The 121,896-nt window shown below is 29.6% G+C and overlaps 2 protein-coding genes across 5 annotated transcripts; one reads left to right on the forward strand and one right to left on the reverse strand.

Annotated features, from left to right (window-relative positions):
- The first annotated feature begins 5,045 nt into the window (after positions 1 to 5,045).
- LOC129960270 (uncharacterized) lies at positions 5,046 to 75,737 on the forward strand. Of its 3 annotated transcripts, none has more exons than XM_056073565.1 (8): positions 5,046 to 5,091; positions 33,103 to 33,166; positions 42,916 to 43,080; positions 56,644 to 56,819; positions 59,077 to 59,238; positions 59,930 to 60,094; positions 65,502 to 65,756; positions 69,067 to 75,737. In XM_056073565.1, exons 3-8 carry the CDS (start codon positions 43,028 to 43,030, stop codon positions 69,288 to 69,290), a joined length of 1,035 nt encoding a protein of 344 aa, XP_055929540.1. In that variant the 5' UTR covers positions 5,046 to 5,091; positions 33,103 to 33,166; positions 42,916 to 43,027; the 3' UTR covers positions 69,291 to 75,737. The 3 variants fall into 3 exon arrangements, with proteins under 3 accessions (XP_055929540.1, XP_055929538.1, XP_055929539.1); XM_056073563.1 differs by lacking the exon at positions 5,046 to 5,091 and adding an exon at positions 8,771 to 9,074; XM_056073564.1 differs by lacking the exon at positions 5,046 to 5,091 and adding an exon at positions 27,317 to 27,607.
- Positions 75,738 to 76,845: 1,108 nt separating this feature from the next.
- Positions 76,846 to 119,828, reverse strand: LOC129960410 (protein DEK-like). Of its 2 annotated transcripts, XM_056073832.1 has the most exons (13): positions 119,754 to 119,828; positions 119,585 to 119,646; positions 107,737 to 107,914; positions 102,853 to 102,996; positions 101,101 to 101,177; positions 97,629 to 97,723; positions 94,535 to 94,674; positions 92,119 to 92,324; positions 91,182 to 91,311; positions 91,021 to 91,094; positions 87,583 to 87,666; positions 87,440 to 87,508; positions 76,846 to 77,266 (listed from the first exon to the last, which is right to left on the reverse strand). In XM_056073832.1, the coding sequence occupies exons 2-13, from the start codon at positions 119,615 to 119,617 to the stop codon at positions 77,255 to 77,257; spliced, it is 1,242 nt and encodes a 413-aa protein (XP_055929807.1). In that variant the 5' UTR covers positions 119,618 to 119,646; positions 119,754 to 119,828; the 3' UTR covers positions 76,846 to 77,254. The 2 variants fall into 2 exon arrangements, with proteins under 2 accessions (XP_055929807.1, XP_055929806.1); XM_056073831.1 differs by lacking the exon at positions 119,754 to 119,828 and having other exon boundaries at positions 119,585 to 119,747.
- Positions 119,829 to 121,896: the final 2,068 nt, after the last annotated feature.

Below are 121,896 nucleotides of genomic sequence, written 5' to 3' on the forward strand. Positions count from 1 at the left end.
AGAGATGCGCATTCTCGAATATGATAATTTAAAAACAGCCTTGAAGTTAATATATTGCAAAACAGTCGAAATATCCAAGTAACGATTAAGGTGTTTTGACTATATTTGGCAAAATCGATAGGGTGATAGGTCGATAATATGATGCATTTTGCGGACAATTTTGGATAAAGAAACTAAGAACTGAATGCAAGGGATGTCGAAGATGTTAAGTTCGCATATTTTCAGACACCTGTTTCAAATGTCGTTCATTCAGCTTATAATTTGTACTACTTTTGACATATAACCGATAAGCTAACAAGTGAATAAGATATCGAGAAGGTGATAAGCTCATTTTATTGGTAATTTTTGATCGGCCGACTATGAACTCAATGCGGTGAGTGTCGAAGACGTTAAGTCTGCAGATTTCCAGACATTTGATTGAAATGTTGCTCATTTAACTTATAATTTGCACTAGTTCTGGCAATATATCAGACTGAATAAGATATCGCATTCTGTCGACAATTTTAAGGCGTCCGACTGTGAACTAAATGTGATGAATATCAAAGACTATACCTGCAGATTTCCAGACATTTGATTGAAATGTTGTTCATTTAACTTATAATTTGCACTAGTTCTGGCAATATATCAGACTGAATAAGATATCACATTCTGTCGACAATTTTAAGGCGTCCGACTGTGAACTAAATGTGATGAATATCAAAGACTATACCTGCAGATTTCCAGACATTTGATTGAAATGTTGTTCATTTAACTTATAATTTGCACTAGTTCTGGCAATATATCAGACTGAATAAGATATCACGTTCTGTCGACAATTTTAAGGCGTCCGACTGTGAACTAAATGTGATGAATATCAAAGACTATACCTGCAGATTTTCAGACATTTGATTCAATTGTCGTTCATCAAACTTTTAATTCTCACTACTTTTGGCAATATAACCGACAAGGTGACATGTGAATAAGACATAAAATTTATCACATTTTTCCAAAACGTTTTGATTCGTCGACCAAGACTTCAATGCGATGGATGTCGACGACGTTAAGTCCACATTCTCATCACCTGATTTAAATGTTATAATGTTCATTCTGCATATACTTTATATTATATTTAGCAGAATAATCAATAAGCTGGCAAATAAATAAGACGTTACATTTTTCTCGGCTAATCTTTTTCCCTTCGGCTACGATTTTATCATAGATTATGCGAAAAATATTTTCATCGAGCACTTCGATTACCTGCCAGTGGAATTATTAGAGAAATTGAAGTTTTTATATTATTCATGAATAGGACGATAGAGTCGTTTTCATAATTCATCATTCAAATTCAAGTTCTAAAATTAATCCTCGTCTTATTCATCTAATTGTTACTTCCTCTTTAACGAATTGGTAAATTTGTTTTATTCATTCCTCTATGAGAATTGCCTGACTAAAATCTAGTTAATGATTAAATTAAATTTAATCAAACATTCTTTTTTTTTTTGACACGGTTGTGCATATGCATGCTAAAAAAGTTACTTTACTGTAGCGAAATTATGTGGCTTCATTATAAATTACTGAAGTAAGTAAATTGTACAATTGCAAATTAAACTTATTTACAGTAAAATATCTGTTTTCTTTCACAATCTAATTTATCAAGCTACAATTATTACACTAAAGAGGTATTATCGACTACAACTGAAGACAAAAAAAATTATTTGTGGTATTTGTTAAATAAATTCTTAAATTATTCAAACTCTGCATTCAATATTATGACTATGTAATCTGGGAACGTATCTTTTTATTATTTTTTTTCTTTCAATTACTAATCGCAGCAAAATCTATATGATTTCAGATTTTTCTAAATTTTTAATAGACTTTATATAAAGATGTCTTGATAAAAGGATGATTAAAATTGTTATTCATAGAATATTCATATATAACACATTAACCCCTTGACTTACGAATTTACTTAACTTCCTAATTAGATGGCAGATCTTATTTGGGATAATTATTGTTATTTTAATCCCTAGAATAATATAAGGGCATTTGAGGTAATGATGCGTTTTCAAGTAATTTTTGCATTTTAAATTACTTAATACTTTCCCTTAATTGCAGATTTAAAGTTAAAAATTTAGTAATTCCATAGTGAATCAGACTCGTCATTGAATATGAAGGGGTCAAGAAAAACCAATGCATGCAATTGAGGAGATGAAACTCACTTTTTGGGAGGAAAATATTAGCTTGCAATAAATTTGAATTTAAAAAGTAATCCATAAGAACGCATGCCTAAAAATAAAAATAGGCGATTTCATATTCAAGATCCAATTGTTTCTTAATAAAATTCACTAGTTTTTTAAGCCTAAATATATATTGAAAAATAAATACATGGAGGATCTAATGTGTAAGTAGAACATTTTTCAAGAGAATATTTTTCATATCTTACATAAAATAGTAAGTTTGTATATATATTTACAAAGTATTTTCCCCAGTATTCTTAAGAAAAGACATCATTGTATCTTTTACACTTTCTATATTGATCGTATCAGAACTATAGTAAATTTTTTTGTTGTATTAAATGTAGTTTGTTTTATTTTTGTTGCGCACTAAAATCTTCGGATTCGAAACATATCTAAATTCCTGCTCATTGCTGCAAATATTTTAGGTATGGGGAACTACGCTGAAAAATCGATTTTTGATGAAAACATCGAATATTTTTGTATTTATTATTTTAGATTTCTGAAAAAGTTTCTTTTATAAAACTTTTTCTTTGAACATTTATTTTATATAGCTTCTGATATAAAATAAGAGCATGCACTTGTTTATTTAGCATGACACTTCATTCTGTCGCAATCTGTGTTTCTATCTATATACTACAATATAGAAAGGAATAAAGCATATTTTTTCTAATTTTAGATCTCAGAGAAGTTAAATCTCAACAGTTCTCATAAAGAAATTGTTGTTGTTGTTTAAAATGGGACTTGCCGTGGACAAGCTCACTGACGAAGTCAGTGATTTTAAGCCAAGGGAGCGTCTCTTGTTTTAGTAGCGCCACCTAGGGCCAAGATTACGTCTTAGCTACTCACGCATCACATTCGCTTGCACAACCCCTTTTTACAGGGGGGCACATTCACACCTCTCACAGATAGAACAGGAAGAACAACCATGCCCGAACCGGGACTCGAACCCGGGACGCCCATGTCACGGGGAAGGCGCGCAACTCCTATGCCAGGACGCCGGCTCATGAAGAAATAAACTCAAATATTGACAATTTTTTGATGGTCATTAAAAGAAACTGAGAACATTTTTTTACAAATTCCTTTGTAAAGTTTTAACGATGAAAGAAAGAATCAGCATCTGAATAAAAAAGAAGTTAAATAATACTTGATTTTCTTTAATTAAATGTAAAATTAATTATTATGAGTTATTTTGAAGACAAATGAGAGATATTGTGGTTGCCCCTCTACCCCTGTCGGCTTTGTCTTGCCTCCCCGTCGGCAAATCTCTGTCGCCGCCACTGCCTAATTTGTTTGCAACTTCATAGCTCATGTTAAACCAACTTAAAAACTTTTTATTTTTATTCTTTTCAACAAAATGAATTATATTTTCTTGGAATGCTCAAGCTTTTCTTCCAATTCACAGTTTTCTGCTGCTATTGAAGCATTTTTATTACATTATTTCTGCTGTTATTATCTGCTGCGTATTTCCCAAAACATTCTTTGTTGTATATAGTTCACTTGGACTACTGAATATATTGAAGAGAAATTCCGCTTAACTTTTTTTGTGGAATAATTTGCAACAGGGAAAAGAGGGCTTTCTTCAGAGATGCTTTCCACTGAGCCTAGTGTCCACTAGTGGGTTTTTGTGTTTGATTTTTTTGTCGGAATTGAATAATTATGAATAGGCTCAATGATAACGAATGCCTTTTTTCTTTCCTTCCTAAAAATCTGAGGAACAGGGCAAGATTTTACTAATGGATATTCATGCCGACACAAACTACCCATATTAGAATTTAGACTCATAAATGAGTCGGAAACAACATTCAGTTAGCACAACAGTGAAACATTAGCCTAGGCATACCAGATAGAGGGGAACGCGGAGTTCCCCCAGCGAAACGCACTCCCGGCACAGGGCACCAAGGGGCATTACCAGGCCCGCAATCACTTCTCCCTTGTGGGTTTATTAAGTCATTAGAAAATTTTACAAACATTTCCCGAATAGTAGCATAATTCATTACATTAGATGTTATATATACAAATGCTCAACTCACACCAATGAGGAGTTTAAAAAATTATTGCATTTCATGATTACACAATAATTTATTTGATAGTGAAGATAGTCTGGGTGAAATGACTTGAAGACACATGTTGTCTTTTAAGGGGTTTATTGGTAACATCAACAACAAAAGGCACATGAATACGCCATAGTGTAGTAGACCTAGAGAACTACACATAAAATTTCTCGGGAGAGAGAGAGCCGAGATCACACTCCCCGTAGTACAGGAGTCAAGTTCCCTTCTACTGGAAAAAAAAGTATACTAAACAACAGGGAGACCACGTGATACATGATTGACAGCTAGCTCCGCCCAGGAAGATCACGTGGTTAAATGAATTCCTAATAGGAAGAATGGTCTTCTCTTCTGCAGCTGCGTAATTAGAAAATTTCACCTTGCTCAGGCAAGTGACTATACAAATCCGGGGCTGTATGGTTTTGAAGTTTTCGCCGGGTTCAATAATTCACGATTAATTACTAATTTAAGATTAAGTCAAGTCTGCTAGGTTAAATCTAAATTTAGAACTATCTACCTATATATAAGTTTAAAATGTATGTTTTAAACCTAAATTAGATAATAGCTGGACAAAAAAAAAAAAAAATGATGAAGAGAAGGAAAAGTTGGCAAGTGTTTGAATTGAAACACGTCAAGGATTTTTCTTATTTCTATTTTATGCATACTAATTTTTAAATAAACTGCCCTAACTAACATATTTTACTTGATTTCATCTTTCCCTTTTCTTATGTCCAAAAAAAAATGAATTAAATCATTATTTTCTGTCTTTTCAGATTTCCAGGCAAGGCAAACCAAAGGGCAAAGAAAGGAACTCAGGGAATGAATAGGTAAAATATCGTTTTATTTATTATTTTAACTTTAACTTTTAATTTAACTAATTTTATTAATCACCCCCCACCCCTCCTCCACACGGTTGGCCATTTGCGATATAACCGGGTTTTTTTTATATATATAAACCGAGTACAGTGTTCCAGATGAAGAATTTCTAAGTCCATTTTAAATATTTTATAAGTTGTTTACAGTTACTTAAATGTTAAATGTTAAGCTTTAAGTATATTTGATGCAATCGAATGCTATTATTATTCAACATAGAATTAATGAACCACAACACCCAGATGAAGTTTAAAAGAGTAATAATGAAAGAATAGTAGTAGCACCGGCTTTCTATTAATAATAAAAAAACATTTTTTTTACTAATGGAAAACGGGTTTTCACTTTTGTTCTAAAACTCTCAAAGAAATTGAAATCCATCCAGGTATTTCAGAAGAAAGTCAGATTTGAGTGCTGACTGGAGGAAAATCTTTCTGTTGCAATCGCAGACACACATACTTTCTAGATATCTGAAGAAAAAAATGGGTTAAATTAAAAATTTTAGACTTCCGCTGGAAACGAGAAATAAAAAGCGACAGCGGAAATGTCTTGGAAAATACTCAAATTCCTAGAGAATGGGACAAATGTCGTCATACTTCCTTGTGAGAAAATTGTAGGCCTGAAAAATTCTTTAGATGTAAAATATTTTATTGTAAATGAAGAAAATTTCAATTATGAAATTTTAAGGTGATTTTTTTAAACATGGGGTAAATCAAAGAGTTAAACAACTTTTCCTTTTATGTCCCCTCCACCTCCAAAAAAGTTCAAATGCTTTGTTGGAATTGGGAACTCGAAATAGTTTCATTAAAAAAAAGAGTATTATTAAAAAAAAAAAAAAAAAAAAAAAAAAAAAAAAAACTTTTACATTCTACTCATTCTAAACATTTATGCAACTATTTGTTACGAATTTGTAATACTACTTTCCTGCGCAGTTAATATCTTAGCAAGGAAGCTAGTATTACAGATAGCTCTAGCAAATGCTGAATGGGTCAATGATATTCGACCTTGACTGCAGAAGTGAAACTTTACAAATATGCAGATATCTTGGCAACCTCTCTGTTTGGACTACAGTTTCGTAGTTTCTTGTTGGACATTCGATGCCATCTTACAAGAGCTACAAAAGCAGAGGCGCTGGCACGAGAGAACAGGCGAGTGAATTCTCTCTTTGGAATGTTTATCTCTTGCGAGTTCGTTTTGTGCTGAGAGCGATTGTTTAGTAATAATTTGCTGCTTGCATGTGTGTTGATTTTTGCAAGTACTGTCTTTGTACTTTCTATTGTGTTTTACTACCTGCATTTCGTGCTCGTCTGAGGAATGAAACGTCGTAACCCGTTATCGAACGTTTTGGGCGACTTTTCACCGTACTCCTATGGACGAATTATTTCCATTCCTTTTTTAATATATATAAGGATAAAATCTATCTTGCAATTTAAAAGTTGATAAATTGTTTAAAATTTAGAATTTAATATTGGGTGATTATAACTTAAGTAACCCTATTCAGACCTGTGCCAAGCTCATTCTAGTTGACGTATTTTATTGAAACGTAATATGGATTTTAAGAACAAATAGAAAAAAAAAAAACAATAATAATAATAAAAAAATAGTAGTCCAAATTCAAAGCATTAGTTGAAAATGCGACATATAAAGTTTTTTAGTTATATTAACGTCCCGCTGTAAAGCAACACTAGGCCTATTTCGGGACAGACCTCGTAATTTTGAACCGGGATCAGATAACGAGGACGACACCTGAGCTGGCACCCCCCTCTCCACACCACACCACACCAGCAGGGCGACGTATAAAGGAAAATAAAAATAAATCAGAAACACAAAGTTCTATTTAATCAAATCATTTGTTTAATGTGCATTCCATTAATGTCAAGGTAATATGAAGAAAAATTACAGTAACACGATGTGTTATGCTCATCTTCGATTCAGGCAGATGCCACATAGTATTACTTCACTAAAGACGGCCTTTCAGAAATTTCCGCATTCTTATGTTACAGGAGTTTTTGACTGAAAAAAGTGAAGACCAGATAACTTCTCGAAATTGACTGTCTCCAAATCTCCAAAGTGAGCTCGGAACAGTCCTTCCATTTGTCCGTTTTTATGAGGTGTAGCACCATCTTGTCCTTACCCCCCCCCCACTCCTTTCCTCACAGAGAGATGCCTGTCACATCCTCGAATGGATCACGTAATTTCTTGTTTTGGCTAGATGGGTTTTTTTTTTAGTTATTCTGCTCTGTCATTATTTTCTAAGCTCTTTAATTATGTATAGAACACCAATATTCTCTTCTAATTTTCTGTTAACATAAAAATCAATCGAAAATGGTAAGGGGCCGTTGATTGGCCTAAAATAATGAAAATTATATTTTCGTAACTAGGTCAATTTCGATCGCAAATGAGTAGAACGTTTTTCTGTAGAAAGTTAATTTATCAAGAATTAATTACTAAATATGATTAATTGGAATGGATAACTGCATAAATTTTTACATTTCGTGATTTTTTAACATTACATTTATTGATTCAAACGGCATAAAATATAAGTCTTCACGTAATATAGAAAATTTTCCAAATTGAAGTATATACCTATTCCAAATTATTCAGAAATCAACTATTGGATCATGATTTCAAAGGATACTTCGTATATTTGCTACATTAAAATGTTTGCAGTTTTTAAGCAAAAACGATTACAATAATTTTAAAAACAATTTATTTATTTATTGTCTGTTACTGAGCGAATTATTAGTTTTCTGATAAGTGATTTATAATTAAAGGTAGAAAATTAGCAGCTATGATTCTGATGCATAAGCCAATATTCACAGAATATAGAATCCAGTTAGTATTTATCATCTCAATTATTCCGTGTTTACTTTTTTTTCTGTATATCAAAATTTTTTTCAAATGATATTACTATGGCATTAATTGTAGCAGATATTTCTTTTCTCATTTACAAATTCTTTGCCACTCAACTGTTATTAGTAAAAGAACCAACAAGATTTTTACTAGTGAATTAAAAATATGTTTTCAAGAATTTTATCAATAATTTATCTTACATATTTCATTAAAAGTCAAACCAACTGAAAACAAACATTAAATGACTTAAACAAAAATGCAATAAAAATATTAATTACTCTCATCAAACTTTATTATTATCGTTACCAATTAAACCAATGAAGTTTTTAGTGAAAGTTAATGGCCGCTTTAACTTTCTTTTTCATTGATAAATTAATAACTATTTCTTTCATTTGTTTTTGGCGAGCACGATTTTCGCGTATCAATATATTCAGTTCTGTTTAAAAGCTTCTAGTCTATTTTAGATGCACCAGATAAAACTTATCTCACGTCAATAAAAGATTCCAACCATTTTCTTATTTAATTTCTATAAGAAATAAAAAATACTTTTCTGCGTTTTTAATTTTTAAAAATGACTTATTATTTAACGCTACTATTTCCATCGAGGATGATACGATTAATGTAGTCAACATTACAGATACCAATGAAATTCTCGCAACCGGAATCAGCGAAGCGATTTGTTAGGAACAGGGAAGTATTTCACCCATAATGCAAAGCGTCAACTGAAAAAAAGAGACGAAACGCTCAAGACAAAGGGAAATTGAAATTCCCTTTCCGCCGTCACGTCGCCAGCTTTCCGAGGAATGACCGGCGGCCTTGAGTAAGATTAATCCAATCGATAATTCTGAAAAGGGCAGCCCCGGCACAAAATAAGCATAATAATAAAAAGAAGAGGAAGAGCGCCTTATTTATGTGTCTATGCCACGTGGTGTAAACACTGCGGTAGGCATTCACCTGGCTGAAATAACGAAAACGTGGATGAGTTTGTGAAAGTTGCGAAAAGCTGAAAGCATTTTCTCAGTCAAGGTCTCTCTCACTACGGAAAATACGCCGTAAGCGGAGGAAGAAATGACACTTGAAAAAATAGGTGAGTATTTCAAAGCTTGCAAGCGTTGACATTCTACAGTTGGGTTTGAATTGATTCATTCTGAACAGTGGCGTGATTAGGATGGGGCAAGCAGAGCGAGTGTCCCATATTCAATTATTAGGGGGCGCTAAGTTGTGGAATAAATTATTTGCATTAAAAAATGAAAGGGAAAAAAAAGCATTTTTTCTTCTTACTCCCTAGCCATGGCTGATTTCGGTATTTTGCTTACCTAAGTAATGCATATTATGACTCCTTCTCTTTTAACCTGTCAGCATACACATGGGGTCTTTTTGACTCCATCCTTCCTCATCTATTTAGAAATTCTAGGAATTTATAAAATTTTTCACCTGTTACTTCCTAAACCTTCATGGGATAGATAGAAGAAGAAGATTAGAACAGCAGTAATCAATTATCATTATCTCCTCTTTTGCTTCGATTTGGGGTCAGATTGACCCCTGCGTGTGCTATAATTTCAGTTTTTTTACTGTTTAAACTGACAGTGTACGCACGTGAGAATAGAGATTCAGAGATCTCGCAAATGTTCCAACAAAATGTTGATAGCTCAGATTCATAATATATTCAAGAAATTTTGGAAAATGATCATGATACAGAATCAGAACAAAACGCAAATTCTAAATACTCAAAAAAAAAGAAAAAAAAAGTCAAATTTAAACAATTTTTAAAATATAGATTTTTTTTAATCGCTCAATATTTTTATAAACTTCTTACATTAAAAATTATAAGTTTTATGTGAATAGAATACGGAAAAAGGAAATGAATACAGAAAAGAGGCAAAATTTAATTTTGGTTTTTCTTATTAAAAATCGCATTTGTGTCTTAATTAAGAACATGTTTACATGAAAAAATATTCTTATATTTTGACCATATTTTATTTTTATATAAATTACAATTAAGATAAGCAATGAGTGCCTGGCAATTTGGGGTCAAAATGACTCCGTGTGTGTGCTAAAGTGTGGTCAAGAAATGAGTCCGTGTGCTCATATATTAATAAAATGGCTAGTTGGCCTCAAATTGCAGCACATTTTTAGCATGTTATGGTTTATTTTATTAATATTTTTTTATTTTATTAACTTCGTAAGTATGTATTTGTTTTTATATATCTGTTATGATTCCAAACTTCTCAAGGTCCAAAGTTTGTAAAAAATATTATTGAAACAGATGCTCAATTCCTTAAATATTCTAATTAATGAAAGGAACTTGACCAATTATACTAGATAAAGTGTTAACATTTTTTTAAATTTTTTATCATTCATTGAATTTGTAATATTTGCAAACTTATTTATTTGGCATATAAGTTTTTTAATCGACCTTATTTTGACCTCTTCTTAACCTAGAGGCCACAATCAGTTTTCCTAGTCTGCTTTGTTGGAAATTTTTTTCCGAAAAAAAAAAAAATTCTTAAAAACAAATATGGGGATTTTTTTCCTCTCATTTTAATATCTGGATATATTTTGTTGTACCCATAAATTCTCAAATGCAAATCACTATTAAGTTAGGCAAACATTGTATCTGACATTAACATGCGAGTCAGTCATGACTGTTTGAAAATGCTTTTTTCTTTCTCGTATTTGAAGTATAGAGAAAATATTGTAATCGTCAAAAAATTCGAATTCGAGATTTTGACGAATCCCCACGTTTTAGACCTTCCTCAGTTCGAAAAACGCATTTAAAAAATGTCTGTCTGACTGTGACAAAGATAACTCAAAAACATTTTGAGCTAGACGGATGAAATTTATTGTATGGTCTTTACACCAAATTTGCAGATTTCTATCAAATTTTGAACCAAGTCCATTCAGAGAAAGTCTGTCTGTCATGTCTGTCTGTTCGAATATAAGTTAACTCGGTAACTACAAAATGAAGAGAGCTAGATATATGAAATTCGGTACACAGATTCAACACCTATAGTGTATACATCTATCCAATTTTGAGCCAAATACAACTAGGGGTTGACCGTCAATCGATTTTATAGTTTCAGAAATAATAAACGCAATAATTCAAAAACTTAATGACTTAAATTTATCAAAACTGGTATGTGATTTTTTTTAACTATAATTGCAGTTCTATGTCAAATTTTGGTTTCAGAAAGTTCGGAAAAACGCGTCTAAAACATAAATTCAATGTTCGGACATTATTAACTGCAAGTTAGGGATTAATAGCCAAAAACTCGCCAAGGTTCATACAATAGATTCTGTAAAAATTCTAAATTCACGCCAAAGGTTAATATTTTGTAACTGCTGTACGCCAATATTATGCAAGCCGTTCTTTGATTTACCCAACATCCAAATTTTTTGCCGGGGCGGGGGGGGGATAAAACCACCTTTATTAGAGAGTATGCGAGAAAGTTTGGGGAAACCATTATCGTGGTTTGATTAACCAGTCTAGGCAAACACATGGGAACGAATCGTGCAATTAGTGTTTGATAAAAGTAGATCGAACTTGAAATCGAACTTAATATAAATCAGCTCAAAAGATCCTATTTCTATTCGCGAAACACCTTTATTAATCAGCAAAAAAAAAAGTGCTTTGAAACAGTTTATAAGTTGTTCAGAATTGCTATAAACTAAACTTAATGAGAAGAAAAAAATTAATTAAAAATAAAAGTCTTAAGTATAGAAATTATTAGGGGAAAAAATCTTTGCTGTGATGAAAGATGCTGTGAATAGAATAAAAAGAATATCAATAATTTTGCTACTTCGTGTGGTTAGAATAAATTAATTTCATTTCGAATTCGAATTAGAACAAACAAGAAAATGTTTATATATAACAAAATTTCTTATTTGTTCAAGAAAACTATTTTTTTTCTAGAGTTACAAATATTTTCTTAATAGAACAACGTCTCTACTGTTACATAATGTCATTGAGCTCCAGAAAAAAATATACATTTCATAAAAATTCGAAATATTTTCATGCAATAAAGATGAATGCCGAATTTTTGGTTTTATTTTCTTTAATGCAATGTATTAACTCATTGTCTTTATTTAATTTCAAAATAATATTTTTGAACTTTTTAAGAAATTATTTTAGCTTAATTAGTATCAAAAAAAGTAAAGCTTTTAATTAGTTTTATTTTTATTTTTTATATATTCTTTAACCGTGACATCGATAACTGAATTATTCTCTTAAATTTAATTAGACAAAAATAGTTTCTGAATATTTGAAGTATATATTTTCTTAAATAGCAATGCATCTCAAAGGTTCTTTTGGAAAATTATCCTAGTTAAATCTTAAATCTAATATATAATCAAAATCTATGTTATAAATCTATTATTATCTATCTATTATTAAATCTATATAATAATCAACAATCATTGTATACTTTATATAACCAAATGCTTACTCTTAATTATTAAAAAAATTCTTGCTAATTATTTTTAAAAGCAAACTCTTGAATTGGGTTTCTACATTATTCAATTCAGTATTTAATCGTTTATAAATTAAAATCAATATTAGATTTTGTGTTTTATATCAAAAAGGATTTTTCCGATTTGATTTACGACAAATATCTATTAAAATTTCAGTTTCTGGCATTCAATTGACGCATTTCTATTTGTAAAACGCATGAAACAATGTGTCAGGACATTAAAGTTTGTTAAGGATAGATCATTTGTGAATCATTCATGAATTACTGTTCAGTAATTATCTTTTCAAAAATTTAATATCGGTCTTTAAAAAATCTAGGCAGATTGCAAAACAAAACGGCTCGAACACGCGTTTTTATTATAAATGAAATAAATGAGGGATATCTGTGCAAGTATTTATTAACACGAATTGCATGTATAAAACTGAAATCACAGTTAGTTCAACGATCATATTAATTGCTTTAATTTCGTAATATTAACCAACTTTAATTTAGCTATTAAATTTATTTCATTTTTGCTGCTTTGAAACCTGTAATTGGTTTATAAAACCGAGAAATAAATTGAAAAAAAAAACAAATACAAAAAAAAACCAGTTTATAAAAATATATTACTATTTGAACTAAAGTTTGACTCATATATAAAATGAAAATATATTAAATGTTTTGCAATTAATGATGCAAGCGCTTTTATTTAATTGTTGAAAAATGTTAAACAGATTGATATTTAAAAAATATATATGGATTTAATTAAGATTATTTTCTCATTTCCGTTTAGTAAGAATTTAATCTGAAATCACAGCGTTTGCAGATTACTCGGCTGATTATTAAGTAGGTGACTGTTGCCCCTATAAAATCCATTAGGTTGATGAAATCCTGTGGGGTAAAACTGTAAAATTAAGATAAAAGTATATTACAAATGAGCAAAAATGTATCAAAAGAAGTTTTTCATTAAAAATGAACTATGCTTATAAAGAAGAATAAACGATGAAGTAATATAATAACTGTGCGGTACATATTTCAGAAAATTACATCACAGAATCAAAGAAGAAATTAATTTCTGCACATTCTTTTACTCTGAAATTAAGCAAAGTTGCCATCTTATGAAATGCTCAAATAAATATATCTAGAATTTAAAAAAAAAGTCATAGCAACTATCTTAATAACTCATCCACAAAAAAAAAAAACAAAAAAAAAAAAAAATTGCATCGTATGTTTCAGAAATATCAATTAATATATGAACATAATAATATGCACAGAGAATGGACGGTTGTAACTATAAACTGTAAAAGATCTAAAAATATTAATTACTTGGTCTGAAAAGCTATATCTGTTATATACAGGGTGATTCAAAACTTATCGTTCAGATTTCGTGGGGAGGTAGGGAATACGTTAGGAAACCAATTTCACATAGGAAAGTATATCCGCAAACGTCATCTTCATGGACAAAATGGACAAGTGAAGTGAATACAAAGAAACAGTACAGTTAAGTGATAACGAATTTAGCTTTTATTCCAACAAGGTAAAGTACAAGTTCACAGTTGGTGCTCAAAATTGCGGTCATTTACGCGAACACAAGATTCGCAGCATTGTTGCATTGACAACCGAACATTTTCAAAAACGCCTGGCATATTACAAACAATGCCTGTGGCTGCCACTATTCGTGTAACAAGGTCCATTTCATGGTCGAAGGGGGTCTCGTACATATGGTCTTTCATGGCCAGCACAAAAAAAAAATTCATGGGCGATAAATCAGGTGACTGGGTGCCCAAGCGATCGGTCCACCTCTGCCGATCCATTGAGTTCCGAATGTTCAGCTCAGGTAATCAGGCGCAACAATTGTGTTGTGGTCTGGAGCTCTGTCATGTTGATACCACTTATCTCGGCGGATATACCTCAAGCGTTGTCCGTGATATGCCAGGAGTTTTTGAAAATGTTCAGTGGTCGATGCAACGGCGCTGTGAATCCCGTGTTCGTGTAAATGGTCGCAATTTTGAGTACCTACTGTGAAGCACCTACTGGTAACGAATGCACTTTACATAGTTGGAATAAAGGTCACATTCGTTACCACTTAACTTTACAGTTTCCTTGTGTTCACTTCACTTGTCCATTTTGTCCATGCAGATGAAGTTTGATGTAGATGAATACTTTCCTATGTGAAATCGATTTCCTGAGATATTTCCTACCTCCCCACGAAATTTGAGCGATAAGTTTTGCATCACCCTGTACATGTAATACTTTCAATTTATTTGTGTTTTAAAAATAATTAGCTTCTAATCACACGAATGCAGGCCAAACTTTTGAATTGATGGGATTCTTTATTTTCTCACTATCACACTAACTTGAAGTTTAGCTATTCCAAAATTCTGTATAAACAGACTCTTTTTTAAAACTATATAAGTTCAAAATACTTTCTCATGGGTCCTTTTCTCCCACTGGTCATAGTTCTGACAAAGAAATCTTAATAATAGTTAAAAATTGAACTCGTTCCATAACATCATTAAGAATAAAAAATATTTTTAAAGATCAGCACGCCTGTTTCTTCTTAAAAAATAACGCGTGTGTATGGAACAAGTTTTTAGCCATTAAAATCAATCGTGATTTTAATGGGTATTCCAATAATTGCAGCTATCATGTGATTATAAATTAACCCATTATATAAATTAATCTATTATATAATTAATCTATTTATATTCCATAATTGTATAACTTTAAATAATAGCAACAGCTTCTATAAAATAAGGATAATTGATATGAAATTCACAATTAAAAATATCTGTAACTGTAGAAGTTATGAAAATCTAAATTATTTCTGTACTCTCAATAAATATCAAATGAAAAATTTTATCTTGAAATAAAAGTTTCCTAAGGCTTAAGTTCATACAGAGAAAGAGTTTAGTTTAGTTTGGTTATATTAACGTCTCGTTTTAAAGCAATACTAGGGCTATTTTGGGACGGACCTCGTAATTTTGAACCGCTGTCAGATGACGAGGACGACACCTGAGCTGGCACCCCCCTCTCCCCACCATACAGAGAAAGACAGAATCTTATATTTATACTGACTTTTCATTGCTTAAGAGTAAAGTAAAATTCTTAATTAAAGAAAATCATGTCAGATACAATAATCTTTTTCAACAAAAGAGAAACAAACGATTTAAAGATTTAATGAAGCAAGGAATGAGGTCTGGTTTAAATTTCAATATTGAATTCAGTGCTGCAAATCGTACCTAGAAATATTTTTAAAATCTTGTTAAATTTGGGAAATATTTACACATAATATCATTGAACAGACGAGTATTTCAATTTTAAGCTGGTATAAAAAAATTTAATTTTAAGATAGCATAATTTTTTTTTTAATTTTAAGGTAGTGTAGACTGTAACAGAATTTTTTTTGAAGTTATCACTAAAATCATCGGAATTTCTCTACACTTTTGATTAATTAAATTAATTCAAGTTTCAAAAAACCGCTTTGAGGTACGCGTTCCAATACTTCAAAATACAGAGTTATTGTAATTAAACTTCCCTTACTTAGAGGACTGTGTAGGGCATTCTATAGGCCAAAATGCCCTCAAATTTGAACCACAGACACTTGAGTTCATGCGCTCGAGATTTATTAAATAAAAAAATAGTAAAAAAATATCCAATCGGTGGCACTGCTGGGCGTTGTATGAGTTAACACATGAAATGTGCACAATAGACACTACAGATTGTGTGTTCGATATCTGCAAGGCCTAGAAATTGAGGTACCGGAATGCGACCAAGAAGTTCGCAGATTCGTGCCTCAGTGGCACAGAAGAATCTCAGCGCCTCCAACCAAAGAGCATACAAACGCTTCTTAAATAAGTGAAAAAATATGTTTTCGTGATTTAAGAAATAAAAAGTTATAATATGACATCACCGATTGGTAGCGCTTTAATACTGATTAAGCGTAATTTGCTTAAACAAAGAATTTTTACAACTTATGTAAATGATAAGCTTAATAAAAGTGCAAGACAAGCAATGCACAGACGATTATATTCAATTTGCTCTTGCATCCTGCTGGTGCTAAAAGACACTGATCCATTAGTGCAATTGTATATCGTTGTTTGTAGTGTTTTGCCAGAATGAAGAGAACGCCCGTGCTGTGTCAAAAGCATTTCGGCGGTGGAACAAGATACGCAATGAACTAATTCACTGCACGCGTAGATGTGACTTTGTTGGTCGTGGAAACGTCTAGCCAATATCCAAATGGTGTTTCTAGTCTATCAACAGTTTCTCGCACTATTGATATGCCCTATTTGGAAAATGGCTAGACGAATTCCAGATTATTAGCCTTGTACAATCTATAGTCTGCATGAATTCTCCTACAGGGATGCTGGAGCTCGAGAAACATTTGGGCTGCAGTTTTCTTGTACGAATGGAAATTGAAGTCACTTGGCTGAGGAATATTCTGTGGACGTTTGAGGCCCACTTTCACTAAAATAGCCAAGTGAATACTCATAATTGCCGCATCTGGATAACAGAAAATTCATTGCTATCTGCAGAAATTACGATATGGTATGGTTTCACAGCAATTTTCATCATCGGGACTTATTTTTTTGAACAGGTGACTCGTACTGGATTTAAGACATGCTCCGTCGCTGCACAACGGTTTCCGTATATATTGAGAGTCTATTTGATCCCCAACCTGTTACAACGTATCTGCCTTATTTAAACAGTTTTGATGCAGGACGGGGCATCTGTAAATACTCATCGTAGTGTACGGCAAACTTTCATCGTAGTTGTTACGGTAAACTTTCACTGAAGAAAATGCAATCAGCCGCTATTTTCCTACATCTTGACCTTCACACTAGCCATATTTCACCCTTTGCGACTTCGGGTTTTGAAAGTATTGAAAGGACAAAATCTACCGAGAGCAACTCATAAACTTAACGCATCTGAAAGACTGTATTATTTGGCAAATTTGCGGAATTTACGCGGACTTACTGCGTTATGTTGTAGAACACACTGTTTTGAAATTGGAATGAGTTGTGGAAAACCGTAGCACTCTTATAGAACATCAGTAGAGCTTTTATGTAACTCGACAGCGCCACCTACTGGTGCTGTTTTGAGCTAATTTTTAATTTAATAAATCTCGAGCGCCTGATCTGAAGTATATGTGGCTCAAATTTCATTCCATTCTAGTCCTTAGAACACCATACACAGCCCTCTAAGTATGAATAGTTTAATTATAAAAACCCTGTGCATTTGTGTGAAATTTGATTGCATTAAATCTAACAATTTGGCTTACATTGCATCCACGGACTAACAGGCAATATATACATACATTTTTACTTTTAGTGTTAATAAATATAACTGCATAATGAACATTAAATTCAGACGGCTGTTTCATTTAAAAGGCATTATATTGATATGTATCAAAAAATGTTTTAAAATTTTTTTAAATCATTTCTCAAGTTTTTAATGAAATTTTGCCAGTCTTGCTCAGGAAATGTTTGATATATTAATACTTTAAACCAATTTAAAAAGATTTAAGTAAGAAATTTGAACAATCATTTGTGTAAAGATATTGATAGATGAGAAAAATATAAAATTTTATGCATCCTATTGGGCCGGAATAAGTTTGTTGAAAGTCCTCGGCGCTGATTTTCTGGCGGGAACCCTCTGAAATAATTCCATATAATATGCATTTCGATTTGTCCTTCGTTATTTTTTAAAATATTTGAAATTTTTCTCGCATTTCAGTTATACACTTTTGTTAATAATTGTCTTTATAATTTCTATATTTATTGTTTGAAAAATTTATAAATAGTTTAATTAATCTGTTAAAACAATTAAGATGTATTGATTGGCTGCTAGGAATAGAAGAAACTTTTGAAATTTTAAAACTTAGATTCATTTCCCCACAAGAGGTCTAATTTACGCACAAAGAATAAGTGGTCAAAAATACGCCAGTCTACATCACGACACAAGAGCAAAAGAGACCAAAATTTTTCCCTTCAGTGATTTTACCACGAGATTTTGATAGGGATTTCTTTGACACGTGTAGATTTAGGATAGGGAAGTATTTTTATCTCTTCGCTCGGATAAGAGAACATTTTAGAATGAAGTTTATATGACCTAATTTCAAATAAAATTTAGGAAATTAATCAAGATTTTAATATATATATATATATATATATATATATATATGTGTGTGTGTGTGTGTGTGTGTAATGATATTTTAACTCTAATTTCAATTTAATTAATTTTTATAGTAACTTCATCTTAATTTAGCCCATAGTAATTTCATTCTAAAAATATTCTCTTATTTCGTGATCCAATTCCACAGTCTCTACTTAATTAATTCAAGAGAAGCTTTGTTAAATTGTTGAATCAGCTAAAATCTAACTTTCCCACACCGCGCGTGAAGAGATAAAATACCGCTGATCATGCAAATTCTTTTTTAAAATCTCCCTGTGTTTCCCCTACCTTCTCCGCGCCTGTAATGAAAATCCCTATCGAAATCTCATAATACATTAGCACTGTGAAGAAGTATTTTCCCTATCAAAATCATAGGTTATATAAGACCAGGGATAAAATATCCAAGAGCCTTTCCCTCATTCCTTTCTGTGTCGTTCTGTGTGCTCGTCGCTTGTACATATGCTTGCTTCTTCAAAATGAAATAAAACGACGTCACGAAATTAAAAGTATCTTCATTGACTTCAAACTGCATCATGCTTCACAACAAATAATATTACATATTATATATATATATATATATATATATATATATATATATATTATGAGGATTTAAGTCCAAGAAAAGGGAAGGGGGCGCTGTTTCAGTATTTTCTATGGACGCCATTTAATGTTGGTATGCTTCTGATTCTGATTCGCTGTTAAACTGCTCCATCGTAAGACGTCCACGACTAACCTGTTGCATCTGTCATCGCTACACGTGACAAAATTAAATAGATGCATGCATTTCACATATGTCACATAATCAGCAATGAACTTCATTGCGCATGTGTATGCTTTTCTTCATACTATCTTGAAATTGTATGAATGAATTACTTTTATCTTTAAAAATGATAAAAACAATCTTTATTCATCTGTCGTTAAATGCATATTAAGAGGAAATAAAGGTCAATAATTCTTATCACTTTTCTTCGCATTACATTCACTACTGATAAAAACATTTTTATAAAGCGCATAGGATAGAATCGATTGATAACACTGTAAATCATCATTTTTATGTTTTCAAAGTACTAGCGACGTCTACATATTACATGAAAAGATGCATATTTGTGGTTTTAATCGACCAATTTTGATTATTATGAAATTAATGCTACTCATGAAAATTAATGTAAAAGCAAACATTTTAAAGTTTTAACGATAGTATTAGTATGCCACTACATCATGTTAAAAATAATAAAATTTAAAAGTAAAAATTTATCATAAAAGTGAGAAAAATTATTACATTTGTTTCACCTTTTGTATACAAATTATATATTTCTTATTTTGTTTGTATGCACTGACATTTAGTTTAAAAAAAATCTTTAATCATCATTTAACATGCCGATAATCTGTAAGTATTAAATGCAACATTATTAATCGAATTAAGTTCACTGAAAGTTTTTTTGCTAGGGTTTAGACAAACAAAATAAGTTCAAAATTTTCAGTGGAGTCCGTTGCACTTTTAAACAAAAGTGGGATAACTTTTTCATTTTTTTCCCTTTATCATCGTTTAAATGAACACCAGATAATTTATCTTTAGTTAATTCATCAACTGTGAATAATTTCGAGGTCGTTTTATCGTTATTACAGTTCACATACTCCTCGAAAGTGATCTCTTTCTCAGGAAAGTCCAGTCTTCAAATTTGAAGACGAAAATAACAGAAACCTTGCATTAAGTAAACGAAGTATTTTAATATTACAGTGATTATAAAGGAGTCAGGACTGTAATAGAATGACGTATAAACGATGCTTTACTATACTTTCACTGATAGCACATTTAAGGCATCACAGTCTATTAAGTCTCCAGTTAGAGAATTATGATTTCGATACCTGATTCCGCTGAAGATCTGTCAGTCATGTGATGTACTCTTCGCAAGTCAAACATCCTCTCCTTATTCTGTTATTGAAATTAAGAGTGGGCATGCTGTTATTCTAGTCATCTAGTCTGTTAGCTTATCCTTTATCCTTTCCAAGTAGTATCAAATTTCAGTTTTCAAGCTTTCACTCACTTTATGCGAAATAATTATAGAAAACTGCACATGATGACTTACATATGACATAGTGTCTGATATTAATAAATAATTAATATGTGGATGCTAATACGTCATTTAAATAGATATTTAACGATAAACGATTGATTACAATTTCGTTCTTTGCATTTTTCCAATTAATGACTTCTATGATTTTGATTTCCGATCTTACGATGCAGTTCACAATATTTAAAGCAAATTTCAAAACAGCTTAATAAGTGTTATTTTATTATAATAATTATTATTTGGTTAAAATAATTTGTGACACGCGCACCGAATAGATAAACTTTAAATAATTAGGTGATAATCGGCCGCTTTATTTTATCTCTTTTCTGGAAACTTGAATAACCACCTGACCTGCCTTATTTATTCTTTCTTTCCCTAGAATTTTTTTTCTCTTTTTTCCTTTGGACTTTTTTAATATTTTGGTTATCTTTATACAGTGGCTTCACGACTGCAGTTAAAAGGGATAAAGATACCCCGAGCGCCAGTTAATGAGGCGCCAAGAAAACAAAACACTAGTGGGCTTTTGTCACTTTTTAAAATATGATGAAAGAATGAAAAAATAATGCCATGCCCCTACCGACATTTTTATGTTTGCTGGGTTCCTCATTATGACTGGCGGCGAAAAAAAATCACATTTTACCCTGTGTGCCACTTACCCGTCTTACGCCACTACTTTTATAACTTTTTTACAGATTTTTTTTTCGGCGCCACTTAAATGATAGCACACAGTGGTTGAAATTGAAATTTAGCGGGCAAAAACTCTAAGACTTCACTCCGTAAAATCAGTTTTAATCATGGTTCAAATAAAAGTTCATATTCCATAGATGCTAGAGATCAAATATTTGATGCCAATTATTCCTATTCCCCGTTAATGTCCTCTATGTGAAGAGTTTTCCAATTATTTTATTCAGAATGCTTTTACCTGAGCTGCCATTAAATAAGATTTATTTTAAATTTATAATTTTTTTTTCATTCAGTAGGGAAAAATAAAATATGTATTTGCTGTTTTATATCTGTTCTATCTTATTCGCTGTATTGTTTACTATGCAAGTTGGAGCAATATTAAATGAAATGCGGAATTATTTATATATTTTGGATTGCATATTTTTTGTTAGCATTTGTAAATTGAAACAGCAGCTGAATAATCTTCAAGTCAGACAAAGCAAATTTTATCTACTCTTATTCAATTCTTAACTTGGAATTTATTTATCTATTTCATATTTAGTCTATCGTCTAGCTCGCTCAAAAGACTCCTTTCTTAAATAACAAAAATATGGGATACCTCTAAGAAATTTTTGGAGAAACAAGTTCTACAGAGATATTATTAAAGTGCAATTCAATACGTCACATTATTTTGAGGAGATAGACGACAAAATTAAACAAAAAATTTCATAATATTAGATAAATCTAAAACAAAGACGTTTGAGAAATTAAAGCAATAAAAGACATTTTTTCATGAATAATGAGAATTGGCTGAGCAACTTGACACTTATTTGCCGTTAATATTTAACACAGATGGCATCCTAAATCACTTTTCCACTCAATCGTCGGGTCGCAGTGGCCTGGTGGTAAGGTATCGGCTTCGGAGATGCACGGTTTCAGGTTTAGGACCCGATTCCACCGAAGAACCGTCTTGTACGCGGGTCTGGTGCACGATAAATCCGTCGGGGCCAAACGTCTTCTCGCTAGTGTGGTGTGAAAGTTTGGAGAGGAGGGCGCCAAATTAGATGTCGCTCTCGTCATCTGGGCGCGGTTTTAAATTACGAGGTCCGTCCTATTATAGACCTTATGTTGCTTTAAAAAGAGACATTAATATAACTAAACTAAACCAATCAAGCGTCAAAAGAACAAAATTATAGCAACTTAGTCTTGCAGTTGCATGTAGGGAATTCTCTGAGCTGCGGCATATACCACTCGGGTTAATTTTAGAAAGGAAAAAGATGGTGCAAATATGATGGGAATAATAACTACTTAACTTGAAAGCACCATCAAACAAGTGACTTGAAATTATACGGTAGAAAGATTATCCTAATATTCTTCCGTAGAAGCTCCTGCACTTAGATAAGAAGTAGAAAATGTTTATGCGTGCAGGAGCTCTCTCAAAAGGTGCAACCAAATTTTTTTTAATGCTATTTATCATATTTTGATACCTGCTAAAAAGGAATTTTATCCGATTTGATACCAACAGATAACAACAGAAATAGTTTCTAAAAATTAAATTTCGAGAAATTATTAATATTAATGTACAAAAAAATTATAATGACTATGTATGTTCCACATCTCTTCTTAAATAACTAGACTGAATTCAACAAAATTTTGCACACTCCCAAAGGTTACTTACACATTTATTAATGTTTAGAATGTAAAGACTTTTTTTAAAAATAATTCAATCTTATAAGCTTTTTTTATGGACTTTGAGTCATGATTTCTATGATAAAAGGACTTTTCGTAACATTTTGTAGGGTATTCATTTCCTTTGTTCTTCTACTATTTTCAGAGTCCATCAATCTTGGTGGGTTTGTGCTTAGAAAGAGGTCTTTACGAGAGACCAAAAGCACAATAGATCATATTGGAAGCGTCAGGAGGCGCTCGTCATTCGGAAAGGTACATATGCAATACCTATATCATTGTTACTTTTTTCAAGGAATGCGGTAGTACTTTTCAAAGTATGACTTGTAGCTTTTTCTTGATGAAGTTTCACTCTTTGAAAGTCATTGAGATAAAGAAATGGAATTTCCTCTATAAATATATCCTCTGTAAAATCTTTATTCATAATACGTTGAGTTTATTTTAATATTTTTCGTATGTTCTTACTTTTAATTTCTCATTGAAAATGAACCCTGTGGCAATCATAAATCCCTTACTGAGACTTTCTTTCCATTGTCAGAATCAAGTTTGTACATTTTTTTTTCTTTTTTATTTTCTCGTATACGTAGTATAGAGATAGTAATCGTCAAAAAATTCGAACTCGAGATTTTGACGAATCTCCACGTCTTAGATCTCTATGAGTTCAAAAAACACATTTTTGGAAAATGTCCGTCTGTCTATCTGTCTGTGACAAATATAATTCAAAAGCGCTTTGAGCTAGAGGGTGGAAATTTGGTATACCATCTTTATACCAGATTTGCAGATTTCTATCATATTGTGGTGAATAGCTTATAAGCCAGTTAACAACTACGTTACCCGAGCAATTGCTTTTGTATCGTGGTCATGTTACTGGGCTGCGAATCACAAGGTTCCAGGTTCTATCCTCGCTCATAACAATCCGTCACAATATTTTGAATAAAATCAGTTCAGAGGAAGTACATTTATCCGGCTATTCGAATATAAGTTAAGACGATAATTACAAAACGATTGAAGCTAGATAAATAAAATTCAGTACACAGTTTTAACATCTATAATGTAGACACCTGTTAAATTTTGAGCCAAATCCAACAATGAGTTGATTGTCTGTCTGTCTATATTTTCAGTTATATGTAAATGTGATAACTCAAAAACGCAATTACTTAAATATATCAAATTTGGTATGTGATTTTTGTGACTACAGGTGTGGTTTTGTGTCAAATTTTTGTTTGAATCGGTAGAGAAAAATGTGTCAAAAATTTCGGATACTATTAACGCGTGCCAGGGATTAATCGCCAAATAACTCGCCAAGAATGACCCGATAGATTGAGTAAAAATGCTACGAATTTTAATACGATAATAACGATATATTAACGCCAAAAGTTAATATTTCGTTACTATTATATGCCAATGATATATAAAGCCTTCTCTGGTATGAAAATTTTATACGAGAGTGTATACGAGAAAGTTTTGAAGAGACCACTCCCGCTATTTTATGACTGTAACTATATAGATTTATTTTTATTACAGTCATTTAAGTAAACCCATGCTTCATCAAAAATCAAAATTTCTTGCAATGAGCCTCATGTTTCGGGAAAGCTAGTTAAGATCTGGTAAATCTTGGTTTAGCTTAGAAAAGCTGGTAAATCTTTGTTAATTTTTTTTATTTATTGTTGCTCTAGACGTATTTAAAGAGTTTGCAATTGATTTCTGCATTGGCGGATTTCCTCTTGTTACATGCGATTTTACTTTAGAAATATTTGAAACACTACGCAACTTTTCCGCTCACTCGTTTGAAGTATTCATTCTATGTAGAAATAATGATAAACAGTTTTTCTCTTTCCGATGAATTATAATGCTTATTTTTCACTTCAAAATTTTAATGTCATGTACTTCACAGCGTTTTTGAATTATGAAATAGGAATATTTCTCTACGTAAAGTGCAAAATCATATCCTTTAATCCACAGCTAGTTTATATTTGTCATTTTGAAAGAAAAATAGGATTTAAAAGTAGCAGACGATATTTCTCATTTCAAATAATAAGCTGTTGCCAAAAGTTTTTATTCTAAAACATATGCCTTTATAAAATTCTTTATCGAAGTCGTTCAATAAGTCGGTAAATGTGTTATGAATTGTATGAGAGATATGAGAAAAAAATACTGTCAACATTTTACAGTATAAAAATTAATTAAATATTCATTTAGAAATTAACAAAATTTTTGTCTTTTTTTATACCTTGAGCTATTCTATTACTAATTTTTTAAAAATTTCTTTTATTTAAATGCGTCTTTTGCCTATTCTTTTATTGTATTTCAAGCAGTGATTTAAGCATGCCTAAAACTAAGCTTAAGTCAATCTCGAACGAAGGCACCATTCTTATGCTTCAGCATTTGTTAAAATTTGCAATGCTAATATAACTAGTGTTAATTGGTAGAAAATTAGCTATAAGTAGTTGTTTTAAAAATCGTCTTATTCATATTCTAATTTTAATTAAAAGCAGGCGATAGCTAACAATAAATATTTTAAACAAAAGGACTTTATATATCATAATATTTTATATAAAAGTGGTGTTTTTGAATCACAAAATACTAAACATGAATGGATTTTAATTTCAAAAAACACCTGGTATATCAACTAGTTTATTATAAAACTCAATAAGTGTTTGAAAAATATTATTAAAAAAAATTTAATACTAGAGCGTTGAATAATGCTGTAATTGCGCTTCTTAGAGTACCTGAAAGTCTTTTCTCACTATATAAAATTGAATGTCTCTTTGTTAATTAGTTTGAACCTTAAACAATTTTACAACTCTTGGCGGATTAAAACGAAATTTAGCATACATGCACGCAAATTAGCAAAATGGGGGATAAATTATTTTAGGTTTTCCTGCCATAACTTCTGATCAAATCATCGAACAATTTTTCTCCGATCTTAATAACTTTTCAAGTTAATTTAAACAAAACTTTCATCGATTCCATTTTTTTTTTCTTCGACTGTAACCTGCATGACTTTCAAATGCGTTTTGCTTTTTCTTGTATGCAATAGACAGGAGAAGTCTCAGATACAGCGGCTAGTTAACCAGAAAAAGATTTTGCTTAACATAAGATTATTATGCATCCCTATGGATAAGATAATTATAATTTAAAATGCGCTGTCATTGCGCTGGACTATCAAAGAAATAGCTTCTTTAATAAATATCTCAGCAAGAAAGAAAAAAAATAATGAAACTCTGGAACTGTTGAAAATTGAAGATGTGGACACTTGTTTAGATAATGATGTTATTACTAATGATGATGTGATATGCTACTTTGAACAAACGCGGGATATAGATACCAAGGGCGCCACTCTTAGGGGGTGCCGTGGAGACAAAATATTAGTGCATTTGCGCCAAATTTCAAAACCAGAAAAGATGAAAGGGCGAAAAAAAAAATAGTAGCGCGTTACAGGTGCCATTTACCCTTACGTATTTGCGATTTTAATGTAATTTTCATTGATGAAAAATGGGGATGAAAAAAATGTATTTTGCTTTGGGCGCCACTAACCCATGGTATGCCAATGACTCTGAATTGTCGTTAATTTAGGATTCACATTGAGGTGGAGGAGATGAAACTAAACAGTGTGTGTGTGTGTGTGTGTGTGTGTGTGTGTGTGTGTGTGTGTGTGTGTGTGTGTGTGTGTGTGTGTGTGTGTGTGTGTGTGTGTGTGTGTGTGTGTGTGGACAGTTGATACTGAATGTTATTTCCAATATTGGCTTTTATATATGTACAGATTCAAATTCGGTTACAGCTAAGATATATGGTTGCAGTTAATATATGGGTATGAAAAAGTTGTAATTAGAGTGCTGTAATTAGATTCGAATCCAAGATTTCACTGGCGAGGTTTGAATTCGTAGATCCCCACAACACTTTTTAGAATGAAGAATATAGTATAAATCAAGTTTTCTAAAGATAAAATACTTTGATACTGCAAATACATACCTTCTGTAAATAATGTTTTTGACTGTTATTATTCTATTTTATTATATCAAGTCATTAGGTTTAATTTCATTTAATTTTTTCTTGCTATGTGTTTATTAATATAATACACATATACACATTTTAATCGATTCTCATATAATGTGAGTTTTGGCGCGCAAAAATTCGAAATATATCCACCATACGGAGTCTGAAGTAACTTTCGTGGGCGTAGACAACGAAGCTGCTAAGATAACTTCCGACCGGCGGAGCGCTCAGAGGCGGGAGAGAGTCTTCTACGTCACATTATCGGTTGCCAAAAGGTTCCCCCATCTTCGAAATTTCATTCAGTGGAAATTTCCCAGACAGTTTGAATCCACAGATGGTACTGAGAAGAAATTACAACTCGGTGTAGTTTTGTTTCTCTGACGTACGCCAAACGATTCCACTCTCATTCAGATTCATTTTTTTTAAAGAAATAGGGCACGAAAATATGTAGTAGAAACAAAACGGTTGAAAGCATATTGTTTCTTCAGCAAAATTCCCGAAACGTTTTCTTAAAATATCCCTCGCTATATATATTTTAATCCATCAAGAATAAGGACAAGCGATGAGTTTTTCCGTGGGTAAGTTTTCAATAAAGCTAGCAATAATAGAAATTTTGTTAATTGTATGACGATGACTGTCCTGTTTATTGTTTATTTTAATCAGTGAAATTTTAATCATCTTTTTCCTTTGGTGTTGCTTCTTGTTTCGTAAGGATTTTGCTCTTAGATAGTTGCTATAGTAATTTGACTTTTTTCAGTTATTTTAGGCAATTTATTATTATATCTTTTCAGTAATCTTTGCTGTTATAATGTCACGCTTGATAGATAATAAAAAAAATTAATTCTTTTCTTTTTTAAAAATAAATATAATTTGCAAAACTGAATTATAATTTTTGGTTAACAATTTTTTTGTTGAACAAGTCATTTAATTTATTAATTAATGATAAAAATGTATGGAAATTTTAAGTTCTTGAATTATTTTAATGAATAAAAATAATTTAATGAATTAATGAAGCCTTGTTATCTAATCTTGAATGAAAGGAAAACTAAAGGTCATTTATTCATAATCTTATTGAAATATTTTTACCTCTATCTTCTTTTTTTATGTTTGATTTTAATTCATTAAATATGAAAAGAAACTACAATACAGTAATTTTAGTGAAAAATCAATTTAATTTCAGTCAACCTGATAAAAGTTGCTGTCTGCTTAGTACTGAAATTGGATATATTTTCATGTGGCTTTCGGTTTTACAAGAATGGTTAACTGCCAAAATGCGTCTGGGTTATTTAAAATTCTTCTCTGATATTTTAATTATCCAGGTAGATAAATTGCTATGAATGGATAATTTATTATTAATAAATTATTTATTAATAATAATGGATAATTTATTATTAATAAATTATTTATTAATAATAATGGATAATTTATTATTAATAAATTATTTATTAATAATAATGGATAATTTATTATTAAATAAATTATATAATAAATAAATATTATTAAATAATGGATAATTTATTATTAAATAAAATTTTATATTTAATAATTTATTATTAATTAATTAAATATGTTAAAATAGTTTCAATACAAAAAAAAACTCATAAAGAACATTTTCTTAAACAGCTGCGTCTTGGATGTTGAATGTATTATTTCTATATTATTCTGTAGAAAATTTTGAACTAACACAATTTTAGTTGCTGAAATTAGGCTTTCAAATATAAAAGATTTCGTCTTATATTAAAGGCAATAGTGAATGTATGTGAAAAAATGTATAAGAATAAAAGATATGCTTCATTTTATATAGGTAGCTAATATTTATAATAAGCTGTTAAGTACAAAATTAATGACTAGGTTTATGTACACACTTGAAACTACGAAAATCGTTCAAAATATCGAATTTTTTTTTTATTGCTTAATAATGTACTCTGATCCTTTAGCTTTCAAACGATACCAAGATGTTGTCAATAATCGAAATATTTCTCTAGTTATAATTATTTTTCTTGAGGTGCTTTAATTAAAAACTCTATTTATGGTTTTTTTTAAACTCATTTTATGAAGAATGATATTTTTCCACTATGTTGCTTCATTCAAACAATCATAACTCAACAAGAAATGAACCAAATACAATTATTTATATAACAAAATAATCTGTATGAAATAGCGGATGTTTTGTGCCTCAATCAAAGTTATATTTATAGAAATAAATTTTTAATAGCTATTTAAAAGTTAAAAATACAGAAAAAATCTTGCTTTTTCTATTTATCGTTGATGAAAAAATTGTTAAAAAAACTATATATATTTTTATAACTTGATTGAGGCAGACAACCTGAAGACTAATATTAGGCATAATTTACAACTAGAATTGTGTGTCTGTACAAATTAGAATTTAAGATATCATGTTTCAAAAAATAGGCTAATTAGCTCATTAAATATTATTTAATTAATGAATAATTAGTGTAATATGGTTTTTTTCTCATTGAAATGAGTTTAAACATATATTAATGACCTACTGTGAAAAAACTGGATTTTTAAAGTTAAAATTTAAAAAAAAAATCTTCTAGTGTGTACGTACATCTTTTAAATAGTATCAAGTAAAAAAAAAGGAAAGAAAGATTCTGTATTTTTTTATCTTATTTCAAAATGCATACTTAATTATTTGCCTTCTTTAATGTATTGTTTTTGTTTACTATGCTCTCATTTTTTATTTGGTTTGAATTTGTTTCAGATCATTTTCATTAATTCTCTATTATTTATACATGCATAGATGGATACAAATATACTGTTCCTCCTCTAGTGTAGTGCATTTTTGCTTCAATCATGGCTAAACAAACAATTAACTGTTTCACTTTTGGCTGATTTTATTATTTCTTTATCCTATTTGCATAGACACAATATAGATATTTTTGAAATAAATTATTTCAAATAATTAATTCCATTCTACCATTTTTATAATACAGGAAAGAAAGCAAATTTGAAGTTGAAATGAAAAATTACATGAAATTAACATGCTCGCTGCCATGACTCACGCCTGTGATTCGGACCTTCTGTTTAATTAGATAAATTCTTTCTCTACTATCTATTAATTATCCTAAAGAAATGGTCACTTTGGTATTAGGTGTGAATCACAGGCGTCTGTGAAATGATGACACCGGTGGCCGTAATATATTAAGATAAAAAGGACTGATGGATAAAAAATTTCTATATATTCACTTTAACACTGGAATTCTGAGTTCAGAGGTTGGCGTATTGAAAAGAAACGACTATAAATGACATATTAATAATTTCTCTACACTCAACAAATTATTGACTTTATATGAATCTACTGAAATTCGGTAAGAAGCATTTTAACACCAGATTTATATATTAACGTAACTATATATCCAAGGCTTTCCATAAAATATTTATTCTAAGGTAAAATAATAATCTCTCTGAAGAGTGTTTAAAACCGCAGCATGTCGAACACGACACATGTCAAGGTCGCCTCAACTTCCGATCCACGTGGATCTGATTCACATTAAATGCAGAGGCGGCGTTAGCAGGGGGCAAGGGGTGCAATTGCCCCCCTGTCGGCAGCATCTTGCCTCCCCCCCGTCGGCGAGAAATTCAGAGTTTCGTCTTTAAATGTTTACCACTTCAGGATAGTTGTAGAGAAATACGCATTATCGAATATAATTATTTAAAAACAGCCTTGAAGTTAATATATTGTTAAAATTATTTGTGGTATTTGTTAAATAAATTACTTCTTAAATTATTCAAACTCTGCATTCAATATTAGGACTATGTAATCAGGGAACGTATTTTTATATATATATATTTTTTTCCATTACTATTCGCAGCAAAAATTATATGATTTCAGATGCTTCTAAATTTTTAAATAGATTTTATATAAAGATATCTTGATAAACTGATGATAAAAATTGTTATTCATAGAATATTCATATATAACACATTTACCCCTTGACATACGAATTTACTTTACTTCCTAATTAGATGGCAGATTTTATTTGGGATAATTATTGTTATTTTAATCCCTAGAATAATATAAGGGCATTTGAGGTTATGATGCGTTTTCAAGGGATTTTTGAATTTTAAATTACTTAATACTTTCCCTTAATTACAGATTTAAAGTTAAAAATTTAGTAATTCCATAGCGTATCAGACTCGTCATTGTATACGAAGGGGTTAAGGAAAACCAATGCATGTAATTGAGGGGATAAAACTCACTTTTTGGAAGGAAAATATTAGCTTGCAATAACTTTGAATTAAAAAAGTAAACCATAAGGACGCATGTCTAAAAATGAAGATAGGCGAATTCATATTAAAGATCTAATTGTTTCTTAATAAAATTCACTGGCGAATTTTTTAAGCCTAAATATATATTGAAAAATAAATACATGGGAGATCTAATATTTAAGAAGAACATTTTTCAAGAGAATATTTTTCATATCTTACATAAAATAGTAAGTTTGTACATACAAAATATTTTTCCCTGTATTCTTAAGAAAAGACATCATTGTATCTTTTACACTTTCTATATTGATCGTGTCAGAACTATAGTAAATTTTTTTGTTGTATTAAATGTAATTTGTTGTATTTTTGTTGCGCACTAAAATCCTCGGATTCGAAACATATCTGAATTCCTGCTCGTTGCTGCAAATATTTTAGGTAGGGGGAACTACGCTGAAAAATCGATTTTTGGCGAAAACATCGAATATTTTTGTATTTATTATTTTAAATTTCTGAAAAAGTTTCTTTTATAAAACTTTTTCTTTGAATATTTATTTTATATACTTCTGATATAAAATAAGAGCATGCACTTGTTCATTTAGCACGATACTTCAATCTGGCTCAATCTGTTTTTCTATCTATATACTACAATATAGAAAGGAATATAACATATTTTTTTCTAATTTTAGTTCTCAGAGAAATTAAATCTCAACAGTCTCATAAAGAAATAGACTCAAATATTGACAATTTTTTATGGTCATTAAAAGAAACTGAGAACATTTTTTTACAAATTCCTTTGTAAAGTTTTAACAATGAAAGAAAGGATCGGAATTTGAATAAAAAAAGAAGTTAAATAATACTTGATTTTCTTTAATTAAATGTACAATTAATTTTTATGAGTTATTTTGAAGCCAAATGATAGATACTATATTTGCCCCTCTGCCGTCTTTGTCTTGCCTCTCCGTCGACAAATCTCTGCCGCCGCCTCTGATCAAATGCATCAAAGTGGAACATTTTCATGTTTATATGGTGTGAAAATTTGGAGAGGGGTCACTTATGTGTGTGTCTGACAATAGCTTAACTCTTCTTAAGAGTTTTATTTTTAGCCAGGCTGTGGTTCTTTGATGATTTATTTGGAAAAATGAGTTTTTAGTGTCTAGTTAAGACACCAGATGGCAACGCTTATTCTAATGTTGTGCTTGTTACTCCTCTTATAGATTTATATCCTGCCAACAACGTCTTTATGGAGAAAAATAAATTGTTTGTATCACTGAAAGGCTTTAAATTACGAGAACTGTGTCAAAATAGCCTTCAAGTAACTTCAATTAATCTAACAAATCAAATCAATCAACCGTGTACACGCACGGTTCTGCCGTTAGTTGAATTAACTTTCTACATAGTTCAGCTAAAACTAAGGTTCACGCTACAAATAAAATTTAAAAAAGAGCACCTTTTTTAATGAAAGCTTTTCCCAGCAGTCAAATGTGTCTAGTAACAATGTTGTCACTCACTGCAACACGTAAAGTTTATCGAGGCATTGATTCTACCTCGCGTCATTTGAAGCAATCGATAAATTCAATAATTTTTTTTGCGTGTAGTTTATCAGTTTGCTTCCGTCACATGCAGTTTGTATTTACTTAATGTTTTTTCATATCAGCTAGCTTTATAAAAAGAAGTGGGTAAATGGGAAATCAAAAGAAACTCCGTTAGACCGCGAGAGGCACAAGTATTTTGAAGGGTCTAGATATGGTTTCGACTTGGAGTTCCGGATCCACTTTGCCGGCACATTTAAACAATGAAGTGAAATTCAATATTCCAGCCACTGATGGATGTTTTTCTTTTGTAGATTTCTTGCCGGAGTGCCGAGATCCTGGTGGTATATTTTCCAGGCCCGACTTTGCAAGTTTCAGGTGAGATCTCCGAATTTAACTTAGAATCGAGATTCTCTCTCAAATTAGTTTAGATTTCGAAAGTTAAACTCTTTCTGCCTCAAATTCTTGTTTATTAGAAAATATAAAGAAAAAATTAGGAATGTTCTTGTTAAAAATTTTTAATTTATTCCAAATTAATTAATTAATTAATTCTTTAATTATAACCATATTTATTAATTAAAATTATAGGCTCCAATTAAAGTTTAGGCTCTATCAAAATTCTTTCAGTCCAAATTAAAAGCAAAAATGCACATAAAATAGATTATTTCGGCGACATCAAACAGAATCGCCGGCCAGAAAGGGTTAAAATCTCTCCTCGCCCCCCTTTTTTTTCTTTTCGGAGTTTGGAGTTTGCATTTTGTATTTATTTATTGTTTTTTACTTTATCGTGTGCAAAGTATATAAAGAAAAAAAATATTGTAATCGTTAAAAACTTCGACATCGAAATTTTGACGAATTTCTACGTTTTTGACTTTCTCGATTCTTGATTTCCCAATTTTTGAAACTTCATCTGCCTTTAAAGAAAAATAAATTAGAATAATAATCTGAAAAGAAAAATAAGTTAGACTGGTGAAATTTGGTATGTGGTTTTTTCACCAAAATTGTAACCTTCCATCAAATTTGGACGGAACCCTTGAACGTGTAGTTTGTCATCTGATTGTATATGAAAATGATAACAAAGCGCATAAGCTTAAGATATGCAGTTTTATATATAGTTTTACCTCCAGAGTTGTAAATTTGTACTAAATTTTTGATCAAATCCGTCATCTGAAATTACTTTATTTACTTGTATGCATTTGAACGCAAAAATGCAAATAGCTCGAAAAATGAAATTTAATATGTTCAAAATTGAAGATTTATACCAAACTTTGGATTCAATCTATCAATGAAATCCAGTCTGTTCAAGGTCTAATATAAGTACTCGATTTTCTTCATGAAGCAGTTATATATTAGAGCTATCCACGAAATGCATTATATTCTGGAAAGTTTTTTTTGAGATGCATTTAATTATTTGTACAAATTTCATATGTTATTAATATTGTTTTTGATGTTAGCAAAATTGGTGTGTTATGCATATATTGGACTTTCTTTTTAAATTTCAGTTTATAAAAATTTCGGATTTAAAGAAATGTGTTACTGTTATTTATAGTAAAAGCTTTTATTTATTTGACGAAGTCTTGTATATTTTTTCAGTGGATAAAGTCAACATAGCAAATGTTTTTTTTTTTTTTGTGTGTGTGTGTGTGTGTGTGTGTGTATGTGTTTGATGAAATGGATTCCAGTAATTGTCAACTCAGGTCATTTTGCTTAATATTTTGATTCAATAATTTTTTTGAAAAATTTTGTCCATTATATTTTTTTTAATTTGAAAGTACGCATGATATAATTACGGCATATTGAATTTTATTTAACAGTAGTGAAAATGGTAGTATATTATCGCTTGATATACTGAAGGACTTTTTAAGGTTTAATTATGGAATAAATTAGGTTTAAATCTGAAAAAACTATGAAATTAGAAGATTTTTAAAGGCATAAAAACATTATTTTTTCTTTACTTTACGACTTTATATTCCTACAAATGGTTTTTCTTTTATTATATGTTAAAAAATCTCTTTCAACTTTTGAATCAATCAAACTATTGAATTTCATTCAATATTAGACATTTTATTTCAAAATATTTAAAAAAGAAATTTTTAAGATACAATCATCAAAATATTTAAAAAAGAAATTTTTAAGATAAAATCATCAAAATATTTAAAAAAGAAATTTTTAAGATAAAATCATCAAAATATTTTTTAAAGATAAAATTATTTAGCCGTTTCATGAGTCTTTTTTATTAGATTTTTGCCAATATGCAGTGGGTTGTCTGAGCTTTTCAAGAATTTCTTATTGTTATTGCTGGAAATAAAGCAGCAATGATACCAAATAAATCTTTCATAATAATACATTTTATATTTTTAAATCACTGACTTTTACCAATACAAATTTGGTCTTTACACTTTCAAAGCCTCATTTTATAAAATCAGTAAATCTTAAATAAAAGTAAAACAATATTATTTATATTACAACATGAAAATGATTGTAAATGGAAAATTTAAAAAGAACAATAAATATTGTCACGTAGGTACTTTAGTGTGGAACTCAATGACACACAGGAAGTAAAGCTAAACCAATTTATTAACTCAACTCTGAACTCAGAACACCGTGATTGAGAGATCTTCGGCTTTTATACCAGCAGGGAAAATTCCAGGATAATTTTCTGGAGACAGTAAGAAAAGTCCCGAGCACTTATCTGGTAAACTAAAGAAAGTCTTCTGGAGCACGAAATAAAGGAGAACATAAATCAAAGAATTAAAGAATTAAATAAATATTTACACAAATTTTCAATCTTATTTGCATCTAGCGGGATTCGAACTCACGATCTCTCGATTATGAGACCAATGTGATGACCATTCGGCTATGGAGGTTCGATTGTTTCATTTCAATGCGGCAATGTTATTAAATTGTAGTCGTGTGACGTAAAAAAAATAAACTTACATCTGTTCTCTTGAGAATTACAGCGTATTTCATTTGTTCATGTTTGTTCAAAAATTATTCATTTTTTTTCGTCATACATTTATTATGGTGAGATAAAGGGGAAAAAAACATGACAAATACGAATAATCAATTAACATAGGAAAATTTACATAAGTAGAATAAGAACTGATATTCTGCTTATTTTTAGGATTTTTTTTATAAAGATCTCCAAATATTTGTAAATATTTTTTTTAAAAAAAAAGCTGATATAAAAAAGGACAGATTTATTTCACAAAACTTCTATTTCCAGTGATACAATTTTACTTCCGAAAATAAGTATAAAGAATCTCAACTTTATCGATAATTAAATGATCATAATTATTTATTAATATTAATTATAAATCACAATTACTGTTAATAAAAATACAATTTTAATGATTTAAAGCATATAATATTGCGTTATTTTAGATTTCCAAACTTTCATTCCTTTGATCTGATATATTCTAGAAAGATCAGCCCTTAAATTGCATCAACTCAACTTTTTTTAGCACTTAACACGTTGGATATCACTGACACTATTTGACTCAGGATTACTATCCGATGACCCTTTCTTTATTATATTAAGGGATAGTAGAGAAGAGTTTACCTGATTAGATAGGAGACCGAGTAATTGGCGTAAAGATCAGACATTAAAATGCATAGACTCAACTTTTTTTACATGTAACACGTTGGATATCACTGACACTATTTGACTCAGGATTACTATCCGATGACCCTTTCTTTATTATATTAAGGGATAGTAGAGAAGAGTTTACCTGATTAGATAGGAGACCGAGTAATTGGCGTAAAGATCAGACATTAAAATGCATAGACTCAACTTTTTTTACATGTAACACGTTGGATATCACTGACACTATTTGACTCAGGATTACTATCCGATGACCCTTTCTTTATTATATTAAGGGATAGTAGAGAAGAGTTTACCTGATTAGATAGGAGACCGAGTAATTGGCGTAAAGATCAGACATTAAAATGCATAGACTCAACTTTTTTTACATGTAACACGTTGGATATCACTGACACTATTTGACTCAGGATTAATATCCGATGACCCTTTCTTTATTATATTAAGGGATAGTAGAGAAGAGTTTACCTGATTAGATAGGAGACCGAGTCATTAGCGTAAAGATCAGACATTAAAATGCATAGACTCAACTTTTTTTACATGTAACACGTTGGATATCACTGACACTATTTGACTCAGGATTAATATCCGATGACCCTTTCTTTATTATATTAAGGGATAGTAGAGAAGAGTTTACCTGATTAGATAGGAGACCGAGTCATTAGCGTAAAGATCAGACATTAAAATGCATAGACTCAACTTTTTTTACATGTAACACGTTGGATATCACTGACACTATTTGACTCAGGATTACTATCCGATGACCCTTTCTTTATTATATTAAGGGATAGTAGAGAAGAGTTTACCTGATTAGATAGGAGACCGAGTAATTGGCGTAAAGATCAGACATTAAAATGCATAGACTCAACTTTTTTTACATGTAACACGTTGGATATCACTGACACTATTTGACTCAGGATTACTATCCGATGACCCTTTCTTTATTATATTAAGGGATAGTAGAGAAGAGTTTACCTGATTAGATAGGAGACCGAGTAATTGGCGTAAAGATCAGACATTAAAATGCATAGACTCAACTTTTTTTACATGTAACACGTTGGATATCACTGACACTATTTGACTCAGGATTAATATCCGATGACCCTTTCTTTATTATATTAAGGGATAGTAGAGAAGAGTTTACCTGATTAGATAGGAGACCGAGTCATTAGCGTAAAGATCAGACATTAAAATGCATAGACTCAACTTTTTTTACATGTAACACGTTGGATATCACTGACACTATTTGACTCAGGATTAATATCCGATGACCCTTTCTTTATTATATTAAGGGATAGTAGAGAAGAGTTTACCTGATTAGATAGGAGACCGAGTCATTAGCGTAAAGATCAGACATTAAAATGCATAGACTCAACTTTTTTTACATGTAACACGTTGGATATCACTGACACTATTTGACTCAGGATTAATATCCGATGACCCTTTCTTTATTATATTAAGGGATAGTAGAGAAGAGTTTACCTAATTAGATATAATTCCTGAATCGTAGGCGTCAGTCGTGGCAGATTTGGCTGGTGAATCAAATCTTTGAAATTTTATCCGTAGTTTTTGAAGAAAAGAAACATTTTAACACATTAAGGACCTATCACGAGGAGTTTTCTCGTGTTTCGCATCCCATCTGTTACGGACCACTCATGAGTTTTCTCGTGTTGCGCGTCCCATCTGTTATTTCCTCATAAATAACAAAATTATGAGGATTTTAGAACGTACAAGTTTGCCCAATAACGTGCGGTCCCAGGCATTTGTCTTACAGATTTCTTTGTGGTCCTCAATGTATGAACTTAAATTATCTGTTTTTGAACTGAAAAATAGACAAATCAACTCAAACCCTTTCCATTCCAATCAATACACAGTTGAGTCGACTCGACGACTTTACGGTTACAGAGGCTGATAAATCGAAATGTGTAAATACAGATGTTTGATACTTTCAGAGAGTCTAAATAATTTTGATTTCAGGGGAAGCAGACAAGCTCAATATATTCCTTCTAAATTATCGAATGATATTCTATAGGGCATTAATCATCTTCGAAAAATTACACTTTACTGCAAAAGTGGATATAATGAAAAATTAAATTTATCTCAAAGTGTTCTGAGTTTGAATGACCTTATTAAAATTATTGCAGTGGTCTGGAATATAAATCATATTTCAATTAAACCAAAAAAAGAGGCACAGATTAATTAAAACGTTTAGCAAGTCATCTGTAAAATCTTTAAATCTGTAAAAAAAATTTGTAACAATTGGATATTTCAAAAGGTGGAGCCGAAACACAAAAAATAAAACCGAATTCAAAAGCATGCTGACTAATTAAAAAAAGCGAATGAGTAGCAGATTGAACAAAGAACTGAAAGAAATAAAAATCACAAACATTTATAATTTATTATTTCACTTACTGATAATGATAATATTTTTGAATGTAACCTTTACGACTTTATAATATAAATAGAAACGAGCCATTAAAGTATGTGCCAAATATTTAGCCAAAACACAAAAAATAAAACCGAATTCAAAAGTATGCATACTAATAAAAGGAAAAGCAACGAATGAGTAGAAGATAGAACAAAGAACTGAAAGAAATAAAAATCGCAAACATTTATAATTTATTATTTCACTTACTGATAATGATAATATTTCTGAATGTAACCTTTACGACTTTATAATATAAATAGAAACGAGCCATTAAAGTATGTGCCAAATATTTAGCCAAAACACAAAAAATAAAACCGAATTCAAAAGTATGCATACTAATAAAAGGAAAAGCAACGAATGAGTAGAAGATAGAACAAAGAACTGAAAGAAATAAAAATCACAAACATTTATAATTTATTATTTCACTTACTGATAATGATAGTATTTTTGAATGTAACCTTTACGACTTTATAATATAAATAGAAACGAGCCATTAAAGTATGTGCCAAATATTTAGCCAAAACACAAAAAATAAAACCGAATTCAAAAGTATGCATACTAATAAAAGGAAAAGCAACGAATGAGTAGAAGATTGATTGAACAAAGAACTGAAAGAAATAAAAATCGCAAACATTTATAATTTATTATTTCACTTACTGATAATGGTAACATTTTTTAATGCAACCTTTACGACACTGTAATATAAATAATAACGTGTTTTTGAAGGTATATTTGAAAATTAGAAAATATGTTCTCATTTTGTAGATACATGGAATGGAAAATGATTGAATGTTTAAATATTACTATATTTATAAAACATTAGAGAGTAATATCTACAGAGAATTTATAGCTAATTGCTTTGATTCCACTATCCAAAGTATGTTATTGCCGAATTTAGTAGCTTTAGAGAATTAACAAACATACAGCGATTATGAAAAATTCGATATCTATAAAAGAATTTCATCTGATATATCAGATGAAATTCCTTCTATATCAATCCTAATAAATTCTGATTCGCTGTACTCAATATTTGGAATCCCCCCCCAAAAAAAGGAGGGAAAAAAAGCGAAATTTTCAGCAGTTTTGAGCGGGTGGTGTTTAAATAAACAGTTTTAATCTTTAAAAAAAATTGTTGGTTTTAAATAATTTTTATAAGCGTCGATTTAATATTGAAACGAAATTTAACAAACTGATGGATGAATGACATCATAATTATTTCATGAGTTCAGATGAAAAGTTCATTCTTTAAAATATTTTTAACTTGTTATTTCACAAATTGTTTGTCATTGGTAGGTGATTAGATTCTGTTATTTAGGAAATGGAAATCTTCCTTTACTTCCCTAATGCAATTTAAACAAATAAATACAAGCAAGTGGAAAGTTAAGTTTCCCCCAGGAAATTGCACTTTACAGGTTTTCTTTCCAGGAAATTGAACTTTTCAGGTCTTCTTTCCGCGGGTTTCAACATTTTCGGAATTGAATTTTATCATTTTTGAGATCGGTTAATTTTCTTTAATGTAACAATTCTTTAATATTTTTTTTATATCTGAAGCATTTTTTGTATAAATTTATTAATTTTATTATACAATTAATAATACTTACATAATACATTTTTTATGTAAAGATTTTACAATTTTTTTAAAATCTCAAACATTTTTTGTATAAATTTTATTGTACGATTAATTATACTTTCATAATACATTTTCTTTTATGTAATGATTCTACAATATTTTTAAATCTTAAGCACTTTTTGTATAAATTTTACTGTACAATTAATACTACTTGCATAATACATTTTCGTTTACGTAGCAATTCTACAATATTTGTAAATCTCAAGCATTTTTTTTGTATAAATTTTATTGTACAATTAATTATACTACATAATACATTTTCTATGTAACGATTCTACAATTATTTTAATATCTCAAGCACTTTTTATGTAAATTTATTAATTTTATTGTACAATTAATCATACTTATTTTACTTCTTGGCGTTTATATTGTATAATTCCTTATCTTCTGAAGTTGATCTTTTTTTCTTTCTTTTTTTGTTCCAAGCCTGTGCTGCGTCTGAGTTTATTTCGCGAACTATTAATCGTTGGTGACTCATTTTAGTCTTGCTTAGGAAAGGGAAAACTTTCTTTACTTTCCTGGTGCAAACACCGATTATCGGATCTTTTTTTTTTTTTGTTATCTTAGTGATGATGTTTTGTTATCCAAATTTATATAGAAGAGAGGAATTACAGACCTATTACACCTGAGCATCTTGACTTCATATTATAGGTTCCTTTTTTTTATTACAAACATTTTAAATAGATGATTTTTTTAATCATTTCTTACTTAAACTAATAATCCATGTTAATCAGCGAAGTAATATTATTTATTTTCTTTATTTTATACCAGTTGTTCTTAAATGATTTCCCATATTACAGATAGTTAAAGCTACGTATAAATCACGGTCTTTAGAGTTTATTAGGCACTTTAATTTACAAATGATATATCAAATGAGTAGTTACTTGTGTGCGAACTTCAAGTAGGGATAAATTACTCAAAAAGAAATTGTGATGAAATAGTAAATAATTTAGGATCGTAAAATGCAGTCGTACGAGTTAAAGAACGGGGGGTACTTGGGAAACATTAAAGCTCTCCGGATCCAAGGACACGATCTTACCACCAGGCCACTGCGGGCTGTTTCTTGCTTAATGACATTTCGCAACATTTCTACACACGTTTTTTTAAGAGAAGAAAATTATTTTGGTTTTAAGGAAGCAGTAAATTCAAGGGTACAATGATGGTGCACTCTTGTGCGCTGTCTGTCGGACACAGTAGTTTATATTACATAACGCACCTGAATATTTCTTATCTGATTATTTATTTCACGGATTCTTACAGATAGGTGCAGATGAGATTATTTATTTTACGGATAGGTGCGGCTAGAAAGTAATTGGACTATTTTAATTTCATAGGAAAGATAAGGAAGCCGAAGGCAAACAGTATGTTACTGTATAATTTGTCCGATTGCTCAAATTTCAACACCGCATATTGTTTCGTCCGTTTGTAAATTTAGATGAACAGATTCGGTTATGTATACGCCATATTAATAAAAAATATATAAAATGTTCAAAAGATGCAGCTGCGAACGTGAAATTCGTCTTTAAACTTGATAAAATTTATTCGCAATTGCTGTAAATGTGTAGATACAAGTTCTTGTGATGATGATGTCGTGTCCGCGTTACCACAGAAAAGGGGTGCAGTAGCTTCTGAGGGTAAAGACCCCTGAGCACCCGAGGGCAAAAGTCTGACTTCTAGCTCACGTGAAGATGAAACTCACACACATTCGCTTGCACGACCCCTTTTTACAAGGGGGGGGGCACATTCACACACCTCACAGATAGAACACAGACGAACAACCACGCCCGAACCGGGATTCGGACCCGGGACGCCCAGATCACGGGGAAGATGCGCTACCCCTATGCCAGGACGCCGGCACAAGGTCTTGTCTTATAGCTAAATGTTTTTACTTGTTTAAAGATGGTTGATGGTTTACCCACTGGCTGATTAAAGTCAACAAGTATTTTCGCCACCAGATATGTAGTGAACGGTTGCCGTGAAAACGATGTGATCTGTGGGAGAACCTCTTCCCTCTTCAAATAAAGCATGACTTCTTTACCAGGACAATGCTGTTATCGATAATTCAGTGACTATCAAAATGTTTTTAACTAAGCATGGGATTCCTATTGTAGAATACAAACCCGATTCACCTAATCTGGCCCCGCGTGGCTCCCCCCTTCCCCATGATCAAGGTTAACTCTAAAAAGAATGAAATTTGAGACTATATATGTAGTGAAGAGAAAAATAATGGAAATGATGAAAACATTTTCCAAGGCATGACTTGAAGCACACCTTCGAACAATGGAGAATTTGTTTGTTCATGGAAAATTCAATGAACATAGAGTGGAAAGCATACTGAAGTTTGTATAAAAATTGTATATGAGAAGTTTTAAAGTGTCAGTCCTGTTATTTTCTAGCCACTACTTTGTATGTCTTATTTGTCAGTCAGTAATGAAATAACTAATTATGATTTTTCTTTCTATTTTAAGAACATTAATTGATCGTGCGAATGAGTGGTTACTTGCAAATCCGCGATGGAAAGCCATAACCTGCGAAAGCGTTGAATTTAAAACCAGAGGTGAAAACGTCAATTATGAAAGAATGGTTTACATGGAATATGGGGAACATGCAACAACCTATGTTAGAGGTTTGAGGTAAGTAGTGTGAACATTTTTCTCTCTATTGAATGATTATTATCGGATAAAATGAACTAAAATATGGCAAATTATAATTTCCATATTATGAACGAAACGGCAATTCTTATAAACACCAGGAATAAATATTTCTTTCATCCAGGGCCTATTGACCTATTCAATGGGCTAATTCAGCCAATGGTGGCTGCCTGTCTACCTAACTAATTGTCTAGCCTAGGCACATTAACGCAGTTGCTTAGGACCGCAAATCTACAGGAGAGGGGACTAGGTAGTCAATTTAAAAATGATTAGCCTTACTGCGAAATAAATAAATTTCTAAAAAAATACGAGTTATATGAATTAAAAATATAGGATTATATTAATACTTCGCACTATACTTAGTCAAATTCCTATTGGTTCATTATATTCCCATAGTTATTAAATTATTTATATGTATCAAAAGTATAAAATATATTGTGGATAAACGTAGATGGTACGTATTCGTGAGTCAGTCTAATTGCTCTATCAAAATCATGGCAGATGGCATCACGACTCTGCTCAAGCTCAAAATGACGTCTGCTCACCCAAATAACCAACTACGACGTGTGATTTATAGGTTGATGCCATAATCAATAGATGGTTTAATGGCTTTAGTTATGTTTCATGTCATTACCAGTTTTTCGAATAACTTTTTTTCTTTTGAACCATAATACTTTATAAGCTTTATTAAGTGATAATAAGGAAAAAAAATAATGAAATAGAAACGAAGTTACATAATACTGTTGTTGTTGTTTCTAATGGCTCTTGTCTAGACAAGCCCACTAGCTTTAAGAAGTCAATTGTGGTTTTAAGCCAAGAGTACATCTCTTGTTTTTTCAATAGCGCCATCTAGGGCCAAGAGAACGACTTAGCTACACATTCGTCACAACTCTTTTTACGGAGCGGATTCATTCATGCAATACATTCACTCATCCACAGATCGTAATTTAGACCTGAATCAGAGAACGATCACCCCTGATCCAATACCCGCAGTGGTATTTCTCTCGACATGAAGGACTTTGTGACCACGACAGATTTATACGCGCGTCAGCCACCACACACGCGGGGAGTCTTCGGCCGGAGGGGTGCGAACTCGCAACCCAAGGGACGCGAATCCAACGCCAGCGGCGCACACTGAAGAAAGTTAAAAATAAGAAAAGGAAAAGTCTCGATCCAAAATGGTGGGGGAAAAAAACAGTTGTCGTAATCAGTTTCTCAGTGGTAAGAGAGCCTCTGCAATTAGAATTAAAGATGGCGAATCAACTTTTATACAATCTACAGTTAAATTTGAAACAGATAAACTAATGGTAATAATATAGAAATTGAAGTAATATCCGAAATTAGCAAGGATAATGAATCTAAAGTTTTTTTAGGGCCCATTCAGAGCTTGAGTTAAATGTTAATCAACTCCCCGAAGAATCCAATATTAAGCCAATTGTAATAACAAGAGATCCTGGAACTTGAAGGCTGCTGAACGCTAAAGCTGTAAATTTTGTACTTCTATTAATGATTATAATCTACCACAACCATTAACAAAAGTACAAGTTGAAAAAAACCTGTAATTTTTTACATTCCAAACGCGCTTTTTAAAAAAACTGACTTATATGTATAAATTTACTAAAATTACTTATCGGAAGAGTTTAGTGAAAAATGCATTGATTTCAAATAGTTTACAATGCATTTGAACTAGAAGAAAAAGCTTGCAAAGTTCCTGCGAAATTTTAAAATTTAATACTTAGAAAAACAATTGTGCTGCTTTCCCTCCTAATTTAGAAGTTGCTTTAAAAATAATGTTTTGTATGATGATGACTAATGTAACCTGTGAAAGATCTCATCGTATCCTTAAAAGAATAAAGAATGACCTGAAAAACTCTTCATAGAAAATAGACCTTCAAGTGAAACTCTAACTCTGAACTTGTTCATTGAACTCCCAGATATGGTTAAAAATTGTATTATTTTAAAGGCACGTCGATTAGAATTCTCAAGATTAAACGGTAACTTGAATTTAATTAATAAATTATTTATATAATATATTGGAATATTATCAATTTAAAAGGTTGTATTGTATTTCACTTACTTGTCCATAACAGATCCTTTAAAATAATAATTTTTAATATTATATTTGTTTAAAATTTATTATCCTTATATCAGTTATTGTAGTAATTCAATGCATTTATTTGTATCTAAAGGAATCTTCTAATATATATGGTGTATTTTCAAGAAATTTATTATATTGATCCTCTTTTCAATGATATATCTATACTTATATAAAGCTCAATGTGTGTGTGTGTTGGCGCTCTACAGGTCAGATCGTTCGACCTACAGCTACCAAATTTGGCACATGCATTCCTTGGAGGTCGGTAATGTGCAACTGGGGTCCCTTTTTTTAATTTTTAATTAGAATTTTAACTATTAATTAAAAACTAACTTTCCCGTCAAAAAAATCTTTTAATTTCCCCATCGCCAATGAGTAAGGCTTCGGTTTTTTCCCCACGCTAACGAGAACAGGCTTAACATATTTTCCACCGCTTATTTCAAACGTTTCTGTTTATTTTCTTAGTGTTTGATGCATTTAAAATTAAACGTTGTTAATTAATCGATCTTTCAGAATCATTCTGAAGTACTCTTGAATTAAAATAAAACAGAATAAAGGAAATTAAAAATTTCTAATCTGCATAGCGTTACCCCAACTGGCGTAGAAAATTCGCGCATTTGCTTTACCATAATTGGAGTTGAAAATTCACGCATGCGCATTGTGTTCTGATTGTTGACAACTCTATTTTCAGCGGATATGGACTTGGTTTTGAAGGCTTAACATGTTTCCGACCGATTATTTCAAACGATTCTGTTTATTTTCTTAGAGTTTCATGCATTTAAAACTAAATATTGTTAATTAATTGATCTGTTCATGATGAATCTGAGAAAATTTTGTAGAAAACTTCTTGAGATATTACATAAATTAAGAAAGATATTCTTTAGTGTCCATAAGGTTTAAGTACTCAGCGACTCTGTTTTCAGTACTCATATTTTTAAAAAAAATTCTTCGTTTCAGCAAAAAATGTTCTTATATTAATTGCAATTTAACCCTTTCCACTTTAATTTAAAGCATACATTTTAAGGGAGCGAACAGAAAATTAGAGAGATACATATTACGTTATGGCTGAAGGCCTTTATAATATTATGAATAAATTATGACTATCACAATTTGAAGCTTTAAAGTATTTTGGTGAAGAAGCTATTAAAATAGGAGTTACATAAAATATTTAATTATTAAAATTTTAAAGAGCATTAAGATTGGCGAACCGGCTGGTCGCCAAAGACGGCTAGTAATAAATAAAGCATATAATTTCACAAAATTACTACGATAAAAAAAATAACCTAGACTAAATGATTAACTATTGATTAAGTTAAAAATATTTTGAAGCGGGAAATATATTTTTGATGGGCCTCACGATGTGCACTTCCTAGAGCCACAAAATGCATAAATCCGCCACTGAAATGGGCTATAGCCTAGGAACGCCATTGATCCAAGGGCACTTTGACATTTATTATATTAATACAGAGGATGCCACTTATATGATTGCTTTCGTCCAAGCCTAAGTGATCGCTACATCTTAATGATCAGTACAAACAAAATATATATATTTTTTTAATAATACAGTTCTGAGGAGGACGCCAGAAAAAACAGAACATGCGGCATCATTCGCATTATTTATTCGTTTTAAATAGAAAAATCATCACAATGTACAGAAATGAAAAATAAAACAATACATAGCTTTTCAAGTTTAACGAGACTTTTGAGGATTATCAAGCATTTTTTATATACACCGTTCTTATGAATAATTTTCATCAAAAGATTCGATTTGTTATTGGAATTATTGTATAGTTATTATTATAGTAGTATATTTTGTATGTTTTTCAGAAGATCTTTTTTTTTTCTTTCCCATCTTTAACACGCGAAGGACAGGGGTTGATTCAGTGAATATAATGATCTAGAGAACAATTTTTTCTCTCTCTTCTATCCAGCTATCTACCTTAGATTTTCTAGTCCGACCAAAATTGATCACTTCAAACTAATTGTTGATCACAAGAATTAGCGGTTGTGCTTTTTTTTTTTAAAAAAAATTCTAATTTATTTCAAATTAATTTAGCAATTTACAAACAGTTTTAATTAATTTGTTTTCATTTTTTATACAAAAATAAATATTTATTCTCCTAATTCTTGGATTATAATTTAATTTTAGTAGAAAAATAATTATAAGTACGAATGCATTTTTTTAAATGTTCAGAATTACTTAAATTAACAATTTATAAATGGTTTCAATTAATATGATGCTCATTTTTTATATGGAAAAAATATATGTATTTTCTCTTAATACATAGCTTATTTTTTAAAAGAAAAAAAAATTACGTTCGTTCATATGGCTCTTGAATTAATAATTATCTATAATTTAATTTTTAAGTGTTAAAATAATTATGAATATAATTTTAAATATAAAAATATTTCAAAATAACTATTTTTATCTTAAAATCATTAAAAGTTTTAAGTTTTTGGATTTTAATAAATATAAATTACTTATAATAACTCAACGAAGCTGTATTTGTATCGGGAATTAAAGAGAGCAGCTGAAATAAATAAAATTATATCCGCAAACATTCAAAATGTTAATAATCGAAAAGAAAAAGTAGAAAGCAGGCGATAAGTTATGGAATGCACAGGCAGAAGGCTCAAAATTTTTAATAACATACAATATGTTTTGTGCGCTGCCTGATTTTCTGAAGAAAAACATTTTTTGAAGGTAAATGAAATTTGTTTTTTTTTATCCATTCTTTTAGGGTTTCCCTTGTGGATAATCATTATTAATGAATTTTGCGAGATGTTAAAATATATTTATCTTGCTTGAAATGTTTTTATAATTACCATTCTGTCTCTTGCATGTAGGGATTGCAATACCGGTATACCGGGATACCGAATACCGGTATTTCGAGCCATTTGTACAATTTCGTAATACCGGTATTCACAAGTTTAAATACCGGTTTTTCGGTATTTACTAGAAATTTTTAAAATTGTCTCCACTATATGTTCAGGTATCGCGAAACATAGCAAAATAGTATACGTTTTTGTTTTTATGTATCCCTAACGGGCGAAATTAATTAGCTAATTAATGGCTTAAATCTAAATTAGTGAAACATGGATTATCCCTGAAAGAAAATATTGTAACCATAACTACTGATGGGGCAACAATTATGAAAAAAGTTTAGGAGTAATAGATGAATTATATCAAAAAAATAAAGACCAGAAGAATCTAAATACTGTGGATATAGAAATTTCGGATTCCAACTTTGAAAAGAGTAAGAGTGAGAGTGATATTGACAATGAAGATAATGACAATGTAATTGTTGAAGAAGATATTGCTAATGAGGATGAAATATTAACCTATCAAGAAATGCTTCCTATAATTTATAAAGTTCGAAAAATTGTTAAGATATTTAAACGTTCCCCTATAAAAAGGATATATTACTAAAATATATACTAACTGAAAATAAAACAGAATATATGTTAATATTAGATTCTAAAACACGTTGGAACAGTTTACTCCTAATGATGGAACGATTTTTGAAACTGAGAAATCCAATCCAAATATCCAATAATCGTCTTAAACCTGTAAATTAATATTTCAGATAGTGAATTCGACTTAATATCCAGAACTATATCAGCTCTACTTCCAATAAAACTGACTATTGAGGCATTATGTCTGAGAGATTCTAATTTATTAACAGCTAATGCAACAATACATTTCATGTTGCAGTCGTTGAAAGAACAGCACACATCACTATCTGAAAAATTATATATTACAGTGAAAAATCGCAAAATCGCGCAAAAATCGAATCAGAAGATAGGCATACCGAAATAGAAAATGTCTTATGGTATTTACATAATTATAATGATTTTAAAAATGAAAAAGAAGAAAAGAAAATAACCAATTCAAATCTGATTAAGTTTAGAGTAAATTTTCTTAAAATTTTTTACCCACAAACCTATCCACATTCAGAAGAATTCGGTTCAATTATCGAAGATTATGATGTCACTAATGTCGATAGTGAAAAGGAATTGTCTCTTGAACAAAAATTAGAATTAGCGATAAATAAAAAAATTTAAACGAACCAAAATACAATACAGAAATCAGCTATATCCAAAATCATCCGACGAGAAATCGATTTATTTTATTTGAAGATAAGGGATTTAGAGATAAATACTTGGAAATATATCGCGTCTTGCTAACAATACCACAAACTAACGTAGATGCCGAAAGAGCGTTTTCGACAGCTGGTAATTTTTACACAAAATTACTTTTCAAGCTTAATGACAGTACATTTGATGCATTATGTTTTTTAAGATAACATTTCAAAACTTTGTAAAAGTACCACAGACTGAATAGTGATATTTACACTTTTTTGTGATTTAAATAAATAAGATGTTTCTTTACTTTTTTGTGATTATATACTGTTATAATTTATAAGTTATAAATTATTTTTTGTGACATTTACACTCTATAACAAAACTGGCAAATAAAACAAAGAAACACCTCTGTTTTCTTTCTTTTTCTAAAATTTCTAATACCGGTATTAAAACCGGTATCCCGGTATTAAGATTTAAAAAATACCGAATACCGGTATTGAAATTTTGGTCCGGTATTGCAATCCCTACTTGTATGTAATGTAAAAATCTCTTGTAAAAATTAATGAAATATTTTTATTATGTCAGTAGTTTAATTAACCTTTATCATCATTTAAGCTATATATGAAATATTTTTCCTGCTTAAAAATAAAATTATAATTTAAGTATTATGTGAATGAATATTTATTTTTGTGGGAGATTTATTTTTAAAACATTCATCTTTGGTTGATTAAAGAGTTAAATATTAATTAAAACTGTCTGTAATTTTATTTAAATATTTTTTTAAAAGAAAAACGTGTTCATATATTAATTTTATTTTAAAAAATTATAAATCAGGTATTAAGAGAAAATACAGTTATTTTTCCGTATAAAAATTAATACCACAATAGTTGAAATTTTCTTTAAAATGTTAATTTAATTCAAGCAATTTTGAATATTTAAAAAAATGCATTCATACATATAATTATTTTTCTTCTAAAAATTAAATTATAATCCAAGAATTGGGGGAATAAATATTTATTTTTGTAAAAAAAAAAAATGAAAACAGATTAATGAAAACTGTTTGTAAATTGTTAAATTAATTTGGAATAAATTAGAAAAAAAGCAAAAAGTGCCAGCTCAGGATCGAACTCTGGTCTCCAGTTTACTACGCCAGTGTCTTAGCCACTATGCAAAAACGAAACGTCTATTCTGTAATGTCTGTCCCTTTTTTTTTTTTTTTTTTTTCCCCATCCCACTTATTTATGAACTCGCAAATTAAGGCCGAACAATGAGTATTTTCAGAAAATATGTGAAGTCTGAAGGACTGAAAAACATTTAACAAGTATAAAATATTTTCGCAAACTTCAAGAAAATATTTGTAATAAGAGTAAATCAGCTATTCTAAATAATTTTCGTGTCTACCGCTGTTTTTCAAAAAATTCATGGGCTTAAAAAAGTTGAAAAATTTTGTTAATTTCATACTTCTAGGTTATTCATTCTTAAATTTCCTTCTACTTAAAAGATATCATTTAAATTGTGCTTTTTGAAGTTTTTGTACCTCTGCAGGCATTCAGAATCACAAGATCAAATCTAATCCTTTAATTATAATTTTTAAAAATCTTAAATAAATTCTTTAAAAAAAGCTCAACAAATCAGTCATTCTGAATACTTTTTTGATACATTTCGAAGGAAAAAACAAAAACAAAATTAATGATTTTTTTTCCGGATAAATAATGAATTACTGTAACTTTCTATTTCTTTGTACTATTACTATACTTCTCTTATTATATTTCTTCGTGTACTTTTTATTGAGTTTAGATGCATTAAGTTTCTTTTCAATTATTTTTTTTGGTGTTCCAAAATTTTAAATTCCGTTTTTCGTGTGAAATATGAATAATAAATATTAAAAATATATCTGTTTCTACGTATAACTTTTAGTGATACAAATATTAATTGGAAAAATGAAAGCTGCAATGCTTTCCATCGGGAATGGGTTTACTTGATTAAGAGTCGCGCGGGAGAGATTTTTTCCATTAAGAGATTAAGAGATGATTACCCGAAGATTTGTACGCATCAATTAAACTAAATCCTCCATAATCTTTAGAGAGAATAGCCCCTGTGAATAATTCATCTTTATAACATAATGCTAATGGATGCTAATTTTTCAACAATATTGAAATAATTTTACTGTTACTGAAATTATTTATTGTGTTCATTTTTATTCAAAATTACTAATTAGTTAATATGTTTTACATGTACTGGACTTATAATATGATGCGCTTTTCGAACAACTAATTACTAACATATTTCAAAAGTTAATATCATAATAAACGATGCTAAAAAAGTACGTCTACATCTTTTATCTACGTCTTTTTTTAAATTTATTTGCGATTCTTTATTGGTAAATACTTTTAAACTAAATATTAGTAAAACAAAATTATCAAAACAAGTTTGGACAATCATTTGAGGCTTATTATTTAAATATAAAAGTAAAAAAAAATATTTAAATAGAAGTAAAAATAAAATAAATAATTTTTACTTTTTAAAGTAAAAATAAAATGAATTGTCCTTAGAAGAATTATTAAATTTTTTCAATCAAGGAATATAATTACGGATATATAGTAAATACGAATATTATTTATCATCGTTGGCACACAATTTTTGTTCATTGCAGATAAATATTGATTTGTTGATGAATAAATAATAAATATAATGGTCCTCTTTTCCGGAGTATATTAAGCTCAAGATCCGACTCTGAACTTTTCTGGCAATGAATGCCGTTCATAAACATAATTTGCTGTTCTTTATTCATGTAATATGCTATTTAAAATTCTCTTGAACTACATTTAAATGCATTTGATATTTCAAGTAATGTCATGACTCTGAAATTTTTTTCGGTAAGGTTTTCACTTATGAATAGCAGTGCGGCTCTTGCATTATAACCGTACTGTAATTGATAATTCTATTCTAGTGATTATATTGATTATATTGCGCATTGCAGGGAAATTTTGATTTGTTGATGAATTAATAATAAATATATTCTCCTTCGTTCCGGAGTGTATAACTTTCAATATCTAACATCGAACTTTTCTGGCAATGAATGCCGTTCATAAACATAATTTGCTGTTCTTTATTCATGTAATATGCTATTTAAAATTCTCTTGAACTACATTTAAATGCATTTGATATTTCAAGTAATGTCATGACTCTGAAATTTTTTTCGGTAAGGTTTTCACTTATGAATAGCAGTGCGGCTCTTGCATTATAACCGTACTGTAATTGATAATTCTATTCTAGTGATTATATTGATTATATTGCGCATTGCAGGGAAATTTTGATTTGTTGATGAATTAATAATAAATATATTCTCCTTCGTTCCGGAGTGTATAACTTTCAATATCTAACATCGAACTTTTCTGGCAATGAATGCCGTTCATAAACATAATTTGCTGTTCTTTATTCATGTAATATGCTATTTAAAATTCTCTTGAACTACATTTAAATGCATTTGATATTTCAAGTAATGTCATGACTCTGAAATTTTTTTCGGTAAGGTTTTCACTTATGAATAGCAGTGCGGCTCTTGCATTATAACCGTACTGTAATTGATAATTCTATTCTAGTGATTATATTGATTATATTGCGCATTGCAGGGAAATTTTGATTTGTTGATGAATTAATAATAAATATATTCTCCTTCGTTCCGGAGTGTATAACTTTCAATATCTAACATCGAACTTTTCTGGCAATGAATGCCGTTCATAAACATAATTTGCTGTTCTTTATTCATGTAATATGCTATTTAAAATTCTCTTGAACTACATTTAAATGCATTTGATATTTCAAGTAATGTCATGACTCTGAAATTTTTTTCGGTAAGGTTTTCACTTATGAATAGCAGTGCGGCTCTTGCATTATAACCGTACTGTAATTGATAATTCTATTCTAGTGATTATATTGATTATATTGCGCATTGCAGGGAAATTTTGATTTGTTGATGAATTAATAATAAATATATTCTCCTTCGTTCCGGAGTGTATAACTTTCAATATCTAACATCGAACTTTTCTGGCAATGAATGCCGTTCATAAACATAATTTGCTGTTCTTTATTCATGTAATATGCTATTTAAAATTCTCTTGAACTACATTTAAATGCATTTGATATTTCAAGTAATGTCATGACTCTGAAATTTTTTTCGGTAAGGTTTTCACTTATGAATAGCAGTGCGGCTCTTGCATTATAACCGTACTGTAATTGATAATTCTATTCTAGTGATTATATTGATTATATTGCGCATTGCAGGGAAATTTTGATTTGTTGATGAATTAATAATAAATATATTCTCCTTCGTTCCGGAGTGTATAACTTTCAATATCTAACATCGAACTTTTCTGGCAATGAATGCCGTTCATAAACATAATTTGCTGTTCTTTATTCATGTAATATGCTATTTAAAATTCTCTCGAACTACATTTAAATGCATTTGATATTTCAAGTAATGTCATGACTCTGAAATTTTTTTCGGTAAGGTTTTCACTTATGAATAGCAGTGCGGCTCTTGCATTATAACCGTACTGTAATTGATAATTCTATTCTAGTGATTATATTGATTATATTGCGCATTGCAGGGAAATTTTGATTTGTTGATGAATTAATAATAAATATATTCTCCTTCGTTCCGGAGTGTATAACTTTCAATATCTAACATCGAACTTTTCTGGCAATGAATGCCGTTCATAAACATAATTTGCTGTTCTTTATTCATGTAATATGCTATTTAAAATTCTCTTGAACTACATTTAAATGCATTTGATATTTCAAGTAATGTCATGACTCTGAAATTTTTTTCGGTAAGGTTTTCACTTATGAATAGCAGTGCCGCTCTTGCATTATAACCGTACTGTAATTGATAATTCTATTCTAGTGATTATATTGCGCATTGCAGGGAAATTTTGATTTGTTGATGAATTAATAATAAATATATTCTCCTTCGTTCCGGAGTGTATAACTTTCAATATCTAGCATCGAACTTTTCTGGCAATGAATGCCGTTCATAAACATAATTTGCTGTTCTTTATTCATGTAATATGCTATTTAAAATTCTCTTGAACTACATTTAAATGCATTTGATATTTCAAGTAATGTCATGACTCTGAAATTTTTTTCGGTAAGGTTTTCACTTATGAATAGCAGTGCGGCTCTTGCATTATAACCGTACTGTAATTGATAATTCTATTCTAGTGATTATATTGATTATATTGCGCATTGCAGGGAAATTTTGATTTGTTGATGAATTAATAATAAATATATTCTCCTTCGTTCCGGAGTGTATAACTTTCAATATCTAACATCGAACTTTTCTGGCAATGAATGCCGTTCATAAACATAATTTGCTGTTCTTTATTCATGTAATATGCTATTTAAAATTCTCTTGAACTACATTTAAATGCATTTGATATTTCAAGTAATGTCATGACTCTGAAATTTTTTTCGGTAAGGTTTTCACTTATGAATAGCAGTGCGGCTCTTGCATTATAACCGTACTGTAATTGATAATTCTATTCTAGTGATTATATTGCGCATTGCAGGGAAATTTTGATTTGTTGATGAATTAATAATAAATATATTCTCCTTCGTTCCGGAGTGTATAACTTTCAATATCTAACATCGAACTTTTCTGGCACGGAATGCCGCTCATAGATATAATTTGCTGTTCCTTATTCATGTAATATGCTATTTAAAATTCTCTTAAATTATATTTAAATATTTTCGATATTTCAAATAATGGCCGGTCATGCTTCAGAAATTTTTCTGTACGATTTTCACCTACGAATAATAGGGTGGCTCTTGCATTATAATTGTACTGTAATTGATAATTCTATTGTAGTGATTATATTGCGCATTGCAGGGAAATTTTGATTTGTTGATGAATTAATAATAAATATATTCTCCTTCGTTCCGGAGTGTATAACTTTCAATATCTAACATCGAACTTTTCTGGCACGGAATGCCGCTCATAGATATAATTTGCTGTTCCTTATTCATGTAATATGCTATTTAAAATTCTCTTAAATTATATTTAAATATTTTCGATATTTCAAATAATGGCCGGTCATGCTTCAGAATTTTTTCGGTACGATTTTCACCTACGAATAATAGGGTGGCTCTTGCATTATAATTGTACTGTAATTGATAATTCTATTCTAGTGATTATATTGCGCATTGCAGGGAAATTTTAATTTGTTGATGAATTAATAATAAATATATTCTCCTTCGTTCCGGAGTGTATAACTTTCAATATCTAACATCGAACTTTTCTGGCACGGAATGCCGCTCATAGATATAATTTGCTGTTCCTTATTCATGTAATATGCTATTTAAAATTCTCTTAAATTATATTTAAATATTTTCGATATTTCAAATAATGGCCGGTCATGCTTCAGAATTTTTTCGGTACGATTTTCACCTACGAATAATAGGGTGGCTCTTGCATTATAATTGTACTGTAATTGATAATTCTATTCTAATGATTATATTCTGCTAATATTAGCTAGAATTTTGCCTTTTTTTAAATTTAAATTTAAATAATTTGTTTATTACTTTTTTTTAAACTTTTTGTGAATAAATTTTAATTAAACAATTACCTCGGTTTTAATATCTACTTCAATTAAAAATTTAACATTAAAATGAACTCGATTTTTTTTCGTGTATTTCCTTATTCTCATTTATAAAAGTTTACCCAACTGCGGTTGAAATATAAAAGGATTATGAACTATATGGTTGAAATAAATATTGTCGTAAGAAAATCATTCTCGTATTACTTTACAACAAAAATTCTATAGTGAAATATTTTTTAATTAATTTTTTTATTTCTCTATTTAACTGTCATTTTCTTATTTATTTATAAGTGTTGGGCTCTCAAAATCTTTTCCTGTGCAGAAAAGTGATTAAAATACCGTTTCTAACGTTTTTGTGGCTGAAATTATGTACAGTCCTTCTTCGCTTTAAACCACGGATGATGGTTGTAATAGCGTGTAAGTACACTGCTAGTGTATGTACAGAGAACACAAGGAAATCTGGACATCATGAAATTACTACTCTTCGAGAAGTATTAAAATTAAAGGAAAATATTTAATACCTCAGTAGAGCTATAAAATGAGCATCCCTTGTGAAGTTTCTATTCTAAAAATCATTAACAAACTTAATTTTCATGTTATCAAATTCGGTTCCCCTTAAATGATTAATACAAAGGCCATATTTATTCAAAACTTTTTATACATGCTTGATTTCTAAAGATGGCATAATGATTTTATTTATGTTATTCATCATGCTCGTTAATATAGCGCATTAATTTTATATCGGGGTATTATCTATTCATACAGACTTTGGGTAAGTGAAAAGCAAGTAGATTATGATATACCTCAGCAAATTGGATACCTCAACTTGGTACCTGATCAAATGAGTGGAACTGGTGGAATATTTTCTTCGCCCGATTATGAAACTTTAGACGAAGTTGTTTCTAGATATAATAGAATGACACACACAAGGCCGATACCAGGTAATAATATTTATATTTGTAAACTCTTCTTTTTAGCTTTTTGTTCCAGTTAGATCGAATTATGTTATGAAATTTGGCACACATATTGATGGAGACCAGATTAAGAACGTTAGCTCTTTATTTGAAATTTTTAGATTGATTAAATTAAATTTTTTGTTGTTTTTCAATAAGATACTGTTCATGGTTTCTTTAGACAACACATTTATTACACATGCACAAACCCACCTATATATGGGACACATAAATATCACACTGTTCATGGTTTTTTAGACAGCACATTTATTACAAACGCACATATATATAGGACGAATAAATATCACACTGTTCATGGTTTTTTAGACAGACATTTATTACACACTCACAAACGCACATATATGTAGTACGAATAAATATCACACTGTTCATGGATTTTTAGACAGCACATTTATTACAAACGCACATATATATAGGACGAATAAATATCACACTGTTCATGGTTTATTAGACAGACATTTTTTACACACTCACAAACGCACATATATATAGGACGAATAAATATCACACTGTTCATGGTTTTTTAGACAGCACATTTATTACACACGCACAAATGTACATATATATATAGGATGAATAAATATCACACACCATTTTCAGTTCCGCATCATAAGCACCTTTAAGAGCTTACAGAGAGGATATAGAGATAGTAATTGGAATGAGAGAAGAGGGGGGACATAACAGCATAGATATTCATCCGACCAAATATGTTTTAGAAAAATAGTTCGCTCGCTTCATTTTAACAATATTTAACCATTTTGAATAATTTATAATGTTTCCATATTAGTTAGAAAAAATTTATCAAAATCCATAATTTTCAGTCAGTGTATTCATATCAAGTTTTGTTACATTTTTTTCAAAATTACATTACAGTGGTAGCTCAAACGATTTGAGTTTATTTCTCTGTTGTATAAAGATTTCCAAAGGGAATTTCATGTTAAGCAGCTATCTAGGGCATAAACATTTTGTTTTAAATTTATAATAATGATTTTTAACTGATATACATTTACCTATATAATATCAAAAAATAAAAATGATACAATTTTTTAAGTTCTGACTTGTTTAAACGGCAATGCTTTCTTCGTTTACTTCAAAGAAGCTTCAATATTTTGCTGCCGAATTTTTTTTTTATTGATATTACCAATAAAAAAACATTTGTCTTCTTTAAGGAAGCAGCTGAGATTTTAATATATATTTTATATTATTAGAAAAGTTTTTATTTAAAATTGCTTTCATCCAGTTTATAATGGCATTATTATCGCTAAGCTATTTATTTAGATGAATTGTTAGCACATATATAACTGTATTGGTTAAAACATATCAGATAGTAATAATTAAATTTTCTGTACTCCAAATTCGTATGTCTCGACTGAATAACCTTAATAATATCAAATTTAGATTTATGTTCTTCCAGGGATAGAAAATAAGATTCAAAAATAAAACAGCTAAAGTATTCTACCCATAACTCTCATATATTTAATATCAAATTTAGATTGGTGTTCTTCTAGGAATGGGAAATAGGATTTTACAATAAAAGAGCTAAAATATTCTACCCATAACTCTCATATATTTCCATACAAGAATATTTTTAAAAAGTGGCCAGAAATTAATGTACATATGCGTTAAGCAACTAAACTTTAGTGATCGTAATCAATTAAAATACTAAAAGAATCCAAAATAGCATTTCCCACTAACAGTTTATTTGTATTGAATTTTGATTGCATTATTCTACTGTTTTCGTACGATAACTTCCGAAATTTTTATCCTCCCTAAAAATACATTATTAGACCATATTGAATTTATTTTGAATTTTAGCTATGATGACTTATAATATACTAAACGTTAGTGATCGTATTCAATTAAAATATTAAAAGAATCCAAAATAGCATTTCCCACTAACAGTTTATTTGTATTGAATTTTGATTGCATTATTCTACTGTTTTCGTACGATAACTTCCGAAATTTTTATCCTCCCCCAAAATACATTATTAGATCATCTTGAATTTATTTTGAATTTTAGCTATGATGATTAATGATATATGACTTGAGTATAAATGAAAGTGTTTGAAATTTTTACTAAACTAAGTGGAAATAGTATAGAAGAATATTATTTTGCGTAAGTACATTATTTCCTTGTCTGATTTGGTTTAAAATATGTTGCATATGTAGAAATTAAGGTGTAAGGATTGCACGGTGAATTCTATCCATCTTTTATTGTTTCTAGGTCGCATTATTACAATTGAAACTCAGGAAATGAAGTTGAAACTTTCAGGAGAGGCTGACCCTGATCGATCCTACTGGACGGAACGTGGTAACACACAAAAGCGTTTCCTTTTTGTCATACGAATTTTTTTTGAATTATCGGATGGAGTTCCTGAAGAAATTGGTAAGTATTTCTATTAAGAAAATTTACGAAGCATAATCTGCCCGAAATTTCTTTAGACTGAAAATAGTATACTGTATTTGTCTCTATGATTTTTCCCAAAGAAAATCTCTGTATTAAAAATATAAGCCATTGAAGAAAATCGGGTTGTTTTCTTCAGTGTTATATTGCTCTATACACAGGTAAGAACCTTATAAAAAAATTTGTCTTAAACATTCATAGATTATTTTAAATTTAGATTTGTTTTTCCTTGTTAAACATTTGTATGTAATAATCACAAAAGTGTTGTCCTCGTCGTACCATATTTAATTAATAATAGATATAATAACACAAGTAAATATTCCTTTGTTGAATAAGAGCACGCAGCTGTAAAATTACGTTACCTGCTATTTGAAATACTTTCGAATTCAATAACAATACAAAATAGAAAGAAAAAGTTGTAAATTCATGAAAGTTTATTATGCTATTTAAAATGCAGATAATTTAAATTATGGTTCTAAAAACAGAACAAATATGAGATCGGTAGCAGTTAAATGTGATGATGAGTGAAAAATTCCTGTTTTTCAGTAGAAAATTTAAATAATTTGTTCGTTTTCAACGAATACTAACTAATGAAATGACGCGTTTAATTTCGAATATCTTTTTCCGTTGCTACTTTTGTATTTATCATCTGAAATTGACTCATATATTTCAGGAATCATGGACTTCGTGCCAAACCCAATTTCAAGTGGAGGAGTCTTCTCTTTCCCGAAGTATGAACCTTTCTGTACTTTGGTCTATCAGGCATCCAATTGGTGTGCAAGACAACAAGGCATAAGAATTTGTAATGTCCAGTCTGTTGAAATGAAATTTAAATCAGGTAACATTAACGAAACATTTCTTCTAAAGATTGGATCGAATAAAATAATTTATATGAAAAAAAGCAAAAATTTAAAAATATTTTTAGGTGTACAATTTTGTTTTCGTCTTTTTTTTCCCGACAGATAGCTGCAACAATAAGTGCTGGACGAAATAGGCAGATCAAAATTGTCACATAGTAAATTTGAACATCTGTCAACATAAAGACAGCACCACATTAATGAATTTATGTTAGCGTCATAAATTTATTCTCAATCGAAAATGTCACTTTTCAAGCTAAATTTTTATCATTTGCGGGAAGTTTTGATTTTCTGCCTATTTTCTGATATTTATGTGATTTAAAAGGAAAAATTATTCTTATTAAACCCTAATTGCAGTGATAATGAATTTACTGAAAAGCAATGGACGGTTGACAAAAATTGAATCAAATGTTTGGAAATCTGTGGCCTTAACGTCGCCGACATCTGTCGAAATTAGTTCTTAGTAGGCCGATCAAAAATTATTGGCACAGTGCGCCATCTGATTCACTTGTCACCTTGTCATTTATTCTGCCACATATAGTGCAAATTATAAGCTAAAGGAACAACATTTGAATAAATTTCTCAAAATCTCCAGATTGAATGTTGCCGGCATCCGTCGGTTTGAGTTCTTAGTCGGCCGACCAAAAATTGCCAGCAAAATGCGACTTCTTATTCATCTGTCACCTTGTCGGCTATACGACTAACAGTAGTGCAAACGATAAGCATTTTAATCATATGTCTTAAAATTTGCGGACTTAATATCGTCGACGTCCATTGCATTGATTTCTAAATCGATTGACCAAAAATTATCGGGAAAATGCGACATCTTATTGACTTTTCACTCTGACAGATTATTTTGTCAAATGTAATCATTCTGCTGACTTAAATCTTTACTTGGATGTCTCGATTGTTTACAATATATTAACTTTAAGGTAGTTTTTAAATCATCATATTCATTAATGCCCAACACTCCACAATTATTCCAAAGTGGTGAAAACATTTGTCAATGAAATTCTCATTTTCTCATAGACGGAGGAGGGGGTAAGCGGTTATCGACAGGGAGGCAGTTGCCCCCATTTTCTCCCTCTAATGCCGTCTCTGTTGCCAATTTACAATATTTTCATTTTCTATTAAAATCATTTCAAAATTCGTTATACAATTGCAGCCGAAACAGAACAAGACGATCTTGATTAAAAGATTCTAATGTGTTCCATCTTCGTTTTTATTCAATTCTGAACTATTTTATGAAGTTAATTAAAATTATATGAATATTGTTTATTCAATGGTTAATTCTATTCGTTTGTGTTTTTATATTTGTAAAATAAAACTTGGCGGGAAAAATAAATCTGCCTACACAATTTGTCACCATATGAATAGTTAATAAATGTTTCTGAATTTTAGAATAAGGAGAAGTTACAACAATGCTTATCTAATAACTAAGTTCATTCATGGAAATAAAATATTTATAGTAAAAATTCATAAAATTCCCCTAGTTTATTAAGTTAATATCTATACTGCCCTTAATTCAACTAATAGGATCATAATACAGATATCTAGCATTAAGTCAGTAAAGAAGGAGGTAAGACGCTACAGTGTGTGTGTGTGTGTGTGCGTGTGCGTGCGTGTGTGTATGTATGTATGTGTGTGTGTGTAATTTTCTATTCATACTAATATAAACTCATGATTTGATCATGTACCGTCAAATAGAGGAACTCCAAGCCGTAAACCCACCATCGTAACTTAATTGGGAAGGTTTAATTTAGCAATAGCTGTCTAGGGCTATTTCGTTCAATAAATGAGAAAAAAACATTTCATCTTTCTGGATTCTCTATAATAAATTTAAAAAAATAATACTAAAAATAATATTTTATAAATACTCTTGGAACCAAAACTTTAAGCTCAGCCAATGCAAATCATTACTATTTGTGCTAATCATTTTTTTTTTAAACTTATAATGCCCACAATGAAAAAAAAATGAAAATTTAATTTTATAATATTGCTTATTATATATTGAATTTTAACTTATCAGATAAATTCAAAATAAATAATTTTCTAATATGATTAACTTCTTTTACAGTCTTCGTAAGATTGTCAAGAGAAATAACTTTTTACTGTAAAATTAATGCATAATAACCAAAATTAACGGAAGATGTTATTTACTCGATAATTTTTATTGCATTTTATTTTCATTTAATTAAATAAATTAACGCATTAAATACAGAATAATGATTTAATGCATAAATGTGAATTTTAGTATATTAATTTAAGTGTAAAAACTTATCTTTCCTCGGATTTTTTTCTCGGCGATTTTGCTACAGGATTTTTTCTGACTTTTTTAGAGTTACGTGCTAATAATTCATTACTAGTTCGAGATCCTTGTTTAACAAGCACAAATTTTAGAGCTAAAAGTCACGAATTAAAGAAAAACATTTTTTGTTCTGTTTAGTAAATAGCAACAGTGTTCTAATCATTGACGTAAGGTATAATAAAAAGACATAATAAAAAAAATTAAGGAAAACTGTTGTCAAATTTGCTTCCAAATCACTATTTATCTTTGCAATATTCAAATGTTTGCAGCCTAATCAAACAAATACGATTTATGTGCTCTTGAATCGAATCAATCGAGTTGCAGTGTATGGAATAAGAGCAGTTACCATAGAAACCATGATTTTAACGAAAAACTTAGTCATTGCAAATATGAACAGATCAAACACTTTTACTTCTCGGAAAATACTTTTTTCGCTGTAGAACAATAAACAATATCCTATTTTTATTTGTATTGAAAGTTATTTTGGGAATATTAAAAAAAATCGATAAAATTCACATGTTCACTGATTAACCGTTTTTCATATTTATTTATATAAGAAGTTAATTTTGTAAATAATCAGCTGGTTGAGAAAAAAAATCACAAAAATAAAAAAAGAATTATAAGTGGGGCGGCAAAATAATACATTGAAGGAAACAATGTGAACAATCAGCTTTTACACACTCCTTAAAAAAGATAGAATTTCGGAATAAATTTTCTCTAATTTCCTTATTTGCTACAGTTCTGAAATCTTGTGAACGCCTGGCTATAATGTAATATCGTAATATTTTCAAAATTTTATTATCAATTATGAGGTAGACTATAATTAAATTTTTATTTCATATTCAAAACAAAATACCTCGTGTTGTTTTCGAAAAAAAAATTAGCTTAAAGAAGGTTATAGCTACTGTAAAAGTATTTAGTTTCAATTCAACTTCCGTATAAACAATCACATTTTACACTGTCTATTTTATGCACTTTCTGGCCTATAATTATAAAAAATTATTTTTTTGTCCAGTATTTTGCTATTTATAAAATTAATATAATCTAGTGAAAACTAGTGATTATAAAAAAATTTAAAATTTTGTTTGAAGAAATCTAAAATGGTGTTTTTATAGAGAAAAATACTCGAGGAAGATATATTAGTTCCATCAATTGCGATTACAATTTCAGATTTTTAAATTTTTTATTTTGTTTTGGCAATAGCAAATAATAATAATAATTTTAAGATCTTACTTATTTATTTGCCTATAATTATATCGATGCTATGAAAAATATTTTAATGGCATGAAATTGTGACATGACATAAATTTCACGAACATAAAATCGTTTAGACTCGAAATGGATTATTGCATGATTATCAATTGTAGTAGTTATAATTGTATTGATTATCAATTAATTTATAATTGATTATCATATTAATTTCGAAATAACGAGACAGAATTTACCAGACCTTTTCTGACATGTTAGTTTAAATTAGTAGATGAGTAATATTTGTCATTAGAATCTGAATAACTTTAACTTATGAACAAATGAAATATATAACCCAATGTTTTTATTTACATTGTAGGGAAACGTTAAAAATTAAATAAAAAGTCACAATATGAAAACATTGAAAAGGTAATATGTTACAATTAATTTAAGAGATCTGATTATTACCACTGAAAAAAACCTAAAATTTTGCATCACAAGTGCTAGAAGAAACACATTTTCAGACATGGATATATCTAAACCATGTAAACAAATACATATATTCTGGATTTTAAGTATATAATACATAATTACACATAATACACATAATTACACATAAAACATAATTAGTACATAGTACAAATACATAATTGTAGCTCTGTAAAGAAAATCATTGACATTTTATGTCCACTGGTACATGGAAATGAAATGCTTTGGAAAGTTGATAAATAATTGAAATTAGTATTCTTTATGATATTGATGATATTGCAAGCGAATTTATCTGAAATAATTCTACTAAAACAAGGATTTTTTTATGTTTTGAAACTAATGATAGATTGTTTTATTGAAATCTCTCTCTCTCTGTGTGTGTGTGTGTGTGTGTGATTTTTTTTTTTGTTTTATATTTCATTTTATTGTGAAAATAATGAAACACAGCTTCAAATAATTTGAAAAAATTGCTTTTATTTTTAGAACCTTTTACTTTTATGAATAAAAGCTTCGGTGAAAAAATGATTGATACTTTTCTGTCATTTCTCTTTGCATATCCTTTATCTAAAGCATTTCAAACTTAAAAGCTAACATGGAACAAATTAACAAGTTTTATTTCATGTAGGTTGATAAAAAGAACGTACCTTTATCCCAAACACTGAAGTGTGAGAAACAAATAAGATTTCACACTCTTAGAGATTTTTCATTACTTAAATGTTATGTTCTTTCCTATTTCGAGGAACATCATATTCTTAGTAATTAATTTTGAAACCCCCCCAAACTAAAGTAGGGAATTTTGAACCATACAATAGCTTAATTCTTTCATTAGCTTAAATAATTTCTCGCACTGGTAGCATTTTCAATCATTTTAGAATTCCATATTCAAATTATCGCATGTTTTCAAACCTATCTGATAAATGTTATAAAATCCATTCCTCTTGACTGAGTTGAATTTTACCCTCATATCGGAAATCATAACATTTCACAATTACGTACAGTTGCATTAATTAGGTACATATTCACCCCCCTCCCTCTCCTGAGAAATCAAAGAAAATAAAGAAAATTTGTTTAAAAAAAATTTTTAAATGCAAAATTTTGTTAAAATTTTAGTGTGAAATTTTAAGTTTTTTCAATTTTTTTTTGCGCATTTTTGTATGAAATGACTTCACTTGAAATTAGTTAATAATGATAAAAAATTAGGAATTTTTAAGATTCAAGGAAAAAAAAAATTATAAAACATTTTATTTTGTTATTTGTGAGCAGGGCTGTTTATTTTCTTTATAACCAATCATACTATTGTGCTTTTTTTGCATGTTTGTTTTCGTTACTTACCAGCGATATTTTATTTGCAGTGTTTTACATGGTTTACTAACCAATGAGAAATTTTATTTTGTATTTTATAGGGAGAGAACTAAACACACAAAAAATGAGTTATGTCGAACACGGAGGTCGACTCACTTCTTATGTAAGAATACTTCGTCTGGCGTACACGAAGATCAGAGATTACTCATACAGAAACTTATATCCGGGAATAAATGTATCCGTACTTACATGCCGGACATTCGTTCCTGTCCAGTTGACAACTGGCATCTTTGTTCCAGAATTTGAAACTCTGTATGCCACTAAAGATAGAGTTACAGCTTGGGTGAGAGCAACTGGTGAGCATTTCGATTTTAATATTAATAAAATCAACTGACATGATTTTTCTAAAATACTAGAAGAGAAGACGGTTGTTCAGAAATAATCGAAAATACCATTCAAAGTTTGCGATTTAAAACAAGCATTTAATAACGTCTTGTGTGGCAAATTAAATTGGCATATTTCCCATGCTTTATTATATTGGCTTCAAATACAAGGTGATCATAAATTATTTAGCATATTTAAAAGAAAAGAAAAACAGGATAATGTAGTTAGCGCTGTTTTATTTTAAGTGCGAAAATAATTCCAATAATTTCTTTTGCTGCCACATTGGGCTTCCATTTTGAGAGGATGCCAGCTGGAAAAATTTCGAGAATGATGAATTAGTTGAGGAGGACCGGTCCCATGACAAAGACCGTCGTTTGCAATAGCAGTTCACGTTATTAAAGAACTAATATGCAACATCACTGAGGTCACTGAAAGAATTGAAACTCTTCCATAACACTTGACGTAAGATCGAATACCGACAGGATATTTTACTATGACTAAAAGAGCTCGTGCTAAAGTTATAGAAAATTCAAAATGTTATTAAATAAAATTCTTTGAAATCACCTTGTAGAAAAAACATCAATGTATACATAAACACTATTTTACTATTTTTTTCAGTTCTGAAATGTACTCCACAGTTTATGACTAGGACTGTGATAATTTTCGATTCATAAAAATTAAAAAAAAAAATTGATTTTTCGATATCATTTTTTGAAAAATATCGCTTTATAGGTATCATGATCATGAATTATGGTTCACGATGAATCGCGATGCAATAAATCGATAATCACAATTAATTTGCTTTTTCGATTTCGTTTGGCTTCCGGTTAGTGTTTATTTTTGATGCTCTTCGTTGTTTTTCCCCTTCATACTAAATTTTTGTTAACATTTCTATAAATATTGTCATAATCTGATATATAAAATTGCTTAAGTATGTCATTTTAGAATAATTTGTTTATTATTCCCTAACTGAATGATACTATCAACAAATTTATATTTAAATATAATAAAAGAATTATGTATTTTTTTATTTTCATTTATATTTACAATTCAAGTGAATTTGTTATGCTTTACTCATTCTAAACAAACGAAATATCTTTCAGAAATAATAGTAAAGAAGTTTTGTAATAATTTTTAGTACTTTTATGAATTAAATTTAAAAATCATACAAATAATTGATTCGGAATTACAGTTTTTTGTCTCTTTTTGAATTTTGAATAGTAATTATCTAATATACCTATTGTTAAAATTCTAGCGCATATTTAAATTAAATCGACCAATAATACTAATAAAATAAGAATAAAAATTTATGTAATTCTTATATAAAATTAATTTTTCAAGGCATCAGATTTCTTGTTCAATACATTATTATGTTGTTTACCTTTTTTTTTATGGACAATGAAAGAAAGTTTTTTTTTAATCGGCAGTAAAAAGGTAAAATTCTGATAATTATTATATTATTGAAAAAAACGCAATTTGATAAATTATAACACGCAGACATTGCTTTAATACCCTTTATTAAAGGCGTTTTAACATAATTATTTCCTAACTATTTTTAGTGAAAAGAACACGATAATTTTTATTATATAAAATAAAACTTTTTTTTTCTTTTTGGAATTGCTCTGATTAGTCAGTGTGTTAAGAGATGCTATTAAAACTTATAATAGTTATAAATAATGATATCACGATATATAGAAAAATATCGATATATGTTGGACGATATATCGCGATGATGAAGTTCGGTCATCGCCTAGCCCTATTTCATTCAAACATTCAAATCAAGGTAGACTTTGGCAGTTTATTGGGCAGACAGTAGAGCCACTCTTCCGAAAGCCTATCAACTATGGAGTCTTTCAGTTTAATCTATAGCTGGAGTTTTCTTTTAACTCTAACCGGTTTTTCAATTACAGTTATATAATTTTAGGATTGTATTTTAATATGTAAATCTTATAAAATTTAACTCTTTGCCTAATACGGTTCGACGAAATTGCTTTTGTTTTAAAAATTAAAATCTAAAACTGTTATCTTAGAGGATTTGAGATATGCAAAAAGAATTGATCATCGACCCAGTTTTTCAAACATTTATTCATATTTCTGGCTATATCCATCTTTTCTTCTGTAATATTTAAACCAAATTGTGTTCCCTATTTAGTAAATGTGAAAAATTAATAATATTAATCTTCTGTTTTGAAATTATATTAGGGCAATTTGGGAACGGATCTCGTAATTTTGACTTGTACTTTGAATTGTACTTAATCCGATGGATTTAATCGACTCAAACTAAACATTTTCAGTGAAAGTGGTTCTCGAACACACGATCTTCCGATTTTATGCTAGAGAATCTCACAACAAACCACGGCGATGATTCTTGCAATGATAATGATTGAGCAAAATGTCATTGCGCACAGTTACGCAATGAAATGCACGCTAAATCCGCTTGAAATGCCTTTTTTCAGCATTTCGAGTTTTCTGTTTAGTAATGTCAAGATAAATATGATCGGTTATAGTAATTAATAGTGAGCATACATAGATCAGAATTCCACATATTCCTTTTGAACTTAGTTCACGTATCTACTCTCACTCAGAGTGTTTTTTTTTTTTTTTTTTTTGACCAGGCTATCTTAAAAATTTGGACACTGAGGGCCAAAGTAATGTAAAGGTAATATACTGTATAATTTTCTAATAAACATTTTACCACAAATATATTGTATATATCTCATATTACATTTTGCTTAAAAAGTTTCAGATATCGCATTATTTTTGTTTTATCAGGATTAAAAATTATGCAATTGCACACATCAACGATTTTTTTTTTCGATTACGGTATAAAGCTACTTTAAGTATTAAGAAAATAATCAACCATAACTAGAAAAAAAGTAGTTAGAGTTTTAGAAACAATGAAGTGTGACGGGCGTTCTCATCTGTTGCCTTGGAGACCCCTAACCTTTAGTTACGCCCCAGCATAACTAAATATTCTTATTGTATCCCTAAAGCCGTAATCATGTAGAAAAATATCTTTAAGGTTTAAAACAACCTTCTTTATGTAAATTTCTGGTCACAAGTAATTAAATAAAATTAGCATTCTGTTATAATAAACACTGACAATTCAATGAATATTTTACTGGATCCTCTCCCCTCCCCATAAATGCTTGTTTTTTCTTGAAAATGAATACGAAAATTTTCTCTTGATGAATTAAAAGCTAAAATATGCAGATTTCTGTTTGTGTATATGCGCAAAATGATGATTTAAAATGATTTCATAAAACCTCAATTCTGTTTTAGGAGCCAATGTGATAAGTGCTGAGACAACCGCAATGCGCATGTATACCGGAGGTGAAGCTAAGCATGGCTCAGAGGCAACTTTCACTTACAATCGAGTAGAGAGAAACGAGTACTGGATTTTCGTTATCAGGCTGTATATCAACGGAGCTCCCCCAGAACCTCCTGTAGAAATGCTACCTCCTGTCCCAGAAATTCAAGACCAAGGTTGTTGCATGTTATCATAAGATGTCAAATCTTGCGATAGCAAGAATTCTATGCATTTGCTTAAATAATATTATTTTGGAAAATTCAATCTATCTATATATTATTGAACAATTATGTCGAAAGAGTTTGCTATATTTTGATTTTTTCGAAACAAAAAGCTGAACAATGCTGTGATACCAATAACCTTTAAGGTTAAAAGGAAGGAAAAAAAAAAAAAAAAAAAATGTGATTTTGGACGAAGTAAGAAGAGGTAGCAACTGGAGATTTTATTCAGTAGATTATTTAAAACAGGGAATAAACTCTTTTATTTCTCTCTTTGCTTCCAGAAACATTGAAGCTTTATGAAATTTTAATCTCCATAAGTTCATGTGTAAGCATAATATTTCCACCAAATTGTACCTGACATAAAACATCATTATATGAATTAAGCAATACCATCTGTAGTTTCAGTAACTTTGTAACAGGGTATCTACTCAAAAGAAAGTTCAAACTTACCTGACTTTTCTTGGTTTGTCAGTCAAAAAATTCGGGTATCTTTTTTTTAATGGTTGATCTAGTTACTCAAAAGCCTTTTTAAGCACACAAGAAGTAATAGTCGGGATCCACTATTGATCTCAAACTATGACATACATCCAGACAATAGCCTGGATTCTAAACTTTTGAGAGAAAAAAAGATATTTTCAATCGAATTTTTTCAGTTAATGGTAAATCAGAGTAGAATCAAATATGTGTTATAATATAAAAGTCTTAATGCAATTTCGATCCGAAACAATTCATTTAAAATGCCACTATGAAGATGAATTTTATTTCAAATTATTTCTTAAAAAATTTATAAATGAGAAAATAATATGACTATACTTAGAAAACATTATAATTTAAGCCATAGCCTGTTTATTAAAAAAAACTTTAACAAAAAAGTACTTTTACAAGCACAGATTTCCTTTATCGGAAAAAAAAAAATCACCAAGTAGTAGTTAAGATTTTGTTGTAATTAGGGTTGCGTGTATTTGTTGCGACTCCAATTATTGGGACGTTTTAGAAAAATAATTTTATTTACATTTTAACTAAAGAAATTAAACATTTGATTTTTACTACGAGCTTCTCTGAGGCAATGTGCGAGAGAGTTCCGAAGAAAAGGAGACAGAATAGCTTTTTTAGAAGCATACCCGAATGATGAGCGGCGCTGCAATTACATCACACACAGCCTCGACGGAGCCTGTAGTTTACGGATATTTGATATGATTTATATGATTCATGATAGATATATATGATTTATGATAGGTATATATGATTTTTGATAGTCATTCACTACAATTTCAATACAATAATAGACTGGAAAATTGTAAATTTAACATAAATGAAATATATTTCTACAAAATTAATATTTTTGCACTTCTAAAGTTCTTTAAAAATTCTATAGTCACATATATACATGTATAAAAAAAAGAATAATCAGATATTTTAAAATCACTAGAAAGACATTAATAAGATGTTTTATTAAGCCATCAAATTCAGCTATTGCTTCTCTACTTCTTATTGGATTTTCATTTTCTTCTTTTTAAGTTCTTTTATCTCCTTTGTACCTCTTATTTTTAGACCCTTGATCTTCTAACTTTTTCTCAATAAGCATTTTTTCTCTCCTTTCTTTTAGTTCTTTATGATGCTAATTTTGAGCATTTCTGTCGACAAATATCATTTGTTTTGTTATATCTACCATAAATAAATCTCCAAAATTACTAACAGCATCATAAGCCTATTCATAAAACAATTATCAACCTTCCTCGCATATTCTGAATCAGCGTAGCCTTATCAATGCCGAAACAGCTGCATTTTCATGTGACATAATCGAAACATTTTTTATAGTAAATGTTTTTATCTATCAATGATGAATAGAAAACATCTAGTGTATTTTAGCATTTTCTTTTTAAAACGAGAAGATGCAATACATTTAATAAATTCTGATTTCGGTTTATCAGCTGTAATTGCATTATTCGATAGCAATCACAAAGCAATTTCTGAACAAAGGATGAGCTTGAAGTAGATATTATACTATTTGGAGACATTCAGCTTATGCCTCTAAAAAGCTTAAAATCTAATGGATTTCTTTCTATTAATTTCAAAGTAATTTTCTATAAAAATGAACGATATTCTTACTTAAAATTTGACTATACAGTATCTGATGCGTTACTTTCATTAAGGTTTCTCCTTACGACAAATCCAAGGTTCACATTAGTGATTGACGAAAGTTTATATTTTTGGGTGACATTGCAGAACTGCTCTTCAACAAATAAATCTCTTCATTAAGTTGTGAATCATCAAATATATTTCTTCATACAGGAAAGGTACCATGGGCTTATCAGCCTGGAATTTCATTAAAAAAAAAAAGAAACTGTGCTTCTAATGACACTGAAATAAAGAAATCTAATCTTGCTTCTAAAACATCACTATATTTGTATCTGGTTCAGACTTTTTAGCTTCCAGGTTTTGTACAAAGTCTTTTAAGTGTGGCAGAATATTGAGACCTTTTTGTGCAACAGCTATACTCTCTAGCCCCCAAATGGAACAAAATTTTAGCGGGAAAATGTTCGTTTTTGTCAAACATACAAAATCAGCACGTCTAGCTGGTGAATCTTTAAATAAATTAAATACAGTAAAGAGGAATTTATTTATATCCCAGGATGTATTTTTATGTCAAGTTTGAGAAGCACCATGGACAGTGTGGGGGCCAGTAGATCCAATATCCAAAAGAAATTTAGAGCCAGCATACCCTTTTAAATCATTTTGTAGCAGTGAGTGTAGTTTATGATTAATATTTGGACCATCCATAGATAATTGAATACTTTCTTTATATCTGATGATTGAATGATTCTGAAGCATTCAGTATGGATATTGCTTTCGAATGCTAAAGAAAAACTAATATTAAATATCGCATTGTAACAGCATTCTCATTTTTTGACGAAATCTGACATGTACGTCCATTTGGCACTTTTGGAGTAACTTTATTTAAAGATTTATTAAAACATGTAACATATTTCTAAATAGGAAATAACGGCTGGTAATTCATTTTTAAAGAAAGGAGTCAATCTAAAACAAATTATATGTGATGTTTTATCTTTTTATGATTTTGAATTTCTTAACTCAGTCAGGAAACACGAGTTTACAAATATCAAGCAAGCCCGAATTTGAAAGAGCAGAGGAATGCGTCATAACTTTGCGAAGCAATCACACTATTTCTGCTTTAGTTATCTGCTCATTAAGAAAGTACTTATTTATTTATTTACAATTACTAAAAATTCTTTCGGAAAAGCTTAATGCAATCTAAAAATTCAAATGTTGGGAGTAATATTCTCCTTTGACTCTGTTTCCATAAATATTTAAACCTGATTCTCTACTCACAAACACAGAAACACTTAGTTGAGATTTATTCATAAAATTTGCCAAAAAGAAAAAAAGTTAACTTTTAAATTTAATATTTTTTCTAGTGTTAATGTTCTTTTTCATGGCTAATGATTGCCTGATGGGCCATATTAAAGTATTCTTGCAGGCTGGAAGAAATTTAAATTCCTTTATTTTGCAAAATATGGATTTTTTTCAACAGATTCTTCCAGCCATGCTGATCATTTAGAGTTCAACTTGTTATCAAATCAGTCATGATTAAACTCTTCTCTTTGTCATTTTTCAGCATAGAAATAAATATTTTATGGTACTTTAACTAAAGCTGATTGAATCAAGGAATTTGAAACGTTAAACATCAGCCTACAGACCTCCATAGACATGCTGAAATAAAAACACTTTACCAATACTTACAGAATAACTCTTGCTTGCAACACTAGAAATGAGCAGTGCATTCTGCAAACTAGTTTGCCCTTTCTAAATGGCAGTTTATCTGCACTTTATATTATAATCATACAAATCTTGGTTACATACCAGAAAGACTGTATTTATCTATAAATTAATATATACAATGAATTCTGTTTTTTTAAGGAGTTAACTAGTTTCTTTTTATTTAATTGGCATTCATGGATGCAGAAATGATTTAATGTAAAAGAATTAGTTTATTTTTGTGATATAATTGATTAGCATTCCTTTTTTTTTATTGTGCATTGAGATATTGCTATTTGGCAGCTTCTTTGGGATATATTAAGAAGCTTTTTTTTTCTCTCCTTCCATTGATATCGAATAGAAGTTATACTGGATTTTTTTTCTTTATTTAATTCATTCATGCATGCAGAATTCCGTAGGAATTCTTTTATCAATTGGAAAGTTTGTTTTATAAGTTCTGTTTTTCGTAAGTTCATTTTTTACTACAATTTTCGTTAATAAATCTGATAATAAAATGTAAGATATCGTTGGCAAGCTGAAGGCCCGTCCAAGATAATATAAATCTCCCAATAGGTAGGAACTAAACAACTTTTTTTTGTCAGTTTAAGAAGCACCCCCTCCCCCAACTATCAAAAGATGGTGTGGGGAACTGATGTACGGAAGGAAATATGCTGTCTCGATTTGTAAGAATCATTTCAGGGGAGTTGTTACACAATTTTTCAAGAGGGGGGGGGGGAGAAAAGAAATATTTGCAAATTGAATTTCAGTAGTGAAGAAATTTTTCTAGGATTTCACTAAATAATTACAAGGTTATCTGATTTTTCCAGGTGAGTAGATACTCTTTTGTAATAATAAAATTACCCGAACAAAATACCAATCACCTTTCATTGACTGTTAATTTATGTTCTTTATTACAAATATATAAAACTTGTAATTTAATAAGTGTTAGTTATTATCGAATATAAATATCGTCTGTGATTAAAAATAATCTAATCTATTATCCTCATATCTTGTCAATTTTATAAATTGTTATTTAATTAGATGATATCAAAGCAATTCATCATTCAAGAATTTATTTTAAAGTATGTTACAGATAAAAAAGAAATGTAAATGTACTATACTTATTCAGAAAGTTATTTTAAAGTATGTTCAATATGAGTGAAAAAGCCGCTTCTCGTAGACACTATCTTCTACTAAAACAAATGGCATAAGTTTTTTCATTTATATATATTCAAGCTCATCCCTATATAATATGCGCTTAGGGAAAGAAAAGAAAAAAACCCAGCAGGTTCAGAAATGTTTAGTGTATGGAACATAATAACTTCAACACTTTCTCAGTTAAATTCTTTTAAAGCAAGGAATTAAAAAAAAAAATTATTACAATGTTGCCAATATCTGTACTAGATACTGTCAAACACATGTTCACCTAGAAATTTTATCTTCTCCTTAAGTAATATAAATGTTCTGAAATTCTCAATGGCATTATGCTTTTATAAATGTGATCTAATAAAGAATTGCTGTCAATATGCCACAGGAAATTCATAAATCAGAGATGACACATTTCTGCTAAAACACGGATTTCAGCATTTTTGGGATCTTCATCACTCTTGAGATCGATTAATTTTCCGTAATAATTTTGCAATAGTTTTAACATCTTAATAATTCTTTGCATTAATTTATTCTTCAATACTTATTTTACTTTTCATAGTTTGGAAAAATTCACTATTTTATAATGTTCAGCTTTTTTTGTTCTGAGTTTGAGTCATGTCTCTAAACAATTACATACAGCCAGGTTCACATTTTATACATATAGATGTAAGAATTGAATTTTTCGCGGTCATTAAATTTTTTTAAAAAAAAAATTCGTCCTCTAAATTTTAAGCCATTTGCAAAATTTACTGTGAAACCATTGTTAGTTTCCAATAAAAAATTTGTATTGATGAAGAAAAGGATTAGATTTAGTCATGTCTGAAAAAGATTTCTTAATAGAAAGCATATTATATATATATATATTTGATTACCGAATGTACTGTTCCAGATTCATTATTTTATCAGCTGCGACTTTTTTATAGTTCCAAGCTTGTATCATGTTTGATAAGTATCGTATAATTTACACCGATTATCTGTAGATAATTAAAGTTCAGTTGTGACTTATACAGATGCAGTGTACTGTTTTTTTATGCTATGCACAATTGTAATTATTAATATGCATTCATTTTCATAAGTACATGGCATCTAAGTGGATCCAGTGCATACTGACAGATTTTGTTACCATATCAATCTTAGGTCTTTGTGAAAGAAAATTAAAATGCTAAACAATGTTTGTGGCCCTAACAAAAATGCAATGATTGCATGCCATATGCAAGCTTGTGCTATCTATAAATGTATAGTTCGTTTTATGTCTCTTTTATGACTTCATTCAAGTTGTATTAAATTTTTATTTGTATTTTTCTAAAAAATGTTGGAAGTATTTTAATTTCTATTTGACACAAATAAAAGCTGCATGTATAAATGCACATTTATCACTTGGTTTTTTTATAAACAAAAAAAGTGCTGTAAAAATATGTGGCCTTAACAAAATTGCAATGATGCCATGCAAATCTGTGCTTCATTTATGTATGTGAAATAAATGATAATTTATGTAATTTTTGTATTATTTCTTACTGTTTTGCATTCAAAAGTTATGGTATTATTTTATTTTTATTTTAAGTTATAATTCATATACATGTGCAATGCTCTACTATGGGCTTCCACAGCATACAAAGATGAACCTTGAAATGTTAATTTAATTGACTAAAATCATACTTCATAACCTCTCCAGGACTGAAAAAATAAGTTCAATACTAAATGTATGCTTATTAAAAGAATTTTTTTAAAGATAAAATGCACTATCCTGATTTCCTTCAATGTAAAAACGGTATGTATTACAGTAATGAAAATTAGTCTCAGTAGATAAGCGAAGATACAAGTTTCATAATAAATGATGTAAATGCATCAATACAAGAATTCATTTCGACTAAGTAGTAATACCCTATACTAAATGAAATTTCTTACTGCAATGCCAGGAACCAGCATTAATAGACTTTTGGTGGGTGACTTAACATAATTTTTTTTCTTTCATTTATGTTGTTTCAGATATCAAGAATGAGATTTTAAATTAACAATATTCATTTTAATGTGTATGAAATTCTTTTGTTCAAGAGCAAAGCTTCTACCTTATCAATACTTCACTAAAGAGTTAATGTATGCAGAATAATGACAAATTAGATGGACATAATGGTTGGTAAGGATAAGTGTCATTACTTGTAACAATTTGGGAACATCAGATACGGAGATAATCATTTCATGATTTAATATATAATAAGAAAAAAGAAATACATCAATTGACAGAAATTTAAAAAAATTATTAGAAAATCAGGAACAAAAACATCAATTTATGAATATTTAAAAAAGCTTCTGGATGACACAAATTCAGTTCCATTTATTTGTAAGAATTAATACAACAACCACATTTGGATATCACAAATCTCAATTGTGCAATTTGCTGGTTAGTGCTTATACAAATAAGTGTACATATATAGATGTAAATCAATATTTAATTTTGAATGTCAGACTGAACAATAAAAATACATACCAAAATAAATGCCTGCCACTGAAGGCAGAAAAATATGTCTTTATTTCTTTAAAAAAACAAAACGTAATGTAAAAGAAATGATAATGAATATGAGTACTAAGTAACTAGCCACTGCTATGGACGTAAAATCAATGTTTAATGATGATCTATAAGATTACATAAAATGATAGTTAAAAGCGGCTAATTTGAAATTGAAAAACCTCAAATACCAATAATCTTATGAACAAAAAATAATAATAAAATAAAATATATTGAAATACATTTATGCTTACACAATTCAAATAAATCCATTCAATTATGTATACAAGTGAATCACCGTTAAAAGTATGAATTTTCACATTAAAAACACTGGTTCAATGAAACATCGGGTGAAAGTCCAGACTTTCAAATTAGCCTAAACTCTAGAATTAAATCTGATGTACATGTTTGCAGAGTAAAATAATGACAAATGTTGAAAGGTGGATTTTTTTAGAAACATTGATTTACATAGCTCATGACAGACTTTGGCAACACAACAGATCTGAAAAATCATGAGATAACCTGTAAAAGATAAAAAATAATTAAAACAGCAGTCAAATATTTCAATTATAAATTTCTTTTACGAAACCATAAAAGGAATTCTGATTATTTCTACCATAAACATTCAAATAAATGAGATATAAACGAATCTATGAAAGAAAGAATACAAAAGAAGTTTAATATAATAAAGAAATGAAATATGCAACAAAAAGTTTTAATTAAAATATTGGGCATGATGAAACAATCTCTACTAATAATAATGATGATGAATGTATGTGAGTTGTTGCTGTACTGGTCAGACAGTTTCACCTATAGCTACCAAATATGGCACATATATACCGTGAAGAGTAGAAATGTGCACCTCGAAGGGATTGTTTTGAAATTTTAATTAAAAATTAAGTTTTGGTGTTTTCCCGCAAATAACTTTTGAAATATTATCGTACAAAAATAAATTTTACACCGTTTCAAAATTTAAAAAAATCGTCTTTTAAATGACATTAATTTAATATACGTGTGAATTTTCGGCAATTTTATAAAAAATATTGTCTTGTCTAATTTCCAACAATAGACTGATTACATTGTTGCCCTAAGTCTAATCGTTTCATCAACTATCTGATCGCGTGATTTTTTTTCCATAGTTAGAGTAGGGTTTCGTTTTATCACTATTTTATAAGACGGATAAAAAATTTTGTATAATACCATGAAATATAGAACACAGATGTACTGAACATTTACGTTTTCAATAATGTAATCGGATTGATATCCATTAGAAATGTTTGTGCACACAAAAGAAGCGTATGCAAAACGGTTAAAATAACACAGCCTTAGTATCTCGGAATTTCGCTGAATAACGACCTTGAAGTTATGTCTAAACGATTTAAATAAAATTAAATATAACCAATATTCCCAACAAATCAGCTGGTTAACAAAGACAAATAGTGAAGAATTAAAGATGCAACTCCAAACAGTCTATGCAAGAATGAATGAAGGAAAATTTCACAACATGAAAATCGGCCATTGGGTATATAATGAACGTAGTCCAACAATTTGGATAATAAAAAAAGACACTTTATTCCAGAAAAACACAAAATATAGGTAACAAAAAATAACCAAGGAACACAAGTATTTGTAGTGTATAGGTAACAAAAACATAACAATACACAAGTATTTGTACAAATTAAAAACAGCAGATTACTACTAAAATAACAGTATCACATCACAAAATTATACATATAGATTTAACTCGTTTGAACTCTTCGCGCTTATATTATCTCCCAACAAGGTATGACATCGCATAGAATGTTCCATATCTCGATTTCCTAGAGATGTAGTTCCCGTAATTTTTGCATATTTCAAGGCCTTCATTTTCCCCCCACGAAAGGTCATTGCATTGGCATCAATTAAAAGTCTTTAAATTTCTCTTACCAACCATAAGACTAGGTAAACCATATTACATATTCCTAACAATTTTTCTTCTCCGGTAAATGTAGAAATCAATGAATCATATATTCAGATTCCATTCCGAATGTTTTCAAAAATGCAGTAGGGGAAAAAATATAGCTGTCTTTAATAAGAAAACCTGAGGTACGGAAATAAGAAAATGGCTGCCTTTTAATGGATTCATTAATAAGCTCTTTTGGCTAATGCATGTAGCTTCCCATTTAAAATGCTGCAATACATAAATATTTCTTTTATACATAAACCCGTGTAGAATAACAAATCATTTCTATTATTTTTTTACCAAGGCTGAAAATGACTAAATCCAAAACACTATATTATATATATGTAATGATATTTTAACTCTTAATTACAATTTAATTAATTTCCAAAATTTTATCTTAATTTAGCCCATATTAAGTTCATTCTCTTATTTCTTGATCCAATTCCACTTGCTCTACTTAATTAATTCAAGAGAAGCTTTATAAAACTGCCGAATCAGCTAAACGCCGATACTTTCACATGCTCGGCGTGAAGGGGTAAAAAATGTCCAGTAAGCACATTCTTTCTTAAAAGATCCCTGTGTCTCCCTTACATGTGATTGGCATGCGTCAGAGCTTTTTCCTCATTCCTTTCTGTGTCCTCATCGCTAGTACATATCCCTGCTTCTTCAAAATGAAATAGTATCCACACACACACACACAGTTTAATTATTCTTTAAAGAACTGAGGGTTTGGAGTCCCAAGAATAAACTCTAAATTAAACTTATTTTATATATATATTTGAAATCCCATTCCGTCGGAACAAGATTTATAATTGTTAAGTCCCATTTATATTTATGTTGCGTTTATTTCTAAATTTAGAGGCTTATCACAAATATTAATGGGGACATTTATTTTAGAAGTGCAAATTTATCTAATACATAATATATATACAAATATTGTTTGATAGAACATCATTCATTCTTCGGAAAATGAAAGAAATTTGCTTGTTAAGTATACTGTTCACTTTGCATTTATGATATCTCAGAGAAGGCATAAAAAAACTTTCTTCCAGTTGTGTGTGACATTAAGGTTTCCTGAAAAAAATATTTCAGTACCAAAGAATGTTTTGAAATGCAGATAATTTATGTTATGTAATCATAATGCTAGTCTAGCTGCTGACGAACACAAACGTCATTTTTGGAAAACTTCTAAGATGTGTATTGACAAAATGGTTCAGCAATTACAAACTGTAGAATCCTTACCTTCTCCATTTAGAAATGGGATGGATGAGAGCTGTTCTACTAATGAAATAAAAGTTGGCATTCTGATTTATTTTTCCAGTTACTCTCAAATTGGTGTACAAGCAGTTCAGAAATCAACGTTCCAAAATCGGCACACAGTACAGAGAACATTTCATAATAACTGGTATCCAAATAATATTTGTAGTTTCCATGGACAGAAATAATCGGATTATGATCGACATAATTTTGCAATTGAGCACTATTGTAGGTAGAATCAAATCCTTCATTGCTGAGAAATGTAAGATGGACAGAGGAATGTCGCTATTAATCGATATAGAAGAATCAGTAGTAAAAACCACCAATTTTGGAATGATAAAAATTCATTCCTTGTGTGAAAGGTTCATCATCAGTGGCAATTTTAAATCTATAAATGTGCGGTGTGGAGTTTACAAAATCTCACTGGTTGGACCCATTTCATGCAGCAATACACTTAAGGGTGACCCACCCCCCATACACACATTATATATATAATACCTTTAAATGGCATTATGTCCAAACTAATGGATGAAATGCCTTTGGCATTACAATTACATGGTGTTCCTCCTCACAATAAGTCAACTGTAAGATGATAGTTGACAACAATTTCCTGACATGCAGATCGACTTACAAAGACCTGTTAAATTTCAACTGCCATCAGCTGACTAAGAGCCTTTAGACTTATATTTATGAGGTTGTTCTGTGAATATATGCTTCCTGTAGACATATTAGATCTAAGCTTACAAATTCAAAAAATTTGCTTTGATATGCCAAGTCAATTGGATAACGAGTTAAAATATTTTTTAAAGAATGCAACCTCGCATAGGCGCCAAAGTTACTCATTTTGAAAAAGTTTTGCAATCATTTCACTGAATGTATTACTTAACTCTTATTAGATTTTTAAAAATGATTAAGAAAGGTATTAATATTCACAAAACTGATTTTGCCATATTAAACATGTATTATGATATGTGTATTATCTCTAAAATATGTAACATTTCGAACACCCAATCTGTGATATGAAGAGGTCTAAATCAATAAATTTGCCTTTTAATATCTGACAAAATTTAGCAGTTGTAATATTTAAGGAAATAAATGCTTGTTCCACTTTTTGGAGGTAAACACTAGCTACAATCATGCCTTATGTTATTTCAGTAACAGTTCAACCATATTTTATTACTGGGTAAATGTAATTTTAAAGAAAATTATTTTTTTAAATAATTCAAAATGAGGTAATTTTTAAGTTCTTTCAAAAAAAATTTATACTTGAAACTCAGTTCCTTTATAAGATCGACTTTTCTAAAAAACTGGAACTAGAACTTTTATTGAAATTGGAAATTTTCTAAAGAATTTTGTTAAAATTAGGAACTTCATATGCAAAACCTGACTTAAATTTAAAAACCAATTTTTAAATAAGATTTTTTTTAAAGTACAAGCTTTAATCAAACAATTTACATTTCAGATAAAAAAAAATCATTTTAAAATGTTATAAGACTGGGGGTGGGGGAGAGATTAAGAAATTTACAAAAACCGAAATATTAACTAAATAAATACCCTTTTCCATGACTAATTAAACATGCACAACAGAAAAAAAATAAGTATTATATTTTTAATTGAGAGTCCCGATTATTAAATATAGATTAAGAAAAGACATTTTAAAAAGCAAATAATTTGATTAAATAAAATTAAAAGTTGTTTACTTTGATATTTAATAGCTAAGATTTTTTAAAAAATTATATTATGTCAAAAATCATAGTTCAGGAAAAAAGTAAGGCCTTTATTGGCTTCTTTTTAACTTTACACTAACCTGCCATACCTAACATGCTTTTAAATGTTAGATAACTGAAAGATAATAAAAATTAAAATATCTTGCAAATACAAATAATTCTCAAGTCAAACTGAAATTTAATCATGATACTTTCAAGAGATGGAATCTGAATTTTATCAGCGAGAAAATAAAAAATATATAGAAATGCTAAAATAACAGATAAAAAGGAAAACCTAAATTTAAGAAGGAAATGGTATTGTCACGTAGGTACTTTAGGGTGGAACTCAATGACACACAGGAAGTAAAGCTAAATCAATTTATTTACTCAACTCAAGGAGCGAAGTACAAATACGAGCTCTGCACAACTCTGAACTCAGAACACCGTGACTGAGAGATCTTCGGCTTTTATACCAGCAGGGAAAGTTTCAGAATACTTTTCTAGAGACAGCAAGAAAAGTCCAGAGCACTTGTCTGGTAAACTAAAGAAAGGTTCAGACTCTTCTGGAAGACGAAATGAAGGAGAACATAAATCAAGGAATTAAATAAATATTTACACAAATGTTGAATCTTATTGTCGCTAGCGGAATTCAAACTCACAATCTCTTGATTACGAGACCAGAACGATGACCATTCGCCAATGGAGAGTCGACTGCTTTTCAATGCGAAATTGCTCCTTCCTTAGAAGAACAGCGTCTTGATGTTATGCCATTTAACTTTGTGGCTGTAGTTCTTGATCGAGGCACAGGCCCAGTATAAGTCGTCGCGTCTTCACGGGGAGTAATCTCTTGAGAAATGTCTCTTTCCGGAACCTCCATACTTTCATAAGAATGTTAGCCGTCTTGCTTTTCCGGTCATGGTATAGCTTCATGCGTAAAACGTGGGCAACTTCCGTCGACTTCCGCCTTCTAGAATTAGGATCGAAATCGGCTACTTCATAGGTGACATCGGACAACCGCCTCAAAACTTGATAAGGGCCGAAGTACCTCTTAAGGAGCTTCTCGGAAAGCCCTATTTTACGAACTGGTATAAAAATCCACACCAAATCCCCTGGTTCGTATGCCACCACCCGATGTTTGGAATCACAACGCCGGCGATCTTTCTGCTGAGCCTCGAGAGTTCGTGCACGAGCTAATTGTCTCGATTCTTCTGCTTTATTGATCAGATGACTAACGTAATCGTCTTCTTGGCTGACCTCGTTGGGGCAGAGGGGAAACATCTTATCCTACGGCGTTTCAGCTTCTCGCCCATGTAGTAGGTAGAAGGGCGTAAAACCTGTCGTATCGTGCTTGGCAGTTTTGTAGGCGAATGTGACGAACGGCAATATCTGGTCTCAGTTCTTCTGTTCACTGGTAGAAATTTCCTTCCGGACGGAAATTTTTACCAGTGATCCCGAAATCTTCTTGTAGAGGACTCTTTCGACTAATTCAAAGTTTCCCAGTCTGCTTGCTTCGGTACTTTGTTGGTCTCTTATTATTTTTGCCAATTCCGGATCTTTCATCTGTTCTTCTGAGAGATTAGTGAATAAAGTGGCAGCTATGGAGTTCCCAGACCATGAAGCATCGACTTTTAATGGGTTTCTTGACAGAATATCAGCATCTTTGTGTTTCCTTCCACTTTTGTACACCACTGATACGTCGTATTCTTGGAGTCGCAGCGCCCATCTAGCGAGTCTTCCAGAGGGATCCTTCTGTCCTGTCAGCCAACACAGGGAATGATGGTCAGTGACGATCTTGAAAGCCTTTCCAAAGAGATATGGCCGAAACTTCGTCACAGTACGTGAAGCATAAGCTATTACTTTTTCATTCCCATCTTGAATTTGGAATAATACAGCACCGATTCCGTATCTGCTTGCGTCGGTGTGAAGTTCTATTGGTGCATTTTCGTCATAAAAGCTTAAGACAGGATCGGAGGTAAGATCTTTCTTTAAGTTATTAAAAGCTTCCACTTGTTCAGGCCCCCAACAGAATTTTGCCCCCCCCCCTTCAGTAACAATTGTAGAGGTTCGGCTTTATGGCAAAAGTCCTTTATAAATCAGCGATAGTACGAGCAAAGTCCCAAAGAACTTCTTATGTCATGGATATTCCTAGGCATGGGGAAGTCACTCACTGCCTTTACTTTTTCTGGGTCCGGTCGTACGCCATCACTGGATATTAGGTGTCCCAAAATCTTTATCTCTTGTATTCCAAAACGACACTTTTTAGGATTAAGGATAAAGCTGCTTTCTGTATACACTGTAGGATGGTATTCAACCTCTGAAGATGTTCATCGAATGTTTCTGAGAACACCACAATATCATCTAAATAGCAAAGGCAGATTGTCCATTTTAAATGTCGCAAAGATTATCCATCATCCTTTCAAAGGTTACAGGAGCGTTGCATAAGCTGAATGGCATCACTTTAAACTCGTACAATCCATCAGGTGTTACGAAAGCTATTTTCTCACTATCGGCTTCATCAACTTCTATTTGTCAGTAACCGGAGTAGAGATCCAAAGACGAAAAATATTTTGCCCCTTTTAGGCAATCCAATGTGTCGTCAATACGCGGCAGTAGATACAAGTCTTAATTGGTAATTTTGTTGAGTCGGCGATAATCAACACAAAAACGCCAGCTTCCATCTTTTTTTCCTCACCAAGACGACTGGAGATGACCATGGACTTTCTGATGCTTCAAGATGTTTCTTTCTAACATTTTGGTTACCTCCTCACTGATAATACGGCGTTCATATGGAGACATTCTGTAAGCCCTCTGACTGATAGGTAAGTGGTCGTCTGTGTTTATTCGGTGTTTAACGTTGAGTTGACTTTCTTTCTTGATCGAAAATTTCTGGGAACTTCTAGAGTATACGAAACATTCTTTTTGATCGATCCTCAGATCCGGCGCTATCATAGTGGTATAGTCGATGACACAAAACTTTGCCTTTGAAGTGGTCGTGGAATAAGAGGATCCTTCGTCTAGGATATTTACGCAGTCTTTGCGTAAGGGTTCGGCATACCCGACGCACTTGCATTTAGGGATAATCTGAGGTTCCCCTTGTCTGTTGGCAACCCACAGTTCGGCTTTACCATTAAGGAGCGTAACTATAGTAGACGGAAGGGCAACTTCCTTGTTCAAGAGGAGCATCCAATTTCCCTCTACTATTACGTCGATAGCTCGAAGGTTCTCACGGCCTAAGACGGTCATCTTTGATAGAACGAGAAGGTACTGTATAGTCTTCCAACGTGAACAAACGGCTGGAGTCTGGAATTCTCGAATGATGTCTTGAAACAACAGCTCCGAACCACCACAATCTATAACAGCTTAAGAAGTGCTCCAAAAGTCCCAACCAAGGATGACATCGTGACTGCATTGCGGCAAAACAATAAATTCAAAAGCTTGAGGTCGGCCATTGATTTCGAGACGAAGAGTACATTTTCCCACTGGTCTAACGTAATTTCCATCTGCGACTTTTAAAAGAGCATTGTTAGTTGTTGGAAACATAATTTTCTTCAGTAGGCGACGATACTTCTCCGAAATAACAGAAAATGAGGCTCCGGAGTCCACAAGGGCAGGTACTGGCTCACTGTCGACGAGTACTTTAATGTTGTTTCCCGACATCTTTGCGGCAACTGGAGGATTTTTGTCACTAGCGACTTCACCCCCAAGAAAGGTCATACCGCCTAGTTTTCCTTATTTCTTCGGCTAGAAGATTGATTGGATTTCCTTTATGGTGACGGCGATCGTCCTCGTGATGGGCTGGGCGACAAACTTCGGACTGCTGGTCGGCTGTATTCGTCGGCATAGCCTCCCGGCCGTAATCTCTCCTGTTCGCCCGATTTGCGTCAAAAATAGCTTTGCGATCTCGGCAGTATCGAACGACATGACCAGGGCGGCCACAATGACAACAGAGAGGTCTCCTATCAGGGGTGCGCCAGACATCTGTCTTTCTCTGTGGTTGCTGTGATAAGGGCCTAGGTCGTCTGGCAACAGCGGCACTGGAAGGTTGACGTCTTGGTTTGACCTTTGTCCACTATGGTGTTGTCTGTGACAAAGGAGCCAAAGCATTTTCCACTTCCTCTCGAACAATGGCTTCAATGCGTTGGTCTTGGAGTTCGGGATCGATTACTGGAGATATGTAGCGCTGGGTCTACTCTCGCACAATTTGATGCACTAGTGATACCAGATCAAGTTGTTAGTCAATTGGAGCCATTGGTACGACATTTGGGAGCCTTTCAAATTTCCTATCCCGGATCCTCTTTTGCTGCACCTCTTCGATTTTTCTGCACCATTCAATAAAATCCTCTGTAATAGTTATTTCTTTCGTTAATAATGCCTGGTAAATATCTTCGGCGACTCCTTTCAACAGATGAGACACTTTCTCTTCGTCTGTCATATCTGGTTTGACTTGATGACATCATCCCAACACGCTTTGGATGCAAGTCTGCGTGCTTTCGCTAGATTTTTGAGCTCTATACTTTAGCTCATCTTCTGCCTTCTTTACATAGTGTTGTGCTTCCCCAAATGCCTCTTTTAACTTTTATTTGAAAACATCCCAGGAAGTCAATTTATCTTCATTATATTTGAACCATTGCTTCGCTGTGCCGTCCAGGAGGAACACATTTGCGAGACAAGTCGTGTCATCCCATCTGTTGAATTTTGATACTCTGTCATATCCCTTAAGCCATTTGTTTGGGTCTTGTCCCACGACTTCTTTAAATACATATGCATTCCTGTATTGTGGCTGTGCTGGTGTCAGAATGACAGGTTTAGTATCCAGTTCCGTAGGCATTTTCCTTGGCTTTCTGGGTGGTGGATTATTTAAGTCAAAATTTTGGGTCAAGGCCTTTAAGGCGATTGCTTCTTCGTCAATTCATTTCCAGGCTGACTGGCGCTTCCACCAAAGAATGTCACGTGGGTACTTTAGCGTAGAACTCAATGACACACAGGAAGAAAAGCTAAACCAATTTATTTACTCATCTCAAGGAGCGAAGTACAATACGGGCTCTGCACAACTCTGAACACCATGACTGAAAAATCTTCGGCTTTTATACCAGCAGGGAAGTTTTCAGAATACTTTTCTGGAGACAGCAAGAAAAGTCCAGAGCACTTATCTGGTAAACTAAAGAAAGGTTCAGAATCTTCTGGAACACGAAATAAAGGAGAACATAAATCAGAGAATTAAATAAATATTTACACAAATGTTTGAATTTTATTGTCGCTAGCGAGATTCGAACTCACGATCTCTTGATTGACCAGTGTGATGATCATTTGGCTAAGGAGAGTCGACTGCTGCTTTTCAATGCGGCAGTATAATTCCAAAATAATACAACACAGAAAATATACTATGTTATTTATTATCAGTCTTTATTTTGATCAGGTTTCATTAATCAAATTATCGATTCATTTTTAATCAAGCTTAAAAAAAAAAGGTAGTGTCTCTTTACCTAGATTTTTCAAAATTTAATTAATATAAAAAGCTCATAACTTCCATTTTAAGCAAGATAAAACTGATGCTTTAATTTAAAATTCCTGCAATTATAATTACACCAATATACTTTAACATTTAAAGTATAAAAGAAATTTGTGAAGCAATTTGCATACCAATATAAACTGATTCAGATAAACAATAAGAATCATGATAGAACAAATATAAATGACCCAATCCAGCTTATTAGCAACATTCCAAAATATATTTCCTTAAAAGTAAAACTTTTAAAGAGAGATGAAAGAAAAAGGTTATTCAAAACTCACGGATTTAATAGTTGTTTTGATGAATGCTTTCTTATGACTCAAATCACAATCAGGATATGCATCAGCAACCTACGAAAAAGAGAAACTTATGAATATAAGTTTTATATTAACACAAACAAAAGTAAAATATAATATATAATTACCTGCTTGATAACTTTCTTCATGGTTATTTCTTGCAAATCTGCAGCATCCAGAATCCTTTTCACCAATTTTTTAATTTCTTCATCCTTTAAAACAAATCATAACATTCAGTTCACTCCATTTACTGTATTATTTCTTTGTATCCGTAAAAAGACAAAGTGATAATATATCTACAGGCTATTAAGAAACAGTCACATAATACCACCTGCTGCTTTATTGATTTATATATAACCAATAAAGATGGTGTAAACTGGGATAAATTAACGCCTCACTTATATAATTCTGGCTATTGGAAATACATGTAAGCTGATCACGGACATGAAATCTAATGGTACCTCAAAACAAAATTCAGGAGATGGACCTGCATGGGGAATATTAAATATACAGCAACTACATAATTCCAAAATGGTACTGAAGACTTAAACAGAATTTGTCATTAGGCAATGTGACAGGGATATTTGAATTTGCAGCAGTTTAAGTATACAATGAAACAATCAGGCTTGGACGAAATAAAAAAAAAAAAAAGTTTGATTAATTGAACAATAAAATCAATTTATACAGAAACTGATTGGGATATAAAAAATATTGTATAATTATAATTTAAGAGAAAATTAATGAATGAAAAAATGAGTAATTTAAAAGTTCTATTAAAAATGTCTCACGAAAAAAAATCATAGAGAAATATTTTACCAAAAAAGTATGGTGGAAAATATGGACATGGAAGAACTTTTTCTTATTTATACATTTTTAATTAATCCTTGTTTTGAGCTAACATTTATATATATATTTCCGTATGTTCTCCTCCACTTCCCAATTTTTGAATTGTTTTTTTTTTCTTTGATGGAAATTTGTTCATTTTTCTTCTCTTACTATCAAATTCCGCTTCGTAGCATTTTCTCAGTGATTTTAAATTTTTGCACAAGCTACTTTATAATAACATCATGCAAAAAGCATTCATTTCTCTAAAATATTCAACAACAGATAGTTCTTTGTTCATCATGTTGTATTTTGCAGACTCAACTGAAGAAAATCTTTCAATATTCATTCGTCCTGATCTTTTATTGATTAAGTCTGACATGTTGAATGTGGCTTCAAAATATATTTTTCAATTTAGGAGGAAACCGTTTTAAAATCATAGAGAAAGTTCATAAATTTAATGGCAAATATAACAGCTAATTTTACAGTTAACTCCTTGACATTTTCCACTGCATTTTTATTATGGCACAGAGGACATTTTTCTAATCGGATTCTCCTGCTACTTTCCCTTTATTCTTTCAGTTATTTTTGTAATTCTCTTATTTCACAGCTAGGGTATCATAACACTTCTTAATCCATCCAGCATAGTCACTTTATTATAGGTATACTTAACTTCCCATGTTGTACTAGAAAAGATTTTGAATTTTAAGTGTTTAAAAGGACTTTACGAACCCCCTGTATCTATATATCTTACAATTACAGAAATTAATCAATACAAAGGTACCATTAGGCCAAACTTTACTAGAATCAAATACGTTCATCCATAACTTGGCGGAAATAAACGCATTTAATGGTTTGTTTTATTTAAGTCGAATTTACAAAGCAAATTGCATCAATTTAAAAGAGCAATGGAATGGTGGAGACAGATTTGATTAAGAAAAAAAAAGGGGGGGATATCCGATTCTAAAAGGATTTAGATTTCTTGTGTGATGTCTTTAATTTGACAAAGCACATGCAGATAAAGCCATCAGCTGCAATTCATGACTATATCCATAGGTATATTTGCAAACGGCCAGGCTAATTATCATTGAGTGAAAATGTCATCACTGATAAAATGTTTGTGATATTTAGGTAAAAATGCTTCTTTCTATAAGTATAATATTAAAAAAATCAGCAAGATACAAAGAATATTTGTTCTCCTTTTATGGATGAATAAATAAATAGCACTTATAGTTTATAAATCTGGGACATTAATTTACTTTGCACAAGCCAAACTTTGAAAAATTCTTGGACTGAACTATCTATCATCTAATTGCCTATAAAGATATCATTATACATAAAATGGTGAGTTATAATCAACCTATAACTATGAACTGAAATATTTTTTGCCAATAATATTATGTACTATTGAACATGTAAAAAGAATTCAAAGTACAATTCATTAGAATTGAGAACTTTCATGTATAATGCAATAAGCACAGCCTTTTCAAACAGATAACAAATACAGTACACTCCAATTCGGTCTAATGTGGCGGAAGGGCAGGTCGGATAACAAAAAAAGCTGGATAGGCTGGAGTTCTATGTACTCATTTCTTTGCCCACCAATACCAGAAGAAACAGTTTTTACATGCAACACACTATTTTTCAATTTCAGCTCAATCTTATTCCCAGTCTCCCCCCCCCCACTGTATTTTCCCCAAATGCTGTTACACTAGAGTTTAGTCGCTGTATAGTGCGTAATTTTTCCTCCATGGTCACAACTTTTTTTTCATTTATCACCCATTTTGAAATCCTCAATGTGATACACTTAAAAAAACAAAAACATTCAGAATACTGTATGTACTGTGCAGTTATAATCAGGAACAGCAGCAACAAATAAGGTCCGTTACACACTGACGAAACAATGAATAACAAGCATAACGCCGCTCTTTACCTGTTACAACTTTAATTTGCACATGACACGTAGGAGGATCGTCGCAGACGCCCACTTCCAATGCCTTAGTAATGTTTCCAATGCAACACTTTGCTTTCCTCATTTAATTACGATAAAATAAAAATAGGCTGGATGGTACGGAAGTCAGATAGTCGCGAACAGGATATTCGGGTGTGTACTGTATTGTAAAATAGAAAATTCTTTCAGAAATTCCGATTAAAGCAGTTTTTAAAAATCTGCATCCAATTATATAAATCTTTTAATTGTATGTTGGTAATTATTTCTAATCATAAGGCTGATGAGTATGTAGACATAACTGACTGCATAAATTTTTTTTGATGTAATTATAATTTTATAAAACAAGAGTGAAAATTCTGAAAAATATACAAAATTTAAGCATTTACACATTCTGACATCTTAACACAATACTTAAGATGACAGAATACATAAATCAAAAATAAAATATGCTATCTGATAAGCTAATAAGTTATTCAACTCATGAAAAAGGAACTCGAAATTCTATATTAATAATTATTTCCAATACAAAGCTAGTATATGATAAATATGTGAAATCATATGAGAAGTATTTTTATCGGATATTCAAATTACTTGCTCCCATTTCATATTTTTTTAAAGAATTGTTTCATAAATTATTATTTTGCATAATTTGCTCTGTAGACAAATGTACAAATTTTATTAATAATTAAACATTTATAACTGCTCTAAATATATAAAAGTATTCTAATCATCTCATAAATTTAAGTACTTACACATGCAAATCAAAATTCATTATTATCAAAACTTAACTTACAGAGGGCATTTTATTTTTCTTCGCAATTGGTTCATCATCAGAACTAGCAGATTCATCATCATCATCTTCTTCATCTGTGAAGTAAAAATCATGTGAAATATTAACTTTTAACTGATTGCTTATAGCAAAATATTTACTTCAGGAACAAAAATATTACTTACCTCTTTTTCGCTTTGTTCCTTTAGCTGAACTCTTCTTCTCTTCCTTCTTAGCCTTGCCTTTTTTCTCTGCCTTTTTGGCAGTCTTTGCTGGAGTCTTTTTACCTTTAGTAGCTTTTGATTTCTTCTTTGTCTGTGGAGAAGGACAATTTAATTTTTTTTTCTAAAAATATAATCTAAATATTAACATTTTGTCAAATAGCCAATGGCTACTTATTCTTTTTTTTTTTTTACCAACTTCTCATTATCTAGACTAGATCAAAATTCTTTATCAAAGTTGCTACTTTTTAAAAAATAAAACGGTTGGAAACAGTATAAATACAGACTTAATTGCCAATTGATATTAATATGCTAGAAAATTATTTTTGTCTTTTACTCTGATATTAGCATGATGCTTAATAACATTTCACAACCAGACAATACTAAATGCATTCCAAAACTTCAAAGATATTTAATTTTTGTTGAAGCTAAAACTGGCTCATATCTCCACATACATACACATACAACTGCATAAAATGCTGGCAATAGATCAAAATTAAATTAATCCAAAGTACAGACATTATTATCAAACTGTATTAGAAAACTGAAATAAAGACTATATTCTAAAACTAAAAAAGTTGGACAAAATAATTAGTGATAAATCAACAACATAATATTCTATTCCGGGTTTTAAAAACTTGCATAGACTTATTCGAGAATGTACATTAAGTCATTCAGTATTACACCTTTAGTGTTTAAAATGGAACATTAACAACATGGCATGTGTGTTATTGAATTAGTATTACCAGTAAAAAATAAGCAATTATAGAATATAGAAGCATATTCTTAAGCACAAATATAGAATTTTTAAAAATGGCAGAATCACTATCATTACTCGCACATTCTGCAAACCACATTTAATCTTAATTTCATAACTTAATTCAAATCACACAGAACTTACATCATAATCACTTTCATCATCCTCATCCTCATCATCATCTTCATCACCATCATCATCATCATTTGCTTCTTTTTCGCTGGCTTCACTGCCACTTTCATTAGCACTGTCATCATCATCATCATCAGATACGATTTCTTTCTTAGTTTTTGCTTTCTTATTATTTTTTGACTTCTTTTCAGAGCTCTTCTTTTTCTCTTTGCCAGCCTCTAGAAGAAGAGAAAGTATCTATTAGAATGTTTTGAAAACAATAACAATGAAAAATTTAGCACTTCATTAAAAAAAATCATGGTGAATAAAACACCCATCATCATAGTTGTGCTCTGAAAAAGGAGGAACTTCTCCCTCGTTGGTATAAATTAAATGCATTTCAGCAGAAATGTCAATCAGCCTGCATAGATGCCAAAAAGATTGATAGCAATAGCAGGGCTACATAGTGAAGAGGAAAATTCTTTGCTTGGGAGCTGGAAAATCCCAAGATTCAAAACCTAATTCCACGAAAATACTGTGATTATAAGCAGGCACTGTGCGCGTTATATTTTCTTGTTCAAATGGTCTAGTAATTCATGGAAAATTGAAATGAGCGAACTCCGAGTTTCTAGCTTCAGAAATGTCCTCGCCATCCGATTATGGTTTAAAATCGCGAGGTATTCTTAAAAGACCTAGTGTAGCTTCAAAACAGGATGTAAATCAAGGTTGCCACCCAAATCTGGAAAAAAAAAAATCCCCTTTATGTATATTCAAGATACAAGGAAATGCGCGAATAGCACACATATGCTGTTATAATGGAATGATTTTAAGGAGGGGGAAAAAAAAAACAAAGAAAGGAAACAACAATTTAACGTTACTTGAAATAATAGCATATTAAAAGAATTTTGATATTTTACATACAAATTTTTTTATGTATATATTATCTAGAATTTAGCAAGACAAAATTTATATATTAAGAAATAATTCCTAAAATAAAATTTACATAATAAATTATCAAAATTTATATATTACTTTTCTTGCTCTTTAATCATAAGCCTCACACAAAATTAAGGATTTGGGTGAAATAAAACATTTTATGATAATACAAATAATTTAATAATCACTTAACAAAACATTACAAAGGAAGATTACCTTTTTTTATTTATTCATTTTTGTCAATTCATGTATTTGGACATTAATTTCTGCAACTGCTACAGATTTTTCAGCCCTCAATTTCATGGAAATAATCCTTAACAAATAAGGTATGACATTTGTGTAGGCCTAACATACACTTTTTAGCTATTTCACTTTCAGTGAACATAAATGAAAATATTTCCAATATATCATTGAATGCATTGAAGGACGAACGTGGTGCAACAAATTTTAATACCCATAAAAATTCAGCTTTAAATTACTATTTTTTAACTAAAATTTTCGAAATCGGTGTATTTTCGAGCATTAAATTTGACGTTCTGGGATTTGGCATGTCATCTTTTCCTGTATTCCTTTTAAATAATAATTTCAACATCAATGACTCTTTTGAACTGGCAAACAGTCTTGTATGTTTTCCTCTTTTAGCATGACTACTGTCTGTTTTTCCATATTATTTTCTTACAAAGCGAGCCGAACGCAACAAATAGATTTTGAGGAACTCCTCTAACCCATTCAAGCAAAATCAGATTTGATTTTTTTTAATCCGTCCTATTCGTATAAAATAAGGATTTTCTGCAGCTTATTGTGTGTGTTTTTTTAATTCTCCAATCTACTCTGAATAAGCTCACAATTTCTCGAATGATAAAGAAACCATTCAATAAACTCACGAGCGACTAAATACTACCGCGAAGTGCCCAGATTAAATGTTGCTATTCCAACCAGAGAAATATATTCTAATCTTTCACATAATTACAGAAGACTCACGCATGCTCATTAGCTGCAATTCAGGAATCTTAAGCAGGGTTCGCACGAGGCCATCTATTGCGCGCAATAGTAGGCCTCGTGTGAATGCTGCAAATGGAAAAAGAACAACTGTCTCACAAATTGAAAATGGACTGATCTATACAGGAAAAAGGAAGACAGAGAGAGAGAGAGAGAGAGAGAGAAAACGCGAATCGAGAATGGTATTTTTCGTTTTTGGAAGCGATGGCTACGATCTTTTATTCTGGCAATCTTTAGAGATTGGCATTTTTCAGATGGGGAAAAAAACACCAAGAAACTTAAAATTCCCTGTATTAAAGAGCATTTTCAGATTTCCCTGCATTTCCCCGGTTTCTTTCAGTCAAGTTTTCAATTCCCTGTGTTTTTCCGGTTCTCCCAATGGCGTGGCAACCCTGGTAGCTATAACAAAACTAAACATAAACAGCATTATTATAGTACTCTCAAAAATAAGTATTAAGAAACAAGTTTAATAACCAGCCTAGCCACTTACTTCACACATAAATATAAAACTTACTTTTTTTGGTTGGAACCTTCTTTCCAGAATCTTTGGGCTCCAACAAAAAGTCAAGTATTCTCATGACAATTTCTTCCTTTGTACCACTACGTTCAATATCAAGCAATTCACAGACTCTCTTTAAAACAGCTATGGTAAGTCTGCAGAAAATAAAGAAAATGAATACAGATTACATGATCATTTCAATTGTAAATAAAATAAGTTTATATCAAGGCATTCTAAAAATTTTCTTTCAGATAAAAAAAAAAATTCTTAACAAGAACCAGTTAAAATTTTAATATACATAGCTTAAGTTTATTAAAAATATCAAATAATAATGCATAGTAAGTGAGTGCTCTTAAAAAAATAACAAATAAATCAAAGTCCTGGAACTAATTACATTAAAAGGTATAAAGATTAAATAATTTCACAGTACAAAGTAAAATAAAAAGAGACAATCTGATTAAGAGAAATTAGTAAAATCAATTATAAGATGTTCTAAATTTGAAAATTCACATCAATAAATTAAAAACTGATGAATCCTTGCCATTTAAGCTGTTAATAATATAAATATTTTATAAGAAACTGAATTTTTTTTATTTAGTAATAATTTTTATGAATTTAGTGTTAGTAAATTACAAGCACCACTTTTACAGCTAAAGTTTAGATTACCTCTTACAGCAAATTTTATACACTGTTCATTACCAAATTACAAATAGGAATACTATTTAATGCAAAATTTCTCTCTCTTTGGGCAAAATTTCCACAATTTTTCAAGCCATGGTCCAAGTACCCAAAACTGCCCATTTAAAAGTATTAGATATATGCATGAATGTATAAAGCTTTCTTTAGATTATCTTGTAAGCACAAAACTTTCAGCAATTTTGTCAGGATTTAAGCAGGGAAGAAAAATCAAGTGTGTTTGTAAATGACCCATTCATCTCAAGAGGTGGGGACAAAAATTTTCTTTACTGTCAATAAGAAAAATCATTTAAATTAAATGAATTATCTCCTCACCATAATAATTTTTTCTTCACATTGAAAATTTTTTCAGTAATTGGAACTGTTTTAATAACATGGGTTGAAAAAAGATATTGAGGTATAATTGTGTATGTCACAGAATGGTGGAGTGAACTTGGTCTAGTAGAGGAGGTTTAAGAAATGTGCAAGTAGTATGAAGTTAAACCATTAATTCAATTTCTATTGTAACTAGTATTTTAAACATCGATTCCTTCAAACAGCTCAATAAATAATAAAAATCCTGTTTTTATAGTTATGAGGACATGAATTACTAACAATTATCATAAATTAAATAAAATGACTTTTAAATAAGCCATATATTTCTAACATTTTCATACTTGTACTAACAGAATTTTTTAATCATTTTTTCTATAATTTCCTGTCATGCTAGAGTTCCGAAATTTTGCAAATTCGTGTATTCTTGATGGTAACATATTGCTTTCATACATTCAGAACATTAATAATCATTCAATCGATTAAGTTTTATTAATTTCGATTTAATACTAATAGCAATGATAGATGCATAAGGAAAATTTGATTTCAAATGTCTGCAATATTTATAGTGATGAATTATAATTTAAAAACTAAACTGGTAGCATTAAGAACAACAACAACAACAAAAACCTAGGGTTTCTTGAACACTTTATCTTCTGAGAAGGAAAAGTTCACACAGTAAACATGGAACACCACGTAAATAAAGTGTAATGATTAAAATTTTACATAAGTCATAAAAATATATAAAAACTCTATATTAATTATAATCTAACTATTATGCCATTTTGGAAAAATAATTTGTATGCTAAATAAAAAATCTATTCTACACAAATTAGAAACTTGCATCGCCTTACTTAATTAGCAAAATTAATACCTAACTGAGATACTGTAATGAAGTTTGATAAGGCATATAAAGAATATACAAAAACTAAACAGTGCTTTGATTTGAGTGACTATATCATCGTGTTTTTTTTGTTTCTTTTGCATGCTTTTTACAAACTAATTGCCCTTATATAAGCTACTCTAATTCAGGAGGAAACAATATTACCGTATATGCCACTTAATGCGATTGTAGTTAATGTTAACATTCGCTTTATATTATCTAAAACATCTGGCCCCGAGCCGACATATTAAAATACAAATAAAAATATTCACTTCATGGGTTAAAATTAATCTTTAATGTCATCAGTTTCAAGGTAAAAAACTGACCAATCCCTCATTTTCAGCCAGCACAAATAATTGATGTTTATGAAATTTCTTCCTTTACTTGTACCCGAGTTATTTTTTACATGGGAGGTAATGGGTTCACATTTCCTTTGTCTGGACAAAAGCCTTCTGTATTGATTAAAAGCAACTGCCATGTCTATGCTACCGAGTCTGACCTGATATCTGTTGAACATCCAAAAATCATTGTTGCCCATGACTGAATTATGAAAGCAAATTGAATCAAAAAGAGCTGATTTGAGTGTTGAAAACGAAATTGAACTTCTTAACAAATATGTCAATTCTTAACAAATCAGTCAATGCAATGTTGTAGTACAGTTGAAAATTTCACAGCATCTTTGAAAATTTTTGAAAAGTCTTGAGCTTTTTATGAAAAAAACTTAGCAATAAGCAATGATGGTTCTGATAGGAATAAAGGTGATGAAGAAATAAAATTTTCAAACAAGCACCAAAATGAGTCAAGCACTTGATATTTTGAAACCTAACATCATTCAGCACAGAAAAAATAAAATGCATGAAGTATATATATGTGAATCATTAAAAAACAGATGCCCGTAAGGAATAATATTTTTTTATCTGGTATTTTCAAAATATATTATAGATAATCCTGCAGTAAATGGTAATTTTACCATTGATATGATAAAGATAAAAGTGATTTTACCTGATTCAGTTATTTTGTATCTATCAGTTAATGTTATCAAAATTCTAACATCCTAAAGCAATCGCATTAAGTAGTAGGAGACCTGAGGGTGTTATGATAACTATAAAGTAAGACTAACACTTATCAACAGATAGTAATACATTTGTTAACTTAAAAAGAAATCATGAAAAAAGATCAAAATTAAAGCAAATAATAATTGAATATAATTTAACTCACTTTTCAGCTGATGCCTTTTTACGATCAAACTCAGGACTATTCTTTCCAAAAGGAAATCCAGAAAATTTTCGAATGCTTTTCTTTATCTGACTTGCCTAAAATAAACAATTAAAGAACATAATCGCAAATAAAGACATAACAAATCAGTAGCTTAGCAGCAATATAGTAAAAAGAAAAGAATTGTGTGAATTTATTCTTCAAAATATTTAAAAATTCTGTATTCAAAACCCTATTTATGGAAGTTTTTTTTCACATATTGTATACTTACGCGATACTCATAACTACGAAAGGATAAACAAAATTTCCTTCAACAATCCAAATATTATGCCAATGCAACATTTCTGAAAATTCTCTATATATTTGAATTATAATTATTTCTGATAATAAGAAAAGAAAAAGCGGATATGTGATACTGCCCTAAACAACAAACCACTGGACCTACTTGAGAAATCCAGATATAAACATCAGGGCTACTTTCTTTCCCGAAATTTTAATATAATTTTAAAATAATGCATACTAAAACTGGAAAGAATGTCAGTCACAGAAATTCATGAAGATGGCAGCCACGAACATACTCAAACGGAAAAAAATTTGTGCCAGAAATTTGAACTTATGATTCCATTTATACATTTTATCATAATTTTAAGTAATCAAATTTCTATTTCTAAGAAACTATTTATTTCCATGAAGGTATACAACTAAAACAACTATGCACACTGTAAGGAGTAAATTATTTTCACAAAAATTTTAATATTATCCATAGTCTGTAGAAATTTTCAATAAAGTCCGCAGTAGTTGAATTGTACAAAAATTAAACGTTTCAACGTTTTTTTTTACAATAATTTTTAAAAAATTGTAACATAACATCAATTTTTACACGGCTTTAAAATTAATAAATGTTACCTAAATTATATTAGGGTACTATATAAATTCTGATGTAGTAAATTTCTGTTTAGGAATTCCATGACAACATTGCTACATAAAAATAATTAGAGCACCAAATATTAAAAATTCTGTCACAAATTCTGATGGATAAGCAACAGATCTAGAATGATCAGTTAACATATCTTCCCATAAATACTTTTCAAAGGAATAAGGAAACAGAGAATGAACAGAGATGAAGCTATTGTCACATGCACCTATGTAACTGCTGAAGTATCCGAGCTAGTTAAGAATGTAAAAGAGTGGTTTTGATTTAAAGCACAAGTCAAGCATACATACTTAAAATATCAACTCTGAATGTCTAGTTGTACTGCAAATGAACCCATCGTAATTAAACTTATTGCACATTTAAATGATATATATTTTATAGAGTATTTGATAGTTTTCAAGCATGTAATAGTATATGATCCAAGTTGTTAATAGAGGAATCTCAAATGTTAATGCACACTGTACGCTCTATAAAATATATATTACAAATAAAAATAGCTGGAAAAAGCAGGGGTAAAGTAGAGAGCAAGCAGAGCCTGTGACAATATGCAAAACAAAGAGTAACATTTACTATTATTACAAATGTAAAGCGAAAAAATCATACAGATTTCTTCAGATTCTGCTGCAAATTTTCAGATTTTATTCACATAGATTAACACGTCTGTTATCTATGTGAATAAAATCTGTCTTAAAAATATATAAAAAACTGTCTTTAAAATATTTAGCATTTTGTAGTTTTTAGGATACTCATAAGTATGAAAATAATTTTTAAAAATGCCCTTATGTAAAGTTTTATTAAAAATCCGTCTTATTTAATATGTAGGAGTTTTGAAATTTAAGAGCAAACATATTATTTACATACATTTATTAAATATATTTATAGTTAAAATAATTTTGCTTTATATAAATTCTATTGCAGAATGAATGAGCTAATTTTTAAATTTTCTTCTAAAGTGCCTGTTAAAGATGTCAATAATACTAGAATAATCAGGAGGATGCCTGCCCCCTCCCCTCCTCCCTCAGAATTCCTCTTTCAATCCTGCAATTTTTCAAACTCCTTCACAATGCCTTTCTTACTTCACTGTTTTACAAATGTATATAATTTTGAATTATGAGTAAGCTGTTACGTCAGACATGTACTGTGGTTGAGGAAATAACTTTTAGATGACAGGTTAATTTATGACTGCTCTTGCTATATACACTTGTGGTAATTACACATACACACAATAAATAAATAACACACAGGGGAAGAGAGTTTCTGTTAAATTCCTTGCACCCACAACGTATAAAAAATTAGGCTTTATAGAAGAATTTTCTAAAGCATTTGTAAAATAAGAAGAATGTTACAAATACTTATATGGACACTTCCATATTTATCCAGAATAAGGTTTAAAAAATGAGGTATTCATAGAACTTGACATTGGAAAATGATTAATGGAAATTCTAAGATCAAAATGAAAAATAAATAAATAATCAACAAAAAAGTCTAGAAATATTTCTAAACTAGTAAAAATTAAGCTTTCTACAAAATCAGAAACCTAAACAACAGAACTACTGCAGAAGGTTAATGTTAGCAGACTTCAAATTATTAAAATGTAAAATAAACCGAAAAATTCATTTCCCATTTTCAATTCAATTATCATTCAGAAAATTTAATTGCAAACAGTGAGCAGCAAGGTAAAAGAGTTCACCAAGACATAAAGGGAATGAAGAATGAAACATTATGGAATATCAACACAATTTCTGACAACTACTAGACAAATTCTCAGCAAGTTTACCAGAAGAAAAAAGACAAAACGTTATTATAAGGAACTGAAACCTTATTTAAATTGTAACAAAGCTAGGATGTAAGTGGTAAATATATATTTATAAAATATTAAAATCTCAATTTGGATTTGTTACTTTATCAAAAATCTGAAACTGTTTTATAACAATAATAAACTTATTTGATTGAAAAAAATGGATTTCACTTTTAGAATTAGAACTAAAAATAATATAAAAAGAATCAGTTAGCATAGTTAAAATAACTTTCAAAAGTTTTTTTTTTTTTTTGGTGTGTAGTTATACTAATGACTGCATTCAATTTCTACTAAGAAAGCCTAAAACATATTTTTAATCATTATCATAAAACGACCAAAATCACGAACTTTAAATCATTAGCATTCCATTCTCTTCCTTTTTAGATCTCACCACAATTCAAGAATTAACATAAAAGCATAATATCACTTACTAATATCTAACATAAAAGGCATAATATCACTTACTAGTATCATCTTTATTTCCACTTTTTAGCAGTAATAATAATAATTAATAAATTAATTAACCATGACAAAATAGTTAAACTACGTTCAGGCAATTTTATACTTCAGTTCAGTAACTAGAATTGGGCTGAATATATTTCTAAGCATGCACTAGTAATGGTTTTTTTTCCCGGCTTTATAAAATAATAAGTTCTTAGTTTTTCATTCATTAATATAATTTCCTTTTTTAAACTTGGGTAATGTTGTTCCTTGAAGTAATAAAATAGAAGGAAGTAACTTACGGAGCCAACTCTGCCATACAGGATCCTATGCAAGGGCTTTAAATCCTCAATTGCAGTTTTTTGAATCTGATGTTCAACTAAAAATATAAAATAGATTTTACATTTAATTCAGGTTAAGTATATATACATATAAAAGCTATCTTTCACAATTCATATACTTTCAAAGTAAATAACAATAACAAATTAGTCATTGTTATTGTTATTTACTTTGGTTATATACTCAAAGGTCATTTATTTTTAACAACAGAAAAACAAAATGCAACGTCTGAAATGAAAACGCAAATTCTTTAACTAAAACTGGTACTGGATACTTTTTTTTCCCCCACCATAATGCCTATATATTGACACTTTAAAATAAAAAATCATTTCACAAGAAAGATTGCTTCCTTCTTTCAGTAAATATATAAGAAAATTTTTAAAAAATGAAGGCACAAATTGTATTGATAAAATTGCTTTTTAGTTTTTTCATTCTTTTATAAATGAAGTGGGCAGCAATTCATAACTTAAAAAGTATTCCAGAATTAAAATGATTTTAGACAACTATTCCAAAAAAAATTCAAATATTTTACTTTCAATTATTTAGGCATCTGACAATATTCTAGTGAGTTAAGTTATATGTATTGCAAACAGTTTTTTTTTTTTTTTTTTTTTTTGTATTTGTGTGTGCTATCTTTATAAGAGTGTACCAGAGCTTATCTGGTTTGCTCAGCTTCTTTCTCTATTTTAGTCAGTAAGTTATGTGAAAATTCTGAATAGCACCCATTTGGATCCAAAACGCATTCTCAAAACAGACTATTATGCTTTTTCTTTTTCAACCAATAGATCAGTTTCGTACTATCCTCTAAATAAGCAAAATATCCTTACTTTCCTAAATTCTTATAGCTTATCCATATAATACTCATAACAATAGTGTGCACCCATAAAATCTGTAGAAAGCAATGAAATAAAGTTATCACCAAGATTCAGTATTTATTTTTAAAAACAAAGGACCAAACATTTTCAAAAAAATTCAAAAATTAGATGTTGAAAACTGGAACAAAGGGTGAATATTTTCCATGTTTGACACACAGTAAATGGAATAATGGCTACAACACAAAAGAAGAATCACTGCTGCATATAGTTGAATCAAACTTAAAACACTAGCCGCGTTTCGTAGTGTATAATTGTCATGGCTTTTAAATCTATAAAACTATTGAAAATATAATATTTGGGCATACACAATTATGAACCACAGCTTTTATACCAAACTTCTCTATTTTTTCTTTCTAAATTTATTGGAACATATCAAAAAATCAGTTTTCAAAACAATGGTAACTATTCCATCTATTGATGCTTGAGAGACACTTTCTATTAGAATACAATTTTACACTTTCTTATTACTGCATATACATACAACAACTGAGGTTGCAGTATAAGATTTCTGAATTTTATTATTCGGAATTAAAAGATCTTCTCATATTAGAGATATTGCTATCATATAGTGATTTTTTTTTATTAAAATGGTTTTTATATGAAATACTTAATTTATTATATATAATTTAGCCTTACAACAAATTTTCAATGCTAAGCAACTCATAGAAATTACGTAATTACCAAAATGTAAATTGAAAATTAAGTATTCTCAAGGCAATCTTTTTTTCCAATTCAAGATATGCATATATGAATTATATATGGTTAAGTTACTAATAGCTAGAAAATAACTAGTATTTTACTACAGGAAAAAAAAAATTCAATCTAATAAAATTTGCTTACTTCTAGGACAATCACCAAGTTTTTGCCCTTTGCCTTCTTGAAATTCTTGCTTCTCCTTTGGCGCATTGAAGCTTACTTCAAGGCGCTCCACCTGTTTTCTTGCACGGCAACCAGTAACTTCAACAGGTCTATCAAGAAGCCCCACTAAAAAAGTACCAAGTATAGAAATTGAATCTGATTTCAGAGTATTTTAATTAAATGTAAATGATGCAGATTATAATTACTTCACTTTTTATTTTGAAGATAATAAACAAAATAAAAGAATTCAAATGCTACTTTATATAGAAGAATTCAAATATAAGCAATTCAAATATAGTCCAATTCTAAGATAAATATTTCATTTAATATCTTTTAGCTATAGAAGGATGTTCATTCTAATTAAAAAACAAAAGCTAAATTCTAAACTATTAGATAGGCATACAATTCCAATTGGAAAAATTTTATACATGGAGTAATAATAATAATTTCCTACAAATGTTTGTGTCAATAAATTTAAACTGTATAGAAATTTATTGTTGAAAAAATTACAAAGCCTTCCAATCATATTAAATACATTTAGTAAGAAAAAAAAAAATTGAACATTTTTGTAATCAATCTACTCAAGTTATGAAGCTATAAATTTCATTATTTTAGACCAATCAATTGCCAATTCAAGAAAACAACATCTATTAGATGGCAATTTTCCCCCAAAAGGCCAATGAAAGAACCAAGTGATGACAGCAGAAGAGGATTATTATTATTATTTTGTTAAAATATTAATGTGAAGATTTTATAGAAAATACATATGTTTTGATTCAAACAGCTTAAAAAAACATCTATTTAGTTTAAAGCTTTTCCAAATCAACTCTAACAATTTAGAAATTAGCTGTAAGTTCACAATTAGAATGAATACTTGGCATATGAAAAGTCAATTTAAGTAAAATAAGAAAAACTCTGTAATCATGAATCTAACTTTGCTTCAGAGCTTCCATCATTTTCCTACAAAAAAAAAAAAAAAGTTTAAGGCCTTTTTAAGGATACTCACTATTTTTAAGACAATTTGGAAGATAATGACTTAATGCACTATTAATAACTAATTTAACAAGTTAATTACAAAAAAGTTAAACATTAAATTGCCATATAGATCACAACATTTTAAGTTTACTTTTATAAATAATTAAATAAAATACAAATTTCATATTTTGAAAAGTAATTATGAATATTACAAAAAAAAAGGGGGGGAGGGACATTATTCATGCTTTTATCACAATCGTACTCTTCATAACAGCATGAAGAGCACACAAATCAGAACTGTTTATGTTTGAATATACAGAAATGTGCCAAGTACAGAAAACAGAATTACAAGTGGGTAGCATTACAACAGCATTACAAGCAGTTTAAGCATGTATTTAACTTTTCCTCAATATTTTCTACTGTTAACTCTTAGATTTGAAGACCCTCTGTATATGCTCCAGGATACGTTGATTCAGTCAAAATGGGGAGGGGGGAGGAAGAGAGGAAAGATGAAAAGAGGAGATTTTTACATTTAACAATAAGGTAAATTCAAACTATCCACAGACTTAGGAAGTGTATAAACTGCAGATAACTCGTAATATTGTCGGAAAAAGATGCCAATTCATAATAAAACCCTTAAGAGCAATTTTCATTTACTGTGAGGGACATATGCATATACGATGAAATAAAATATGACGAATATGAAAGATATATGATCTAAAATTTAGTAATTCACTTTTTTACAAAATACTAATAATGTTTTATGTTAGAACACTTCTTGTTATTGAATAGATAATTCACATCACATTTAATGATAAAGAAAATATTCTTTGAGCCACTCCCAAAAGCTTTTTTGCCACTTAATCTAGTCGTATAAGCAATCAATATGCAATTTTGAGCTAAAATAAAATAGTATTTTCAGGAAAGACATAACACTCGCACACACTTGGAGAGAAGCGGGAACTGAATGTAAAAGTACCTAATGGAGTGGAAATCTGATGAAAGAATTTTAGAAATGCACTTCAACCCTATCCCGACTGATAGACTTATTTAATATCATTTGAAAAGTTGACTTTCTCTGCTATTTTTTCATAACCTTTTTCCAATTTTTCAACTGCAACATTATAATTTTAAATCAAATATCCATTTAAAAAAAAAATTATTTTAAATTTTTGTCTGCAGTGAATCCAAAACTTATCTTAGAAAGGGGGGCTAGAACTGACTTGTCTTTATAAATTGTAAAAATTTAATTATAAACACTATTAATGATTTCCTAACAAAAGGAGTGCACTGGTAGGAAAATTGAGTTCTGGATGAGATTTAGTATAAGGGTAGTATGATTTTAGGATATTCATTCATTAAAATATTAAAACACAATAACGAAACAACTTCGAGAAAATGGCCTTCAAATTTTCAGCATAGCTTATAATTTAACAATTCACAAACAGTTTTAATTAATATGTTTTATTTTTTTATGTAAAAATAAATATCTATTCTTCTAATTCTTGAATTATAATTTAATTTTAATTAAATAATTAGATAATAAAGCATTTTTCAAAAATATCCAAAATTACATACATTTAATTAACAATTTAAAGATGGATTTAATTAATAACTCATTTTTGTATGCAAAAATAAATGCTTTGTCTCTTAACACACAAGTTAGAATGTAATTTTAAAAAAAAATTATTATGCTCATTTAAACAGTACTTGAATTATAATTTAATTTTTAAGAGTTCAAATTATAATTTTAATGATAAAAATAATTTAAATACCACTTATCTTAAAATCATTAAAAGTTTTTAATTTTTGGATTTTAATAATGACAAATTATTTGTTATAACTCAAAGGTGTATTTATATAGGAAATTAAAGAGAGCAGCTAAAGTTAATAAAAAAATATCTCAACAAACATTCTCAATATTAATAATTGAAAAGAAAAATATAGAAAGCAGGTGTTAAAGTTATGGAATGCATAGGTAGATGGTTCAACATTTTTAATAAAATGATACAGTATGATTAATACACTGTCTAACTTTCTGAAGATTAAATATTTCTTTAAGGTAAATGAAATTTGTTTTCTGATCAATTTCTTTAAGATTTCTCTTGTGGATAGTAATTATTCATCAATTGTATAAGATGTCAAAATATATATTGTTTCAAATATTTTTACTACAATTATCATTCTGATTATCGTATGTAATAAAAAAATTAATGAAATATATTCATGTCAATAATTTAATTATTTAACATCACTCAAGTCATGTTTGTAATTATTTTTCCAGCTTAAAAATAAAAGTATGATTCAAGTATGAGCTAAATGAACAGTTATTTTTTGAAAGATATTTATTTCAAGAACATCTATTTTTGATTGATAAAAGTTACATATTAATTAAAACCATTTATAATTTTTTAAATATTTTTTAGGAAAATGCATTCATATCATTAATTTCTTTTTAAACTATAAGTCGGGTATTAAGAGAGAATGCATTTATTTTTCCATATAATAATAAGTATCATAATAATTAAAACCATCTTTTGACTGTTAATTTAAGTAATTCTGAATATTAAGAAATAAAACCCATTCATATTTTTAATTTTTTTTATCTTCTAAAAATTAAATTATAATCCAAGAATTAGGAGAATAAATATTCTTTTTTTGCATAAAAAAATTAAAAACATATTTATGAAAACTATTCATAAATTTTTAATTAATCTGTCATAATTTAAAAAGGAAACAAATTTTAAAAGCAAAAAACACTTGCCCAGGACTAATCTTGGGTCTAGTGAATGGTATGCCTGCGCCTTATCCACTATATTGTTCAGGCACAATAACAACTATTAGCATATAGTTATAATGGAAGTTTGAGGGCCATTTTCTCAAAATTGGCTGGCTACTGCATTTTAATATTTTAATGAATGATCATCCAAAGGCATACTACCAATATACTAAATCTCATCCTGAACTCAATTTTCAAACCTGTGGTCTCTCCTTATAAGACTCTTTTCTACAATATTAAATGAAACAGTTATGACTAAGATTTTTTAATAAAGATGATCAACAAAGAATTCAGAAGAATGATAAAAGACTTTGAATTAGTATTATCATTTTAGCAAAGAAAGAAATTTATTTCGGCACATGTCAAAATATCTTTAACCACCTGTAATGTTGTGGCCAATGATTTACAGACGATTTTTGGAAACTTCTCCTTTCCAATACTCGGAACATAATATGTTATATCAAAAATTTCTAAAATTTTTTTAGCTCCTTGCATGTTTCCCAGTTATCTATGGGAGCAAAATTTGAGTAGCTTTTTTTTAATGGGAGAAATTTTAATGTAGTCTCCTTTACATGCTGAATATTCTTTAAATAACCAATTAAAAGCTGTAAATAAGACTCCTAATTCCACTCAGTTGCTCTATTTCCCATCTTAAATGCACTATTTAAAATATGCAAATCACAGCTGCATATACTTATGTATGTGTATCTGATTTGTTCATGGATTATGTGAAAGAATTTCCAGTTAACTGCTGGTCCATCTCTTAAAATTTATATTACATTCCCCAGATACAACTTTTTGTGCCATCATCAAATTCTTTTTAAAATGCATCATTAAACAGTTACGGACACTTCCCCTCCCATCTCTAACTTTATTATTAGACTGATTCATTGTTTTCTGCGTATTCAGCAATCACTGCAAATTTTTATAAAAATTACAATTCGCCTCAGAATAAAAAAAAGGCTTTTTTTAGAGTTTTCAAAAAAAAAAAAAAGCATGGTCTTTTTAAGGACCCCAAAAGGGTTTTGAAAAATAGTCTCTTTTTAAAACCCGAGGAAACCCTGCAAAAAATAAGAATTTTCATGTTAAATGCAAACAAACATTCAACTTACTTTCTTCATCGTCGTCATCGTCATCATCACTTTCATCTTTTTCACTTCCATCTTTCCCACTTTCTTCCTTCACACTATCATCTTTTGCACTGTCTTTTTCACTATCTTTAGAAGATTCATCAAGGTTTTTATTTTCTTCAGCTCTGGGAGAATCCTCTTCTTGTTTCATATCAGATGACTGAGAAATAAAGAATTAAAATGCTGATAAATAAATATTAAAAAATTACAATAATCAGAAAGATGAATAATTAAAAGTATTATATAGTTAATTCACCAGTGAAATTTATAAGCTACTAGTTGCCGTATCCATGGCTCTAACTGCTTTTATTTGCTTTACACGTTAAGAAAAACAAAATATATATAATTTTACATCATACAGTTTCTTATATTCAATCATTTAAGATGTTTTAAAACCTTCAACTGTAACTTAAATAGAACAGAAAACTGCAGAAAATTTTTTAAAAAAATTATTAAAATTAGAGAAGGAAATGAAATTGATGCCACCAAAAGCTATTTTTTTTAAATTTTAAAATGTTATGCTTCAAAATTATGATGGAAAAACAAAATTTCATCCCCCTCCTTTCATCCCTTTTAAGGGACTGCAGAAAATTTTTAATAGTTCAGTTTAATCCATCTAGGTGCTAAGGAATATGTGTGAACATAAGGAATTAAGGATAATTAAACAAATTTTGTTCCATTTTATCTAGGAGATAGAAATGCATAAGGTTCAAACAAATATTCAATTTTATATAAAAAGATATACGATATTTCTGGATAATAATTTAAATACTTACCAACACAAGTGCAAAAATAGATACTGATCTCAAATTAAAACTTTAATGTATTGAAATTTCAGGAAAATAAGAAATATAGAAACAAACAAAATTTAACAAAAGCTATGTCAAATGAAAATAGATAGAAGAATAATAGTTTTTTAAAATGTATCATTCTTAAATAATACTATATATTCAAATTTAAAAATTTCACTGGTGAGATCATAAACAGTAAAACTAATCTTTGAACAATAAGGGTTCAATCATAAAATAAAACAATTTCACTACATAAAATATAAATTATTTTTTTAAACTTTAAAATTACATATATATGAGAAAAAATAGAGGTTTCCAGTTAAAGCAAAAAATACATGTTTTCTTATTTTCAATGAAAAATTAATTTAATTCTACCAAAAAATGTCACAGCCAGTAAAAAAAAAACCCATTAGACAACTTTCTTTGTTCAAGAATGAAAAACAAGTCACTATTTTTTCCCAGAAAATAAATTCATCAAGAATTTACAAGATTAATTTTTTCATATTAGCAAGCACCCCCCCCCCACACACACACACACATTAACTAATTTCATTCATAAAAGGCAATACAAAAACAAAAAAAAAAAAAAAAAAAAAAATCAGTGACTTAACAGATTCAATACCTGAAATCTTGTTTGGATTTTAAATTGTTCATTGATAAACCTACATTACTGATGCATATATAAATTTAGCTTATTTCAAATATCAATCAATCTTTTCTTTTTGCAGTTTATCATCTCTTTTAATTAAAACATACAAAATATTTATTATGCTCTTCATTAGAGCTTTCCTGAAAGTTAAATCTTAAATATATCTCTGTGTCAAACATTATTGGAGTGGTACAAACATATACGCCTTAATGCACACAAATGAAGATGCATCGCCTATAAAATTTAAAGAAACATTATCCACTTTCTGCAAAACCCTCAAAAGACAGAAAATATTGCCGTTTATTAAAAATAATAATAATAATATTCTGATCAGGAATATGAAAAAGTGATCTGCCAGTTTAATTTTATTTTCTTACAAAAATGAAGAATCTTTTTGTCTAGTTTTAATCAAATCCCTTCTTTACCTTTCCAATACTGACATCCAATGCACACACACATACATAATGTTTTTATCTATAATAATAATACATTTTTAAAAATAATGTTTTTAGTCATTAGAAAACCTGTTATATTAAATTTGAAAACAGGGAACATGAATTAATCTGTTTTTAATCTATGTAGATTTCATGCAATTTAAATATTTTTGACCAACTACAAATATACTGAATAGTGATGTCATAAATACTTTATATTGCCCTCTTCAAGAGAAAAAAACTGGAGCATTAAAGAAATCATACTCCCAACAACTATGGAATTTCCGTAGTTGCTACCGAAATTAGTTAAAAATTACAGAGTTGCAGATATAGCGGAAAAACTAAAAATGGATATATATAGAAAGCAGAACAGAACAGAAAAAACTCTTTCTGAATTCTAGCTCATAACAGCAGTGGTGGTAGTGAAAGAATTTTTAGAATGATAAAAAAAAAAAAAAAAAGGAGAGGGAGAACCGGAATCTTATTCCAGCATGAATACAAAAACTAGATTAGTTCCACATTATAAAAACATAAATGGGAATTTGTTATGATATTTAACTTTGCAATAATGACTCTTATGAAAGTAAAAGTACTTGCTTTTTTATGAAAAAAAATTATAAATGTCTAACAAATTATGTTAATTAACAAATCATAGTGCAATTTTTTTAAAAAATAAAAGTATCTAATTTATATCTAATCAATAATAAATGTCTTAAATAATCTTAGTAATGTTCGAAAATATTTATTTCAATTAATTAAAACTCTTCGGAAATATCCATACTTCAATAACTTGTTGATACTTGTTATGTTACTTGGTACTTATGATACTTGTTAATTACATATAAAAGTGTGCCATATATCTATTGAATTGAAAGCTCAATTACGATAGTCGAGAATCATGTTTTAAGGTTTTGCTGGTTCATTGGAAGAGATGTCACTTGCTAAATCAAATGGCTTTGAGTTCGATTCCAGAGAAAAGTGAAAAAGAGAAACATAGCCAATTTAGGTTCAATATTAATCATCGACTCCTCTAAAAAGTAAAATATATATATATATTTTTTTTCATATTCGAGTATGAAATTTATAATTAATTTTAAGAACATTTATAGCATTGGGAATTAATTTAGTGGACACCAAGAAAATTGAATTGTACAATATCGGAACCCAATATTGATCAATATAATAAAAGTCTAACATTTCACGGTGTTTCAACAAATCATAGTGCAATTTAAAAAAAAAATAAAAGTATCTAATTTATATCTAATCAATAATAAATGTCTTAAATAATTTGAGTAATGTTCGAAAATATTTATTTCAATTAATTAAAACTCTTCGGAAATATCCATACTTCAATAACTTGTTGATCTTGTTATATACATCTGTCAAAAATACTACTGATGACTTGGTACAGGGTGTGTAATGATAAACTTCTGCAAAAATTAAGTACTTTTAAGCACCTTAACTCTAAAAATTAAGCACCTTTGTATAAATATGCATACTTAAACTGCAATTTTCTAAACAAAGTTTTTTATAACAATGCATAATTTGTATTGAAAAAATTCTTAAAAATTAATTTTAAATGTTTATTATTTAAATTTTAACATTTATTTCTGTATTTGCACAACATCTTCTATAGTAAAATTACGCCTTTTTGGATTTGTCAAAAGCATAGAAATGATCATAAAAATGGGGAAAAAAAAAAAAAAAAACCGACTGATACCAAAGAAATTAAGTCAATTTAATAAGATTAACAATAAAGATCTGTGAGCTATTTCAACATTTCTTAAAATAAAAATAAAATATCAGATAAATACATCATTTATGAAAATGCCGATCAATATGTTGACCACAAATTTTGTATTTGATTTTTATATAAGCAACAACAATTAAGATCCAACATGGCTGGGGTGGAAAGAGTATTAGTACTACTCATTCTATTAAGTAATTTTATTTGCAATCATATAAAGCTAAAAACTAAAGCCTTCCCATGGCTATCATCATACAACTGGCCAAAATGCCATGAAATGATAATAGATCAATGCCATGGTCTACATAAGTTTCTTAAATAACTTTTAATAGTAAATAATAGCAATGTTCAACAATGATCAGACTAAAAAGAAATTGCCTTATTGCTTCTTATTATTAAAGTGCAGTAAAAGTCTTTTTTGAACATTCAACGTTCCTGAAATTTAATGAAAACATGCTTTTTAATCTATAAGCAAAAATGGCAGAAGAAACGATAAATATAGATACTGAAGAAATGAAGATGCTTTGACAAGTCCTAGTTTTCATAAATAATGAAAAAAAAAAAAAAAATCAGCTCTGTAGTTAAAAGTATAACGGAAATAAATCAGCCACAGCGTCTCCCCAAAACTTTCTCTCATATTGTCGGGAAATGCCTTGTGTGGCATTGGTATACGCTACGGAATATTAAAACTAGACGTGAATTAAACATTTTTACTGATTCTATTGTGTCATCGTTGGCAAGTGTTTTGGAATTAGACTATGGCATGTAGTTGAAAGTATCCAAAAAGCAAATTTCAATTTCAGACTCCTTCTTCCCAACTGATTTAAACAAAAATTTGACTCAAAACTACACTTGTAATCGCAAAATTACATACCAAATTTGCTATATTTTTGAGTTATCGCATTTACATATTTCAGAAAGTACAGATGGACATGTGGCGAATCCCTTGTTGGATTTGGCTCAAAATTTGACAGATGTTTATGCAATAGATATTAAATCTGTGTACTAAATTTTAACTATCTAGCTCTCTTCATTTTGTAGTTATCCTGCTAACTTTATATTCAAACAATCGGTCAGTTTTGAAAATTTGATTGAAACTACAAGTTTGATGTGAAGACCGTGCACCAAATTTCATCCATCTTGCTCAAAGCGTTTTTGTCTCATCTTTATCACAGACACACATTTTCCAAAAATGTGTTTTTGAATTCAAAGAGGTACGAGATCTGTAAAATCTCGAGTTCAAATTTTTTTGACGATTGCAGTATTTTCTCTAAATTTTCTATAAAGTAAAAGTGCCAATTAAGGCATTTCTTTTTAAATGCCAGAGCGAGGCAATATATTGCATTCCTTCAAAATTTAACATCAAATGAAGAATTTTATTCAATAAACAATTTTTTTAAGTTTAAATAAAAGCAAAGAAAGCCTTTTTTCCCCCCTTCTTTCTTTTACTACAATTTTAACAGCTTCAGAATAATGTGATTCGAAGAAGCACTATAATTTTGATTTGGTTTGGTTATATTAATGTCCCATTTGAAACTATAATTTTGAATTCCATTATAGTAAAAATCTTTGTTATAAAATGTATCCAAAACTAATTTCTCAGAAATTATTTTTTTAAAAATTACATTCAACCAAACAAATTTTTTTTATATATTTTTAAAACAGGGTTAAACTAATTATTATACTATAATATGCTTTGATTTTATGATGAAAACACATTAAAATTCTCTATTTTTTAATTAAATTTTGAATTAAAAGCTTGAGAGTTCTTAATGCCCCAAAAATTACTTCCCAAAATTCATGCTCTTAACTTCAATGGCTTAATGCTGGGCGTTTCTCAGGACAAGACATTATATATAAAGAGAGATTTTATTGGGAATAAATTTCTATAAAAGTTATAAAAAGAAAAAGATCATTATAAAACCTAAATCCTGAAAAAAAAATTCTAAAAACTTTATTTTCTTTTTTTTTAAATATTTAAGTACCAGGTTCAACAGTTCCTTTTTTTCTTAGTCAAAACAAATTTGGCAAGATTAATCCAACAAACAAAAATGTTCAAATGGATGTGGACATTAAAAAAAATATCATGAAAGATATCACAATCAATGAAAATTTTAGGCTTCAAATTAAAATTTCATCATACTAGATTTTACGAGATTGAATAACGTAATTACATACCTCAATTAATTACAATTCGATATAATATAATAAGTTGAATACCTGTAGTAGGTTGCTCAAGCGAAGTATGGCATTGTACGCATTTCGTACTGCCCCTTCCAGATAACTATTCCAATATTTTAATAAATAGTAATGTACATTGTTGAAGAGGGGAGAAAGGGGGGGGGAGGAAAAAAGAAAGGGGGGGATCAAGCATTATCTTAATATGTGCTGGAACCCCTGGAATACATCTTAGAATTTTTCCCTTATATTGGTTTTCTTTTCTTTTTTTATACATCTGATAAACAAGCCATTACGACCATGATTTTGAATTATATTAAATTTGCAGGGAAAGAAAAAACGAAAAGCTTTCTGCGTCTTTATGAGAAAATTAAGCACTCTTTAAGGACCTTTTCTCAAAATTAAGCATTTTAAGGTGCTTAAAAATGGTTTTCAAATGTAAGCACTTTTTATGATGCTACGCATCCCTGGGGTAATCAATTTAGGAGGGTATGAATAAATAAGATTAATAGTTTATGCAGAAAACCCACAAATAAGATCTACCTCATGTAAAGATCAACTGCCTGAAAATGATAAAATTTCAATATATCCCTACAAAAATTCTGATTTTTAGTTTCTAAGTATTAAAGAAATGCTTAAAATGAATTTCATTTATGAAAATATACTTTTTAAATTTAATTTTAACTGGAAAATATTTAATTAATATTATCTAGCACAAGTAAATAAAACAAGTAAAATGGAACAAAAAGTGTATTTCTAATAATACACTTCCAACAATAATATTCCAAAAATAATTTTAAAAATGAATTTAAGGATGAAAAAGGCAATAAATAACGAATGTATTACATTTTGAGTAACAATCAAATTACAAACCCAATAAAAAAATTGCTTTAATAGCGTGCGATACACTCTGTAAATAAACCTGATTAATAAATACTATGTTCATTAGTAATTTCATTCAATCTAATTAAAAATTTATCATAGGCACAAATATAATTAAATTGTGGCAAGAAAATTACTAAAGAATACCTTACTAACAGGCTCATTCCACCAATTTTGAAACCAAGGATCAAAAATTTTTTTCCCTCTATTATCATGATTGTAGCCCATATTTTTATTGAAAAATATCTGATCTTTCTTGCAGTTTACTTTTTTTTAATTTAAAAGACATTTATCTGATTATAAATAACACATTTCATGACATGTGCCAAAAATTCCATTTTATGAGTGTATTTATTTAAAGCTTCTACATTTCCTTAACTTTAAATATAGGTACCTATTGTATTTTAATTTTCAATTATTTATATGTTTTTAGTAAGAATATATGAAAATAAAATAATGCCTATTTTCATATCTTAAACAATCAAAATTTATCAAGGTTGTGACAAGTCACAAACATAACTACTTTTTATTGTTTTTTTCTTTCTTGTGTCATTAAATTGACATAAAATGCTCAGTTATTTTTTTACAAAATATAATCATACTATTTTATAAAATAACATCCAATTTTTTTAAAAAATATATTTAAATTATAATTTTTAATAGGTATGTGCCATGAAATTATGAAGGTTTTCTCACCAGATGGCAGTAGAGTCTTGTTTATTTACTAATTAATACTTACTGTTTGTTTCATTCCATATTTCACAATACATGGTGTTTAAAATATGTTGCAAATGTGTTTTTACAATCTATAAACATCTCTGTGTAATTTTGTTATTTGAACCATAAAATATAGGTGATAAAAAAAAGAAAAAAGAATAATTCTAAGCAGAAGAGATATTATGAGAAAGAAAGGATTCTAAATTTAAAAAGAAATAAAGGCAAAAAAAAAAAAGTTATGAGATACAAAGGCAAGGTCAGGGTTCAGGTCTATGAGCCATAGGTAAGTATTGGTCTAACTAAGGTTTTATATAGTAAAAATTTTGTATTTCTTGACAGTAGTGAGGATTTAAAAAATTGTTTAAGTCTGTAAATGGCTTTATTTGCATTAGATGACCTTGAATCTCCTTGACCATGCTATTGTCATTAGCAATTATATAATCAAGATAAGTAAAACTTTGGATAACCTGAAATTTGTGAGAACCAATTTCTAGATGGGATTCCATTACTTAGTACAAGCATATATTTGGTCTTTTCGCTGTTTATAATATGTCTCGTGCTATTAGCAGCATGCTCTAAAGAAAGAAAAGCATCTTTGAATATGGAAACAGTTCTTGAAATGATATCAATATCATCCGCATAAGCCAAAATTTGTGTTGATTTTCAGAATATATTGCCTCTGATGTTAATTCCTGAATCTCTTATGACTTTCTCTAAAGCAATATTAAAAAAAAAAAAAAAAAAAAAAACAGGATAAAGAATAACCCTGCCTGAACCCATTATTGAAACTAATTTCTTCTGATAAAGATCCTAAGAATTTGACCCTGCAAGTGGTATTGGATATACTTGCAACTACTAGTCTAATTAATTGTCTACATCCAGTTTCACTTAATTTTATTCAAAAACCCATTGATAACCATAGAAAATAAATCATGTACGAAAGAAAAAGTTGACATTACTTCTGGTGGGTAAGTTATATAGTTTTTTTTTTTTAAAAAAACATTTGAATGTGGCAGATGATGAAGTTCAGTGTGTTGAAGAGATAGTTTCTACTGTCAAGTTCCCTATAAAGTAGTGATATATCTAATCTAATTGTTAAAAAATTACTTCTCATCTGTTGTCAGGTAAGCTATCACTGTTTGATGCTGTAATTGAAAATTATATTAGATACAAACTAGATTTTTGAGAAATATTGTATGTTGCTAAAAATCCACATATAACTTTTTCAAAATACATATACCATAATATTACCTGGATTGTTTTATTTATTTTTTTATGTGATCTATGACTATTTTCCTATAATAAATAATTTTTTAAAATTCAAAACAAATAATCATGCATTTAAAGGTTAAATACTTCTGTTGAATTTTCAAGTTTGAATATTTCTATCGCAACTATCTCAAAAGAATTTCTTTAAAGAATTCCCCCAACACTTGGCAAAGCAATAAAGGAAACTTGGAATGCCTTACCTCCAAAGCAAATGGTTGTTGTGAGCAAATTAGCAAAAAAGGTGGGTTTGAAACAAAAAAAGGAAAGGGAGGTCAATGTTATTAATGATAATAGAAACAAAGAACTTATGGCACAATTCTTATATCGAACAGATATAGTGTATAGTGTTCCAGGAATGCATGAAGAAATGATAATTTGGGAAAATGATATTAAAAGACATATTTGTAAGCTTTATCTTACAATGTACATGATATAAGCATGTGCTTTGGTTAAAGAAGAAAATCCAAGCATTAATATTAGATATTCAAAATTTTGCAGTTTATGATCAAAAAAATATTATTCTTAAAGACAAATCTAGTTACTAGTGTAAGTCATGAAAACTTTATTCTGTTGCTCAAAAGATTAAATATTAATTATTACAGTTATTAATTACAATATTACTAATTAGTTATTAATTACAATATTACAGTTGGAAATTACTTTTAGGTTTTATTAGCAAAAAAAGGTTAAATAATGCTACTAATATCCAGTGGCATCAATGGATCTAGTTAAAAAATAAATGTTTCTTTTAAGAAACCAATGAAGTTTGCATAGCTGAAATGACTGATAATGTTATAGCCAACTTTCAAAATTTCAAATTATATGGATCCTTTCATTCTGATATAAAGCAAAGTGATACTGTTGCATTGCAAGCACATTTTGCAATGAGTTATTTTTTCAAGCGGCAAAATGAAATGCAATATGCTCTTTAGAGCAGGAAAAATGCAAATGTTTACATCTGCATTGTTTGAAATAAGCCAAAATTAATCATTTGGAGTGATGGCCCATGCAGCGAGTTTAAAAAACATATTTGTTACTTTCTTTTTGTGTAATCTAAAAAAGTTTTTCACATTCCAAATGGAAATATTTAGCAATTTCATATGGAAAAGGAGTTGTTGGTGTTTAAGTGGTACTGCTAAGTCCAGAATATACAAAGAAGTGAAGGCAAAAAGAGTTACTGTATAGAATTCACTCAACTTTGTTACAGTTGCTGCAAAAGTAGTACCAAAAATTAATGTTATTTCTATGTTAAAGAATGACATTGTTAAATCCAGATAGACTGGAATTGAGCTAAGGATGTTCCCAGAATTAAAAAAGCACATATCATTAGAAGTTTTAATGACCACATTTGTTTGTTTACCAACCCCCAGTTTGGATATCCCTACACAAGAGTTCTGCTATTGTGAAAATACAGATCAGTGTATTAAAAGTAAGCAGCCACTTATAGAAAATTGCACTTAACTTGTAAATATTTCTCTTGGCATGTCTGTGTTGGTAAAAGTGTTCGGGAAAAGGTCATGGAAGCCCTATATTGCACAAATATCTGCTTTAGATGAAACTAATATCAATGTATTTTCTAGTATCAAGATATTGAATAATATAAGTTAACAATGTAATTTCACTTCATATTTTAATGAGGGATGTTACAGAATATTTTTAATATCAATACACTATAATAATTATAATCTTGCCAATAAATAATATATTAAATATTCATAATAGTTTGTTATTTGGATTTTTATGACACAAGAGTCAGATCTCACCATGATACACGAAACATACAACAATAATCAAAAGAAAATGGTAAAATCTGAGTAGTCATTATGAAAAAATATAACTAATAAAAAAATTTGAGAGTGCACTTTTTTTTTTTTTTTTACAAAAGAGAATTTTTAAGAAATGTAAATAAAATGAATTTTCAAAAGAAAGATTAAATAAAGTTTTAGCATTATTAAAATCAATTCAAGTTATGTTGTCAAATATAAACCTTGTTAAAACATTAATCAAATCCAATAATAACAGCAAAAATTTAACAGATCAACATTACTACCATGAGTTACAGATGGAGTTCTATTCACTGAAAGCAATGCATCAGCAATGGTTCATTTAAACTGATTTTACTAATTTTAGCAATGGTTTAAGCAAACTTATTTTCTAATATTAATTACTTCAATCAGCACTTTAATATTATCAATTTTAAAAGTAATAACACTGAGATATAATTCCCAGTATGTAATTTAAAATGTTTGCCTTTTGAATAGCTCATAACTCTATTCACTTGTGGATCTGGATATCATTTGTGCTTCAATCCATAGAAATTCAGATCAATTGGGGATCAATGATTTAAATGATCAAATTATTTGCAAGACATATAGTCAGTTATATAAGACTTGCATTAATATGAAGCATATTGATGAAATTATTTCCTTTGTCTAGCCACATCAATACAGCTTTCAACAGAATAATGAAGTTTCAGTTTATAATAGATTACAAAATAGAAACCGGTAAGTAAAGATTATGAAAAGCCCAAAAAACATTCTCGATAAAATAAAATTTAATTTGCATTTAATTTTATGTAACAAACTTTTAAAGAAAAATATTCACTCCAATCCACTTTAATCAACAAGAATCACTACGATAAAAAGAATTGTGCTGCATGAATTTAACAATTTTCAAATAACATGCATAATTATAAATCAAAATGATTTGAAAACAACAATGAAGAATACGACAGCCATATCGAAGCAGATGTGCCGTGTTTTTCTAAAAGGAGTATGTTAATCTCAAAAAGAAATGGCAAATAACCGAGTTCTTAAATAAAATATGTTGAGCTTATTTCCATTCATGAAGATGTCATATTATATTATTACTTATTTTTTTTGCGGCATCAATCTGCATTCGTTACGAAAAAAAAAAGTTAAATAAGATTACATTTTGGCGGGAATCTACAATCCTATACCGTTAGGGCTAATAACATATTGAAACAAATACGGAAGAATGAATTCATAGATAAATATTCATAAAGCCGCAATGAGATAATAATAGCAAAGATATCTACATTTACAATCAACAGATACACAGAAATATCGGACAACCAACCATAACAACACTGTGAATGCTAACAATATTCGATCGCATTTTAACAAAATCCATAGATTCTTACCGTAGAATTACTTTCTTCCTTAGTTTCAGACATCCCGTTGACAGATAGTGTCCTCTCAAAAACTAAACACAAATCAAAATATATAAATTAAAAATTTTTAACGAAAATGCAGAATATAGACGCCTGCTAAGAAACTGCAATGTCTGAAAAAACAAGAAAAGTCAGTTACCGCTGTTTAGAACAGCACTTGCCAGCTTGATGTCAGTCAAAATTCAGACAAATGTTAGCGCCCTCTATAAAAAGGGAAAATAAATGAAACGCTATTGTGTATGAACTGAACTACGCGAAAATTTAAAAATTCCATTCTTTTCCAGAAACGTTATAGAATTTTAGCAATAATCTAGTTATAGACCCACAGAATTGATAAGTGATAAATGAAGAATCGTGAAGAGGAAAAATTTTCCTACAGTGCTTTTCAAAGGAAGCTGAACCGTATTTATCAGAAATATGAAAAAGAGAATTAAGAAATACGGTAGTTTGAGAGTTAAGAGTATCCTGGACTGAAATATGGTTAGACAGATAAATTTGCTCATTTGTTATGAACAAATGGATAAGCTTGTTTGGAATGAACAAACTACCATTTAAAACTCTGATGCAACTAATAAATAAAAAAAATTGCAAATATAGCCGTTTTATTTTGAAATAATTTCGGAATAAATTCATAATATATCAACTCATATTCCTTATAAAATCAAAGTGAACATTTTGAACATGCAATAAAAATTCGCCAAATTTTATAGTGGACCATTTTATATTAATTTAGGTAAATCTCAAGATATTTCACTTGAGTTTTAAACAAGACTTCGGGGAAAAACAACTTGGAAGAGCTTGATTGTGAACATATTATTCTCTAATTATTATTCATTTCAGATTTTTACTAAACTGCAGGTTGTTCAAAATTCCTGAAAATTACAACCTCACCCATTTTAAATTTCTTCTATTAAATTTTTAAAGGGGAAGAAATTGAATTAATTTTTTTCTTCAAGTGAATGAAATATCAAATAATTTTTTAACGAAATAAAACAGCAGATATTCTTTGTTTGAATGCATAATTTAACTAATCATATTTTAACCAAATCAATGAACTGTTAAGAAAAAATAACATGAAATATTTATAACTCCCACGAATAGTATCTAATCCAAAACAATCTTTACTTAAATATCGAGAACTTCCAGCTTCCGTTTGGTTGAATATCCATTTTATACAGGCGTTTTAAACCACTTATCATAAATTTTAAGGAATGATAGATCACATCTAGTTTTACATAACCAAGAAGGGATGATCTAATAGGCAAAGTAAGCAACTGGCCAGGTACTCCACAACTTTGGAGGATGTCAGTTTTTTGGGAAGCATTTTCAACATAATTTAATTTTTTACTTTCATTTGATTCGCAGGGAATATATTCTCGAAATTCAAAGTTAAAACAAGTATCGTTTATATTTTTGAACATTATTCTTACGAAATAGGCAAAGTACCCATAGAACCTGCAATTTTGGAGGGTTTTAATTTTTTTCTTTTGATATTTTCAGGGAAATTTAATTATGAGCTTTCATTTGATTTGCAAGGGTCATTCTATTGAACTTATTTATATACAAATTAATTATCGTTTAAGTTTTTGAACCTAATTCTTAGGATTTTTTTTATGTTTTCAAATTTGATTCAGATCAATGTAGTCCGGTTTTTTTTTTTTTTTTTTTTTTTTTTTTTTTTTTCCTTAACTGGCAACCGATTTACCACTCGAAATTCCTCGAAAACTTTGAATGTTATTTAAAATCTGCTTCTAAAGAAATAAAAAATTGAACTTGATTTACAAAATCTAGTTTTGTAAACTCATGAGAGGAAAGAGAGCACCAAAAACGAAGTAGCATACAATATTGTAAAATTTGGGAAAACAATATTGCTTAATATCGTTTCAAAATATTGAAACAACGTGAAATGTTAGACTTTTATTATATTGATCAATATTGGGTTCCGATATTGTACAGTTCAATTTTCTTGGTGTCCACTAAATTAATTCCCAATGCTATAAATGCTCTTAAAATTAATTATAATTTCATACTCGAATATGAATATATATATATATATATATATATATATATATATATATATATATATATATATATATATATATATATATATATATATATATATATATAACTTTTTAGAGGAGTCAATGATTAATATTTAACCTAAATCGGCTATGTTTCTCTTTTTCACTTTTCTCTAGATTCGAACTCGAAGCTATTTGATTTAGCAAGCGACATCTCTTCCAATGAACCAGCAAAACCTTAAAATATGATTCTCGAATATC

Source organism: Argiope bruennichi, chromosome X2, assembly GCF_947563725.1.
Source record: "Argiope bruennichi chromosome X2, qqArgBrue1.1, whole genome shotgun sequence".
NCBI lineage: Eukaryota > Metazoa > Arthropoda > Arachnida > Araneae > Araneidae > Argiope > Argiope bruennichi.

What these genes read in the sequence shown, in the direction of transcription:
- LOC129960270 (XM_056073563.1), top strand. An exon ending in ACCTATGTTAGAGGTTTGAG is followed by an intron (nt 43,081 to 56,643) that starts GTAAGTAGTGTG and finishes CTATTCATACAG; the next exon opens with ACTTTGGGTAAGTGAAAAGC. An exon ending in TGGAGTTCCTGAAGAAATTG is followed by an intron (nt 59,239 to 59,929) that starts GTAAGTATTTCT and finishes CATATATTTCAG; the next exon opens with GAATCATGGACTTCGTGCCA.
- LOC129960410 (XM_056073832.1), bottom strand. Translation starts at nt 119,617, where the DNA reads ATGTCTGAAACTAAGGAAGAAAGTAATTCTACG. An exon ending in AGGAAGAAAGTAATTCTACG is followed by an intron (nt 107,915 to 119,584) that starts GTAAGAATCTAT and finishes TTTATTTCTCAG; the next exon opens with TCATCTGATATGAAACAAGA. An exon ending in AAAAAGGCATCAGCTGAAAA is followed by an intron (nt 94,675 to 97,628) that starts GTGAGTTAAATT and finishes TATTTTCTGCAG; the next exon opens with ACTTACCATAGCTGTTTTAA.